Here is a 144,179-nt window from a genome sequence, read left to right as displayed (position 1 = left end):
CTTAAAAATTTTTGGTAAACACCATAGCACCTGGCAGAGGTACATCCTTTATTTTATTGTCAGCTGAATGTCTAAGAGTTTCTTCAATTACTGTGATTAAACAACCTGGCCAAAGCAATCTAGGGCAGCAAAGAATTTACTTGGATCATGTGTCTATGTCACTGTTATCATGGAAGGAAGTCACAGGCAGGGCGGGAAACTGTAGGTGAAAGCTGATGCAGAGGCCAAGGAGGGTGCTGCTTACAGGCTTGCTCCCATGACCTGCTCAGTCTGTTTACATACACAAACCAGGACCACCAGCCCAGGGATAGCACACCCATAATGGGCTAGACCCTCCCACATCAATCACTAATTAAGAGAATGCCTTACAGCAGGACCTTATGAAGGCATTTTCTCAATTGGGGTTCCCTCCTTTCAGATAACTCCAGCTTGTGTCAAGCTAACATTAAACAAATCCGGATTCTGAGCAACATCAAATGGATTTATCACAACTAGCTTCTTTGTTACCAGTTAGTAGATACTTGGATTGTTTCAGTATATTGGATAGTAATGTTGCTATGAGAATCCATCCATAACTCATAGGATGTTATCATTTCTCTTGAAAATGTACCTAAAATGGAACTGCTGGGATATATGGCCATTTTGTGCATAACTTTTAAAGAAAGTGACACACACTGCTTTACAAAGTGCATCTACCACTTTAATTTCCATAGGCTGTGTGAGTATTCCAGCTTCGTACTTTCTAATCTTTGCTACTTTTGACCTTGTTTAGGGACATCTTAAAGGCTTTGAAGTCATATATCATATTGACTTTAGTTTTACATGTACCTTCTTGAACTAGTAAATCCTTGAGAAAATTACTAATCCTCACTGGCTCTCTAGACTCCCCAGATTTCATTCTACTGTTTTCTGATGTTCTAACAGTAGATGTGGGCATCCCTTGTTCAGTCATTCATTAGTTCACTGCTGGAACCGTGGTTAACAGAATGACTGCTCCAGGCTATGCAAAGTTCTAGGAAGAAGAAGCCTAATTAAAATGATCCCTGCCCTCATGGCCTTGAGAACACATGACCCACTGATAGTAAGAGCTGTGGATTGAATACTAACACATTACAGAACGTTGTTCATGTTTGGGCCCTTTAATCCTGCCACATCAAGTCCTCCCAGTTGTCACTTTCTTACATGGTTCAGGTTGATTTCTACTGGTGAGAGAGTTAGTCTGGAATGACATAGCAGCTGCCCCCTGCAAATGCTAGCAAAGTCTTTACGCTTCACCCCACATAAGTGCATTGTCAGGGCCATTATCTACTTCAGAATTTGATATGCTGGTAACACCCGAGATTCTGCCCTTGCATTTTAAAGTAGAAAGATCGGGTGCTCTGTTCATTAGCTGGCCATCTAAAGATGCTATACAGGGCATTCCCTTGACAGACTTGGATTTCATTACAGTGCTGTTTTTCTTCAAGAGGAAGCCGCTGGGTTGAACAAGTTCTGAAGGCAATGATATTTACAAGCAATTTATGACAAGTCAAGATGAGTAGCTCCTCAGGTTTTTATAATTCATCCAGTGGCCTTGTGATTTCTGCTGTCATAGTTCCCTCTGCTACAAATGACTACCAACACAGCTACCAGACGTTTCCTCTTCCCACTTCCAAGAGCAAACAGATCTCTGTGACATTCATCCATGGTTTTAAAACACAATTACAAAGAAGGAAGTCTGTGAACAGGAGCTCATTCTCGGATCCTTGGTTAGGAATTCTGTGAACAGGAGCTATTCTCGGATCCTTGGCTAGGAGTTCCATCAGTTAGTTTGGGAAGCTATGTAATAGCTACTTTTCTAGTTACCATGACGTGATGTCTGATGTAAACAACTTGTGGGGAAATGTTCATCTTGTAGTTTCTGATGAGTTGCTCTCTTGGCAGAGAGCATGTGGCAGGGAACTGCCCGTCACATCACAACGATCTGGTCTCACAGAAAAGGCGAGTGCTCCCACTCTGTTGCCTTTCTGTTTTTCCTACTTCTCGTCCATGTGGAGTCTCCAACATAGTTGATTTGGTACGGAAATGCCCTTCCAGACATACCCATAAGTGTGTGTATCAACATGCTAGAGGAATCTAAATCCAGTCAAGTTGCCAGTGAGATTAACCGTGACAGATTTTCATACAACTTATTAAATATTCCTATGGCAAAAATTACAAACTGTTCCATAGGCCAGAAGCACCAAGCCCAGTGATTTAACATGGAAAATACACTAATAGAATGAAGAATTTATATAGCATGTGTTAAAGCATTCCTGACTAAATTGGTTAACAATATGTGTAACATGTTAAAATTTGGTGAAACATACTGCAATATAACTTGTTCTTTAATTCTGCAAGTTCACAAAAGCACTTATGTGTTTTGGGTAATTTGTCAGGCAATATGCTAGTTTTAGTGGATACACAGATAAGGAAAATATTATCCTCTTTGGAGAGGCAGACCTATGAACAAAGAATTCTAAGGATCTATCTTTCCCCCTTCCTTCCTCTTCCTCCCTTATTCCCTCCCTCTCTCCTTCCATCGCTCCCTTCCTAGAAAAGTTTTCATCATCAGAACAAGAATGAAGAAGTTCTCAGAGCTTCCAGAGGAGAAAGTTTTGAACTGTATCTTAAATGCTGCTCCAAGTGTGCTTTATAGCACAACTGCATCAGTCAGAGACCATTTAAAAAGAGGACTTAGTGTAGACGACACATGAAGGAGAAGTCTGGAGGGCAAAGAGCGAGCTCTTGTTCAGTTCTGTTGGGGATCCATGGCGAATGCAGGTGATGGTGTGTGTGCTGGGTCAAGCAGGCAGTTCCAACACAAACACAGAACACAGATAGTTGGGATCTAATTCAGACTTTAATTTATTAAAACCTCCTTTCAAGAACTGCAGGGGATCCAAGAGCTATGGGCATGCTCCCAGCGACTTAGGGAGTCACCCCAGGTTTCATTTCCGGCTGATCAAAGTCTCATCACAATAGGGTCTCTGAAGGAACCTCAAATCACTCTAGCACCGTAGGAACTGGTCTAAACATTGCCTTGACGTCTGTAGGCATTGCAACACACCAGATTAAACATTCCAAATTAAAATCTCTCTTTTCATAAGATTTCTTAGAACTTATATGAGATGAAACTTTGAGAAGTTTTATCTTAAGTACCCTTAAAAATTCTGAGGGTCCCAGGGATATAGCCCCCCTCAGACTCCCCTTTTGTATATGACACCCATATACAAAAAATAATAAAGAAAAAGTAGTTAAATTGAAATTTACTCAGTATATTAGTCCCACTCTGTCAATAGTTTTCGGTTTGACAGAGATGTGTGCATTTTGTAGTTCTTGAACACTCCAGTTGATTAATTAATTAATTTTTAAGAAACAGTAGCTGTTCTGAGAGAACATTGTACCATTTTATTTTATTTTTCTGTGCTAAAGGGAACTGTGCCCATGTCTTCAGTGAACACCTATTATTAACCATTTACTCTTGGTTACTTTCAGACATTATCACATTTTATTTATGAGAATCATCACATTTAATCTAATAAGAACCTCTTGGTTATTAGAGTACTCAGTCATACCTATGTGTTCCCCATCATTTTTTTTTAACAAAGATAGGTAGGATATGTATTGTCATCTAGAACAGTAATGCCCAATGTACAGTTCCTTCTGAAATACCCTGAGATCGTGTTATGCACAAAATAAATTTCTGTCACGTCACTTCATAGCTGTTATCAATTTTGCTGTCAGGAAAGATGTGTGTCTAAGATACCATAATATTCAGATTTTGTTTAAATCTCTAAATATCCTGAAAAACTCTTTTCTTTATTGAATATCTTTATGGAGATTTGATGCTGCTAAAACCTCTTGTTTTATTAAGCCCATTTCTCTGTCTGTTGGGATTAACTTTCCATGCGTATTCTATTCATCCTTTACTTATTCTCCCTATTGATGTCTGAGTTTTCCAAGAGCTGTAAGTTTTTAATTCATAAGAGATGCAGGTTTTTGGCTTGACTACCGTGATCAACTAGGTTTGTACTTGGTATTAAAGACATTCTTAGCTTTTGGCTTATTCTTTATTTGAACACAGAGACAATGTATTGGAGGAAATTCACAATGATAAATATGTTGATGTGGAGAACAATAAGCAGAATGCTGGAACTCAGTGCAGATGTGCATAATCCCATATTGCTACTGGAACAGAAAGTCACCTCTTCAGGTTGACTGCAGCTTGAAGTAAGCTGAGTGCCAATGAGTTGCTGGGGGTGTGTTCCTTTGTTCTTGAATTTCACATGCGGTAGCAAAACTACAGCAATCAATTATTGATTAGTGCTGAAGAGGTTTTAGTCTCTACTGGACGGCCCCACACCCCAACACACACACACACACACACACACACACACACACACACACACACACACATTATTTTTATGAGGTCCAGGTCCCCACAGATTCAGTGAGTCTGCAGCCCTAGCACAACCCTCAAACAGCCTGGCTCTGGGTTCAGAGCCAGGGAAAGAAAGACACCCTGAAAATGGGACCTCAGACAGGGGAAGAGAGACTTTGTCCCCAAAGCTAGAGCTGGAGGGAAGTCCCTGACCCTGAAACCAGGAACAAAAGAACACACTAAGCTCCTAGATTAAGAGTCTACCAAAGATATTAGCCTTGGTTCCAAAATTAGAGTCAAAAAGATAAAAAGAACCAAAGAAAGAAGCACAGTTTAGTCCCAGAATCGGAGCCACCTCTGCCCCAAACACAAAACCTGCCAATCCCTGAGAAGGAAAACGGACCAGTGACTGAGCCTCTAGAGGCTTGGGAGTCTCTTCAGGTTGTTCCTGGCAGTTGGGAATTCCCCTCAGGCTTATAAATCTCATTACATCATAGGAGGCAGCCAATCACAAACCTGGAATCCTGAAATTCCCCTCTCCCTACTCTGGGACTGCCAATCAAAAACCTTGGAATTCCTCAAACCTCTTCCCCTATATAAACCCCTTCCTTGCACCACATGGGGTCTCTCCTGTGCTGTTCCTCTTGCTGCTATCGCTTGGCTCCCTCTCTCTCAGGGATCTTGTGAGCACCATCATACTATGAGGCTAGGGAAGGAGGTTATTTGGGCTCTGAGTTCCTATTAGATCAGGATAGATTTCTCTAAACCTTGAGGAAGTCGCTTATCCATCAGTAATATTTCTCTTCCTGCAAACCTGAGGATGACAATGCTGTCATCACGAGGATCACAAGGTGTAAAGTGTTTGCCAGTCACAGTTTCAAAGTTTTTTTTTTTAATATTTACTTATTATGTATACAATATTCCATCTGTGTGTATGCCTGCAGGCCAGAAGAGGGCACCAGACCCCATTACAGATGGTTGTGAGCCACCATGTGGTTGCTGGGAATCAAACTCAGGACCTTTGGAAGAGCACACAATGCTCTTAACCACTGAGCCATCTCTCCAGCCCCCATGGTAAATAGGAGAAAATAAGCAGCTATTTATACATGGCTTTTCTTTCTGAAAACAAAGGTGATTTAAATATTGACGAAAGGATTCAGACTAAGGTCATTTTCCTTCATATGCTCTGCATTTCCTGTGACTTTTCATTTCTTTTTACTCCAATCACTCTTGCTATGGTTACTTGGTACTGACGCAATACTCTGCTGGGAGTATCACCAATCTAACCTAAACCCTTTCACTTGCAAGTGCCATTCATAGTTCTGTGGTGGTAAGATTTTATCAGAACTCTAAAGTGAAGGTCAAGCAGTCAGAGAAACTGCAGTATAAAGCATTTCCTTCCACCATTTAAAAATCGTTTATTTGGAAAACAAAAACAAAAACAAAGAAGGATATTCCTGCCCCACCCACACCCCCATTCCATTGTTAATCTGGTATAAGCTTTCCAGTTTTGGCTTTTAGCTGTGCAGTTACAGACAGCACAGACAGCTTTAGGCTTAACATAAAAAATGTTACTTCTTTTCACCTTTCGTTGAGGCAAGCCCTTTCTGACATCTGTAGGTCAGTTCTTGTTGGTGAGCCGATGACAATGGAATCAGCTTTGGAAACAGCACAACATGGTCAAAATAAGTCAAGCAGCAAAGGTCAGGTGAGAACATGAGCCCAGGCGCTCACGTGCGCCCCGGCAGGCATTCTATGGAATCCGAGAAGCCGGTCCCTGGGGAGCGGGAGAACATTGTGTTCTCGCCCAGTCACCCTCTACCACTGCCCGGGGGCACAGGAGTGACCAGAGTCAGCTGTGGCCAGGTGAAGGAAGACAGAAGAAGCAGATTAGCTGAACATGGTCAAATAAATGGAGGTAACCATGAAAAAGCGGTCTTGCCCTGTTCCTCAGCACGTAGCAATCTGCATGCAGCATCTGTAGTTCTATCTGCCATCTTGGGACCTTAAGAGGGGCTAATCTAAGCAGGCAGGGTACTTAGTTAAGGATAGCAAAATAAAAACATGGGATACAACTGGGTCCTTATAGCCTTTCCTGGCATAGAATTAACCAACATGATAAGAGTGTTTCAAGGGCATAGGACTTTTATGTGCTAAACAGTTATTTTTTTAAAATGTTAGCTACCGTAAACTGACGTGCTCCTGTGAGTTGGAGGTAAAATGGAAGTTTATTTTGTTTCTTCTTCTTTTATAGTTAAGGAGCCACTACCTAAAGAAAACATTTCTAAAGCAACTGCTTTTGTCCCTTTGATGAAACAGATTCTTTTCTCATCCCATATAGTCTGAATACAATTTCCCTCTTGTCTGCCCCCACTTTCTCCCCATTGCCTCTCATCCAGATCCAATCCCTTCCTTTCTCTCATTAGAAAAGAATGGGCAGCTACAAAATAACAAACAAACATAACAAAATAAAATATAAGATAAAATAAAACCATCATTTTGAGTTGGTCAGGACAACAAAAATTTAAAGAGCCCCAAGAGAAGACACAAGAATTAATGACCCATTCATTTACATAGTCGGGAGTTGCATAAAAGTACTGAACTGCAAGCTATAGTGTATATGCAGAGAATCCTGCACAGGCTGGAGTTGGCCCTATGGTTACTGCTGTGAGGACACATGAGATTTGCTTGGCAACTGTTGTTTTAATCTCACCTTTGGATCAACTTTTTTTCTTGATAGAATGTAAGTACTTAAGAAGCTGTAGCATGCCATAGATTAAGAAAACTATAAATTGTAGGAGAGAATGTACTCACAGACTAAAAATGAAATATTTTTTTTAATAATTTGGTACTGAAGAATAAAAAGAGACTGCCATTAGCTTCAGAGCTCTGTTTGGATCACAGGATTGGCAGATATTTTGTTAAGGGTCAATAATGTAATAGACACAGTTACTCTTTTCTTCATGTAAGAGAATTGCCATGAACCAATTATCCCTCCGAAGAGTGATTTTTACCCCGTCTTCACATACACATATCTTATAAGTAACACAAAGATACCATGATTCATGTCTGAGGTAGGAATTTGGTCTCCTGGTTTTTAAAATGATCCCTAACCATAGATGCTATGATGTCATTCTGACCAGCCACCATTTCACTGTGCAGACCCATTATAAAAGCCTGACAGTGATATTCATAAATTGCCCAGAATTCTTGTTTTTGTAAAGTAGCTTGAAGTCAATTGAGTTTCTTTGGATCTAAATATACTACAAAAACAAAATATTAGAAAGCTGTTAGAAATATATCAAATTTATCTGAAATTAATTTTAATGATGTTGGGGTAGAATTTACTGGCCAAATGATTGCCTAACATGTGCAAGGTCCTCAATTAGGTTCCCAACATTGTAGAACAATAAAATAATAACAATAGTACATTTTAATGAAATAATGTAAAGAACATTTAGCTTGGGCTGTTTTGAGGAAAGACATTTCCTTTTGGACCATTAAACTGCTCTAAGGTAGAAAGAGACTGATCCAGGTTCTTATATACTATTGTGTGACAGGAATTTCCCTGGGGAGACAAAAGATACACTCACCCCAGAGAGGGAGCCACAACAGACCAAAGTACAGGTACCACTAACATCCAACTTGGTGAACCAATGGGTTTACTGGGGTTATTTTCAGGGATATAGGAGAGAGGTTATTTACAAGAGCAGAAATGACTCAAAGGTAGATGCATCACCGAAGTCTACCCCAGAACGAGTGACAGCTCACAAAAGTTGGGAACCTGGAGCACACTCTGTAGCTTGTAGGCAGCTCATCAGGTTGGCCAGTGTCCTTCTGAGTGACCCTGCAGTATGGAATGTTTCCATCTTGGAAGAAGCTGCTAAACAACAGTGCTTAGGGATGAAACGTTATGTTTGTGAAATGGGGATCCATGGATGAGGGTTTCACTGGAAGAAAAACAGGATTGCAGCATTCAGACACATTCATAATCAGCTAGTTACATGCTAGCAAAATAAGAAGTCTCAGAAATATCACTTCTATAGGTTGAAATACAGGAGTTCAGATTGCATAGCTAAGCCTTATCTGGATATTTCTCTCTTTGCCACCCCAGTCCATACCTGCAGACTTCTCTTCTGCAAATAGGCAAATGTTCCTTAGAGTCTGATATCACTCAGCAGAGGTCATGGAAAAAGACCAGTGAGGCCTGTGGTAGAATGGAACACCCCTGCATTAGCAGTCCCCAAAAACAGTGTGCTCCCAGAGGAGAATGACCCTGCTGTGCTCGCTGACTTTGAGTGATTCTGCAGTTCTTTTCTGTTGGTTTCCTAAAATCCGTGGAGTGAGGCTGGTGGTACAATCTATTTTACTGGTCTTTTGCAAATATTGCTGAAATGGTAGTTGGTTAAAACTCTGAAGGAACGTGATATTTGAGGGCATAGAACTATTTCCTCGTGCTCAGAAGTTATTATTCCTAGACAAGGTGTCCCTGGAGCTTGGAAATAAGGAAACTGCATGACCTCACAGAAGATCCCAGGGTGACTAAATCAGTCCAAGGCAGTGTATTGATTCACGGGTGGAAAAAGTAAAACAAAACAATTTTTCATCTGGCAGAGCCTACACACAAATGAAAGTAAAAACCTAAGCTATATTCTCATCATCATACCCAAAGAATAACAAAAAATAAAGTGCCCAAAACAGAGAAAATGTATGTATATGCTGAGGTGAATGAATAACTTTCTATTCTATCCAATCCATATACTAATAAAATACTGAAAGAATGGCTTACATTATTTTTATGTAACCTTACTATAGCAGACCCATTCTCATGGCCATTAGATGGTGAATAACTCTTTCTAGAAACTGTCATTTAAATAAACTGAAGGAACGGTTAGTGGTTGCTGTTAGTTCAGTTTTCAGTTCCTTGCAAGATGTTAGGTTGGTATGGTAGTTGACATTGGACACTGAGAAAGTTTTGTGACTACTCTTTCTAGAACCTGCAACCATTAAAATAGTAACCTTCAAAGCAGATGCAGCCCAGGGATAAAGTGCTTCTCCAACACATGTAAGACCTTGCTTCAATATCTAGCATATCCATACACAACAAGTAATGTTTGCAGGATCTCACAGAACCCTTAATTTTTGCTTGTAGTGATAAAATTGCATTTTGACAAATAGACATTAGTTCAGAAAATGTTAAGGTTCAGTTAGATGACAAGGAATGGTTGGTGATAGTTGAGAATGCGCAGGACCTCAGTCTAATAATGAGTGCACTCTTGGCTTCTGATTCCTCTAATTGTCTACAATCCAGGCATCTGCATCCTATAAAATGAAAAGGTAGATTTTAGGGTCATATGCCATTGGCAGTTTTAAATAGAGTAGTATGCTTGGCTCTGTCTGTCATAATCAAGTCTAAAGACAGTGATGCTGCATCATGCAATGTTTTTGTGTGTTAAGTTAATAGATTCCCAAAGAATAGTGTGTGTCTTAGTTAACTGGTGTGCTTATTTGGATCGTAATTAACTGTAGGATGAGATAAATAGCGATTCTTGTTATTTGTGGCTCATGGAGAATCAGCTAGCTTAATTCTGCTGCTAGATTTGAATGTAGATCATCTTGCCCAAGATAATATTTTCCCCCTTTTCTTTTAGAGGAGGTATTTGCATCTGCATTTTTTCTTTTAGACATGTCCACAGATTCCATACTTGCCAATTTGGGAAATTCTATCTGAAATTTAAAAATATTCTATTTTAGTAAATTAGTAGTGATTTTTGTTATAGTCAAAGCCAGAGATAAAGAGACAGTGGTCTAGCAATTCTCACAACGCCTTCCACACCTATTTCCTCCTCAGCATTCACAATCACATTTTAATGGCATTGATGTCAGCCAATATATTGAAAAACATTCATATTTTCTAGCAAATTCTCCAAATGGATATTTCTGGCTATTATTGATTCTTTAGTGAACTTGAAAGCACAGGAAGGCAGAATACTTGAAACTGAGTGAACTCAGGGACCACAGGCAAAGAGTCTCGATCTGTGATCATAAAATCTATTTCTTTGGGAGTGTTGAAGCCTGTGTTCATTTGAGAGCTGTGAACTGTCAACTCCTAACTCAGGTTACCTGTGTTCATCCTACCAACAGGGGTGGGGGTTATTAGTACCTGCTGGGTTTTTAAAGCCATCTCAGGAAGGGGTCATTGAAGCCTTCTGGTGGCCCAGGAAGTAGTCGTTAAAGCCTCCGGTGGCTTAGGAAGTGGACATTAAAGCCTCTGGTGGCTCAGGAAGTGGACATTACAGCCTCAGGTGGCTCAGGAGCAGGAGGAAGTCCTTACTGTGGTGCTGGGAGGCTTTGCCTCTGCAGCAATGACCTTTCTCATGTTTGTCTGAATTGTTTGCTATATCTCAATGCACTTGATATTATTGAGGCCTTTTATCCCGCCCCCCCCCCCCTTTTTCCCGGAAACGTCTCCTTCTCTTGTATAAACGCAGGTTCAATCTTTCATGCTACGACATCTCATGCTTTTAGTTTTGGAGACTAAATTAGGGGACGGTTTCTCTATTCATACACTGAAAGACAGTTGTGAGGACTGGCCCCCCACATAAGACTTAATTGTACATTTCAAAACACTATTCCCTTTTCACCTTCTTCCAGCAGTCTGAATCAACACCCATTCCATTTGGTGAAATTACACTTAATACCAACTCACCCAGCTGGCAGAGCATCTCATTCAATTTACTCCAAAGATATAATTCTGCACTGGAACAGCTGAGGTAAGCACAGTCAATTGCTACCATAAGGTATGGTCGTTGCAACTTGAGGCAATCATTAAGCCAAAGATAATTTACAGTTCTTGTCACCACAAAAGGGTGTATGAAAGGTTTTAAACTCTGCAATAAAAAAGAAGTGACACCACCCATAAATCTGAATATATCATTCTGAAAACTTTGAGGCTGGGGATGGTATTATCTCCTCTCCCAGTCATATTCTAGGTGTAGTTGTTCTGTAAAAATAGATAAAAAAGGAAAACTCTGATACAAGAATCACAGGCAAAAGTGAATGAGAGGAAATCTCAACACAGGAGTTTTCTAAGATGGACCACATCACTCACAGGGCCACGGGTCCTTTTGATGATGTCATGATACCACAAGCCCAGTTGAAGCACCTATATATTGTGTTACATGTCAAGAGATTAAATTGGTATACGTCTCATTATTTAAGATTAAAAAGCTAGGGATCTGTGTGTTTTCTTTTTCACTCTCTGGGGGCCTGCTACCCAGCTCCCAAATAAATATGCAGAGACTATTCTTACTTATTGAATGCCTAGTCTTGGCTTGGCTTGTTTCTAACCAGGTTTTCTTAAATTATCCTGTCCATCTCTTGCCTGTAGGATTTTAGCTTTCTCTATTCTGTACTCCTGGTTGTGTGGCTGGGTGGCTGGCCCTGGTGTCCTCCTTTTCCTTCTCCTTTTCTCGCTCCTCCCTCTGTTCTCCTATTTATTCTCTGCCTGTCAGCCCTGCCTATTTCTCTCTCCTGCCTAGCTATTGGCCATTCAGTTCTTTATTAGACCAATCAGGTGTTTTATGTAGACACAGTAACACAGCTTACAGAGTTAAACAAATGCAGCATAAAAGAAGGCAGCACATCTTTGCATCATTAAATAAATGTCACACATCATAAACAAATGTCACACATCTTAAACTAATATTCCTTAACAGGGACCAGATAGAGAGTTCAAGGAATAGAGGGCTTGTTGGGAAAGCTTCAGGACTTTCCCCCTTTAGATCCTGAGCTCCCAACTAAAACCTGGCTCATTGTGATGTAAACTTATTACCTCAACACCAGTGGGCGGGGCCAGATGTGTCTTGGGGTGCCGCTGCTGACCAACCATTTTAGCACAATCTGTGACCTTTGGAATTAGTGAGAGACCTTGTCTCAAAAGTAAGATGAAGAAAACACACATGAACACACACACACACACCACAGATATACACACACATTCATACTACATACCACACACAAACATCACATACACACCATACACATAAACACATATACTTCACACTCATACTACATACCCACAAACCACACACCCACACACCACATATACAACACATACCATACAAATACCACATACATCACACACTATGCACACTACACACATACCACACACGCCACACATATACATGCATACATACACACCACCACACGACACCACACATATACCCACAAACCACACACCTACACACACACCACAGAAATATATACATCACACACTATATGCACCACACACACAGCACACATACTATATACATCACTCACTCTATGCACCACACACACAGCACACATACTATATACATCACACACTCTATGCACTACACACACAGCACACATACTATATACATCACACACTATATGCACTACACACACAGCACACATACTATATACATCACACACTATATGCACTACACACACAGCACACATACTATATACATCACACACTCTATGCACTACACACACAGCACACATACTATATACATCACACACTCTATGCACCACACACACAGCACACATACTATATACATCACTCACATTCACACACATATGCCTGTGCCAGTACTCTACCAAGGAACTAAATATGTAGTCAAAACAGTCTTGAAAAAAAAGAATATTGAAGTTGGAAAAAATTCACCTAATTGCTTAAAACATAATTGAAAAATTAATTTCTGGTGTTTTAAATGGAAAGATTTTAAATTGAGTCAGAACACTTGTGGCTGGAGAGATGGTTCAGCAGGTGAGAGCACTTGCTGCTTTTTCGGAGGACCCGGGGTTCAATTCCCCATGCCTACATGGCAGCTCAAACTGTCTGTAACTCCAGTTCCAGGGGATCTGACACCCTCTTCTGGCCTCTTCAGGCACCATCCATACACACACTGAACATACATGCATGCAGGCAAAACACTGATACACAATCAATGAATGAATGAATGAATAGAGTTAGAACAATCATCTCTAGATACATCTCTGACACCTGCTCTAGTCTTCAACCTGGTCCCCAGCTAGCCTGGGAGTATTCTGGACAAAAATCATCAATACTGTGCCTTTCAGTCAGGGCTTTAAAATTTTTAAAGAAGTAAAATCTTGATTATAGTGCATTGCAGAAGAAAGTGTTTTATGTTAAAATATAAAAGTCATTTTAGATATTCAAATGATACAAAAATAGCCTAGGCTGTTTAATGGAAGGAAGGTAACCATCAGGAAAAGAGGGAAAAAGCTTCTTAATAATGATTATTATAAAAGACAAAGTTAAAAGCTGTTTAGTGGAACAACCAGAGAAAATTAAGAAAATAATAATGTTCAAAGGATCAAATAGGGAATTTATTTTTAGGAGTATCTTTAGCAAAAGAAATGCAAAAGTTTCATACTAAAAACTGAAAGCTGTTACTAAAAATTAAAAAAGAAACAAAAGTGGAAAAATTTCTTGTGCCAGTAGATGGAAAGGCTTGGTACGAATAAGATGGCGATATTCTGCAAATTTTCCCACAATGCACAGCAAGCCACATCAGCTCAGGTGACTCTTTTTCAGGAACTGACAAGCAGACCTTAGGTGTCATATGGGGACGTGAGGGACCCAGAACAAGGAAACATCCCTTCCGTTCCTGCAGGATGGGCTGTGTCAGCCACTGAGCTACACCCCAGTCCGCAGTCAGAACACTCTTTAAAAAAAAAAAAAAACAATTAAGTTGGAAAATGCATATCTGCCGATTCAAAAGTCTCCTAATTGAATTCCTAGGAATGCTTTGCTACCTTCATCGCCATTTGATTCCCAAGAAAGGCAATGATGCTGGGGAAACTGCATGTCCACATAACAAGAATGCATTTCAATGCCCATCTCAAACAATGCGCTAAAAGAATTCAAAGCTGATCTCAGATGTACGTCTGCAGGTACAACAACAGTTATGATAAACATAGACAAGACCAGGTGTTACCAAGCAGTGGAGGTGCGGAAGCTCATACAGTTTGCTGGTGCAGTCGTAATGTAGTACAGCCCCTTTGAAAAGTCTGGAAATTCCACCATGTTAAAATATGCTACCATACACCTACCATGTCAATTTCCCATGGCTAATGTAAAGAAGCACAACAAACTTTATACTAAAGTGATATTAAAGTATAACCTTCCTATTCTTGTTTGCATATCACAGCTGAGATGTCGGGGTCACTCCGGTCGAGGGAGCTCACAATTTGACTGCTCTTCCTCCCTCTTCAGATTTGTGGATTGTTTTTTCTCTATTTCATAATACAACAACCCATTACCTTATTCTCGGCTGATTTGTGTTCCTCGTCGCATCCCGTGTTTTACCTGCATTAGGCCAACTAGACAAACCAATATACTCTCCCACTAGAGAGACTTTAAAATGTAGTTACCCATACCAATTTCCTTTGCAATATAAAGTAAAACGCACATGTTTTGTGCATTAAAACATGCATATACTGGAAATTTATTATTCAATTTACCACACTAAGTGTCCTGGTTAGCTTTACCTGGGCATCTCAGATGAGGGAGATTACCTAGACCTGACTGGCCTGTGTCTGTGAGGGTTTGTATTGACCGTGAGGCTGAGCAAGTCAGAGAGTGAGCCTGTAAGCAGTATTCCTCCATGGTGTGTGATTGTGTTCCTGCTTTGACTTCAACCAGTGATGGACTGTGATCTGGAATCATGAGCTGAATATAATAATATAATAAGCCCTTTCCTCTTTTAAGCTGCTTCTGGTTGTGTTCTTTTATCCCAGTGGCAGAGAGATGGCGAATACATCCAGCAATTCCTTTCTTGGTTACGGATCCAGAAGAAAGGGAGACATGTCCACACACATAAATACGCAAATATTCATGGTCAAGCTGTGCATAATGGCCCCAGAGTGGACGCAACCACAACACTCGTCAGCAACAAACACACTGAAAATGTGATGTGGCCGTGGATGGCGCATTTGTCCCTGAAGGGATAGACATGGAACACATGCTAAGTGAAAGACCTTGTGACAGCTCTCCAGACAGAGAAAGCAGATGGTTACTGAGAGGAGATCAGAGAGCGACTACTAATGGATATGGGGTTTCTTTTGTGGGAATGATCAGGATTTTACAACACAGTCTATATTTAGCCACTAAATTGTTCGCTTTAAAATTGTCTTTCAATAAGACTATCATTCAGAAGGTAAGAGTGTGTGTGGCTTTGCACACCTGCTGTCTACTCCAATCCCTAAGGTTCTACTCGGGTAATGGAATTAATGATTTTGGCCATGAGTCCAAGCAGATCACGGCAGTCAACTCGAGTAACCTGAAAATCGTGACCACATGGTAGACCTGTCAACTTCTATCTAATTCAGGTATGTTCTGAGAGCAGAGTGCTCAGTAAACCCAGGTCTTATCATTTCTACTAAACACATGGGGTATAATAAAATCAGTGTTAACTCTTCATAATGGAGATGATACACAAATATGGTAACTATTTCATAATGTGATGAGTGTAGATACATTTTTAAACTTTATCTATTTTTCTATCTATCATCTATCTATCTATCTATCTATCTATCTATCTATCATCTATCTATCACATACAAATCCAAGTTTACTTCCCTCTCCTCTCCTCCCACCACTCCATCCCCATCTGCTCCTAAGAGAGTGTAAGGCCTCCTCTGTGAAGTCAGCTCAGTCTGTCCCATCACCTTGTTGCGTCAGGACCAAGTTCCACTCCCTGTGTCCAGACTGAGCAAGGTCTCACTCCATGGAGAATGGACTCCACAAAGTCAGTTCATGCATTAGAGTTAGATCCTGGTTCCTCTGCTCGTGGCCCCATTTACTGCCTAATCCACACCATTGCCATCTGTATTCCGAGGGCCTACATTGGTCCAACGCAGGTTCCCCATTTGTCAGTCCAGAGTCAGTGATCTCCCTCTAGCTTGAATCAACTGATTTTGTCTGTTTCCCCATCATGGTCTTGACCCTGTGTTCATATTATCTCTCCCCCCTCACTTTGTTTGTACTCCGGGAGCTCAGCCCAGGTGTTAGTTGTGGATCTCTGCATCTGCTCCTGTCTATTTCTGGAAGAGGGTTGTGGACCGTAGGCTGATTATCCTTTGCCTTATGCCTGGTATCCACTTATGAGTGAGAATATACTATATTTGTACTTCTGGATCTGGGTCACCTCACTCTGGATGTTTTTTTCTAGTTCTGTCCATTTGCCTGCAAATTTAAAGGTTGTCATTGTATTTTACTGCTGAGTAGTACTCCATTATGTAAATATACCACATTTTCTTTATCCATTCTTTGGTGGAGGGGCAAATATCTAGTTGTTTTCAGGTTCTGGCTATTATGAATAATGTTGTTATGAACATAGTTGAGGAAATGCCTCTGTGACGTGAATGTGCCTCCTTTTGGTATATGCCCAAACGTGGTAATGCTGTGTCTTGAGATTCATTCCTAATTTTCTGAGAATTCATCTTACTGATTTCCACAACAGCTGCACAAGTCTGTGCTCCCACAGCAATGGAGGAGTGTTCCCTTATTCCATATCTTCTCCAGCATAAGCTGTCATTGGCGTTTTCGATCTTAGTCATTCTAATCGGTATAAGGTAGTATGTATCCCAGAGTTTTGAATTGCATTTCCCTGAGGACTATGGATGTTGAGCATTTCCTTAAGTGTCTTTTGGCCATTTGAGATTCTTCTCTTGAGAATTCTCTGTATATATCTATACCCCATTTTTAAATTGAATTATTTTTAGAATTTGATGTCTAGTTTCTTGAGTTCTTTTATATTTTGGAGATCATTCCTGTCAGATGTGGGATTGGTGAAGATCCTTTTCCATTCTGTAGGCAGCTGTTTTGTCTTATTGACTTTGTCCTTTGTTTTACAGAAGCTTCTCAGATTCAAGAGGTCCCATTTATTTATTATTGCTTTTAGTGTCTATGATGCTGGTGTTATATTTAGAAAGTGGTCTCCTGTGCCAGTGTGCTCAAGGCTATTTCCCACTTTCTCTTTTATGAGGTTCAGTGTGGCCGGATTTATGTTGACTTCTTTGATCCATTTAGATTTGAGTTTTGTGCATAGCAATAGATATGAATTTATTTGCATTATTCTACATGTTGACATCCAGTATATACCAACACCATTTGTTGAAGATGCTTTCTTTTTTCCATTTTATATTTTTATCTTCTTTGTCAAAAATAAGGTGTTCATAGGTTTGTGGGTTTACATCGATTCCATTGGTCCACCTGTCAGCTTCTATGCCAATACCAAGCTTATTTCATTACTGTAGCTCTATAATAGAGCTTGAAGTCAGCTATGGTGATGCCTCCAGATGTTCCTTTATTATACAAGAATGTTTTGGCTATCCTGAATTTTTTGTTTCTCCATATGAAATTTAGTATTGTTCTTTCAAGGTCTATGAAGAATCACACTGGGATTTTGACGGGTATTGCATTGAATCTATAGATTGTTTTTGGTAAGACTGTCATTTTTACTATATTAATCCTACTTATCCATGAGCTCGGAAGAACTTTCCATTTTCTGATATCCTCTTCAATTTTGTTCTTCAAAAACTTAAAGTTCTTGTCATACAGGTTTTTCACTTGTTTGGTTAGAGTTACACCAAGATGTTTTATGTTGTTTGTAGCTATTGTGATGGGTAATGTTTCTCTGATTTCCTACTCAGTCTGCTTCTCTGTATATAGGATGTCTACTGATTTTTTTAAGTTATTCTTGTATCCTGCTACATTACTAAAGGTGTTTACCAACTGCCAGAGTTCCCTGGTAGAGTTTTTGGGGTCACTTATGTATACTATCATATCATCAGCAAATATGATGATATTTCCAATTTGTATACACTTGATTTCCTTTTGTTGTCTTATTGCTCTAGCTAAAATGTCAGGAACTATATTGAATAAATATGGAGAGAGTAGATAACCTTGTCTTATTCTTGATTTTAGTGGAATTGCTTTCAGTTTCTGTCTATTTAGTTTAATGTTGGCTGTTGGCTTGCTGTATATTACCTTTATTATGTTTAGGAATGTTCCTTGTATCCCTTATCACCCCAACACCTTTATCAGGAGAGGGTATTGGATTTTGTCAAAGGCTTTTTCAGCATCTAATGAGGTGATCATGTAATTTTTTTCTTTCAGTTTGTTTATATGGTGAATTACATCTACAGATTTCTGTATGATTAACTATCCTTGCATCTCTGGGATGAAGCCTATTTGATCATGGTGGAGGATTATTGTGATGTGTACTTGGATTCCATTTGACAGTGTTCTATTGATTATTTTGGCATCAATGTTCCTGGTGGAGATTGGTCTTTAATTCTCTTTCTTAATTGTGTCTTTATGTGGTTTGTGTATCAGGATAGCTGCCTTTTCTTCCCTCCACAGGCACTACATTCATGTGCACATATGCCCCCTCCATACACACGAACTAAAATTTGTCAGTCTGTAAAATAAATCAATGTTAAACATTAAAGAAAAATATTGTAAAAAATAATCCTGAAGAATGAAAATGGTATTTGGTAAACTCATTGAATCAAGTCAAAACTGTGAAAGCCTGACAAATACAGAGATGGAGCAACATGGCCACAGAGGAATTAAAATTTCATTCAGCAGAGAAGAACTTTCTAAAACTTCATGGAGAACATCAATAAAGGAACATTGATCAGCACTCTGGTGAATATGCGAAGGTGCATTGAAGATTCAAGAGCAGATGCTATGGAGCCAAAACAAAGGAAACTTCAGTGAAGTGTGACAGTTGAAAACAGAAACAGATGAAGAACTGGAGGAAAACCAGATCTGTCTAACAAAGTGAAAACAAACAAGTAAATACATAACACAAAATTCTCATGCCTGTGGGGAACACATAAGGAAGTGTACAGTGGAAGATGGCGTCCGGAAGCTCAACTTCAGATAAAAGGTTTCATAAAGTGAAAATAAGGAAACAGGAAGCTGTGAAAGAAATAACACAAAACCTTAGTCTTATGAGGAGTATGTCTCGAAATTAAAAAGGCAAATACAAGTGTGGTTTTCCATTTTTACATATCACCTGGAGAAGACAGCACTTCTTCATTGTTTCCAATTGACATAGAATATGTCATATATATGTATATATAAACAGGCTATGATATGCCACTACCATTCATGTGAGTATGTCAGGCAATGATCAAATAAGTCCCCCCAGTGTGTGTGTGTATGCACGGGAGTGTGTGTGTGTGTGTGTGTGTGTGTGTGTGTACATGCGTGTGTGTGTGTGACCAGCTCTCCTTTTCTGCAGCTGGGACTGGCTTTGAACTAGAAATTTTCTTGCCTCAGATCCCTAAGAGACAGGATTATGGCATCTGCCATCTCACTTGGCCAAGATGTTGTTTGCTTTTCTTATTTCAACCACAGGTTTTGGGCATACTCACTAAAAGTCTTAAGTGATAATGAGCATAGTATGCTTTAGATTATGCCTTATTTAAATACCTTAAGAATAAGTCAATTATACGAAAAATGAGAAGAGAGAAAAGATGTACGTTTATATGTGAATATGCCAATTCATTAAGCAGTTGAACAATGGTTGAAATTTTGCCCTCTGCACAGTAGGAGTTGGAGTAATGGAATTGCCATGAAAGAACTTTATTGAGGGGAATAACGGTGTGCAAACCATGACATTAAAGTGGAACAGAAAAGGGCCTGAGAAGACACATGTGTCAGAAAACAGGTCAGGAAGAAAGATCCTCTGTCTCACCGTGAATGTTAGCTGTGATTCATCAGAAGAAGGTGAAATGACCTAAACAACAAGCAAAGGTTCTGCAGAAAAGAATGGTGATGAGGGTAATTAATAGGCTTCAAGAAGGTCCAGAATGAGTCATGGTTTTAGTCAGATATGGAGGCTTTGTAACATGTCTAGACTGGAATAGCTAAAGACAAAAAGGCCAATTCTTGTTGAGTACACTGATGAGAGAAGAGGAGAGAGAGAGAGAGAGAGGGGAGAGAGAGAAGAAGAGAGAGAGGGAGAGGGAGCAGAATAAGAAATTATTTTGTCAAAAAATGATACTATCAAAAAAAATGATACTATCAGCAGTTTGAAATACTTGTAGTTGAAGACTAATTTCAGCAATATTTGTATAAATGAAACTTTATAACTCTGTTATATATTATTTAATATAAATTTTAAACATTAGAAATCAAAGGAATAATCCTTTTATAACTTAATACCTTTATTTATCAAATTTTGCCTTTGTATTAAATAAAAATACAGAAATGACCTAAATAATTATTGTACCTTTTTTATCCTGAAGAGTCAGTTTTTAAAATACACATTCTCTGAAAATATCTATGATTTATTTATTTGTGTGTGTTTCTTATTTTGTGCATGCTGTGACATGCACAAGAAGGTCAGAGTTAGGTAGTTCTGTGGAGTTCGTTCTTAACTTGGACATCTGTGAGAATTCCCGGGAAGTATATCATCAGTCACCACTAGCCTTGAGCCGTGCTCAGACCCTTCAGAATGACTTCTCGACATGGGAAATCCACTTGCATCACAAAGTGCTCATAAAATATTTTCATTATATCTTTAATTGAGTGTCTGAATTCCAGCACTTGGGAGGCAGAGGCAGGTGAGTTTGAGGCCAGCCTGGTCTACAGAGTGAGTACTAAGTCAACCAGAGCAATATATAGTGAGACCTTGTCTCAAAAGGAAAAAGTAAGAATGCATCTAAAATCTCGTCCAGAGAAAGATTTCTGAGCAGTCCTCCAAAGGACTAAGGCCATGATTACACAGTTATGTTCTTCGTGTTGATAAGACACCACACATAATTTGTTCTGAACTCTTAGCAAAGAAGAAAGATGTCTACAAATCTGTAAGCCAAAACCCAAAATGAAGCATTTCAGTACTTGCTTAAGAAAACACATGGTTTTCAGAATATCAAATGGAATCTAATAGATTCTAGTAGAGTGTGGGTACCTAATAGAATATAAAATGGGCTCCTCCAAATACCAGAAAAAAAGACAAAATTGGCAAAAAAGTTAAACAGATCCTTCCCTTGGAAAAACAGCCTCTTCTTGGGATGGTGGTTTCGCTGTCTGGTGGAAAAGCTTACAGAAAGCCGATATTTAAGGCACTTACAGACCCTAGTTTTACTGCATCCAAGAGCCCCATGCTATTTCCTCATGAGTTTTCACCAGCCCCAGGCAGACCTCCATGTGGGAGGAATCTCCTGCTCAGTCACTGGGTTTCAGACTTTCACCCACCAACATCCATCCTGACTCTGTTTATCTGAGGCTGTGGTCAAAGTGATATCGACCATTGCAACAGGCGAACAAGCTTGTCTCTACCTGATCTGATATCACATTATTCTAGAAGTCTGTGAGTGACATTGGAGTTTGGAAAGGAATAGAGGATTTAACAAACTCTTACAAACATTGTACAAAAGACTACAAATTGACAAAAATAAAACTTGATGATCAACTTTAAAGGAGAATCTGAAATCAATGCATAAAAAGGTGCTACTTCATTAGTCAGGAGCAGGCACATTAAGTTCATTAAACAGAATGGCCAGAATAGGCTGTGGCGGAGGGACATTTGCATACACTGTTAATGGGAGTGTGAACTGGTGCAATTACTTTGGAAAAGAATTTGGCATGGTAAGTACAATATAAATGTTTCCATGTTGTGTGCCCATAATTTCCTCTCATAGTAATAACACTTTAATAAAAGAATACTACATAGCCCAAAAGACATACACTAGCATATCAATAGCATTGTTTATATTCAGATATTTATTAGCAGTAAAATAGGGGATGTATGTATCACGTGCTCATACAAGACAATAACACTCAGCTGTGAAATCCAGAGGGCCGTGTACAAGTACAGGCAACAATCAGATTAATTACACAACAAAACCTTCAGGGAAATCAGTCAGAAGAGGGCCTATTGTTTTGTTATATATTATTGTATGACACATAGGTTTCAAAACAGTCCAAGATTATCTCTGATGTTAGAAATCAGAGTAATGCTTGCTTTAGGCCTTACAAGTAGTCTAGGATGGAACAAGACAAGTTTCTGAAATGTTTTATTTCTTGAAAAGATGATATCATTTATTATCTTCTAACAAACCATTCTGGTCAAAGTGGTTTAAAAATAAGAGCATTGTGGTTTTTGATGAATCTATAATTTGGACATATTTTATCAGCATGCCCCTGACACTACTCCACATGTTTGTCAGTTAATGCTGTCAGTTGGCTGAGACCACATCTGGGGTGCTGGGTTAGGGCACCTGCAAGTGGCCGCTGTGTAGGTTTGTTGGGCTTTCCTAAAGCTTGGCTGAACTCTAAGTGTGGGCCTACTGAAAGAGGGACACCCTTGGCATTTCTGTGACCTAGAGGCTTGTTTGCCTTTCCACCACACTCCAGCACTCAAGGCAATTCCAAAAGTCTTACTGAAGTTCCACTGATGGGGTATAGGCCCTCTGTTCAGTGAAATGGGTGTCCAAGTCACGTGCAGGAAGAGCTCATGAGATGCCACACACTAATGCGTCCTCTGGAAAGTTTGCACGGTTTTCAGTGCAGTGTTGCCATGTTTTAGAAAATCACGCTAAAGACATTTCAAGTTTTTAAAAATGTAAACTAGCCGCCCCTGGTGGTTATTTTAAGGTAAAGGGGTCCATACGAAGAGTGAACATCAAACAGAAAATGAAGCAAGCTGGTGACGTCAGTTCTCAGTAATTTACTCTTTCAGAGCTGGGGCATGGTGGGTGGCATACACCTTTAATCCCAGCACTCACAAGGCTCAAAGAGGAGGATTGTCATGAGTTCTAAGCCAGTTATCAGGCTAGCCAGGCCTACACAGTAAGATCCTGTTTCAAACAAACTAACCGACTAAAGAACCAGACAAAATTTACTTGTTTAGTTATGTGTTAATAGCGACTCATTGAACCTTAAGTGTTTGAAAGGTCCCAGGGGATACAGAAATGGGTCAGACAAGATCTTGTTCTTAGGAATCTCAGAAGTATAACAAATGGTTCATTGTAATTTTACAGTTACTCTTCAACATTGTGGAGACAGAGGGGCCATAGCGTAGGGAAATCCCAGAGGAACAGGTCTCAGACTGGGTGTGCACTGGATCATTTCCTGTCGTACTGTAGTACTGGGGGTCACCCCTTCTCTGTGCAGTCTGTTTGGGAAGTGTTTGATCATTGGAACCTGGTGTGTGGAGCCTCTAGTTGCCTGTACCAGCAAGCCCAATGACTGCTTTGCACACTACTATTGACTTAAATAACCACATTTCTCGGCTTCTCAAGGATACCACTTCATAGGGTATTTAGACTTACCTAAAATTAAGTAAACTGGGGCAGAGTGCTTGGTTACAGAATATAGCAGTGTGTCTTACTAAGGGCAGCTTATCTGTCAGGGGAAAGCTATATTTAACTTACTCTTTGTTAATTGCTTTGATGTAGTTCTATGAGCATCGAAATTTAATCTCATTGGAAAGTTTTCTTTTTATAGATCCCAGGCCTTTCTTAGATAAAAAATTGCATTACCTCATTTTAGAAAAGAACAAATACTATGTCATCATACAGAGGAATAATTAACAGGAAGTTTGTTATTTTAAAATGATGTGTGTCCTCTCAAAGTCTGAAATATGAAATGAGTGCCTAAATTTCAGTAAAGTAAACGAGTTTATACGCCCACCTTCTTTTTGTGCAAACCTGGACATAGACGGGGCACAAAGCATGTCTGTGTAAACGCAAAGCACTCCCTAGTAGATGCTATAAATAATGTGGGTCATGAAGATTTCCAGAACATAGACTGTATATATTTATGTCTCTATACTCATGATATATAGGCAATACAGATGTGTTGGCTCCTTTAAGAATTTTTGTTTATAGAATGTGGATGAAATGTTTGAGGGTCTTCAGAACCCATACAGTGCATCTGTTAAGCAACAAGGACAGAAATTAGATATTTGTTGTGGGAGGCCTCTTGTTTTGTTCCCAGCTGTTCAGCCCCGAAATAATCACACCAAAACCACGTTATTTAAATCACTGCTTGATCTATTAGCTCTAGTTTCTTATCAGCTAAACTTACATCCTAAACTAGCCCATCTCCATTAATCTGTGTACTGCCATGAGGCTGTGACTTATCGGGTAAAGTTTCAGTGTCTGTATCTGGTGGGGCTACATGGTTTCTCTCTGACTCCACCTTCTTTCTCCCAGAATTCAGTTTAATTTTCCATGCTTAGTTTTATTCTGCTAAGCCACTGGCCAAGACAGTTTTTTTTTTTTATCAACCAATGATAATCATAGCATCAGAGGGGAATCCCACATCACCTCCTCTTTTCTGTTTAAATAACAAAACAGGTATCAAACAAGAATTACAGTTTTATCTACTTAACATTTATATCAACTTAATTTTTAGCATAACTAAGGAAAAGTAAAGCAATTTATTCTTCAACTCCATTGAAGACTTCCAAAGGATATAATATTACCTAAGTAAACGGGAAGTTCATTGTAAGCAACTTCCAAAACTCTAGAATTAACAAAGGCATCTCACTCTTGGACAGTCATCCAGAGTTCTTCTGTATTGGGGGGCATCCAATATTCAGTCCATTGGCCCATAGTATCCAGCAGACATTTCCATGAAGCAGGAAATTTCAAAGGCTGTTTCACCTCTATTGGCAGTTTGACAGTCACTTTCTTCTATATCCTGCAGAATGTCTGGCAAACTCTTTCATGAAGCAGGGACCCCAAAGGATCATCTCACCTTTAGGCAAGTTCAGCAGTCATTTCTCTGTGGGTCCTGCATGTCCAGTTCATATAGCATAGTATCAAGCTGTTCAGGCAAGAGCAGTTTCTTGCCCAAATAGCTAACAAACTCCCTAGAAGACTGATGCCCATTCTCCTTTAGAAGCAATTGGTGCTGCCAGGAGCAGATGCGTCTTACTGTCATGAAAAGTCCTAAGTTCTTAAACATCTTAAATGCCATATTCTCTAGTCTTTGAAAGGTTTGAAGAATTCCTATCCATCTGAAATATACTTCTGTACATCTAGAAAAACTAACTTATATGACTACAAACTTGACTATTATAGATAATTATCTATTAATCTATATTTCTTAATTATACATTACATTTTTAAATGAACTGTACAGACACAATACCTTAATCAAGAGCAGAAATATATGTCTAACAAAATTGACCCTAAATTTGTATCAAAAAACCAAGATCCATATCAATACAAAGTATCCATCTCTATAGCAAATGAGCAATGTGATATGGTGAGTATTATTGGTAACTTCCAGAAAGATATGAAAACAGCAAGAATATCTTTGAAAACTTAGAGGCTCAAATTAAAGAAAGTATATTGAAAGATGTCAGGTGAAATTAAAGAGATAAAGAAATTGCAGATGTTTAATTTAGGGTCAGGAAATGATAAATAAATACAGAATATAGACAGAATGGTCTTTATTGAAATAGGTGTGGGAAATTCTTATGAATCGATAGGGCAGCATCACTTCTCAAACAGACAGTGCCGCCATTAGGTCCTATTTAGACTGGGTAAGGGAACAGTGTAGTAATAAGGGCAGCGGGGCTGCGTCCCCAGCACCCCGGCTGCCTGGCTAGCTTATGCCCGAAATAACAACACACAAACTGTATTCATTTAATCACTGCTTGGCCCATTTCTATCTAGCCTCTTCTAGGCTAATTCTCACATATTAATTTAGCCCATTTCTAATCATCTGTGTAGCGCCCCTAGGTGCGCTTACCAGGAAGATTCTAGCCTATGTCCATCCTGGGTCGGAGCTTCATCGCGTGCATCTGCCTGGGAGCTGGGAGCATGGCGTCTCTCTGAGGCGTCTGCTCCCGAGAGGAGAGCTGTGGAGTCTGAGCTCACTTCCTCTTCCTCCCAGCGTTCTGTTCTGTTTACTCCTCCCACCTATCTTCTAACCAATGAGGGCCAAGCAGTTTCTTTTTATTTAACCAATGACCTTCCTCCATCAGAACAGCATTTGCTTTTTCTTGTTTAAAGAAAAGAGCATAGCTGGGAGCTAGGGTTGTGTTCTGACACCGTAGTGTAAACAAGCTAGAGTCTCTGCAAATACTGTGGTCTTTCATCTGCTCTTCCTTTGCTTTCACTGGAGGAAAGGTTCATTTATTTCTTCTTAGTTTAGGAGCTGCAAAGTTTTAACTAGCTTTACTTTTCTTTCTATAGCTTAAAAGGGAGATACAGCCAGATTCCTATTTACTGTTGGAAATGGACTCCTTTCTACACTGCTTTAACCAGCCTTTAATACTTTGAGATGGGTCCCTTTTGTACTCACAGTTTGTATGTTTAATCTTTTACCAGGCAAGGGGATTATTGAAAGAGTAGTTTAAGTGAATTTCTTTTTTCATAGCCACATATTTAGAGATAATTTTTTACTAGAGAAAGGAAAAAAAAGATCAATCTTTTAAGGAGTAGGGATTTTAAATGTATTTACATTTTCATCACAAGGTTTCAGGGAGTAGAGGTTGACGTTGGCTCACAGTATGAGGGGTAAAGTCCATCATGGTGGCAGCTGAGGCAGTTCAGTCTGTGGTCTATCATGTAACATGGACCTGGAATCAGAGAGCTTGGCAAGAAACCAGGCCTTGGCTACAGCAATGTTCATCCCTAGTGACCTACATCACCAACCAGGTCGTACGACCCAAATGGTCTTCAGCCCTCACATATCATGAGCCTCTGAGGACATAGTATTCAAACACACAAACTTGTGTAGACACCTTATGTTCAAATCAGAATACTTGAAATTTCAAATCACAAATACTGAAAACATTTAGGAAGAGTTTTATTTTTAAAAGCAATAGAAACGTGAAGCAAAGGAGCCCAAAGAAATGTTTAGCAGATGTTGTCCATCTTGTGTCTTTTAAGATATTTAAGTCTATTCTTTTAAAAATATAATGTTTCTCTGCTCTTTCATTCTGTTTTCTCATAGACATCTACTTAATGGGCTCCCAAACTTCCCTTCCTGTGGTTATCACCAGTACATCATCTTGAGGTCCTTAGTTCTCATCAATACACAGTCCCCTTTGAAAAGTACACTGTCCCATCTGTACACATTTGATGTCTTTAACTCTCACCATAAGGGATTAATGTCAATGTATAATACCCAGTGATATTAACTGTCTCAGAATCAGCCTTGTGTTTTAGTTCACTGCTTAATTCTATGTAAATTCCTTTCTTTACCTCAAACTTATTTTTCTCTACTTCAGATGGAATATATTTCATTTTTTTGCTACAGTTGAATTTCCCCCTAGATTCTCTGGTCATATTGAAGTATAATCATTCTCCCTTAAACACCTAAATTTAACCTTTTATATCAGTTTTGAAATATTATCCTTTTTTCTCTCATATAAAACTTTTTACCACTACATTTTGTATTTTTTTTAAAAGTTTGCATTCCTTTTGGTATTGTTCAAATCCAGTCTCATCTTACTGGACAACTAAGTCATTGAGTTTCTCTGTTAAAGGCTCCACCCCTCAGATATGGAAGAAGGTGGTGCCCTGAAGCTTGTGCCTCAAGCATCCTTCCCTTTGCTGACTAGAGCATGGCTGGACCACAGTGTAATCCTGGGACTTGAAGTAGGATTTTCAAATGCTTGGTGAGCAAAAGGCTATGGTGGAATGACTTAGTTGTGCTTTGTTTGTGTGCATACAGACAATGGGCAGGGCTGAGAACAGCAGGAAAAGCTGGCCCAGACTTGAGAGGTGTTATTGGCCAATCTCTGGGGCTCAACATACTTGCTTTGTGCCTTGAGGTATTTGTAAATTTGAACCTTATATTCTTGTACTAAGCCCTTCTTTACTTGGAGCTAACTAAATTGAGATCGTTTCTCCTGGGCAAACATTTCCTCATTCAGATACAACTTTTCAGTGATAGGAATGTTTCTATCCCTGAGTCCAGTTCATTTTACATTCATGTAAAAGGTCTTAAAGCCCTCTAGAGCCCTTCCTACTGCTAACTAAAACCAAAACTCCTCTTCCTAGCATTGACTCCTTAAAAGGTAGCAATCCTGCTTTAAATATCCTTCCTAATTCCCTCTCTTTTATCAGTAGACTCCTCTACTTGGCCATGGTGCTTTATTCCAGAAATGTTATGTCCATTCCTTACTAATTAATATACTTACTTTTCCTAGAAAAACTGTGTGTATATGAAGTCATTATGTTTTTATGCATTACTGCAGTATTTGGTTGAGTAGTACTGAATACATAAAAGTTGAATGTATGCATTAATAATTATCTTTAAGACGCAACATAAGTATAACTTATGAAGACTGTAATTGCTAGATTTTTGTCAACTTGACCCAAGCTAGTCATCTGAGAGGAGGTTGTGTAGGCAAACCTATGGGACATTTTCTTGATTTATGATTGATGTGGGAGAGCTCAGTCCATTGTGGATGGGGCTATTTCTAGACAGGTGGTTCTGGGTGGTATAAGAAAGCAGGTTGAGGAAATCAGAACTAGCAAGCGGCATTCCTCTATGGCTTCTGCTTCAGTTCCTCTCTCCAGGATAGGAACTTCCTGATAACAGGAGCTTCTGACTTCCTAGATGATGGCTATTGTGTGGAAGTGTATGTGGAATAAATCCTTCCCCCGAGGTTTTGTGTTGGCCATGGCATTTATCACAACAATAGTAACCCTAAGAGAAATGCTTTTTATATTACTTTTAGCATGAGCTATGACTTTTCCTTTATAATTTATATACTTGGCTATATAATCCAGTGATCAATTCATTATATGCATCCTTGTGTCTTAAATCTTGTTTTCTTTTTTGCCCTGTAGGGATAAGTCCTGCCCCTTAGGGGACGTGTTTGCCTCGGGCCCCAAGTTGGGCACCATTCTGTTGTAATTGGAGCAGCGGGGCTGCGTCCCCAGCACCCCGGCTGCCTGGCTAGCTTATGCCCCGAAATAACAACACACAAATTGTATTCATTTAAACACTGCTTGCCCCATTAGCTCTAGCCCTTACTGGCTAATTCTGATATCCTGATCAACCCATCTCTAATAAACTGTGTAGCACCGGTCTTACAGGGAAAGATTCAACATGTCTGACCTGGCGGCTTGCTTCATCACGTGCGTCTTCCCGGGAGAGAAGAGCATGGCCTCAGCTCCAGAGAGCAGAGCTGTCGAGTCTGAGCTCACTTCCTCTTCCTCCCAGCATTCTGTTCTGTTTACTCCACCCACCTATGTTCTAACCAATAAAATGGGCCAAGGCAGTTTCTTTATTTTTTTAACCAATGACCTTCCTCTATCATTGCCCTTGTAACCAGATGAGAAGATCTTGACTGTCAGGAAACATATCATTGTCTTATTTTGTTTTTCCTTCACTGTTTTGGGAGGAAAAATTCATTGCTCAAAAGTGTTTTATAATTATTCATGAATTATCATACTTACAGAATTTTGGAGCTGATGTCTCTTGTGGTTGTCTAGAACTGCTTCTTTATATATAGCTATATTCCTCTCAGAAAAAGGACACACTAGCCAAAAATATAGTTTCTTATTGACAAAACACAATAGCATTATACTCATGCTATATCCAGTCTTTCCTTTTTCTTTCATTGGCAGTAATGTTTTAAATATCACTAAGTTATTTAGCAAATGCCAGTCTGAGTGGGGAACACACTCATTTCCTCTATTTGCTCATAGTTAAGCTTCTGATTTGTTAGAAACACTGAAGAAATACAGCACACAGGTTTTTTTTTATATTCATTCTGATTTGAAAGTGTTCATGTGAGAATAAAATCCATCTTCTCTGTCAGATGCTTGTTTTGAAATTTGAGAAATTTGGCTAGAAGTGGGAACTGATTTGCTAATAGTGTGGAAGAGTAGGAACTAATTAGAGAACAGAAATAATATCAAAACTTTCAAATGAGAAAGAGCTCTTTCAGTTCAATTTACACTGTTTTAAAATATAATATAATATACTGATAAAGCAAAGAACGAATGCGTCAGAATAGGACAAAAGAAACAGAATAAAAAAAGGACAAAAGAAGGCACAAGAAGTACATAGGCAGAGACCCCCCCTATTTTGAATACTTAGGAATCCCATTAAAAACAAGAAGTTGTAATATATATGCAAAGAACCTGAAGGATAAAAAGGAATGCAAAAATAAAAACAATAACCTGAAAAGATAAGAATAAAAGACAAAGAATAAAGAAAAGCCCTGCATGATATGATGAGACAAGGAACCTCAGAAGATGCCATGGAGTTCAATTTCTCTTGGCCATCTTCTGCAGGACTTGCAGCCTACACTGAAGAGTAGTTTATTTCCCAATGAGATTTCCTTGGAGAAAGCTAAATTATCACTTGTAACTCGTCATCAATTGGGAATTGCTTCTGGGGTAGGGATGGGGCTTGTGTCCACTTTTCTTTTCAACCCTAGAGCCCCGTTAGATACTTGCGTGTGCTGGACCAGCCAATCAGTATTCTACTATTCTACTACAAGAGCTAGTTTTAGGACAGACTCCAGAGCTACAGAGAAACCCCATACTGAACAAAAGAAAAAGGGCAAATGTTTCTGTTAACTGGAGCTCATGAAAATAAGAAATTATTTATTTTAATAAGAAAAATGGACATGATTCCATAGTTATTTCAAGATAAAGCATATTGGATTTCTTTGAAAAAATTGTAGTTTTAAAACAAATTTATCTTAAAAGTCAAGAAAATATTTAATGTAATTGCATCTTTTTTGGTGTGTGTGTGTGGGAGAGACAGAGAGAGAGAGAGAGAGAGAGAGAGAGAGAGAGAGAGAGAGAGAGAAAACATATGCAGATGTGCAGGTATGTGTGTGAGAGGCAGAGAAAGAGAAAGAGGGGGGTGCATATACAGGTATGCAGGTGTGTGTAAGGGAAAGAGAGAGATAAAAAGAGAGAGTGCACGTGCAGGTGTGCAGGTGTGTGTCCGTGAGAGAGAGAAAGAAAGAGAGAGTAGGAGGTCATGTGCAGGTGTGTGTCCGTGAGAGAGAGAAAGAAAGAAAGAAAGAAAGAAAGAGAGAGAGAGTAGGAGGGCATGTGCAGGTGTATGTGCGTGCATGTGTGTGTAGAGGTTAGAGTTTTCGACTGGCCCAGAATTCACAAGATAGGTTAGGATGACTGGACAGTGTGCTCCAGAAATATGTCCATCTTCATTCCCCAGTGCAGGGATTCCAAGTGTGTGCAGTCACTCTGAACTTTTACACGTGGGTTCTGGGCTCAATCTCGGTCTTTATGCTTCCACAGCAACCACTCAAATCAACAAGGTGCCTTACTGGCATTTATATCTAGCTTTTTGCTAAAATTTTCTGTTAATAATTTTTTAAACAGTACACAGCAATTTATCCTAATTCTTAAGGAATGTTAGGGTTCTAGTGAGACTTGGGAAAATTTTTACCCAGCAACCTTCCCCATTTTGAAATATTTATTAGTTTTAAAGGTGATTAGACTCTTGTAAACCATCTTCCTCTGGACTAAGAGAATGGATGATGAGGCATTGAAGTTGGGATGTTGTCACACCCTACTGATGAATACTGTAACTGTAGCAACCACATGCTGCCGTCCCACCTTCTACCACAGATACTGTAACTGTACCAACCACATGCTGATGACCCACCTTCTACCACAGATACTGTAACTGTAGCAACCACATGCTGATGAACCACCTTCTACCAGGAATAGGTTTAGATAATTCCCAGGAGGCTCCAGTAGCTTGGTGCACCAAAAGGGAACATATTTCAAATTAATTGTTCCCAGTTTGTATGATAAAAAAATATCAGCCAGACTCCTCTGTGACAATCTTGCTTTATTGTGCCAGCAATGAAACCACACATTTAATTGACAAGTGACAGTTCCTTGCTGTTCTGTTTCCTCTGCTATTCATTATATTGTCAGTGGGTGTCGGCAGTGCCAAGGATGCTGACGGCAGGAGGGAGGCAGTGTGAATTCGGTCAGTTCTGCCCATGGTTAGACAGGAGCCCCTTACTTTCTTTGGCCATGTTTAGGTTGTTTTGTTTATAACATTAAGAAATTGAATTATGCTTTTTTACCTGTTAGGAAGTTTGCCTCATGTGGAAATCATACTATATTTTTTGTGAAATAAAAGATTCACCTGTGCTGCAAATAATTGGTCAAGATGAAAGGCAGGGGAATGGCATTCAGGGCGGTTACACAGACCACAGATAGGGCAATTGACTAGGACCCAGCCCCTGCTTGCTTTATTGCCCTAGAAAGGTACCTCTTGAACAGCAGTATTCTCTATACCTTGTTTCTATCTTTTTAATGTAAGCAGTCTCACTCCAGAAGGTGAAATTTCTAGTTCTCAGAGCGCTTAAAGACACATTTTGCTGCTGTCCTAGTTCAGGATGCTGAGAAGGAAACACGGTAGACTGAGGTGGCTTAAAAAGTACACATATACAAAGTGCACTGAGCGCTGCAGCTGGAGCGTATAAAGACAGGTTGCTGTCCCGCTGTCTCCTCAGATGATGGAGACCACAGACTGAGTGAGGTAGACACAGACACAGGAGGAAGCCCACATTCTTGTCTTTTCTTACAAGGGTAACCATTTTACTCCAGGACTTCCCCATTAGACTCTAATGGGTGATAATCAACCCTCGTGGCCTGTCAACTTGTAGGGCCCCGCCTTTACCAGTGATGCCGGGCCTTAGAGTCACTCCAGCTTGATGAGGGAGAGCTGGGGGGTTGGGTTAGGTCCCTCCATCTTTTACTCTACACTGGTTTTTCTTTCTTTTTTTTTTTCTGCAAAGAGTAGATTTCTAATGCCTACATTGTATTTGGCACCCATTCCTGCCAAACAAACCAACAAATGCAGAATTGTAAGCTTTTTCTAAACCTATAGCACTGACCCCCACCAATAATGTTCAACACCCAGTGGATTACAATTTTGGTGACTACAAGAGCCTGTCAGAGAGCTGAGAACCTTCTTTCAATGCTCAGTCTCACAGGGCTTCTCTACAACGAGGTTCAACAGCTTCACAGCACCCTTGCTAGCAGCCTAGCAAGGAACAGCCACCCTTATCCTGGCCACCCATACAGGAAGAGCAAAGCCGATGAGACACTTCTTTCTCCCAGTTCCATGTTGTGTAAGCTATGCACCTATGACTGGTGAGTTGAGTTCATTTAGAAACTCCTAATCCCAGCGAAGTCCTGGGGCAGTTTACCTACTAGCTGACACCACAGGCAATGGGATGCTCATAAAATGTACATGGTAAACATGAACAACTGGAAAGCCAGACTCAGCCATGGTCCTGACTATATTGATAGGCTGTGCAAACTCCTTCAGCCAATAGCCTATAAGATACCAGCCTACTCTGGGCGTGGTCTCACCAACTGTAAAGGCAGAAGATAAGCGTGCCAGGGTCTCTTGGTGGCTGGATTCAGTTCCAGTTCTCAGCACATGTAGAGAGCTGTGGATAGCTACTTTTTCTGTGAGTTTATCCCCAGATAATAAACTCCATTTCGGGCTAGTGTGGAGCTCTTTTGTACGTCAACATTGACAGGTTCTTTCTACTGACTGAAAGTGTGGTTCCCGTTATGGGATTATAATTTATCCCAGTCTTTCCTAAGGAACACTGCTGACTGATGCGACCTACACAGAATTATTCTCCAGGAGGCATACGAGAGAGGGCAGAAGAGAAGAAACTATAGACTTTTTACTTCAAAATAGGTATCAAACCATAGATTAAAGAGGCCCAAGAATTACAAATAAAGATTAAGAGATACCTGTACAATTAAGTTAGCTATATATTCAAACTGCTGGAAGTCAAGCTGGAATGTATCCAGCAGCACTACACATAAAAGATAAAGCTAAAAGTTACTGTTAACTGTTCTTCAGACACGCTTTGTACCCAAAGAAAGCTGAGGGACAACATTAAAGTTATCAGAAATTCCTTTATCAATCAAACTCTGTGCTAATGAAAATATTCCTCAGATATTAAGATGGAGTTTAAAGCAAACTAAAGTTGGGAGACACCACTGATGTAAGATCTACATTAGAAGAAATGCTAAAAAAATCTTTCAGGTGGATAACTGAAAAAAATAAATATGAAGAGAAAGAAGGTAGTCCAAATGTGTAAAATAGTGAATAGGTTGGTCTTAGTTTTATTTTTGACAATAGATAAATGATTATAAGTGTAACAATGCATTATTTTAATAATAATACAGGTAAAATTAGACCATAGGATGATGGCAGCATAATAGAGAGAGGAATTGGAATCTTATATTAAAAGGATTTAATGCTGTTATATTATTTGAAAGGATTTAATGTATTATATTATTTGAAAGTAGATTGTAAACTAAACATATTGCCTCTGGAAATCCAAATTCAAAAGAATAGTTGTGCAAGTAAGTCAACAATGTGGATAAATTGTATTATTAAAAACATACAAATAGTAGGAAGAAAAAGATAATTAAAGACGGGTTTTAAAAGAGGAAACAGCCGGGCAGTGGTGGCGCACGCCTTTAATCCCAGCACTCGGGAGGCAGAGGCAGGTGGATCTCCGTAAGTTCGAGGCCAGCCTGGTCTACAAGAGCTAGTTCCAGGACAGGAACCAAAAGCTACAGAGAAACCCTGTCTCGAAAAATTAAAAAAAAAAAGAGGAAACAATCTAAGCAATGGTAGACTTAAATATAATCATATCAGTACTTGTAAGAAAGAATCCTAAATATTCAAGGTAAAAAGGAGAGATTGACAGACTTGGAGAAGGGAGCAGGCAGGATTTACGTCAACAAATTAATTTTAAATATATAAATGCTTTAATATACATATTAAGGAAAAAAAAGAGAGATAATGCTGATAACAAACAAACTGGATTTTAGAAAAAAGCATAGTTCTACAAATGAAAGAAACAGAAAATAATGATTATCCACAAAAGCATTTCATTCTTAAATATGTCTTAGTCACAAATTAGCCTTAAAAATATTAAAAACAAAATGCTTGATCAAAAGGAATGAAGCTACAGTCATCATTAAATATGTAGATACTCTTCTTTCAGCAATCAGTGAAGTAAACACAATATCAATGGTCAAGGATGCCCTCAAGAGGCACAGACACAATATCAGTGGATGAGGATGTCCTCAAAGGCACAGACACAATATCAGTGGACAAGGATGTTCTGAAGGGGCACAGACACAATATCAGTGGACGAGGATGTCCTCAAAGGCACAGACACAATATCAGTGGACAAGGATGTTCTGAAGGGGCACAGACACAATATCAGTGGACGAGGATGTCCTCAAAGGCACAGACACAATATCAGTGGGTGAGGATGCCCCTGAAGACACAGACACAGTATTAGCAGACAAGGATGCTCTCAAGAGACATTTGGTGCTCACCAGCCTTTTCCCAGCAACAGAATACTCTGCCTTACACTATACAAGAACATTCTACAGGAGAGACCATATTCAGGAACTAAACTGAACCTTGACTAATGTAAAAGGATTAAAATTGTGTATATTATGTTCTACGAACACATTGTAATTAAATTAAAAACCAATGTAAATCCAGTTTGGCCATTACCAACTATTTGTAAGCTAAACAACATTCTTATAAATAACTGACTGATAGGAGGGGAGGTTTCAAGATAAGTTGAAAGTGTTTTGAATTAAATGTGGCTATTTACCTTAATTCAATTGAAACAAAATTTGAGAGACATCTAACGTAGTGTTTCAAAAAATGATGGCTCATATTAGAAATGAAGAAAAACCTTAAATTAACAACAATTTAAGCTTCTACATCAAGAAGTAGAAATGAAAAATCATGCAACCTCCACCCCCAAAAGAAGAAACAATAAGGACTGGAGAAGATATCTGTGACCCTGGTAAGAGCAAAAGCAACAAAACTGCTGGGCTAAAAAACCAATTCCTTGGGGGAAAGCAACAAAATAGAAAAGCCATGGTGCCAAAGGTTTTCAACTCTAACAAAGTTGAAATCTGGGCCTGGATAATGATGATGATGACAAAGAGGATGCCGGTCACACAGAGGAACCGCAGCAATATCCCTGACCTCCGTCACTTAGATGTTCATAGCTTCTGCACTCCAGTTAGAGTTACTAAGAAGGCTCCAGGCATCGCCAAATGCTTTTTGGAAGGCAATATTGCATCCACTAGAACCACCGCTCAAGCCATTGATCAGTTAAAAAAGTATGGGGAGGCTATAAATCAACATTGTAAATAACAGGGGTTCAGAACCATTGAGCATACGCTCATTAAAAGTGTTAATAAGGAAAAACATGGAATAATTTCATGTTAAATTCAGAATCTTATGTGAGATGCACAAGCTAGCTTCAGGAGTATAATCTAAAGGATTTTAGCAGGACAAAGGGAACGGAGGAGCAGGGCAAGGCCTGCGAGCCACATGGCAAGGGGACTAGTGTCCCTTCACCATAAATGCTTGCAGTGATGTGGCAGAGGTGGAAATCAGCACGCTGCCAAGGTAAGGGCAGCTTTTGCTCAGTCTCTGGAGAGGTTTGATCATGTACATGCCACACTGAACCACGATTCACAAATTTAACTGTAGATTTTTCCTAAAAGGAAGGAAAGTGTATGGCCACACAAAGACATTGTACAAATGTTTACACTGACTTTTACGCCTAGCATCTGAGAACAACAGAGATGCCCGTCAGTTGTTGAGGGAATAAATCAACCCTGGGACATTAGTTCAATGAGTATCGGTTAACAGTATCTGCGAGTCTCAGGTGTACTGAGAGAAAAAAGGCCATCTTAAATAGCTGCATGCCATGAGCCCATTGGGATGCCCTTCCACAGAAATAAAATTATTAATAGAGAACAAATCTGTCATTGCTACATCTGAAATTGGTGACCAGTGACACTAAGAAGGATTTGGAGAGATGGAGATGTTCTAGCATTTGGTTTTGATGTTGGGTTACTGTATGGATGCATTTGCCAGAACTCATACACCTGTATACCTGACAGTGTCACCATGACAACATATCTGCTACATTTCAATATTGATTTTAAAATGCTAACAGCTGGCAATATAAATCAGCGGTAGAATGCTTGCCTGGCATGCACGGACTCTGGGTTTTATCTTTAGAACATAAGTAAATAAATGTACCCATAAATACATAAATGGTTAAAGGTGGTTTATAAAATGAGATTTATGTAAGTATGTATGTATGTTAAGTATGTATGTATGTTTGTATGTATCTACTTATTTGTGTTAGTGAGTGTAAGCACATGCATGTTTGTGGTTGTCAGCTGTCATTCTCTGCTTGTTCATTTGAGACAAGGTCTCTCTCTGATCCTGAGGCTGAAATCATCTCAGTTAGGCTTGAAGTCAACAATCCCCAGAAATCCTGGAGTTACGTGTACGCCGAGTTCCTTGCTTTCATGAAGGTGCTGAGATCCCAGCTTTGGTTCTCATGGTTGTGCAGCAAATGCTGTAAGTCAGTGACCTTTTCCTTCAGCCCCTAGATATTGTCATTACATAGAAACACTAACATGTACTGAAAGTGACTTTACCTTGTACAAAACAGCAGCCATGTCCCACTTTTGGCTCTGCTACTCAGGATATTCTGAAGCTGAACATTTCTTCTTATCACATGCTCTTATTACTGTAAAGAACTAGTGAGTTGCAAAACCAAATGGTAAGGTCATGTGCCTTATTTATTTATTTATTTATTTATTTAATTTATTTAATTTTCCGTCAATTTGCCAGCTCTCTGCATGTGTTGAGCCCCTTTCCGGCTTCTTTCTTGCAGTTTGGAAGTAGGAGCATGTGGGTATTAATGCGTTCAGTGCGGTGTGAAGCAGGGTACTCAACATCTTTATTCCTCTTATATTTTTCATATTTGGAGCCAAAGCTCACTCTCCTTCCTTTCCTGCCCCCTTTGATTTCTTAGACTCTATTGCTTCTATCGTCCTCACTTAGCTTGAATCTATATGAGCACTTGATAGTCTTAGAACTGTCACAAAGATTGGTTTGATTGGTCGATATTTCCTAAACAAAGATAATAATTCCACCCAAAAGGCTGAATTTCTAGGCGAAAGTGAGCTGGATGACTATCTTAAGATATATTAAAAGGTTTTCTTATGAAGATAAAATTATTTGAGACAGGGTCTCACTAGGTAGCCTTGACTGACCTGGAACTCGTTATGAATACATAATTTCTAACTCAGCTTTTATGACTAAATAAACTTCTGAAACCTTGCCATGTTGAAAAATTCCATTGTTTCCTACTGAATTAAAGCAACATTTGCCTTTGCCGTTGAGGACAGACAGAGACCTACACAGTGATTCATTTCATGACCTTCAAAAAGAAAAAGCCAAGTGCGTCACCTTATAATAAAACAGGAGACCAAAGAGACAGGCCTTATTACCGTGAAGGTCAGTAACCATAATAAAACAAACAACTTTTTATTAACGTGTATTTTTTAAAAAGTTTCAGCAGCAAAATAGGCATAAAAATGATATTCTATATTACATTAGAAAAGAAATACACCTCTCATTAAGTCTGGAGTCTGATCACAGAAAGGAGGGCCATTCCAAGTGGCACCATAGCATTGTTTCCTTAGAAGTGGTATTTTAACCAGGATCAAAATGCAGAGAAACCAATTAAGGATCCTCTAAATTGTCAGTTAGTGTTTTAGGACTAATGAAAGGTAAAAAATTGGTGCATGTAAAAAAGTGTATATATATTTAAAACAAAATGTGGTACAGTATACCACATTTTATTTTAAAATTTAGGCCTTCCAGAAATATCATAGTTTTCACAGAAGCAGCCTCGGGGAGCGGCTTCTGCCAAGGTGTCCTGAGGTTCTGTTGGGAGACTTGCTCTGCAGATTCTCTGTTTTAGAACTCTGTGATACAATAAGCTTTCTACTGTCACTGCTAACATCAACTGGCAATCTGTCTTCCCACTTCTGACCTGGGTTCTACTTATACAAGGAAGCCCACATGGCCTAGAAACACAGCCTGACCTGGCAAAGACAAGCAATTCCTTGGATGCGGAAATTAATATTCTTCTTGAACATGAAAGGATCTAAAGTTTCTTCCATTTCGAGTATACAGAAATAGGGTAGAGATTTTTCCAGAGTTGGTCATGATGGGTAAGGGTCCAGAGGAAGCAACTTCCTGTCAGGATTAGTTACAAAGGTGTTAGAAGAGCCGTGTAGTAGAGGAATGAGAGGTGACCTAGATGTTACCATCTACAAAAAAGCCTCTGCTGCTTTCTCTGCACGGCAAGGCAAGGGGAGAAAATAGATTCACCTAAACCATGGAGGTAGGGCCAGCTGACCAGAGCCAGAATCTCCAGGGAGCAACCCAGAAGAGCTGGGCCTTCCCAAGAGACACTGAATGTCAAGACTCTGACCCACCATAGACACTCAACTTTTCCCAAAGTTGAGGCCTGAAGCCGCCATCATCATTTCTGGTCATCTTCCATACCTATCTGTTTTGAGCGTCCTTGTGCCCAAGACAATCGGAAGACAACTTTATAAGGAAGTCTGTGTAGTGGGAGATTCAGGGGTTAGGACAGTTGGAGGCAGGCGAGGTGTCCAATTTAAGAGCAAACAGAAGACCAAACCATTAAGGCCATGAATGACGCCATACACATAGCTCCTGAGATTATCAAAATTTTCTGGCAAGAATTAATTTCTGGGTCCCCAGAAGCTGTGAACTACATGATCCTGGTCGTTTTGAAGAGTTGTAGTGAATAAATAAAAATACTGCGGTAGAAGAAAAGATGAAATGCTGTTCTTTATTATTTTGCATTTATTTATTTTACATTGCTGCCTCAGTTTTTCCTCCTTTTTCTCCTTCCATTTCCTCCCCCACCTCCCCACTGGACCCCCATCCACTCCTCCTCCGTTTCTGTTCAGAAAAGCACAGGCCTCCCATGGATATCAGTAAAACATGGTATATCAAGTTGCAGTAAGAATAAGCACCCCCACGTATTAAGGCCGGACAAGGCAGCCTAGTATGAGGAATAGGGTTCCAAAAGTGAGCAAAAGAGTCAGAGACAGCCCCTGCTCCCACTGTTAGGACTACCACAGGAACACTGAATTATGTAACTGTAACATATATGCAGAGGGTTTAGGTCAGTCCCATGCAGGCTCTAGGTTGTAGGTTCACACTCTGTGAACTCCCGTGAACCCAGGTTAGTTGATTCTGTGGGTTTCCTTGTGATGGCCTTCAAACCACTGGGTCCTATGATGGTCCTTCCTCCCTCTCTTCAGCAGGATTCCTCGAGTTCAGCCGTGGATCTGTGTCTGTTCCCATCAGTTGCTAGATGAAACCTGTCTGATGACTGTTGGGCTAGTTAAGGAGCATTTGGAGGCCAGTGGCCTAGAGGAAACAGCAGGAGAGAGGTGAGAGGCACTGGCCTGGCACAGACGATGCTGAGTTAAAGATGAGGCTGCAGAGATGTTTGGAAAAGGGCCTTCAGATCAGGCGGTTTGGCTGACACCGGCAAAGCAGCCTGCACCTCTGAAAACCTGCTAGAAAGAGAACATAATATCACCTCCTGTGCTTGTTTATATAAAATGATAAGCACTAGAACCAGTCCTTTGGAAATGAAGGGCAGTTACTGAAACCTAGGGAAATAGAGGGCTCTATTATTTCCACGTAATGTGTGCAGATATTGACAATCATGGTGTTAGTTAACAACAGATAGTGCTAGCATCTGTCGGACATCTGTGTTCTGAACACGGTAGTGTAAGGAGCGTATCTCACTTAGCTTTCATAGAGTGGGTTTTCTTCTCACTCATGGTTCGAGAGAACAAAAGCAAACCAGGTCACATAGGTGGTAATTGGCAGAGGAGAGCTTGAGCTTGGGCCGCCTGACTTCAGAGGTTTCTGGTTCAATCATCAACCATACTGTTTCCCACTACATAAGTTTGTAGCGTGCTTATATAACTTTATCATTTTGAAAAATCAGCCACACCTCAGTCTTTTAAAGGGATAAATTTGGAAGATATTTCTAGGTCATGCCCATTACAGAAAGGCTACATCTTTTAAGACATGTGCATGCCCCCTATACCACCAAAGGAAAAGAGAGATGTCCATCAACCAACACCCCAGGGCCGTGTATTCGGAATCCTATTCAGTCTGGCCAGATGCTATCCATCTGGCTGTGCATCCTGCTTGCTTCTTTAGTAATCTATCTCATTGAAGCAGTGTATCACAGCCTACTACTTGGGGGCCCTCTTCAAAACAGGCATAAACACTGCAGCTGTGATCGCACCGATGGGAAGCAAGAAAGTTTCTCTTCAGAAAGCCCTGCCAAACATCTCGCCATCTGAAGAGACAATGCCAGGAAGAACTATTGCATTGCTTAAAGGATGAGCGTTTCTTCCTGATACCCCAGTGTTTGAGCAAATGACGGAAGGAGCCCGAAATACGTCCTCCTGGCTCAAACTTCATCGGCTGCTTGTCTTAATGGAGCTGCATTCGGAAGTTTGTTTCTGAAGGAAGTCAGCGGGCTGACTTCAGCTATCAGTAGACATTCCAAATCAGATTTCTTTTTCTTTTTACTGTGGGAAAAACACACAGGGCTTTGCACTCACAAAATACCTGAAAAATTAAGAATCTCTTAGTTCTTCATGGGTAGAGTGAGGCAGCTAGCTGCCATAGTCCTTGATCTTAACTGTCAGTTGCAACTGATTAGCTAAGTTACAAAAATCTAAAGTAGAAAAGAAACAAAATTACAAGCTTGACTTCATATTGCAAATGTCTTTCTTTTATCCTTGAAATGGAATTTTTGAGCTATGAAAGCAAGTTACAAACAGAAAGAAAATATTTATTAAGTGGCCATCAAATAAATAACAGGTTCCTGGGTTACGTAAAGTATTGTTATAACTCAGTAATTAAAAAATTAACAAGATGATTTTTAAGAAAATGCACAAAAGATTTAAACAGATTCTTCACCACAGAAGGTATGCAGATGATATAAAGATAAACAAACACTAAACTTTGCTTGGTATCATTGTTTGTGGGAAAAATACAGGTTGTGGGAGATTATAATATAGTAATTAGAACAGCTGATATTAAAAGTATGATTGTTCTAAGTGGTTGTAATATCATGGGACAAACGAGAGTTGCCTGTATTTTTCACAAAAGTGCAAGATTTCGTTGTCACATTGAAAACAGTTACATATACATTTACCATATGAGTGTCCGATTCAAAGTAGACTGGGCTTTTGATCTCCATGTGATTATGGTCAGCAATCGATTGGGCAGAAGGGAAAGTTAATGCTTCACTACCATAGGATACAAACGTGAGCTTTAGGAACAGAACCAGAATCTGTCTTTTTTGTTACACTAGTGACTGAATGTGGGGATGGAGCACGATATTAGCTGTGAAGTACTAGATGGGATATAGAATATATTAAGTCACGTCCTTGCCATGGCAGCTCTATATTGTGATTTTATAAGAGTCTAATTCATCTTAAAATACCTCACTGACTGTATTTGGCATGCAGAACACTCTATTGGTGACATGGAAAGGAGATTTTATTTTAATTTATTAGATTTTTAAAAAATACCAATCCAAGTTCACACTTCCTCCCCTTCTCCCATTCCCTCCACACACCCTCCACACTTATCCAATCCTCAGAGAGGGTAAGGCACATTGATTTGGGGAAGGTCCAAGGCCCTCCCTACTATATCTAGGCTGATCAAGGTATCCATCCAAGGAGAATAGGTTCTTCAAAAGCCAGTACATGCAGCAGGGATAAATCCTGGTGCCACTGATAGTGGCCTTGCAATCTGCCCCAGCCATGCAACTGTCAACCACATTCAGAGGGACTAATTTGGTCCTATGCTTGTTCCTTTCCAGTCTGGCTGGAGTTGGTGAGCTCCTATTAGTTCAGGTAAACTGTTTCAGTGGGTTAACCCATCATGATCTTGACCTCTTTGCTCATATTCTCAGTCCTTCCACTCTTCAGCTGAACTTTGGGAGCTCAGTCCAGTGCACTGATGTGGGTCTCTGTCTCTTGCTTCCATCAGTTGCTGGATGAAGGGTCTATGGTGATATATAAGATATTCATCAGTCAGAATACAGGGCAAGTCAAGATCAAGTCTCCTCTCCTCTATTGCTTAGGATCTTAGGCTGGGTCATCCTTGTGAATTCCTGGGAATTTCTCTAGAGCCAGGTTTCTGCTAAATTTATAATGGCTCCCTCAATCAAGATATATCTCTCCTTTCTCTCATCTCTGTCCTTCCTCCATCTCAACTATCCCATTCCCTCAAGTTCTCCTCAACCCTCCCCTTCCTTCCTCCTTGTCCCTTTCTACTCTCCCTTCTCTCCTTACCCCATGCTCCCAATTTAATTAGGCAACCTTGTCTGTTTCCAATTTCCAGGTGAATTATATATGTTTTTCTCTGGGTTCACCTTATTACTTAGCTTCTCCACGATTGAGAACTATAGGCTCAATGTCCTTTTGTTTATAGCCAGTATCCACTTATGAGTGAGTACATACCTTATTCATCTTTTTGGGTCTGGGTTACCTCATTCAGGATGGTGTTTTCTAATTTCATCCATTTACATACAAAATTAAAGATGTCATTGTTTTTTACCACTAAGTAGAACTTTAATGTGTAAATGTGCAACATTTTCTTTATCCATTCTTCGGTTGAGAGGCATCTAGGTTGATTCCAGTTTCTGGTTATTATAAATAATGCTGTAATGAACATAGTTGAACAAATGCTTTTGTAGTATGACTGAACATCTTTTGGGTATATGATTCTAAGAGTGGTATTGCTGGATCCTGAGGTAGGTTGATTCCCAATTTTTGAGAAACCACCATACTGATTTCCAAAGTGGTTGTACAAGTTTGCACTCCCACCAACAATGGGTGAGAGTTACCCTTACTCCACATCCTCTCCAGCATAAGCTATCATTGGTGGTTTTGATCTTAACCATTCTGACAGGGTCTATGGTGATATATAAGTGTAAGTATGGTGTAAAATGGTATCTCAGAGTTGTTTTGATTTGCATTTCCCTGGTGGCTAAGAATGTCGAACATTTTCTTGAGTATCTTTTGGCCATTTAAGATTCTTCTGTTAAGAATTCGATGTTTAAGCCGGGCCGTGGTGGCGCACGCCTTTAATCCCAGCACTCGGGAGGCAGAGGCAGGCGGATCTCTGTGAGTTCGAGACCAGCCTGGTCTACAAGAGCTAGTTCCAGGACAGGCTCCAAAACCACAGAGAAACCCTGTCTCGAAAAACCAAAAAAAAAAAAACAACAACAACAAAAAAAAACAAAAAAAAAAAGAATTCGATGTTTAGCAGAAGGAGGGAGAAGATGAGCAAGGAAGTCAGGACCACGAGGAGTGCACCCACCCACTGAGACAATGGGGCTGATCTAATGGGAGCTCACCAAGGCCAGCTGGACTGTGACTGAAAAAGCATGGGATAAAACCGGACTCTCTGAACATGGCGAACAATGAGGACTGATGAGAAGCCAGGGACAATGGCACGGAGTTTTGATCCTACTTCATGTACTGGCTTTGTGGGAGCCTAGCCAGTTTGGATGTTCACCTTCCTAGACATGGACGGAGGGGGGCGGACCTAGGACTTTCCACAGGCAGGGAACCCTGACTGCTCTTTGGACTGGAGAGGAAGGGGGAGAGGAGTTTGGGGGGGAGGGGGAGAAGGGTGGGAGGAGGGGGAAGGAAATGGGAGGTTGGGAGGAGGCAGATACTTTTTTTTTTCCTTTTCTCAATAAAAAAAAATTAAAAAAAAAGAAAAGAATTTGATGTTTAGTTCTATACCCCATTTTAAAAATTGGGTTATTTAGAATTTTAGAAAGGAGACTTTTTAAAGAATGATAAAAGCCACCTTTTATTCATGATTTTAAAAAGTTGTGGCATGCTGAGTGGGTGGAACAAAACTCCCAAGGACTGAACACTTTCTCTTGCTTCCCAACAATGCTGTTGTCTGTTTCCACCTAGCACAAAAGGAAACTGAGGTTCAGGGCAGATACAGACTTTCTCGAGGTCACAGTGACTAGGTGGCAGGAAGGAGTCTGAAAGCAAGATACACTTTAATACTAATGCCTCTGCCACTGGCCACTGTGCTGACCCAGCAGGCTGCACTTCTGACCTTACTATTGCATCCACAGCAAACCTATTAGTTTTTTTCTCTTATGACTTGCCTTACTACTAAATCCTAAAAATAGGAAGAAAGAAAAGTAATGTTGCCCTTCCACAAAGACATTTGGGCTCTAATGAATAATACTTGTAAAAGGAGGAAAATTAAAAATAATAACTGTAATTTGAAAATTGAAGGATGAGAAGTGGAAATGTTGCCATACAGCCCTGTCGGGCTCTAACAGTGAAAATATGAAAACATTATTTGTTTTTAGTTTAGATGAAAAGGACAATGATGATGACAATAATTAAAAAATGTATGACAAAAATATATAGACCAGGCTGGTAGTCACTAATAGAACCCTCTGGAAAAGAAACTTGCCAGCCTCTCTGACCAAACTGATCCAATCTGAGTGATCTGAAATTTAAAGAAACTTCAGAAAATACTATTTATTTGACTCATCACATTAATATACCAGCATATTAGCATATTATACAGATAAGGAAGCGCCTTTCAAATAATTTAAATTCAGTTGGTCTTTATTTTAAAATATAAATGGCTTAAATCAGTATGATTTTATTTACTTTTACTGTCTCACTGCTTATACTCTTTTTCTCTTTTTAAAATGCTATGTACATTTTAAAAACACACTGTGTCTCATTTAGAGGTCTTGTATGTCTGAATCTGTCCTATTGTGTATCTGAAATCCTTTTCTGACAAGGAGTATTTTAAAACAGTACACAGTGTGGTGACAGAGGCCCTGGATGCTGGCTCAATATGTCAGAGGTAGCTTACCACCAGGTCTGGGACAGCCGAGGAGGAGTTCATGCTCATCACCTCAACTCTAGGAAAGAGTGTCTAGCACCTAAACTCTTTTTATCTGAGTATAAGCTAAATCTGCTATGCAGATTGCTGCATGGCCTGGAAATATCTCTGTGTATGGCAGTGGGAATCCACCATCCTCTCCTGCCTATACATGCTTAGCAGATCCAATCTGTCAGATTTTCTACCTGACTTTGCTCTGCTCAGCCATTGGCCAAAACAGCTTTATTCATGAACCAATAAAGCAACACATATCCAGAAGGGATACATTTCCTGTATCAGTTCCTAGGACAAAGCCTGAGTCTGTAGCAGGAGCTGTACCATAGGTTCTTGATTGCCCCATAGCTAAATCTCATGTTTAGTGCAGGTCCTGCAACAGCAGTAGGTAGGCTAAGATTTGACGATTTTAGTCTCTGCTCACCGTGGGTCTCTTGTTTGACTTTATTTAGATGACTTTATTTATCCAAAGTGTAGAAGATTGGCACTTATGTTTGTCTAGACAATCCTGTTCAAATGTTCACAGAGCACTGTGAGTAAGATTTGCCACCTCTTTACCTGTTCCTATTTTCAGTTATTGAGCTCTTGCTGTTATCTCTCGCCAGGGTGCATTATGAGTTTTACACAAAAATTTTCACTGTGACAACCTTCTCATCGATAAAAAAGCTCTTCCAGGTCTGGATGACTGTGTATCAAGGGAAGGACTGAGTGGAAATGGAACTCAGCCCTGCCTCCTGCTCCCACACCTTATGCTCTGGACCCTTTCCCCATGTTTCTGGTTCTCCTTCGAGACTCTGGTCATCAGATCCCCGGTTAACAGTTCTGGTCTTCAGGCAAGCCTTTTAGTATTAACATCTTACAGGATTAATTTGAATGTTCAGCTAAGAACGAGTGTATTTAATGTAGCATGGTAGTAACGACTGTGGTTCTACAGTCAGACCTGAGGATTCAAAGGCACACTCCAGTTTGCAGACCGTATATAGACTAGTTGTGAGCCCTTGCCAACTTTGCAAAGTTTGTCAAGAATTCAACTTCACCATTTATAAGACCATTAGTAGGACTTAAGGTATTGGTTAGGAGCTTTAAGAAATAAACCACATGAAATATTTAGCATTTGCTTTCCTCATAATAAATTCTAATAATATTATTATGGAAATTCACTCTTATGAAATAATTTGTACATAAGACTTCAGAAATCCTGAAAACTTGGTCAGAGATGTACTTGAATTTTTAGTTATTGCAAGAAGCTTTAGATAGTATTTAACCCTTTTCTGCACATTGTTGTAATGTACACAATATATACTACTGTATGATGCAGCATATACATTATTGTTGTTAATTCAGTCAGCAGAGGCTCAATATTCTTACCATAACCTTATGATTCCTTTCATGAATGTGGTCAATTTATATTAAACAACATGGTATTCTCAAAATAAGTGACTTGTTTTACATCTTGCTCACTCCTGCACAACTTCACGTGCCCATCACACCTATCTCCAGGCGTGGGTCCAATGCCACAGCCTTTATATATTTCATGATCTCCTTAAGGGTTTTCTCTTGCAGGATTACTTCTCATTGCTACCCCACATCACCCAGAAGTCATGTTTCAGGCGTGATCACTGTACTCATCCTCAGAATTTATGATCCACAGGAATAGAATATGTCCCGAGAAGCTGCATTTTCAAGAAACTGCCAGGTGAAGCTGCTGATGGAACCCAGTAACTCCACTTTGATAGCATTGCCTTGCTTGCTCATACCATTTACTATTATTTAGTTTGCATTTTGATAGTTCAAGTTCATGCCAAATATCTTTTAAAGAGTCAAGTACTTGAGATCAAGACCTAAGGATGGTTTCCTTTTCAGACCTCTCCTGACATCAGCAGACATGGGTCCAGGGAAGCTTTGGCATTCCATTTTTTTTTTATGAGTGAATGCTAGTGCACTGTAGATTTCTCTAGTATTGGAGTCTAAAGAAGGTGAAACACCTTAAACCCATAGGTGTGGCTTCACTTTTGGATGGAAAAGAATCCTGATAATATTCATTAAAATAAGTAGTTATTGGATACTTGTTAATTGCAAGATTCTGATGGGTGTATTTTACACATATTATTTCCTTTTCATCATAACTCTTGGTAGATAGGTTTTATTACTCTTCATATTTTATTGATGAACCATAGTTCTTAGAGCTGACAAATAATTCTACAGTTCAGTTGGGTAGTAAGGACACTTGGGTTTTCCCGAACCCCTCTACTCCACTGACGGTAGCTCAATGAGGAAGGCTTCGCAAAACTATCGATTTCCCTTTCCATCACTACTGGGTAGCGTTGGTCTCTGTCACCATGGATAGGAGGAAGGGTAATTATTTTGTTATGTTTATAGGTTTAGCTTCCTGTGATTTATGCCCTTTATGGACTAAACTTACAAAATTATAGTGCTGAATCTGTAATAACATCAGAAAAAAATCTGACTATATTACTAGGGAATGGTTAGCCTCGGTATTTTCAGCTTATTAATCAACGCTAAGATTATCACATCCATTTCTACCAACTTAAAAGTGATAAAAATTGAAATATCATCTAAGATGCCAAAAATGGTGGTGGGGTAGAGATGTACTAAGCATTAACACACTAAGTGACAGATCAAACACTGAATGTGGAAGGAAAAAAAAGAATCCAGTATTACTAGAATTAAAAAATGCTCCAAAATCATTTAAAACTCCTGATTACTTTTTTAAAAACTACAGTTTCTAATATGTAACAGAAAAACTCGTGTTCAAAATGATGATGAAGCATTTGTTGTAATGTTATTCAAGCCAAAGCTGTCTTCATGTAAAGACAGTAGCTCAACAAGCATTCCCAAATGGCTTTAAAACACTGAGTTTGGTGACTACTTGAACTTTGGTCCGTTGTAAGAAAAATATGTCTTCCAAAAGAAAAGAATGAATGTTTTCAGCTCTGAGACCACTGGAGCAGGGGGCTGTTTCTAACCCATCCCACGTGGAGATGCACCCAAGAAGGCAGGAGTAGAGGAACAAGTTTGGAAGAGCCTGAAACTCTCAGGGTGGTCTGAATATTCCCCAGTTCACTCCCTGAGCTGCAACTCTTTACTGGGCTGTAATTAGCACAACACCCTGATGCTACACCGTTTCAAACCGAGAGTTTCTCTCTATTAAGAAGTAGATGGAAATTAGTACAGGCCTGGCAGCTATGTTTGATTATCCCTTGGAGTTTTTGCAGGCACGATTCTGGAAAATTGTGTGAGATTCCCGGGGCCATGCCATTAAACTCCAAATAAAAGACATGACTGATAAGGCTGGTTGCTTGATGGTACCCAGTAGTTTTATGGATATTATGGGAGAATTTGTTGTGGTACAAATGAGGTAATTAATATTTTCTTTCTGGTTTATGAATTTTTCTTGAGATGGTGATGAAGAATGTCTACAGGGGATGAATTCAAATAAAACATATGCTCATGAAATATCAGTCTGTGAAGGGAAACGGTCTTTGTTTAGAGCCATGAACTACAACAATAAGCAATATTGATATAGTCTCTGAGTGTTATGGGAAAATAGGTTATATCAAGATCCCCCTAGTTATCCAGTAGAAAACGTTATCAGATGAAAGAGGACCGCGCTTTAGAGAAAATATTCTCCTGTGGTAACACCCTGCTTAGTTCTCATTTTCTTACATAACAGCTTTCAACAGTCTCCATTAAAAACCATGTATCTCTGATGTGATGCAAAAATGGTCGTTCCAGTTTATAGTTAGGTGAAGCTAAACCTTTTCCCCTGAGTCTCAATAATACTAAAGGTATTTTCTCTAAAGAATGTGGGAATTCTCGGGGCTCTTTCCATCGGCAACTCTGGATGATTGACAGCCAATCACATGCTGCTGGTTGATGAGAGGAAGAGTCATAGGACAAGGAGAGGAAATTTAAGAAGAAAGAATAGGCGTGGTGCTGCTCCAGGAGGCGTCGAAGGCAGGCTCAAGACACAGCGCCCGCAGCGCTTTCTAGGTGGTCAGAGCTTTAAGAACCTTTTCTTCTTACCTTGAAAGATAAACTTTCCACATTTTATCATTTTCTGACAAGAACAGGGAGGATTGTGTGCCTGCTCCTCTGTCTTCAGCATCTTACTCCGTGACCTCGTTTCCCACGGACATCAAGGCTTGAAGAGAACATCCGTTCGCTGTTTCCACAAAAGCAAAATGTGCAGCAAATTCCTAGCACTGGGCACTTTGCGACTTCAAACCCTGAGACAGATAATGCATGACAATGCATGTCTATATATCCACAGACCGCAAATACAAATGCTTCCACATGTAAAACCTCTTGGTCCCCCTGTGGTTTTAGCACTTGATCCCTTTTATTATGAGTTTAAAAAGAAAGCCAATTAATTCTCTTTTTTTTTTTAATAATTTTTTTTATTAAGAAAAGAAGAAAAAAAACATAAACAAAAAACAAGTTTCCACCTCCTCCCAGCCTCCCATTTCCCTCCCCCTCCTCCCACCCTTCTCCCCCTCCTCCCACCCAATTAATTCTCTTAATGTGCAAAAATATTACTTTGGGCTAGCAAGCCAAGTCTAAATGAACCCATGTTCATGGAGGGAGGAAAATTAAAAATGTTATTAATTTTAAAATACCTGCCCATCAAAAAAGGTAGATGTAAGTAGCCCACTTAGCCTGTAGCTACATAGCTACAGCCTGATTTTTTTCCATCCACAGCATAGGGAAATCTTAAAGTCATTGACATTGGAACAAATGCCAGCTTGTGGATCCTGGGTTGTTTATGAGGCTTTCTAAAGAACTAATGTGATGGCCATGACTTTGAAAACAAATGATTCCTTGAATTTGAGAGTGAGACCAGTGAAATTGATAGGAAAAGACAGGGAGAACTCAGGGACATATATATGCCCTTATGGTTTCTCAGGGTCCTTTGTCTGCTTGCTCTTGGGTGCCCTCTGGTATCTGACACGGATAATGTAGTTGGTGAGTGTATGGCAGTAGGAGTGATTTTGCTCTTTGCCTTTGCTTAGATCCAAGTGAGACTTGTATCCGGTCCCTAGCTACCACAGGAACCCTTTGTTATGTGCAGGGCCATAAATATCCACAACTGTCTGAGATGCCGGATTCCCCAGCTAGGCTGTAAGGTCACATGGACATTGCTGGTGTATTCTCACCTATAGGTGAAGGAGGATTCTAGGGTACTGCACAGACATATCGTATTGTTATTTGTCCCTTGTATCCTAACAAGTTACCATAGGGTGACTTGTCAGAAGTCTCCTTCTAGATACCGAAAAGCTCTTTTGAAGTTTTTTAATAAATTAATTTTTTTTAATTATCATCCCCAACCCTGCTTGCACATCTCTCCTAAGACTGGAATGGTGGGCCTCCTTGTCTAAAATCTGCATCTTTCTTCCTTGTAATGGGCAGAGTCAAGTGGATAGAAAGGATACAGAGACAAGAGCAGAAATGAACTTCCTCCATCTTTCTTTACATTTATGGAATGCCTTATGCTTTATGCCTCTTCTTTCCTGGTATGGCTCTACCTTCCCCACTCTGACTAGAATGGCCAACATCTCAGGCAATTCAGAACATGGGAGGAAAAGACCACACTGATTTAATAACTTCAAAGCTCCAGGAAAGTTCCCCGCTTGCACAAAGTTACACGTAAGAAACAACAGCTAATTTGGAAATGGAGCTGAGTCCTGTGAGTTCAGGTATTGGGTTCAATCCCTGGCCTTGCAGAACCAAGCAGGAGAACTTGGAATTACTGCAGGAGATCCAGCGCCTGTTTGAATTAGCAGCTACTTTGGAATTTTCCACTTGGTTTAGACCTTGATTCTTCAGGAGGTCAGAAGGACTAGACTTTGTTTAGTGCCCCACAGGCAAACCCATCCAAGCACCCTGGGTGGTGATCACAGAAAGGTTACTGCAGCTCTGGACCTGGAGCTTCTTCGCTCTCTCAGACCTGTCCTGGCTGCAGTATGGAGAGCATCCAACCCTGCACTATGCCCTCTTGTCACATGATGGCCTTGGGACTTGACCTTGCTGGACTGCCAAACTTTTTCATTTTTTTTTTTTAACTTAGGGAAAGCTTTTAGGCTGCAGGGATATTTTCTTAGGAACCTTCAGGGAAATAATGTTGGCCTACTTAGGGGCAGAGAGACTCGGGAAGGAGGGCACACGATCTCTGGATTATTGGTGTGAGCACACTTTCAGAACACACTCTAGGTAATGTTTTCAAGGACTCGAAATGACTTTCACAGTCTATTAGAGTCAAGTAGCCTCTGAGATGGCTAAAAGTTTACTCTATAACCGTCTTCCAGGCACGCTGCGGAGTGCTCAACTTTTCTTGGGTTAAATGGACTGAGAAAAGCAGAGCTTTCTTTATCTTGTGATGGCTGGAGAGGAGATGGCAGCTATAACCCAGCCAGTTTTTGCCTATGACCTTAGGCTATCAGTAAACTTTTCCAGTGAGGGAAATGTATTTAAAAACAAGACCTAGAACATTTTAAAATGTGAATTAAAATAAGACAAAAAAAATGGATCCCAGCATGTTATTGTTTTTGTACGCAGTGTATTCATGATTGTAAAACATTCCTGTATAGCTCATTTATTTGATTAGCAAACACACATTTAAATATTCTTGAGTTTCCTTAACACAAACAATTAAATAAAAACTGTTATTTCCCCAAGGCAATTTTCACCCACAGAAAACAGCAGAGCTTCTTGCTTCCCACAAGATAAAGATTAACTGTGCAATGATTTCGATCTTTTCCATAGCTGTAACTCAATTTGCAAAAATGACTAGCCATTCTTTCAATTTGCGTAGAGTGCTTCCTGAGAAAGCTTCTGAGTTCAGGAGTTTGCATTGGCATGCATCCTCATAATGTTCCCTGCACACAGTTCGGTAGATTTTCTCCCTTCCTTTTTATGAATGGAAAAGTAGTTCATGATAAGATCAGGTCCAGAATTGAATGGTTGGCTGGTGTTGGCCCATTTAACCCAGCGAAATAGGGACATGATCTTTCCACAGAGACACACTGCAGGCTGCTCCATCTGTTGGTGGCTCAGGACCACTCTGTCTGGTGCTTCAATAAGGTTTTGCCTGTGGTATAACTGTCCTCTCCCTTAATCTGCTCACTGTGTAAAAATCAGAGACTCACAAAACAAACCTGCAGCAGCAATCTGGGAAGCCGAAGGGAAATAGCAGTTTCTCTGTGGCCTCACCTTACCAGACACTGGCATGTGTGCATCGTACCCAGAGAGCGGGGAGATGTCTGAAGCAGAGAGGGACCTTCTGGAACCCCTGCCTCCCCATAGTTATCTTTGCATCAACTTCAGATAGTTACAAGCTGGTCCTGCTTTGCAACAAAATACTTCCAGGTTAACTAGATAAGTTGCCAATTGACATTTCAAGACTCAGTCTTGAAGGAAGTATCACTTTCTTGTCAACTGCAGAGTCATGGAAAATCCTAGTAAGCACTTCCCTACAGAAGTCCTGGTGAGCTTGAGTTACCTTCTATAATGCAAAGTTTCTTTTTCATACACTGGAGGAGTTTGCTTTTACCCTATCTCTCTAGCTCATGGAGAAATATAAGCAAATGAATATTTTAGACATACTTTCCTGACCAACAGCCTTAGGAGATTTTTCACAATTAAAGTTTCCAATTTCCTTTATTCATTAAATGCCAGAAAGTGCCAGCATAGGTGCATTATACTCAGCAAAAGATTGTACGTTGATGGACTCGGATATTAAAAATAAATCACCTTAGTAATTCTGACTTTTGATCTACATAAATACTAGAATTTTACTCTCTGGTAACTAAATTCTCTTCCACACTATATGACAAATGTCATATTCATGTATGTTTACATATGTATCTATTAAAAATAAAGCCACAAAACAATATCAAATTTGAAAAATAAATATAGCTTGGATTATTAAAAGGTGTGATTATAAACTTCCCAGATTCCTAGAACTGATCTTTCCAAGGCTCCCATGCATCAAAAAGCTGTCCGTTTGCCTGGAGGACAAGTATTTGGAGCATGCTTCTCATTAGAATCTTCTAGATTCTTGAAGGACCAAGTTGAATCTGCTCTGCACACTCCGGGTCCCTCCTCGTCCTGTTCTAAAAGCTGGTCCTTCTCATTTTCTGTTATAGTTTTCAATCTTTTTTTATTTATTCCCCCTCAGTGTTCTCCAAGACTCACCTCAAATGTTTGCCCAGATGTTGAAGCCATCCTACCTTACCTAGAAAAACAAAGGGCCAGCTCCTAAGCTCCTCTATTCTTCCCACGGTCGTGATCTTATCCGTGTTTTCTGGAGGTTGTAAGAGCTCACTCTGAGCCGGGTGCATACTAAGTTATTTACACAGATGAATTTATTCAAGCATCACAATCATCTCTAAGATACATGTTGTCACTGTGTCACCTTATGAAATGGTTAAAAACAATCTACCCAACATGTTACAGGGAGGGATGAGGGAGCTATGACTTGAGCTTATACGTTCTCACTGGGAAATTCCTCTAAAGTGCTATCCTTTGTGGATAAAGGATACACATCAATTTCCATTACAATTGAAATTTTTGGTGAGTTCATCCTTTATCATGGCTTCAGTTACTATCTTTTCTATGCTGATTTCTCTCAAATTCATAATTTTTCTCTGAAGCTCAGATTTGTGTCATCACCGATGTTTTTTAATAAATATCTTAAAGCTATGTCATCCCAAATGAAATTCCTGACACCCATTTTCAAAGCCCAACCTTCACTATCATCTTCATCCTAGATGGTGTCCAATATATTCATTCACTTGCAGAGTTCCCTGCGATCTTGTAACTGAAATGAAGAAAATACAGAACCAACATTGGAAAAAACTCGGTTTTTTTCTATTTTGATTTTTATGAATCGGACTTGGACTTTGTCTTTAAGCAGGAGCCCTAAATAACCTGTAGGGCTATGGATGGAAGTGGGGCCCATTTGCTCCCTCCCCACCAGGTGGGAAATGCTACAGTGTGTCTGCATTTTGTGTTTCAGGAAGAGTTTTAGTGGGCATGGAAGCTGAGACATAGAAAAACAGTAGGAAAGTACAGTTAAAAATTAGACTCTTACCTTAAATGATGGTCATTGATGTTTAAAATTGACCAGCTCTTTTAAATGGAAAAAATGAGTTTTGTCATTTAAATTAAATTAAATTGATGCACTGAGAGGTTCAAAACCCTAGGCTGCTAGGACAAATAAATCTTTTAACTACTTTTACATTTGCTATAATGTATAATGAATATGGATGAAAAGAAACAAATTAAAGCTTTCCCTCCCTCATTGGAACAATTTGCTCTGAGAAGCATTGAAAAGAGTCATAGTCTGTCTACGCATTATTTCCACTAAACATATACTCTGAAGCTTGCAGTACAAAGTGTCCAGATGACTGGAATGATTAAACCAACACAGTACTGTGTTCATTAACTTTATAAAAGAAAAACTAATTGGCAAGAGGTTGCTTGAGTCTATATGCCATCTACACTAAATTCACAGTGAAATTAAATTCTCAGAAAAGCGAAGGACCGCCGGAGCACATGTCCATAAGGAGACAATGTACTAACAGCAGAGAAGGCAGGTTTCTCAGGCAAGCCAGTGAAAGTAAGAACGCCAGAGGTGATGAGAGCCGCCATCAAGTTGAAAGTCAGTCATGAGCTCCTGCTGGGAAGAAATTTCCCCTGGTGCAAGATTGGGGAGGTTGTTATTGGCTTGCCTTTATTGAGTCTTGGTAACATGCTCAGCACTAGAGAACTAAAAATGAGGAGATTTATCCAGCACGCCAAAGTTTTAAATATAATACTGCAGCATCAAAGAAAAGGAACAGAAACTATAGAACAATAGCTAAATGATTCTGGTGACTCTTGCCATTGATTGTAGTGGGGTTGTCTTCATTTACTGCCTTCTAGACAACATATGAGCTAAAGATATTGGCATAGCTTCCTACTATTGGAGTGTTAGAAGGCATTCTGCTACATTACATTTCAATACAACCCTGCAATTCTTGAAAAAGTGATTTCCAAAAGAATATGGTTTATTTCCTTCCTTCAAACTCCAGCACCTGGGGGTGGAGTGTCCCATTCCTCCCAGAGGATAAAAGTCTACATTAAAAACTTGAAGCTTGGAAGCTGCATTAAGTCAAAACTGAATTCTGCTTAGCAACTAAGTTTGGGGAAATTCTAAATTTCTATAATTCAGTTCACCATTTACAAACCTAGGTGATTGTGTTAGTAGTCATTTTCTATTGGTGTGAAGAGGCTATGACCAAAGAAATTCTTACTAAAGAAAGCATTTCATGGACAGCTTGCTTACTGTTTTGCAGAATTAATCTATTATCATTATGGTGAGGAGTGTGGAGGCAGTCAGGGAAGGCGTGGTGCTGGAGAGGTAGCAGAGACCGGCAAGCACAGAGAGAGCCTGATGGGAGCTTCTAAAACCTCAAAGCTATGACACACTTCCTCCAACAAGGCCACAACTACTCTAATAAGGCCACACCTTCTAATCCTTTTCAAACAATTCACCTACTGGGGAATAAGCACTCAAATATATGAACCTAAAGGGTCATTTAACTCAAATCACCATTGTAAACTAACTCTCTCTCTCATACTGAAATCATTCTTTAAAAATAAGTGATTGGGATACTGTGTGTATCCACCAGTTAATGTTGGTTCCTTAGAGAGATGATAAATCTGTGAAAAATCTAAGTAAGCTCAAATGGGTCTACAAGACTTTCTAGATGTTACTGGGGAATAGCTTTCTACTTGAGCACACCATGCAGAGACATGTAGGGTAACCCGAGGCGCTTCCAAAACTATTTCCATATTTAAAACAATTCCTTGCTTTTGAAATTCTCATGCATAAGATCATATTCTCAGGTTAATATACTGTAGATACAACAGGCAATGATTCAAAATTCAATTATGGAGGGAAATTCAATTATGGAGTCCATGAAACAGCTACATGACTTCAAGTGGTCTCAGGGAAAGAAAATTATGATACCTGGCCAAGGGACAGTTAACTTTCTACTTCTTCTTTCCTTGGAGATTTAAAGAGGGTGTTTGTGTTGCTCTTAAACTATTAAAGCCAGCCACTTCTGTTTCTATTGTGTGGAATAATTTGAGGGGTATTGGTATTAGTTCTTCTTTGAAAGTCTTATAGAATTCTGACCTGAAACCATCTGGTCCTGGGCTTTTTTTTGGTTGGGAGACTTTTAATGACTGTTTATATTTCTTCGGCATTTATAGGTCTGTTTAATTTGTTTATCAGAAAATTAGAAAACAACCTTCCGCAAGATCCAGTAATACCACTTTTGGGTATATATCCAAAGGATGCTCAGTTGTGCCACAAGGACATGTGCTTGACTATGTTCATAGCAGCATTGTTTGTCATAGCCAGAACCTGGAAACACCCTAAATGACCCTCAACTGAAGAATGGATAAGGAAAATGTGGTACATTTACACAATGGAGTACTACACAGCAGAAAAAAATAATGACAGCTTGAATTTTGCAGGAAAATAGATGGAGCTAGAAAACATTATTTTGAGTGAGGTAACCCAGACACAGAAAGACAATTATCACATGTACTCACTCATAGGTGGTTTTTAAACATAAACAAAGAAAACCAGCCTACAAACCACAATCCCAGAGAACTTAGACAACAATGAGTACACCAAGAGAGACTTACATAGATCAAATCTACATGGGAAGAAGAAAGTAGAAAAAGACAAGCTCTCCTGAGTAAATTGGGAGCATGGAGACCTTGGGAGAGGGCTGGAGGGGGGAGGGGAGAGTCAGGGGGGAGCAGAGAAAAATGTAGAGCTCAATAAAAATCAATAAAAAATAGAATAAATCCAGCCACTTATGTTACCATGCTGCAGCATAAAAAGGAAGACAGAATAATTTCCCTACACACACACATACACTTTTAATCTTTTAATGACCCTCTGCTTTGAGGCAACTCTTAGAAGAAACATCACCAACATTCTTCCTGCACAGCAATGCTTACAGTCAATAAAGGAAACTGACAAGTATTACCCAATCAAAGCAAGCAGGAAATTGTGATCATCCATTCATGTGATGGAGGTACTTTTAGTACAGAAGGAAGGAGCTTTGCCGCTTGCCTCTGCATTCACAGGAGCAGCAGATGGAGCTAATGAAGATTAGCTGCTAAGGATTTTCCTCCTGTATGAGTTCTGGGGGAAGCCTATGCATCGGAAGACTAGAGAAAACTCCAGCATATGAGCTGTTGCAGATCTTGTGAGGAATTCATGAATCTGAGGAGGCAAGGGCGGAGGAAGAACGTGGAAGCGAGTGGACAGAGAGAGGGAGGGAAATGAGGTTGAAACAGGATTACATCTGCAAGATCCCGACTTGGCTTCATGCTCCAATGCTACATTTATCAAGGGGATTAGAGAAAATACAATAATTGATGTTTTTATATTGCTTTGTGTATGTATACATTCATGTCTGGGTTTGTGCTTAACTGTTTTACTACTTGGAGGGTCTTCCAAGACAAAGGAACATCTTCCTCCTTTGCCAATAGCCTGACGACTCTCTTGGAGATTAAGCTAAAACTGTTGTTTTCTTCCTGAAGCCAAGGGTTGAGTCAGTGTAATGTAAGAGGTGGGGGAAACGGGTTAGATTTCCAGCTTCCTTTATTACTTTCACTGTGTTATAGTTTGTGGCCTATGGTGACCCTCAGTGATAAAAGTTCTTCAGCTTTCTGAAGATACAACGAGGATTAATTTTTTCTTCTTTTGTATTTTGTATTATTATTTTTATTTTTTCAAAAGATAATACTTTCTCATTTTCCATATTTATCCCAGTTCACATTCCCTCCCCCTTTCCCTCATCCCCCCCCTTCCCCCCGCATCCACTCCTCAGAGCGGTAAGGCTTCCCAAAGGGCGTCAACAAAGTCTGACACATCACTTTGAGGCAGGACCAAGGTCTTCCCCACTATATCGAGGCTGAGCAGAGTATCCCTTCAAAAGAATGGGCTCCAAAAGACCACTTCAAGCACTAGGGATAAATTCTGGTCCCATTGCCAGTGTTCCCACAGACTGCCACAGTTGTACAACTGTCCTCCACATTCAGAGGGCCTAGTTTGGTCTTATGAAGGTTACCCTGCTATCAGTCCAGAGTCTGTGAGCTCCTACTAGCTCAGGTCAGTTGTTTCTATGGGTATACACTCATCACAGTCTTGACCCCTTTGCTCATATTATCACTCTTCCCTCACTGGAACTGGCCTCTGGAAGATCGGCCCAGTGCTTAGTTGTGGATCTCTGCATCTGCTTCCATCCATTGCTGGATGAAGGTTCTATGATGTAAGTTATCAATCGGACTACAGGCAAGGCCTGTGTTATCCTTGAATATGGGCATTGTGGTTTTAAAAATAAACTTTGAAACTGTCCAAATGATGTCCTGATATCTAGACCTCTTGTTGTCTAGAAGCTTTTATCTTCTCTATGCTTTAAAGATTCCAAAAGGTGAGGCAAGAGGAGAAAAATCTCTGAGTTGGCAAAACCAAGAAGAAATCTGTATGCTGGTGTCTGTGTTAAGCATGTGTTTCTTTGGGTGAGCTATAAATGAAAGAAGATGGGCCGGTTACAGAATGAAGGCGTTTAGTTTAATTACACATAAAGATTAAATGAGATGAGGTATCCTGTCATCTTGCTTTAATAAGTCATTGATTATGTTAGCATAAATGAGCTTATTAGATACTGTTCAGAGGATTTTTTTTTTGACATAAAGCAGGAGGTAATTGTAAAAATGTATGACAAGGGCTTGCACTTTCGAAAAGGAGAGTGTTTGGTGTTACCTGATTTGATCAGGGCACCCAGTGTTTCTCTTTCCCAGAAGTCACTTGCAGAAATGTTCTCAGGGGGCTCTTTGTGGGCAGCTGTCCCACGGGGTGTGAAGAGAGACTTAGCTTCCTCTTTCCCCTTTATTTTTCTTCTTTTCCTCACCCTCATTATTGTGCCCAATCTATCATATTGATGCTGCCTCTCATATTTCCTGAGTACACTCATTGTCTGCAGCTACCTTCATTGTGTTCATTGTGCTAGGCTATTGATTTCCAGTCTGCGCCCTTTCCAATTTGTTCTCTACAATGTACCCAAAGAACTCCTTCAGACTCTGACTCAAACCATTCCACTATCTTTCCATCTAACTCGCTGGCACCAGAGCCAAGGCCACACTCTGCTCCATATGACTTCTTCACTGCCAATCCATCCTTTCCTGCTTCTTCCTATACAACCCCAATGCACTGTATGCAGACCACAAAATCTCTCCTTTCATGTCAATTTGGGTGTTTGCACAGACATGCCCCCTGCCTAGAATGTTCTTTCTTCTGGTTTTCGTTCACTTCTTCAAACCTAGTTTAGATACTAATGTTGTGAGACAATGGTCTGTATCTTGTCAATTATATTTTAAATAAATGCTGATTGGCCAGTGACCAGGCAGGAAGTATAGGCAGGACAACCAGTCAGGAAGTAGAGGCTGGTCAATGAGAATGGGACAATTCTGGGAAGAAGGAAGTCCTCGTTGGCAGTAGTGACCCAGCCACAGAAGAAGCAAGATGTGACTGCCTCGCCAAATAAGGTACCCAGCCACGTGGCTAACATAGACAGGTATAATGGGCTAATATAAGTTGTAAGAGTAGTAAGAAGCCCGATCTAATGGGCCAATCAGTTTATAACTAATGTAGACCTCTGTGTGATTTCTTTGGGACTTAACAATTGCAGGAACCAGCCGGGCCGGACAGAAAACCTCAGACAACATACGAACCCACTGCAACACCTGCCCTGACCTGGAAGTTAAATTAGATGTCTCAAAATGTACAATCAAAAGTCAGTGCTATTTGTCCCCGTCCCCCGATTCTAGTTGCTTTATTTGAAAGCCTTTATTCTGGAGATACAGGCCTCTAAGAATCAAAGCTTGACTCATATACTAGGTTTTATCTCAAGCATCCTAGAAACATCGTCAGCCTTCTGTCAGTATTTGTTTAATAAGAGGATTTGCTTCTCATTAGGACTTGTGCAGCTGTCAAGAAAGAAGAAGATGACGCGTAGATGATTTCTTAGCTGTAACAAGGTTCTGTAAGACACTGGCACTCTTGAACAGGAGAAGTATCACTGAATGTTATTAAAAAAGGGAAGAGAGGAAGTCTTCCAGATAGACCAGTATGTTTTTAAAAGGAAGGAAGGAAAATTATCAGGATATTAAGAAAACTCTTATACTTCACAGTTTTGCCTTTGGTCAGCGTTCCATGAGACCTGCTGTCAGGTTATTTTAAGATAGTGATGCTGCGGAAAGAACAGATTGCCAATATAAGACTCCCTTGGTATGAATCTTCAATGAGCACCTCTTCAAACGTCGATTTGGGCTGTATTTACTCGTCTCCAAACTTAAGCTAAGATCGTCTGACAGAGGAAAAAAAAGAAACCCATTTTGGAATTCACCAAGGACAGAATCTGTGATTGGATTCTTCCAAGATTATTATACTCTGAAGGTGACATAACATGACTTTTCATTAAATTGCTAAGATTTTCCACGATATTAATTTATGAGATACCTACATAGATATAGAGTTACTCTCCTAACTGCTACCTATTTGATAATTTTCTTATTTTGAATTCCACATATATCTGCAAGACGATTGCTTGTCAATTTCCCACAATGGTGGAATCTTATAAGGTGTCTTAAGTATTGGAGCACAATATTTCTTTTGATTTGGGCACATAATTTTCACATCCCATAACGCAAACAAGTACTCAGAACTTGAAAAGGCATTTGATTTTTATTGAGTCATTTGTATGTGGAGGAGAATGCCAAAAATGTGTTTCTAAATTCATCAGCTGAAGTTCTTAGACAACTTTAGCAAAGCTCAAGTTAATAATAATAATATTTAATGAGTAACAGTTAATAAGTAATAGTACTAAATGTTAATAAATGACCAATAAATAATAGTATTGACAAATAATAGTATTGACTTTCACTTTCATCTAGCCAAAAAGGTGGAACATTTTCTTCTTCTTATATTGGTTATTAAAATAATATCTATAAGGCTTAGGTGTTAGAGAGCTTATCGATAGCAAGAACTGTTTTGAAATCTCCTATGAAAGACCCAATTTCTATAAGGAAGAACCCAAAGAGGATTAGAAATTCTAAACAATTAAAATGAAATAAGGTTTTAAAGGTTTGTTTGTTTTAATTTAGATTTTCTTCATAAAATACCTATGCAACAGTTGTCAGTAGGGCAAGCAGCCCAAAGATGGTGTCTTTAATCTCTATGCTCCCCAGCTTAAGGAGAACAGAAGTGCTGAAAAATGATAGGCAGAAAGGCAGGCTCTGATGCCTAGGCTTTCAGACAGCCCTAGCTCAATTTGAGACTCAGCCCCATAACTTACAGGTGTGGTGACTCTCAGTCCATCCTTTTGCTTTTCAAGTTATGCTCTCTCTGTTGGTGTATGGTCAACTGGCTTTCAGACTTGAAAGGCATGAAGAAAGCTAAATAGGGCATGCTATGTAATTCATAGAGAGCTGCATGTGTCTGGCCTGGTTACATATGCATTAATCTAACTTGTGGGTTGAAGGATGAGATGCTCTGAACCCAGTGAATGGAGATGCAAGCCAAGGTGGCACATTGTATTTTACATTAAAAATTTCAAAGTACAAATGCTCCAAGAAGCCTCTTCATACAAGGCTATGTTAAGGTAATAGAGCCTTTTTCAGTGAGAGTTAAGTAGAGGACAGCCTGAAGCATCAGTGCCCAGTGGAAGACAGAAAATGGATCTTTCAGTAAGGTTTTAAGACTAAGCATGCAGGTGGCACCTGTAATGTTATCACTGCGCTCAGAAAACAACTTTACATGTAATTCAGCATAAAGGCAGAGTAAAAAGCGCTTGATTTTTGTGTGGTGTGAATGAGCCATGATTGGAAGTTTAATTGAAGGGAGGAAGGCAGCGTGGGCTGGACTGTCAAGTCCATTTAGGGTTCCATGGAGACTGCAAAGATGTGATTGGCATCAATGCTTAAACTTTCTCTGTAAATTGGGACACTCAGCTACTTAAGCCAGTAGTCACATATTTTTTTCTTAAGGATTAAGAAGGATGTAGATTGTCAACAGCTGATTATGGAGTGATATATGTTAATCTATGTTTAGATCCACTGGAAAGACGACCACCAATATCAAAGTGAAGTTCCTAGGTAATACTTGGAGCACTAAGATGTTTTCTAGCTGATGTGTTGATAGCAGGCTGACATATTTTACACACAGGTAGCATGTCATCACTATCCTGGGAAAATGTATTTGATTTCAGTTTCCCGAGAAGAGTCTAAACTCCCATATCTGCCCATACCCATTCATTTAGTTTGGTCTTGTTATTGTTGTTTTTCTACATCATTGAACTTCTCATCTTTTAATTTTTCTGTCACAGTTTCATCTCCCATCCTCTCCTTTATCAGTCCACTCTCCTATGTTTTTAATTGTGTAGTATCCCCTCTTAAGAGATGGGGATCTTTCTCATCTAGGCAGGGGAAATATTCCTTGACTGTTCCAACAGTGCCTTGAATGTCAATCGGGGTACATTTATTTTGTCTTATGTGAGGTTTAGGGTCTCATCATGTGTACTACAGGAAAGTGTAGTTCATACCCCATATGACAGCCATCTTCCTATTCTCCCCCTGACTTGACACATGGGCACTAGATAACTAACTACGGGTAAAGCAAATGATGTGCTACATGATCTCTACCTGTGACTTCTGAAGTACATGGCGCACAGTGTCCACATTGCACTGAGACAGATTATCTGTGTCCCTACAAGATGTGAATGGTAGTTCTCTAGAGATGTGGTTACTTAGACTATAGGTGCTCGACCATTCCATGTGTCAGATGCTAGGACCTGAAATTGCCTAAAGCTGTTTAAACAGATCTCCATAACTTTGGCCTCCACTAGAGATTTCAACACACAAACCGAAAGTCAAAAGCTAGAGTGGAAACTCTCTGCATACTCCATATTATTGGTGAATTATTGTCTTTGTTCACATCTCTTTGAACTGGTGACAGTTTTGGAGTCAGGGAGAAATTAACCAAGTTTCTTAAGGAAGGCATTTGAGGAGATTGCTGGTGTTTAAAGAACTATTTCAAAACAAACAAATAAACAAGGAAGCAAGCAAACAAACAACTGTTTGGAATGATATGTAAAAGATCAGAGGAAATAGGTTACCAAAAATGTTAGAGTCCAGGGCATAACAGAGTGAGCTGTTTGAGCATGTATCTGGCTTGTATCTGGCTTCTAGAAGGGGAAGGCATTTCAAGATCCAAAGCGTGGTAGGAACCAGGTACGAATCATTCGCCACGATCAGCTTGAATTTCAAAGATCTTCATGGGAATAAAATGGAAAGCTGCAATGTTGGGATGAAAGCACTTGTGAACATTTAGGATTGTTCATGCTCTACTTCGGAAATCATGGCACAGAAAATTTCCTTAATTATAACAACCATTTTTACAGAAATTCTAGAAACATATACCAAAACCTTTTATAGGGAAATGCAGCTGAACTAATGTGTGAATGGTGGCAACAGATAGCTCGGATGAAAATCCAGCATTTTTTTTACTCATTTAATAGGCATTTAGTCTTTAGGCACAATGACCCAGGTTTTATTCCTGATGCTCAAATTTCAGCTGTAAGGGAGATTTATACGCAGTCAATAGCAGTGCAGCTAGTATAAATTTCTGCAGTGATGAAAATGTTCAATAATCTGCACTGCCCAATGCAATAACCACCAGCCACATGTGGTCATCATATATTGTGGTGTGTCTTGTGTGAATGAAGATCTCCATTTAGACTTCCTGTTATAAAAGAACAGGCTTCTAAGAGATAACAGATAAATGCAACAAAACAAAATATAATACGATGTAGCAAAAAGGTTTTGTGGCCAAGTTTGTGTTCATGTTTCTTTTTCAAAACCTCCAGAGTATCTTCCTGCACCAAAGTGACTAGAATACATGAGCGAGAGCCCATGGAGGCACCAGCAGGACTTTCTCACGTTCAATGAGTCGTGTGGATGTTGTCCTTTGCAAATGGGGCCCCACTGTCCATTGGCAGAGAGCAACTGTTTTGTCTTAGCAGCAGCCTAGGTTGCTTGAGCATCTCCATGGGACTCCCTTGGCCAATGACTCAACCCAGTGCTGCCACTGGAAGACTTGGATGAAGATAAGAGATGGCTGGTTGAGACTCCATATCTCCCATTACTTGGAATCTTCATTAGTCCTCATTAGAATCACCTTCATACATTCCAGGAAATCTCCCATGAATTAGGTTTCCACACTACCCCCACATGCTCCCAAATTCCCACTGCCTCTCCCTGCATTATCTCTCTCTACCTGATCTCCTTCTCCCATTACCTGGTCACCCATCCTATTTCCATTTCCACCAACCCCTGTCTGCTAGTAAAATCTATTCCAATTCTTTTCCCAGGAAGATCCTTGCAACGCCACTCCAACCCTTCTCCTTACCCATACTCTCTGACTCTACACATTATAGCTTGGTTATCATTTAATTGGTGGCCAATATCCAATTATTAGTGAATGGATACCATATTTGTCTTTCTGGGCACTCAGGTTTGTTTTTTTTAGTTCCATTCATTTGCCTGCAAATTTCATGATGTCATTTTGTTTAAAATTGAGTAACACTCCATTGTGTAAGTGTACCACAATTTCTTTATCCATTCCTTCATTGAAGGACATCTAGGTTGTTTCCAGTTTCTGCATATTATGAATAAAGCTACAATGAGCGTGGTTGAGCAAATATGCTTGTGGTAGGATGGATCATTCTTAGGGTAAATGTCCAAGAATGGAATAGCTGAGTCTATTCTGTACCATAAATATATCGATTCCCAATTTTCCAAGGAACCACCATATTGATTTCCATGGTGCCAGTACAAGAGTGCACACCCACCAGCAATGGAGGAGTGTTTCCCTTGATCCACATCCTTACCAGCATCAGCTGTTACTTGTATTATTGATCTTAGCCATTCTGACAGGTGTAAGATGGAATTTCATAGTAGGTTTGACTTGCATTTCCCTGATGGCTAAGGGTGATACACATTTAAATGTTTCCCTGCTTAGATCTGTACCCCATTTCTAAAGTTGGATTATTTGGTCCTTTTTATGTATACCTAGCTTCTTAAGTTCTTTATGTCTTTTGGATATTAGTTCTCCAGATGTAGGGGTGATAAATATATTTTTTCACTCTATAGGCTGCTCCTTTATCTTACTAATAGAAATTGTTGTCTTACAGAAGCTTTTTGGTTTCTTGAGGTCACATTTATTAATTTTTGATGCTAGTTACTACACTATTGGCATTCTTTTCATGATGTTGTCTCCTATGCCAGTGTATTACAGATTATTCTCTACTTTCCTTCTATCAGGTTATGTGTATCTGGTTTTATGTTAAGGTCTTTGAAACACTGAACATGAGTTTTGTACTAGGTGATAGATGTGGGTCTATTAGCATTCTTCTACCTGATGACATCCACTTTGATGGGCACCATTTGTTGAAGATGTGGTTTCTTTATGAATGTTTATCTACATTTAAAGGGGGATATGTTATAGAAATTTGCATTGTTATGGATCTTGGTTTATTGATACAAATTTAAGGCCAATTTTGTTATTCTGTATATATATACATATATTTCTGCTCTTGATTAAGTTATTGTGATTGTATAGGTAGATAGATAATCATCCATAATAGTCAAGCTTATAGTCATGTTGGGTTTTCTAGATATATAGAGATATATTTCAGTTAGACAGGTATTCTTCAAATCCTTCAGAGACCTTCAGAAAATGGCATTTAAAATATTTAAGAACTTAAGACTTTTTATGACAGTGAGACACATCTGCTCCTGGCAGCACCAATCTACCTCAAGAGGAATGTGGGCAACAAAGAGATTCCTTATGGGAGTTTGAATGCCATTTGGGCATGAAACTGTCTTGTCTGAACTTCTTGATGAACTGGACATGAAGGACCCACAGAGAAATGACTGCTGAACTTGCCTAAAGGTGAGACAATCCTTCAGGGTTCCTGATTCATGAAAGACTATGCTAGACATTCTTCAGGACACAGAAGAAAGTGAATGACAAACTGCCAATGTAGATGGAGCTGTCTTTGAAATTTCCTGCTTTGTGAAAATGTCTGCTGGATACTATGGGCCTATAGGCTGAAGATGGATGCCCCAACAGTACAGAAGAACTTTAGGTTGGGTGACTGTCCAGGCAGCGAGATGTCTCTGTCATTTCTAGAGTTTTGGAAATTGCTTACAATGTACCTCCTGTTTAGTTAGGTAATATTATACCCTTGTGAAGTCTTTAATGGAGTTGAATAATTTATAGTTATCGTTATTTTTCCTTAGTTCTGATAAAAATAAAGTAGATATAAATATTGTAACTGTAATTCTTGCTTGATACCTGTTTTGTTATATGTAATTTTACTATGTTAAAGTTAAAACCTTCCTTTTCATTTAAACAGAAAAGAGAAGGTGATGTGGGATTCCCCCCTGTATTATGTGAATACTGTTGATGAATAAAGAAACTGCCTTGGCCTGTTAATAGGGCATAACTTAGGTAGGCAGGGAAAACTAAACAGCATGATGGGAGAAAGGAGGCAGAGCCAAAGAGAAGCCATGTAGACCCACTGAAGACAGATGCTGGGAACTTTATCCAGTAAGCCATGACCTCATGGTTACACACAGGTTAATAGAGATGGGTTAGTTTAGGATATGAGTTAGCCAGAAATACGCTTAAGTTATTGGCCAAACATTATTGAAAATAATATGGTTTCTGTGTGATTATTTCATGGCTTAGCAGTCGGGAACTAACAAGCAGCCTCCCTCCAACAGGGAGGAGTGATTTTTGGGTTAGCAGGGTATGCCTACTGGAATTGGGGTGTAGGATACAATGCTGAATGGGGGGATTAGGAGTAGGTGGTCTGTGAGATCCACAGAAGATGTAGGCAGGAAGGAAAGGAAGACTACAGGTTGTGTCCTGTCTGGGGTAACAGAGAGTGAGAAGGTCTGCAGGTGGACTACCTCATTTTATGGCAAAAATTTATATTTTAGTCGTTGTCATTGATATATTAGGCATAAACGAATGTTTTAATGAGAATATTTAAATTGTTGATTTTAAACATAAGGACCCATTACTGTCTTGGGAGAACCTTGGTTAATATAAAGAAAAAAATCACCATTGTGTGTTCTGTAAATGCTACAATGGCTATTGGTTTCAGAATATTTAATAATACATATGAAGGCTTTTGTACGTATATCATCCAAGAGTCAATTTAAGGAGGTAGTGAGCCATTCTTTACTTGCCCATTGTAGACCAAAAGGAGCTTTTAATGCTGTTAGTTTGTCAAGGTGCACACACACTCAGATGGCTCGTGTGGGATTTCCTTTAAGCATCCTTCTTCATCTGTCTTTAGGTTAGGAAAGTTTTCTTCTATTATTTTGTTGAAAATATTTTCTTTGCCTTTGACCACCTGGAGTTCTTCTCCTTCCTCTACTCTAATTATTCTTAAATTTGTTATTTTCGTAGTGTCCCTGAGTTCCTGGATTTTTTATTAAAGGTGTTTTTTTTTTTTAGATTTAACATTTTCTTTAACAGAGTTATCCATTTCTTCTAGCATCTCTTCAATGCCTCTCTTCCATATCTTATATTCTTTTGACGAAGCTTGCCCCTGAGGTTCTTGTTTGAGTTGCTAAATTTATCGTTTTCAGATTTCCCTCAGTTTGAATTTTATTATATAGCCTACTTCCACATTCAAGTCTAGAACTGTTTCACTAAATTCCTTTCATTATTTCTTTGTGCTTTAGTATATTTTCTTAATGGATTCATTCATTTCCTCCTTAAGTACCTCTATCATATCCGTAAAGGCCATTTTAAGGTCTTTTCATTGTACTTAAGCTATATCGCAATGCTCAGGTCTGCTGTGGTACATTTTCTGGGCTCTTGTGGAGACATATTTTCTTGGCCTTCTTTACTCTTTGTGATTTTATGCTGGCATTCAGGCATCTGAATTTTGGAAGATTGCAATTCTAGTTGCTGACATGTTGTCTTTGATAGATGTGTGTTTTATTCTTTGATTTTTGTTGCCCTCTCTGTTTCTTAGGAGAGTGTGGTTTCTGTGTGTTGCCTTGTAGGAAATTATCCTGTGATTCTGATAGGTGTGGCCCCTAGGGTTCCAGGTAAAATGTGATGTTTTATTAGGAGCCGACAATTAGGATAAGGATGGGCTAGAAGAAAGGGCTGAGGGAGTCCATAAAAGGGGAAAATGGTTGATGTTTCACCAGGATTCACATAGTCCCTTATGAATGGTGGTAGTGTGAGAAGAGGCCACAGCAGGTAGTCAGCTCCAGAGCTGGGGATGAGACAAAGGGGTTAGACTTGAAGGGATGGAGATGCAGTGATCTGCCATCTGCCTTCCTGCTTCGCTGTGCCAAGTCGCCTGCAGATTCCCAAGGAGTGTTTGATAGAATTGGGGGCTGGAATAAAGCAATGAGTGGGGGATCCCAACGGGAAAATCTGTGTGTCCCATGTGAGAGGGGTGAAAGGGGAGGAGGTAGGATGCAGTATGTGGTCTGTGACAGAGCTAGTGATGAGATCTGGAGGTGAGGCGGGAGAGGCAAAGATCTGCAGTTAGCCTCCCTGCTTCCCTGGCTGGATTGTAACCTTTTATCTTTTAATGAATTTCTGATATAATCTTTGTGAATGTTAAAATTTGAGAAGTACCTCCTTAGACATAATAAAGAATGGATGTCTTTGTCAGCTATGTCAGTAACTGGAAACAGAGTGGCAATTTTAGCTCTAGCAAACTTCCTCCTTTGTCTCTAATCCCCTTAATGGGGAGTGATGATCATGTCTTCTCAGTATTCTGAAATTTCGTTTCGAGCCGCTAAGATGTGCTATCGTGTTTTCATTTTAAAAGCCTCATTTTATTTTAATGGGACTTTACACCATTTAATTTTCAACCCATTCAGAAATCCATGTCTTCTATCATCTTTCATGTGCCCTTTTCACGTTTGGAGAGGTCCTGCCTTTTGAAGTGCATTGCTTTATCTGAGTTTCTTTGAACACCACTTGCATTTCTTCTCTTGTCCCTTCTGTTCATTTAATTAAGGAAAACACATTCTGCTGCTGAAAAACCTACCTCCCATCAAATAGCAATGACACAGGGCTTACGAGTTTGTGTTTTCTATTCCCTTTTCTCCTTCCTCATGTTTCTCTTTATTCTTCTTCAAAAGAAACTCATTCAAAGAGTTTTTTTCAGCATAATATTAAAAAAAAAAAACCCTTCAAATCCGAAAACCAAAAAGAAAGCAATCACAGTGTCAGGGTGTTACAAAAATAGAATTGTGTTTTCAGTGAAAAAAGAACTGCATTGATGTTCTCTGGGATCCTTGTTTTCTTGGTTCTTGCAAGTTCAGTGTTTTATTTAATCATTCTTTTTCCTTCTAACACTTTGCCTTTCTTTCTATCTTTACCAAGATATTTTGGGGAAATTGATTAATAACCAATCTACATCTGAAGGGCCCCCTCTTTCTCTTACAGAAGAATACATTTGGGATTGTAACATAATTACAACATTCCTTTCTTCCTTTTCTCTCTATAATATTTTAGCTTATACCTCTATATCTTCCCTCATCTCCTTCAAATTCATGGCCTCATTTTAAACTATATATATGTATATATTATATATATATATATATTATATACCTAAATATAACCTGTTAAATCCATACATATAATGTTACTTGAATTTATGTTGTCAGGGCTGACGTTTGGCACAAGGCAAATAATTTTTTTGGATTCCTCTCTGGATAGGATCATCTCTCCTGTTGCTAGCTTTCCTCGGTGGCTTACAGTTCTTTATGTAGGGCTGAGGTCTTGGGAGCGTTTCCTACTCACTTTTGTTTTTTTTTTTTTTTTTTTTTTTTGTTTTTTTTTTTTTTTTTTTTTCGAGACAGGGTTTCTCTGTGGCTTTGGAGCCTGTCCTGGAACTAGCTCTGTAGACCAGGCTGGTCTCGAACTCACAGAGATCCGCCTGCCTCTGCCTCCCGAGTGCTGGGATTAAAGGCGTGCGCCACCATCGCCCGGCTCCTACTCACTTTTGAATGCCTGTTGATGTTGTCCTTGTTCAACTCATGTTTTGGAAGTCATGTTGGTGACACTTTGGAGGTGTAGATTCTGACATCACTAGAATACACAGGATCACAGCAAACTCCTTGATCATCTGGCTCTTACAGTCATTTTGCCCCCTTTCCACAATGTACCATGATCCTTACTTAGGTGCTGAAGTGCTTTAAATGTCCATGTCAGGACAGGTTTCCGCGACTCTGCATTTTGATTGATTGTGGTTTTGAATAGTAGTCTCTGTCTGTTGAGAAGAGGTTTCCTAGATGGGGGTGGTGGTGAAGGCTAGATATCTATGAGTATAAAGGCGAGTGTTTGTCGGTTGTTATTAGGGAACATGCTGGTTTAGTAAATCAGTGGCTATAGGTTCTCCTCCAATAAGCATGACGTCACTAGCACTGACTGAGTAGTTAGGCAGACATCCAGTATTTGTTGAATGGGCCTAAAGTCCGACTAGAAAGCTGTTGGCTACTGCTAAGGTGTTCATGACACTACTGCACCCACAGGGTTGTTGTTCCATGGTGGTCATTGTTGTGGTTTATAGGCATCATGGCTGGGTAGGATTATTCGTTGCCTTCCTCCTTTGGAAGCTTCCGTGACTTTTTTTTTTTGGCATCATGAGAGTTAGTCCTCAGTGAGGGGCTTTTGGGTTAGCTCTAGTTCTGGAGTCTCTGGGTCCTGTTTCTGAAGTACATGATGTTTTCAGCAATAGGACTTAATTTCTACCATTAGAGGTCAACCAAGGGCAACAATAAGAGGCTGCATGCTATGAGCGTCTCTTGGGTGGCTCTGCACAATAACTCAAAAGTGGCTTCTTGTGACTGGTATAGGGTTCTTGTTAAGTAGTCTTTGGCTTTGGAGGGAGCACCATCAGCCCAGATTAATCAAGTTTATTAAAATTATATATGTATATTTATATATAGAATTACATGTATTATAGGGTTTTTTTTAGGTAAATAGTTAGTAGTATGATTCCTGGTTGTTTTTAAAGACATGTTTATTGTTATTTTACCCATGTCCCTTCCTCTGTATTTAAGCTCCCTCCACCTCTAAGGAGCCCCACTTTTTTCCGCCCCTATCAGATCACCTAGGATTCCCCTTTATGATCCCTCACTTTCTGTATTTACCTCCCCCTTCCCTAAAGAGCTCCTCTCCCACTTCACTATCAGATTCCTTGTGTCCTGCTCTTCTCCTTCCCTCCTCTTCTTGCAGATGGATTTTTAATACTGAGATGAACAAGGTGTGCCTTTCCCAAATGGAAGACACAACATACAGAGAAATTTATAAGATATTATTTTTGCAAGTTTTCCCTCAAAACATACCTTTGAATTTGCTTTGCTTACAATAAGGGCCCATGTAGTTAATATGCATATGACAACAGGCTGAACCTGTGGATTTCCAATAATTTGTTTTGCTCCATCTAGTTGATTCTTCTCTCTGTGTCTTTCTCTAACATGCCAACCCCATGATATAATTTCTTTTTCATAATTCTTAAAGTGATCACTGTGAAAATCCTGTCAAATCTCTTCCTGCTGCAAGAGAATGTTTTTTAAATGACTCATAAATTGCTGAAAACTAGAATTTATGGTGGAGAACCTGACAGAGCCTAACTGACTCTTTACTGCAAAGTGTCGATGGAGCAGAAGAATAGATATTACTAAGAGCTCTCTGGTTTTGCAAAATGTTCCCACAGAAAGGAAGATAATTAATAGCCTTCTCACAAAGACGGAGATCACTGCAACCACTGTGACCCTGTTGAGAACCCGCCGTGTGCTTGTCTGTAGTGCCCTTAGACATAAATGGATCTAAAAAGGCATTATAAAGTCTCCTTCTCAAGAGGAAGACTTCTGATTCAAGTCCCCAAAGCCTGGGGTTTTAGTTTGTTGTGTAGACAGATGTGGAGTGGTCTCTTTCAGACTTACACAATTAAAAGTTTCAGATTGTCTCAGGGGCATGAGTATGTCAGAGTATCCTAGGTTTTTTCTTACTAAATGAGAGGAGGCAATAAAATGTGAAATATCACCGACTCATATGCTAAGGAGAAGAAACATACAGACGTATGACATTAACAGATAATGGCAAAACTATGGCTGGTGGGTTTCAGCCTGCAACTAAATGGCTCAGTAGGCTCAGATAGAGACTGGTTTAGGTTGATTTTTCTTTCTCTCCCCCAGCATTACCTCCTCTTTGCTGTGGTCTGTAAGAGCATAGCATAGCTCTTAAGTCAGAGTAGTAGCAGGAAGTGATAAAGGGCCAGAGAGCTCACAAGTGGAAACCGAAAATCTCTGAATTATTTTCTTCTGGAAAAACAATATTAAATATTGTTATGTCCCCAAAAGAAAATCCTCATGCATTGCTTTTCTGTACAACATGTTAAATATGTTAAAATGTTGCAGAAAAATGGAAACATAAGATAAAGTTACAGAAGTAATTCTGAGTGACTCTGTGGGCTGCCAAAGTCTGCTGGGTGGCTTGTGGTAAGCTTGCTGGGCTTGGTGGTTCATGGTAACCATGCCATGTTCCCAGATGAAGACCACAACTTTCTTGTTAGTATTTTTTGTGTCTCCACAAAATCCCCAAAGTTACTTGACTACACTGCAGTTCTCATGGTGGAAATATTTAATAGCACCCAAATTCCCGTTTTGAATATTTGTTTCACTGCTAAAGCCCTGGCTTCAGAGGCTCTGGGAGCTTTGGGAGTTGGGACCTGGCTGAAGGAAATAGGTCAGGACAGGTCAACCTGCAAGGGTATGTTCTGTCTGGCTGCTTCTGGTCAATCACTGCTTCCTGGGATGGGAACTTCCCCTACCACCTTCCCCATGGCTGTCAGCTTTCTCCTGTTGATGTTGTCAGCATCTGAACTTATGCGTCAAAGTAAATTATTCATCACTCAAACTGCTTCTATCAGATACCGGGGTCACTGCCTCACAAAGGTAACTAATCTGGTTACCAGTGTGAGGAAAGAAAAATGTAGACATAAAGAGATTAAACATCTGGATTATAACCACGGAGAGATATAACTCATGGTAACATAATCTGTAATATATATATATATATATATATATATATATATATATATATATATGTATGTGTGTGTGTGTATGTAAAACATTACTGCCCACATAAATATTCCTTTTAAATATATATTTAGTTCAAGTATAAAAATAATTTAAAATTATTTTCACTTATTTTTAAAATAATTATTTTAATAACAATTGGTTTTAAAATTATGATTTTTAATTATTTAAAAATTAATTAACATATATAATCAAAAGGGAAATCCTTACAGAAATGAGGGATTATAAGAAAAAATTCAGATGAGCCTTGGCTCAATGACAGTAATAGATAACAAGTAAACTAAAGCATAGTGTTCGCCATAAACCCGTGTTCTATTCCAAAGCCAGTGAACAGGCTACTTTAATAGAAACTTGCAGTTATCATGAATGCTGAGGATCTTGAGATGGAAAAATCATCCTAGATTGCCTAAGCAGAGCCAAAATCATCACATGAGCACTTAAAAGCCAGAAGGTCTTCCAGGAAGAGAAGGAGAAGAGGTATCGGGGGATTGGTGAGATGGGTAAGTAGACAAAAAGATTTGTTATTGCTGATTCTGGAGATGGATGATGCATTGCTAGTCAAAGGACAGGAAGCTGGTATGGAAGAGAACAGAGTCTTTCCTATAGGAGAACGGAATACAGAGAGGATCGTGGTCTAGATTGACTTGTGTGAGACTTCTAAGTAAGTTCAGCTTATCAAAGCCACTGAACTTGCGGTAGTCCTCTACAGCGGCAATAGACAACTATCACAACTAGCTCACGTAGTCAGTGGGTCACAGAACTCTCAAAACCATGAAATAGTCCACTCCCAAAGCTGCCCTGAGGGTTGGACTGGACAACTAAGAAACCCAAAGCACAGAGGACTGGGTGACTCACCCAAGGATTCCTTGACTGTATCTCAGAGACAGTCTTGAAATCGAGGACTTGCCCAGTGCCCTCTAGACTAAAATATCACAAGTAGCAATACCTAAATGTATAAAGGGCTGACATGTCATGAAAAGTCTTTATTAAATCTTTATATCTGTAAAGGTGATTCAGTGAAATACCATATAGGTGGTGAAAAGATAAAAGAATAAATTTGGCACGTCATAAGTCTTCAGTTTCTCTCAGTGGTATAAACTGAAAACTATCCATCCTCATGTGCCAGCATAGAGCAAGCTGTATCACACGTAAAGTATTTATACTTTGAAATGGAAGACTGTTTCGAAGATTCATTCTGTCAAAATCTATAGTAGTTTTGATTCGGCACAACCAGTTGGCTAAATGCCCCGGTAATTTCAACTAGACAAATGATCAGAGTAACGTGTTTGGTGTACAATCTTAGCATTGTGAATCTTCTTGTGAATTCATCATATGTTTATAATTACAAAACCATTAATGCAAAAAGAATGCGTATTCAATTTAAACTCAATTACAGAGGCTACCGTACTCATGTTACATAATAACCAAGTCAAAATGTGAATAATTTATTTGTAATATATAAATAACCAGATCAAAACTGGAACTTGAAATCGAAAAATATTACTTGCCTAAAGAAATGGAGTCTTGGGAGAAAGGATGACTTATATGTTCAATAAAACTTTTGCAGTTTTCAAGGCATCTAATAAAAATGGATGAGGACGGCAGATTAATGTGAACTAATTTCATTGAATCTACGTGTGCTCTTTATAAAAATAAGCTTATACAAGATCATTTTAATTCATGTATCCAGTGTTAACTAGGTAACTTCCTAGGCTACATTTGTTTTAGGTGGAATTAAGAGACAGTGAGAGGATCTAATCTACATGTTGGTATGGATTGTTAAAAGTATTCTCATGTTGTCCAGATAAGTAGTTTCAGATTTTATTTTATTTAACCACAGGAAGCAATCTCTATCACTAGCCATATTTATGATTGATGGGCTCCCTTATGGAACTTTAACCCTGTTACATATTGCCTGGCCTTGGTGGGTCTCTGAAAGTGTGGATTAAGGCTCTGTGACTCCCTTGATCTTACAGTTTTTATGCCTGAAAAAGCCAGTACAAAGTGGACAATGCTGTCAAGCTCTGTTGCCATCCTGACGGAATCACACACCTTTGGGCAATAGCCACAGCATCTTTTACATGCCTTGATGGCTGAATCTAAAAATTACTTTAATAGAAAGTTGTTTAATGGAAGGCATAACTTTTGAAACATTCTTAGACCATGGTTTCTCATTTACTAGGAATATGCTTTTTATCAATTAAAGCTTTTGATGGGTGGGGCCTTGTCTTTGGGTTATTTTTTTACTGTTCTAGTGGATAAACTGAATCTTCTCTTTAGCAATTACACATGTTTTGCCATCTGCACCCTCTTTGTCTGCAATTTTAAACTCGAGCACACGACTTTCCTCACAAAATTGTACATTTAAAAAAAAACTGTCTGTCCACGTTCTGTTCTTCTCCACTGTAGACCTGGAAAGTCAATCCACCAGCTGCTATTAAACATGTCAAATACTTTTCTGTCTTGAAATTCCCTCTGTCATACGGTTTTGTCCATTATCTTCAATTCAACTTCACCAAGGTTCTCAGAACACGGGTAGAAAAGGGCCAACTTTTGTTGTTGTTGTTGTTGTTTTGCTAAAATATCACATGAATGTCACCCGGCACATTCCCCTAGCCAGCTCTTGTTCCCCTCTGAAGTCTGGAGAGTCAGGTCTACGTGCACCCAGCTTTTATGAGCGCTCTCATCTTCTGTGCTCCTAGGAGAATAACCCATTAACCTCTGCTTGTCGTGCTTACAGCACTCAAGGTATTTATGGCCTCACGATCCACACTCTTCCATATCCCCCTGTTCTAAAATCTGAGGCACACACTGCCTGCTTTGCCAGAGCAGTAACTCCACTGCGTCTACTTCCTGTCTTACTTTCCTGTTCCTGTGATGTGATACTCTGACTAGAGCAGTTTAAGGGAGAAAGCAGTTTTTTGTCTTGTTTGTTTGTCTTGTTTGTTTGTTTGCTGCCTCACAGTTTTAGGCTCCAATCTTTCTTGCTGAGGGAGTCACAGCATCAGGGTCATATTGCATTCCTAGCCAAGAAGCATAGACTTGTGAATGTTTTTGCTTTGGCCACTACTTGTTTTTTGATACAGTGTAGGATCCCACCCGAGGGACTGTTGCTAGCTATAGTACGGAAATTTTCCCACCGTAATTACCCTAATCAAGACAATTCCTGATAGGCATAATCATGGGCCCATCTCCCAGGTGACTCTGTCCTCCTTAAGTGGGCAATTGGGTTCAACCATTACAAAAATGTTTATCAATTTAACCATTAGTATTTTGCCCAGTCTGTTTAATTTAGACTTATATACCTGTGTACCAATATTTTGTTTGCTTGTTTGTTTTTTTATTTACAAATAAAATATTTTAAAAAGAAAAAAATTAACATATGATGATTCAGCACTTGTCTTTCATTTGATGACAATAGAGCTTTGTAACATCTTACTAGAAATTCTTTATCAAGCCTGTACTGCTCTAAAAATGGGGTTTTTAATTATTTTATTGATTTATTTTGTGGTAATGTATCACTGTGTAGCCTGAGCTGCCCTTACAGCACAGATTCTCCTCCATCAGCCCCCTGAGTACTACACGCGTACACCCACAGGCCTTGTTATCTTTCCTTAATGCGTTTAAGATTTTAAAATATATTACTATTATATATATATGTGTGTGTGTATACTATATATACGTATATATAAGAATACACACACACACACACATATATATATATGAATTCCAAAATATGTAATATGTATTCTTTGCTCCGAAACTAAAATCAGGACGTAATAGCTCATTTGAATGGACTAATTAATGCCTAGGGAATTAGGGAGGTAAACCTTTGGGTTTGTCTGTGAGGGCATTTCCAGAGAGAGTTAACTGGAGTACTAAGACCCATCTTGAATATCAGCAGCACAGTACTATTCTGTGCACTGGGATCTAAGATTGAATGAACAGAAGAAAGAAAATCAAAAGAAAACATGAATCAAGTGGCTTCATTCCTCTTTCCTTGCTAACTCAGTCGCTAACATGTGAGCAAGTAGCTCCACATTCCTGAAGTGGCGATGACTCCTGTCAGCACATCCCTCCCACAGGACGGACTCCAGCCAACAGAAATCCTCCCCTACAGTTGCCTCTGCCGGGCATTTGTCACAACAAGAAGACATGAAACTCATATGATGATGAACAGAGAAGTCCTATAAATATTAACAGTAGAATGGCTAAGCCATATAGGCACGAATCAGAGCATTAGGTACTGAGGTAATAATTCAAGAATCCACAGGGACCCAGTCATTGAGTAAGCCAGACTGCTTCTGCACACATAAGCTGGTAAGTAAAGAGGGGTTTTAAGTGGAGTGAGCATCTTGAGCAAATGCAACTCGAAGTTTAATGAAAACTGAACACCAATGAATGCTAGGCATTCAAGTAAAGGAAAATTACAGATCAAACCATTCATCTTGAGTGATGAAGTAATTATCAGCCATTTAAGAGCTGCCAGAAGGACAGATTAAACATATGGTCTTGCCCATGTTAATAGAAACAAGCCCTAGGTTTTGTAAAATAATTTATAAAATATTTGGTCCTAAGCAGCGTAACTGCTTCCCCTCTGCTCACAAGCTGGTAGATATCCAGGGACCTCGAACCTCTTCACAAGTGTTAAGCTGTTGCAGTTTGCTTCCAAAGGCTAGTGTTTTTAAATGTTTCATTGTTTCCCTTCTGGAAGGCAGCTGTCAATGATGATTACAAAATGTTCTTTGAAATATGACTAGCAGCACATTGAAAGAGGCTGTTTCTGTGGCCGGAATTCATGCTGCCTCCTACGTTTGGCATCTTCGTTCCAATAGAACAGGAAGTCAGGAGCATGTTGGTTTGTCAGGAAACTTGCATTCATGGTTTGTGCTGGCTGCATAGGGGGGTGAGTGGGTCTTTATATTACTGTTCGGGAAGCAGAAAACTTTCAAATTATGAATGATGTTTGGAGGGTTGTGAAAGGAATATAAAACACTAGATTATCTTTATGGACTTCTTTCAAAGTTCTATAATTTCTACAAATATTGTATCCACCCCCTACTGAGACAACCAGAACCCAATAGAAATAGAATTGAACATGAACAAATGAGATGGGAGGCTTAAGTGAGCTAGCATTTCAATCAACGTAGAATCTTTAAATACGTATTTATCAGGATCCTAGCTGCATTCAAGTAATAATTGGCATTTAGTTTAAAATTTTAAAGGGTATAGAAACAAGTTTCTCTTTCTATTGACTTTTGTAAAGGAATTTTTATTTTTATTTTTTTGTTTATTTTTTTTTAGTTGTTGAAAAAAATTTCCGCCTCCTCCCCGTTTCCCATTTCCCTCCCCCTCCTCCCACAATCGCCCCCTTCCCTCACTCCCCTTCCTCTCTCCTCACTCCTCTCCCCCTCCCCCCACTCCATTCCCCCTCCAGATTCCCTGCCCTGCAGGAAGTCCAAGGTCCTCCCACTTCCATCCAGGTCCAGGAAGGTGAGCATCGAAACAGGCTAGGCTCGCACAAAGCCAGTTCATGCATTAGGATCGAAACCTAGTGCCATTGTCCTTGGCTTCTCATCAGCCTTCATTGTCCGCCACATTCAGAGAGTCCGGTTTTATCCCATGCTTATTCAGTCCCAGTCCAGCTGGCCTTGGTGAGCTCCCAATAGATCAGTTCCACTGTCACAGTGGGTGGGTGCACCCCTCGTGGTCCTGACTTCCTTGCTCATGTTCTCCCTCCTTCTGCTCCTCATTTGGACCTTAGGAGCTCTTGATTTTTTTTCTCCTACTTGGAAGATACACAGAAGTATTTAAATTTCCCGGGCTTCTTTCCTGGACTAAAGGGTTCCCAGAGACGAGAGCTATGTCTTCACCTCTTCATGAGTCATTTTCTGAGTAATGAACTCTTAGAGCAAACCTGGCAGGGATGAAATGTCAAATGCTGCCCTACAGTGGAAAGCTGAAATATTAATTAGATGAACAACTATCATAAAATGGCAAGTACCAATGGTTTATGGGGAGTTTGGAAACTCTTTTCTGAATAATAGAACCAATATATGTGTATTTTCATGGTAGATAGCATTCTGGTTTTTTTTTTTGTTTGTTTGTTTGTTTGTTTTTTGATTTTTCGAGACAGGCTTTCTCTGTGGTTTTGGAGCCTGTCCTGGAACTAGCTCTTGTAGACCAGGCTGGTCTCGAACTCACAGAGATCTGCCTGCCTCTGCCTCTCAAGTGCTGGGATTAAAGGCGTGCACCACCACCACCCAGCGATAGCATTCTGTATATCCAGTATTATTAGACAACCTGGTGCTGAAAACTGTTGTTTATTTGTTTGCTTTTTTTTGTTTTGTTTTGTCTCAAACTCCAATTCTCCTCCAGATAGAGGGGTGAAGAGGAAAAATAAACATGCTAGAAAGTTGTTATATAGATATTACACCAACTGTGGAAAACCAAAAAGCATAGGTATCTCAAAACATTGTTTTGCTATAAAAGCATAGACAGGTATTGTTAAATGTCTGATTGTTGTAAGAGAAGATCGTGGTGAGACCTGATATAAAATTTCTTAGAGAAAGACCCCTTTTGCACGACAAAGAATAGCTAAAGACGGCTTCTAGACTTCCAGGTTATTGTTAATATCTTTTCTAAACTTGCAATCAGTCACATGTGGCAAGTATTTGGCTTCCTGAAAATGAAAATGAATGATACATGACCCAAACTTACCTTGGCATTTTAACACCTAAATATCAGTTGCGAATGATTCATAGAATTTTATGCCATTCATGAGTACTTAAGTATGTTATATTCTTATCTCTATCCATTCAGTCATATATCCAACAATCTATCTATATACACATGTCTACAAGGCTAAGTAGTATGATTATTAAAGGATCTAAGCTCTGGGATCAAACTGCTGATCGTCAAACCTTACTTCACTTCATTAATAATGAAGTATCCTTGGGAATACACATCATCTTTCACTGCCTCAGCTTCACCATCCTCTAAATGTATCTAACATCCACTATTAAACCATAGGTTTATTCTGATGGCTGACATTAGTTTAGTTTTGGATCTCCATCAATGTTCCTAACTTTGGGCATTTTCATGCCTGCTGCTAGGGGACATAGAGTGGTCTCATTGATTCCCTATCCACCCACCAGTGTGAGATGCACAAATTAAAGCAGAAATGAGAACAAGAACCCTCTGGACATTTATGTGCTGTAAAGACTGCTTTACTGTGTAGAAAAGAAGTTTGATCACAAAGTCCTTGGCCATTAGAATTTCTGTTGACCCCAGTGGTAGGCTGCTTTAAAAATAGGTCTAACATCTAGATACAGTTTCTTTAGATGACTGATTATATGACATATCTTTAAATAAACCTCTCTCTTCCATTTCACAAAGTAAATTCTTTATGGTACAAGAGGACTTAGTGTAGGGTTTCTGTAAATAGCAAGCTTTCAGTGCATTCAAAATGTGAATCAATTTATAAAAATTGATTTATATACAACTTTACAGGAACAAATCTATTGCAGAAAAGCTGTTACAGGAGGTCCATCCAAAATGATTTAACTAATGCAGAACCAATTGTTTGTCTAAAAGCAAAATAACTTTTTAAACCCTCCTCCCTACCAGGCTACCCCCAAATCTTTCAACAACTACAGGTTTATTTAGTCTTTTGCATTGATGTTCAAACTGAGTAAATATTACAAGAAATCCCATAATAATAAAAATACAGACCAGAAGTAGGAGTAAGAAATTTTGAAAAAAAAAAACATTGTTCTATTTATTGATTGCCAGGTAAAGCTAATTGACAATTTTTCAAAGCAAAACTTAAAAATATCTACATTTCTTTACTCTGCATGAACCATGTCGCTCTTTTTGTTGTTCTGAATGTTGTTTGTTGATCCTAAAAATAAATAAATTGATGTGGGATTTCCCTCTGTATGCTGTAATTACCATTAATGAATAAAGAACTGCTTTGAGCCTACAGCAGAGCAGGGCAGGGTGGAGCAGAGCTAGGTGGGAAGGACTGGACTGAATGCTGGGAGAAAGAAGGGTGGAGAGAGAGAAGCCATGGAGCCGTGGAGACAGATTCTGGGAACTTTACCCAGTAAGCCAAAGCCACATGACAATATACAGATTAATAGAAATGGGTTAAATTAATATAAAAGTTAGCCAGTAAGAAGCTAGAGCTAATGGGCCAAGCAGTGATTTAATTAATACAGTTATTATGTGATTATTTCGGGTCTAATCTAGCTGGGTGGCTGGGAACCAACAAGTGACCTCCCTCCAACAATAAATAAATAAATAAATAAATAAATAAATAAATAAATAATAAAAAACCTCAAAACTAAGAGCACTTATTACTACAAAATTCTGACAAATTTTCTTAACAGAACTTTAAAGTAACATTTAGCACACAAGCAAAAAAAAAAAGCAAATAATATGGTCAGGTACATATAAACAAACAAACAAAACCCAAAAAACCCTCAAACCCAGACCAGACATAACTTTCTTTTCTGAGGTGGACTCTCCATTTCCGTCTGCCCGTTCATGCCAAGCTTACAGTGCATTATCACACCTTGTGCCTCTGGTAGCAATGTGAGTGCTATTGTGTAACTTGCCTTGACGTATATACCTGAGTATTCAAGGATCCTTTCTTCTTCTCTTAGAATTTAGCTAGAATCTCCAAAGTTGAGGACATCAGATACATTCACATCTAGACTTGTCAAAAGATCAATTACTTCTATGGTCTTTCCTTCACCTCATTAAAGAGAGAAAATTGATAATAATTGACAGGACAAATTAAAGAAAATTGATGGCATATGGGAATTTCCAGAGCCTACCTAGCTCCATATCTGCTGGAGGATATGGAGGTCATTTTCTATATTTCTACCTGAAAGACCTCAGGTGAGGGGCTGGATGGAGATGACTGTTAGGCATGGAAAGGGTAGGAGGTGGACATCAGATAGGTATGCAGATCAGAGCGTTGGGAGGACAAAGATACGCTCATTTACCTATGACCAGATTGTAGCATTACCCAGAAACACGCACCGTAAGGGGACTGCTTGCCAGAGCCAAGTGTAGTACGCCTTTGGAGCAGTTACTGAAGGGTGACCGAAAGGCCAGGGGAAGTGGTAGTGTCCTGGGATAAACTCTATGTAGTCTCAGAAGAACTCCCAGAAAACCCCATCCATTACCAACATAAGACTGTCGTGTGTGATACTGACCATCTTGAGCCATCCTCTCTCTCTTCCTCCTCCTGGGTTAGGGCATGAGCTAAAGGACAAAAAGCATTAAGTTCCCTTTACTGTAGGAGGGTTGAAGTTCTGATTAAATGTGACTTGGTGTGTTAATAGCTAAAAATAAGATTGTTCTGTTCTTTACAGTTGGGTTCCACCAGAGATATTGCTTTTAAGTAGGAAAGAAATTAGAGGAAACTAGCTAGAGTAGGCTGATTTCAAGAGATTCTATAGTGAAAAAAAAATTTCTAATTGGCAGAACTGAGATGGCCAACTCAGTAAACCTTTATTTATATAATTAAATGAGCTAAAAATAACTTGATTAATTAGGAGATGAAAATGTGGCAGGATAAAATTCTGGGTTTTATTTAATATTTTATTGTGAAGGAAGTCTGTGCTAAAGTTAAAGATAAAAGACTTATCATCACTGAAGTTGCTATCCAGCCTTCACCTGATGCCATGAATCCCCCTCTTCCTCATTTTCCATCTAGGTGGTAGCAATCTCATCCCATGAATAAAGCTTCCAAGTACTTTTTATTCTTCCTTTTTGCTCCATTCCTAAGGTTTCTACCCGAGCCCTTACCATCCATAACCTGGACTGTTACAGTAGATTTTTCTGTGATTTCCTTGTCCTTTCAACCTTGACATTGGTTAAAGTAACCAATGGAAAATGTAAATCATATCATTTAACATTGTCTTCAATGCTTCTACTAGGATGGACCATTAAGCAGTGATCAAAGCATTCCATGGCTTCACTAACCCAAATTCCACAAGCCCAAATTCCTCCAAACAAAAGCATGGTCAGGCCTTTCTCAGTAATATCCCACTCCTGGCACCAACTTCTGTCTTAGAGTTTCTGTTGCTGTGAAGAGACACTGTGACTACGGTAACCCTTATAAAGGAAAACATTCAATTGTGGTGACTCACTTTCATCTCAGAGGTTTAGTCCATTATTGTCATGGTGGGAAGCAAGTACGTAGGCAGACATGGTACTAGAACTGAGAGTCTTTACATCTTGATCCAAAGGCAACAGGAAGTGAATTGAGACTCTGGGCATAGTTTGAGCTTAACTGAGATGCTCACCTTACTAGACCTGGAAGGAGGTGGGAGGACCTTGGACTTCCCACAGGGCAGGGAACTCTGACTGCTCTTTGGGCTGATGAGGGAGGGGGAGTTGATTGGGGGAGGGGGAGGGAAATGGGAGGCAGTGATGAGGAGGAGGCAGAAATCTTTAATAAATAAATAAATAAAAATTAAAAAAAGTAAAGGATGAAGATGAAAAAAAGAATTAATTGTCTTTTCTTGTCTTTTAGATGTAAGGGGCAATAAAAATACTTCTCAAAAATGAATTTTTCCCAAAGCCACTCAAAAAAGCAAAACATACAATCTTTGCTAAATTAATGCTTTCCTAGTTTTGAGAAAAGTGACTTTTTCATCATAATGTCTTATGAATTAAAATCATCATTAAACTATAGGCTACAGAATACTTGATTAGCTCTATACCTAACTCTTAATCCCACCAAATGAGAATAAAACTATCATCCAAATTTTTTTCAAATTAAGCAAGCACTGTTTTCTCTCAGACAGTGCTATCTCCCTAAAGTGGGGTTTGAGACAACAGCCACCAACATAGGAGAGAGTAGGTTTTATGTATCTTTTTAAAAAAAAAATCACAAGAATAAGGGATTTCCAAAGGTTGAGGATTTTAATTACCTAGGAACTTGTTTGAACCTTTCAAAATTATTTGGCAGGACATCTTATCATCAGGGTGGAGGTCAGAGGATAGGGTGTGGAACATGTCAAATTCCAGAAAACAGGTCAAGACATGGTCAAACCCAAATCTTTACAGAAAACAGGAATGATAATACGATGACTTCTAATCTTGAGACGGAGTCAGGCTTGTCCATCACCAATGTCACGAACCTGGAACAAATGATGACCTCTGAATTCAATGTTATTAGCAATATGAGCCCATTGATACAGCTCATAAATTTTGGTCCTCTATATAAACATGATCAAAATGGTTAGAAAAGAGGAACTTGGGTAAACAGCTGCTGCTGGTTGGCAGAAATGCTCTCTGCTCCTGAGCCCTGCTGCGCTGACACAATGGCTTCTGTGAGAATGTTATGACTCAGTCCTGTCTTGACATTTACCAGACTCACATAATTCCACTCATTCTTCGGTGCGCTTTTCCTCCTCCGTGATCAGGGATCATCATTATCCCTGCTCGGAACTGACTCAGATGGGCGACAGCCGTCAACGTCTTGAAGGTTATCTGTGCCGTTATTCAGTTTGCCTTGCTTCTTCCCCTTCTCTAGGACTCTGGGACAGGTTGAATATCTTGTAGCATTTGAATAAAATTTGAGAAATGTGTTCTATCGGTATGAGAATTTAATGTTGTCTGTTCCTATAAATACTCCCGAATTTCAGTCACTAGTCAGATAGACCACAAATATCAGCAAGAGAAAATACAAAGAGGATACAAAGCAAACATGAAAGGTGAGTTATGTGACAGGTGCAGGCAGAGGGTTAGAACTGCCAGTTCACACTGCTGAAAAACGAAGGAAATAAACTGCTAATAGAACACAGCATTTTCTCACTCTGCACTGATATCCTGGGCAGCCATGCTCAGGAAAGAATGAGGGTTAAAGCTGACTGGGCTCTATTCTCACTCTCCTGTGCCCAGCCTGACTCAATCATCCCCAACTATCCATGCTCTTGCCTCACATATATGGAAGGGGAGAAAATATATAATCCCTTTATTTTGTCTGATTTATCTGTTAGGCAATGCTGAAATTCAATCAGAAAACTAGCTGTGCACCAACACAGAGTTGCTTGGGTGCATCAATGAAACCTCTGTTCCCATGTGGACGGAGACTCTTACTTCTCATTGTGTAGGAGTAGGAAATCCATACAAAATAAATATTTTACAATGTATGTTTTGGACATCAGTGATGATGAACAATGAGACTATTTCATGATAACACAGAAACAGGTTTCTGTGACACTAGTGTTTTTTTTCAGAGATGAAGCCATGCAAATTGTCTAATTGGGCACCTGGAAAGGTCCCTCTGCTCCTAATTACTAAGAGATAAATATGTAGAGACTTTTGTATTAGATTATTTTTCCTTGGTTTTATTTTTATTTACTTCTTTTTCTCCACTGGCTTAATTCAGGGATAGCAATATGATAAATGATGCTATAATAAAACTCTTGGGACAGTTTTTACATAGGAAAACATTTTAGAAAGACATAGGATTCATCTATTCAGGTGAGTCTCCCTGGGCACACCTTAGACCAAAACAGTGCGTCCGCTCCATACTGATGGGAACTAACCCTTACTGGCTGGTGCACACGTAGTCTCCTGTTTTCTACAAACAAACACATCCTCCTGGCTCTATTATTCCCATTTCATGAACGTGGAAATTGAAGCAAGTTGGAGTTTTATAATTAGTGCAAGGCAACTTGTCTACTAGGTAGTAGAATGGATACAGAAGCTCAGGCTACAGGTCCCACTTGGCTTCAGTACTACTGAAACAGCAGCCAAAGCCTGAAAGAAAATAGTACTCCGCATTTGCTTAGAAATTCGCAAGGAAGGCCAACAAGGTGTGCTAGCTAGTCAGCTAGTTTCTCTTGATGGGTATAAGGTGTGATTCTTCCATCATTATGACGACCTTCACAGCCCTCATTTTCCCCATCATGCCCGATTACTGCTGCGTACCCTACTTTATTCATGGCTTTTATTTTTACTTTCTTTTATTTTTTTTTAAATTCTCATGGTTTGGATTATCACTTCTGAGACTAATAATGAAAAGGTAATAATCTTCCAAATGCACCCTCTTGCCACCCAGTGCCTTGAGCTCCAACCCCACGTTCAGTGAAGCTTTGACTGTCATATCTGGGTTGTCTCACAGACCCCTAAGGACCATCTCATCTAAATTAACTCCATGTCTATCAGACAGGCTGTGTTTACGAGTGTGCTTCTCTGTACAAGTTCTCTGTCTGGACAATGATGTTGTTTCCTAGCTTCCAACCCAGGAGCAACAATGTCAAAACCTGCCCCCACCCTTAACTGAGCTGTCCTTCATGTTCCGTGGTCTTTGCTTTGTGAATATACTGGGCCATGTTGTGCCTCTTCCACCATCACTTTCTTCTCCAGTTGCTTTTGTCTCTGTATTTCAAAGTTAGTGTATTAATTTCCTATTTAGAAACATCTGCCCCCTTTCTATCACTTCCGAGACAAGATTCAAACAATCAATTGGCAAGCTTTTTACACATATAGCTCTTGTATAGAACAACATAAGATAGCAAGATAACATATTTGTGTGTAGAGTGGTATGGGTATATGCACACGTGTGTGTGTGTACTGTGTGTGCATACAGTGCATTTGTGGAGGTTAGATGTTGGTGTTGGAAGTCTTCCACAACTGTTGGTTACCTTTTGGCTTTGAGTCTCTCTTTGAAGCCTGAGGTCACTGATTTGACTAGACTGCTTGGCCAGCAAACCCCAGGGATCCTTCTCACTGCTGTGATTACAGGCATATGTTACCATGCCTGGATTTTAATATAGGTTCTGGAGATCTGTATTTAGGTCCTCAGGCTTTCACGACATGCATATTACTGGTGATCCATCTCCCTAGACTGTAATTTTTGATGAAAATAAAATTACTATGGCTTTATCTATCTTCTGCTCACACACCTGAGTAATCCAATAACCCCATTTACAGATTCAAAATGAGCAAGCCATCTTTGAAAGTGCCAACTGCAGCTGAAGAAGAAAACATTTTTTTTCTTTCATTTGAAAGTTCATTCTTTGTACCCTCTTCATCATCCCTGGGCTGATCCGATTCTCACACACACACCCCCTCCCCCCACTGACTGCACCATCTACTCCCTCTTCTTGGATTCAGCCTTGAAGGAGTGTAGCTATGGTGCTGGAGGAGAGCCTGCCAGGAGTAACAAGTCATCAGGTTCTGATTTTAGATGGATTGCTTAAAAAAAAATCTAACCAAAATAAAGCAAAAATATCAGCCTTTCATACTGGCAAGCAGCATACCACGCCAGAGTCTCCAGAGTGCTTTTGATCATTTGAAATCACGTTCGCCAAAATTCCCATGTAGAAATTGTATTCTCTCAGATCTCTGAATGTGACTGTGTTTGGAGCTGGGATCTCCGATGAGGGGATAGAGGGAGGAGAGATCAATAGGATGCATCCTTATAAGAAGAGAAAATTAGACAGAAGGATGATTACATGAGGACAGAGGGAGAAGGAGGCTGTCTTCCAACCCGAACAAGAGAGGAGCGTCCCAGAGGTATCTCAGATGCCAGTACATTAATCTCTGACTCTGGCAGTGCGCACACAGGTTTCTATGGTGATAACCACTCAGGGCACAGCACTTCATCATAGCAGTTCTGGCAAACTCATACAATCTATAAACACTGCCCGGTACGATGTTTTGATTTATTGTCATGTACCACACTTTTCTCTATGTGGTTTGTATATATTTAACTTATTTAACTTTTAGAATAATTGTAAAAAGGTACTATTTATCCCTCTGTTGTGTGGGTGAACAGGCTCTAGTATGGACAAGCTAGTTAATGCTATTGAGTAGAATAGCTAGACACCGGAGGGACTGTGATTGGTTGTGACAGGTTTGAACACAGTCTGTGCTGCCAGTGGAGCTCCTTTCTACCTTGCAGAGTCGGGATGTTCTCGCCTTTCTGCATTCCTGGTTCAAACAAGAAGTTCATAAGCGTCCCTGTACCTGCACTGTGGCTCAGCTTAACAACCCCTTCTTTGTGGGCCAGTGTCACCGTGTGACAGTCCCCATTGCCTGTAATTGGTTGTAATCGAGGTGTCACTCTCTGAATTCATGGGGATCGGGGAAAGCGATATTAAATGTTACATTCTAAAGTAAGGAGCGGTGGTGAATGGCGATCCTGCCGTGAAAGCGAGACTTGTCAGTTGGTGCTACAAGTCATCAAACCCGCTCTGCTGGAGGCTGGAGTCTCTTTCTCTGTCATTTTGTGCGTCTACAATGCCTCAAGAAAAAGTACAAGGACATAAAAACCAATCGTCCTGAATCCGATATCATGATCTCCACCAGGAAGAGAAAGGTGAACCCAGCTCTGCTTCTAAGACAGTGATGGACGCTGTTGTTGAGCTGGTGGGCTCACTTACTACACTCTATAGTGATCAGACAGAGGTAGCGAATGCTGGGAAAAAGAGGAAGTGAGCTCAGACTCGACAGCTCTGCTCTTTGGAGCAGAGACGCCATGCTCCCCTCTCCTGGGCAAACGCGGAAGCTCCGACCCAGGATGGACATAGGCTAGAATCTCCCTGGTAAGCCACCTCGTGGGCTACACAGATAATTAGAAATGGGCTAGTCCAGGTGCGAGAATTATCCAAGAAGAGGCTAGATAGAAATGGGCCAAGCAGTGTTTAAAAGAATGCAGTTTGTGTGTTGTTATATCGGAGCATAAGCTAGCCAGGCGGCCAGGGTGCTGGGGACGCAGCCCTGCCGCTCCTATTACAACATGTATTCACTCATAAGACATATTAAACTTAAAGCAAAGGATAATCAACCTATAGTCCTTGACCCCAGAGAAGCTACATAACAAGGAGAACCCTAAGAGAGGCATACATGGATTCCCCTGGGAAGGGGAAAAGACAAGATCTCCCGAAAAAAAAATGGAGTATGGGGAGGGGAAGGGGACAAGGAGAGGGAGACGGAAAACATGAGGGAATGGGATGCTCAAGAAGGGGGAAGGACAGAGAGAAAGAGAAAGGAAGGAGATATCTTAATTGAGGGAGCCATTAAAAAGTTAGTGAGAAACCTGGCACAAGGGAAATTCCCTGGGATCCACAAGGATGACCCCAGAGAAGACTCTAAGCAACAATGGAGAGGACACCTAAACTTGAAGCATTGTACAATCCTCTCTGGTTCTGGGATTATAGGCACGCACCTCTGCCACCTGGTTTCTATGGCAAACTAGTGTGGCTACTGGGATTAAAGGTGTGTGTCACTGCGACTGGTCTGTAAGGCAGGCCAGTGTGACTGTTTTACCTTTCTGATCTTCAGGCAAGCTTTATTTATTAAAATATAAATGAAATATCACTTCATAACGTGGTGTTCCCCTGTAATCAGATTGATGACTACCTTAATTGTCATCATAGAACCTTCATCCAGAAACTGATGGAAGCAGATGCAGAGATCTAAAGAGAAGCACTGGGTCAAGCTACCGGAGACCAGTTCAGGAGAGGGAAGATTGATAATACAAGAAAGTGGGTGAAGACCATGATGGTGATACCCACAAAAACAGCTGACCTGAGCTACTGAGAGCTTAAAAACTCTGGTCTGATAGTGGGGGAACCTGTATAGGACCAAATTAGGCCCACTAACTGTGGGGGACAGTTGTGAGGTTTGGGCAGTCTGTGGGTCCCCGGCAGTGGAAACAAGCTTTTACCCTACTGCTTGAACTGGCATCATAGGATATGTTTTGATCATATTCACCCAGTTCTCCCACCTACTGCCCACCTAATTGCCTGTATTCTTTACAAGGAAAGCCCATCAGCTGCAGTTCGTGCTCCCCATACATTCTTGAATACGTCATCTTCCACTGGAGCATGATGACCTATCAGAGGCCACATCTCTAAGAAGGCCGGCTCTCCTCCAGAAGCTGTCAGTTACCGATAACTCCTTAGATAGGGCTGGGGCTTGGTGCCCACCTTCCCTCTCCATGCTAGAGTCTTGTCCCGCTTGAGCCTGCACAGGCCTTGTGCATGCTCTCTCAACTGCTGTCAGTTTGCATGTGCAACCGCCCTGCCGTGTTCACTAAGTCCCGTTTCCTTGCTGTCGTCTGCTGCTTCTGGCTCTTAGAATGGTTCCAACTCCTCCTCTGCCATAGGAATGAGTTAGGAGGAGAGGGTGTGGTATCAACTGAGTCACAAGAGTCTTAAACTGTAGAAAAATAAAAAAGAGGCTCATGGAGGGACAAATATAGCTTTTTCTAATCCTTAGAGATTATGATTCATAAATCATATAAGCACATTTCTGAGGCATAATTAAAATAATTCTTCCCAACACACCTGCATTTTTCTTTGTTTTACATGAATTCTCTTTATTTTTGAGATTATAATTGCATCATTTATTCCTTTCCTTTTCTCTTTCCAAACCCTTCCATAAAACTCTCCCTCCTACCTTTTAAATTCATGGCCTCTTTTCATTCATATATATATTGCACACACTTATATAAAGTTAGTTCAGTTTGTATGCGTTATTGTATATATGATTCAGGACTCATCATTTGGTATCAGACAATGAACTGGTGTGCTCTAGGGAAGACTGTTTCTCCCACTGTGAGTGTTCCTTAGTTTCCTGTAGTTCTTAGTGTAGGGCTGAGGCTTCTTGGGTCTTTCCCTTGCCCCCTTTAGCTTGTCTATTGCTGTTCTTGTTCTGAGACACCTGTATTATTAATTTTCTATAAAACTGTCTCTTAAAATGATTTCTAGCTTCCAAAAGCAGAACTTCACATCTTTGTCTACAAAATTCTCTTCTGAGAAGTCATTTTTTTTTTTTCTGATTGCTTTGGGCTTGAGACTGAGTTCGAGGTTCTAAATGTTTCAGCTCTACCACGACTTTGATTTCTTCCTTCTGTCCATGAGAAAAAGTAAGACAGAAATTATTGTTTCTCATGCTGCCAATGAGTCCGTAACTAGGGTTTTTAGATAGAAAAAGGCAATTATTAGTTACCTATTTGAGCCACAGAATAAGCTTCCTTTGTGGTCTCCAGTTTGGCTGCTTCCCCGAATGCAGGTGCAAGGAGGGATGTGGATGGCACTTGTCATGACTTGAGATCATTGAAATTTCACTGACTATAGATGAACGGAAATTTCTGTGTAGAGAATTCCTCGGTGTTTCTACCTTATTAAGAGTCTTTCTGCTTGATCAAAGATCATTGGCCCACATTATTAAAGGTTTCAGAATAAAATTAGAATAATAACAGTTCACGGTGTTTATTGACAAATGGGAACCAAGAGTTATCCTTTTCGTTAATTCTGTCCTATAATCAATAGAGAGACCTTCATGCTTTTGTCCAAAATTCCTGACCTTCATTTTAAAATGCTGGATGGTGAGCAGCTCCAAAGATCTCTCCATGAGTCAGATACATGAAATTGTGGAACTGTCTACTGTTTCTGAATGGCAAGGAATATTTCCCCAAGCAAAAAGACCTTGGGGTAGGCTCAAAAGCTGTGGATGTCTTACACAGAGAGAAATATACAGTCCAAGACAGAAAGACATATGCAAAACCAGATTTAGTAATTCAACTTGTTGAGAATAAGTGTTCACGGGACATGCTTGAATTATATTCTAACTAAACAAAAAAAAATTATAAAAGAAAGCAGTGGATGGTAGCTCTACACAGTCTAGCGCTGAAGCTCACTAAAATAGCAGCAGTTAGGGTATGATGTGGTGTCAATTTGTGTTTTAATGAGCTCTATATTTAAGCCATCACTCTTCTTGTATATGCTGTAGTCACATTTACTTCATCACAGCTGACAGTAAGTTGCTTTAACTAGATCCTATTCCTTTTCTCAACCTGTGACATTTTTTCTAACTATAGTATCATATTTGATGAATCTCCTTTTCTTACGTTTTCACTTTTAATAGCTTCGTTTAGGTATAAAAGTTGTCACAAACCTGTTTCCTTTCTCTGGTCCTATTCTCCATAAATATCTTCAACTTATCTCAAGGTATTTAATACTTTATCCAAATTTCACTTTAATATTATAACAGCTGTTTGAAAGATATTTGTTAGATCTAGTCAAACTCTTACTAGCCCTATACTTGCCTCTCCTTCTGTTGTATGAACTCTAGGAACAGGCTACCAGCTTTGAAGCAGTAATGATCACAGAGCATTAGACTTCCATACTTATTCAATATGAGGCTACATTTTTAAACTTGTTTTATAGATGCTGTTTTTGTGACTCTATTAACTTTGATCTCTTTTGCCTTATTTAACTGATTATGTCTTCCTTTTATTATATTAATAATGGAAACAAGCTTTTGGGGAGTATTGTTTACTTCTAGTAACTTTATAAAATTATTTTTATCACCTGCAATAATGAAAATGGGTCATCTTTATGTGGAAATAAGTGCCAGAAGCAAATCCAGAATTCTGTTTAGTAAGTTTCTAAGATTCTGTCCTTACCTCTATAGAAGCCAATAATAAAGTATTTATTTATATACTTCAAGCGCTTAACACCTGGTTTCTGGAAAGAAAAGAAGTAAAAGGTAATTTTTAGACAAGGTCTCATTATGTAGTCCTTGCTGGGCTTGGATTTACAGAGAGACAATTGCTTCTACCTCCCAAGTGCTAGGATTAAAGGCATGAGCCATCACACATGATTCAACAAAAATAAACTTGAAAAATTATCTTTTCACTGTGAATTCCTAGCCTACTCAGCAAGTCAGGAATTAAGTATATGGAGAACATCTAAGCTAGTCCTAACCATTATGATACTAATCACATTCTGGATTTGGGAATGATTACATGTGAGATGTAGGTTCCTTTTCGTTGCTATGATAATATATTTAGATCAAAAGCTACTTAGCAGAAGAAAGGAGGCTGCATTTCCTGAAGTTGACTGTGGGAATGGAAACTGCTCATTTTGGTCCTGTGTGGAACAACCTTGTTTGCCTAGTCCCCCAATCACTTTCCCGGAGATGACCTAATGAAGTCACTAACTGAGCCGTTCAGTATGGCCAATGGTCATTTATTCGCCACCCTAGAGACTGAAGTCTGAAATCAAAGACCAGGTGGGTAGATCCTTCTTTGCAGTCTCCAGGAAGAATTACTCTTTGACTCTTGTCTTTTGCTTCCTGTGAACTTGAACCTGTGACAATATGACTCTAATTTCAGTCCTCATCTTTGGCAGGCATCTTCGTGTTATTTCATAGCCGTATGTTTCCCAGAACTCCTTTTATATTGGATTGGAAGTCCATTCTGCTCCAGTATGACCTAGCTTAATGAAGTGTACTTAGAAGGACTCTATTTCTGAATAAGGTCATTGTAGGGTATGTGGGATTAGGACTTCAAACTTTATTTTTTTGGGAAATAAAATTTATCCTGTAATATTTAACCAGGAAAAATCTGTGTAATGCTGCGTCTTATATTTTGGAGTTATTTTTACATTTTTAAGCTTTTAATTTTCTTCCGGTTCTAAATCATGTTAGATTGGTGCCCTTCACAATGTTTTCATGGCTAAAAACAACATTCATGCCTCTTATAAAAATGATTTTACCTCCACTCTCCTTTAGAGACCATCACATATTTTTAATAAACTTTTATACATTCAGAGTTCAAGCTGTCTTTTTTACTTATCTGTTTTTTGAATTATCTTATGTGTATGGATGCTTTGCTTGCATGTATAATACTTAGGTACTAGTGAGTCCTGAGGCCAGAAATTGTTGGAGGCCCTAGACCTGGAGTCAAAGCTGGTTGTGTGCTGCTATGCAGGTGCTTCCAACAAAACCTGGGTCCTTGGAAAGTGTAGCTGGTGCTCTCATCTGCTGAGACATATCTTCATTCCCCTCTTATAATTCTTTTAAAGACAGTGTTTCACTATGTGGTCCAGGTTTATTAGACAGAGTTCTCTAGAGGAACAAAATAGCATGAGAGAGACAGACAGAGAGAGAGAGACTTATTGAAGAGGAATTAATTGATTTGTTTTATATGACAAATGTAGGTCATTCAACAATGGCCAGCTATACAATGGTTAAGCATAGAATGATGTTTCCAATCCAGAAAGTGAAATGACATGGAAGTTCCAGTCCAACATTGGAAGACAGAAGTTTCTGGAGAGTCACTATTAGTGAGAGTACACTGAAAGGCTGATAGAACTGGAATGTATGCCTATGGACGGCAGCAGAGATAGATATAATCACCCAGAGAAGAAAGCAACTTACTTAGCTGCCGTTGTCTCCTCTTCTCTTCTTCATCCATGCAGTCTGCTTCTTCACGGGTCCCATGTGGATTCACAGCGTGACTTTTCCCTCCAGTCAAGGTCCCAGATGCCGATCCCCTCTGAACATGCACCTGCAACATACATCCACACTTCCCCAATCCTAGGCATCTTTAGACTTGTCAGGTTGGCAATTCAGAAGGCTAGCTTAAACTTATGGAGGCCAGGCTAACCTTTAACTTGAGGCTCTCCGGACCTCTCCTAAGTGCTAGGAATACAGGTATGAACCACCACAAAATCAGCTTTCAGTCCCATTTTCTGGCACCAGGAACTTCAAACCCAGGAAACTGATCTATTGTTCTCAAAAGCATTGGCTGGCAAGCTGTTAAGACTTGATGGGGAAGAGCATCACGCTCATTTAGTGATGTCTGCCATAGGCTTCATGGTAGCAGCGAGAGTGTTTTCTGCTGACCAGGAACTTCCTGATACTGAATATCCAGTGTCTACTTGGCTTTGAACTGTAGGCAATGTATACACACTTCAGAGTATGGTCTTCAAAATCACGCACCAAAGCCCGCAGGAAAAACATAATGATATATAGCTTTTACCTATTTGACATTTACTTGTGCTAGAAATGATAAACTGTTAGCATATGTTACCTAACTAATTTAATTTCTTCTCAAATTTAACATGCACCATTTTATTGGTAGGTAATATAATTTCAGCTTTGTATAGAAAAACAATTAAGGACAAAACTGTTTCCTATAACTATGCCACAAATTGGGGCGGGCACAGGATTTATAGCAGATTTTTCTGATTCCATAGCTATTTACAGATTATCCCCAAGCAACTCTAAAAATATCTTAGTTCTTGGGAGGCATCCTTTGCACCTATTAGGATATATACAATTGCCATGTGCACTAATGTTTTGATTAGGAAAGACTGTAATTTTTCATTGATAAACAACTCCATATGCTTTTGAGTCTCTAAGACGGCTGCAGCCAACAACTCAAAAGAAGGCTTCTTGTGTCTAGTATAGTTGTTTTGTTAGGTGGCCTTTGGATTTTGGAGGGAGCACCATCCACCCTGGTGAGAAAAGTTCATTAAGTATTTGTTTACACATACACACATGCACCACAATTATGTGCATTTTATATTTAGATAAGTAGTATGATTGATTTCTCATGGCCTTTTCAGATATCCCTGTTATTTTACTCACTTCCCTTCTTCTTCATTTACTTCTCTCCACCCTCCCTAAAGAGGCTCCCTATCCCATTTTCCCTACAGAAGGTGGGAGGAGGGTAAAGGAAAATAATAAGAAGCCACTCCATTTGTATTTATTATGATTCTAAGTAATAAGACCAATATCAATAATGTTATAAACTGAACTTTTGTCTAAAATAATACTTATTTTTATTGCGCATGGGTATTTTGTTGGCATGTAAATCTGTGCACCATGTGAATGCCTGATGGCCACAGAGGCCAAAAGAAGGTATTGGATCTCCTAGGACTTGAATGACACTCGAGTGTAATCTGCCATGTGGGTGCTTGGAATGAAACTGAGGACCTTGGGTGGCGTAGCCGGTGGTAACTGCTGAGCCATCTCTACAGCCCCAGTAACTTCCCCTCTCCTATTGAAAATATTTTATTTATTACATAATACATCCTCATTAACAAAACCAGAAATAAAAGGGGGCATAACAACAGACATGGATGAAATCCAGAGAATCATCAGGTCATATTTTGAAAACCTTTACTCCACAAACTTGAAAAACATAGAGTAAATGGACAACTTTCTGGATAAATATCACTTACCAAAGTTAAATCAAGACCAGAGAAGCAAATTAAACAGACCTATAACTACTAAAGAAATAGAAACAGTCTTCAAAAGTCAGCCAACCAAAAAAGTCTAGGACCAGATGGTTTCGGCTCAAAATTCTATAGGATTTTCAAAGAAGAACTAATATCAATACTCCTCAAATTGGTTCACACAATAGAAACAGAAGTAACATTGCCAAACTCTCTTTATGAGGCTACAATTACCCTGATACCCAAACCACATAAAGATATGATTAAGAAAGAGAATTGTAGACCAATCTCATTCATAAATATTGATGCAAAATTACTAAATAAAATACTGACAAACTCAATTTAAGAACACATCAGAAAAAGCATCTACCATAATGCAGTCGGCTTCATGCCAGAGATGTAGGGATGGTTCAACATACAAAAATCTGTCAATGTAATCCACCACATAAACAAACTGAAAAATAAAAACCACATGATCATTTCCTTAGATGCTGAATAAGCCTTTGAAAAAATACAAAATCCCTTCATGATAAAGGTCTTAGAGAAAGCAGGGATACAAGGAACATACCTACACATAATAAAGGCAATATACAACAAGCCAACAGTCAACATCAAACTAAATGGAGAGAAACTCACAGCAGTCTCACTGAAATCAGGAACAAGACAAGGTTGTCCACTCTCCCCATATCTAGTCAATATAGTTCTTGAGGTCCTAGCTAGAGCAATAAGACAACAAAAGGAGATTATGGGTTATAAATCTGAAAAGAAGAAGTCAAACTCTCACTATTTGTTGATGGTATGATAGTTTACATGAGAAACCCCAAAAGTTCTACCAAGGAACTTCTACAATTTATAAACACTTTCAGTAATATAGCAAGATACAGGATTAACTAAAAGAAATCAGTAGCCCTCCTGTAGACAGGTGATAAATAGGTTGAGAAAGAAATCAGTGAAACATCACCCTCTACAATAGCCACAAATAACATAAAATATCTCAGAATAGCTCTAACCAAACAAATGGAAAACTTGTATGACAAGAACTTTTAATCTTCGAAAAAAGAAATTGAAGAAGAGACCAAAAAAAAAAATCTCCCATGCTCTTGGGTAGATAGAATTAACAGCAATCTTACGAAAATTTTACCAAAAATTTTATCCAAAATAGCAATTTTAGCAAAAAGCAATCAATAGGTTCAATACAATGCCCATCAAAATTCCAGTAAAATTCTTCACAGTCCTTGAAAGAACAGTACTCAACTTCATATGGAAAAGCAAATAACCCAGGATAGCCAAAACAATCCTGTTCAATAAAGGAACTTCTGGAGGAATCACAATACCTGACTTCAAACTCTACTACAGAGCTACAGTACTGAAAAAATCCTGGTATTGCATAAAAACAGACAGAAGGACCAATGGAACCGAACTGAAGACCTTGGTACTAATCCACACACCTAAAAACACCCGATTTTTGACAAAGAAGCAAGAAAATAAAAAATGGAAAAAAAAGCATATTCAACTAATGATGCTGGCATAACTGGATATCAACACATAGAAGAATAAAAATACATCCATATCTATCACCATGGACAAAACTCAAGTCCAAATGGATCAAAGACCTCAATCTAAAGCCAACCACACTGAACCTCATAGAAGAGAAAGTGGGAAGTACACTTGAATGCATTGGCTCAGCAAACTACTTCCTAAATATAACCCCAGTAACACAGACACCAAGAGAAACAATAAATGGGACCTCCTGAAACTGAGACACTTCTGTAAAGCAAAGGACACAGTCAACAAGACAAAACAGCAACCTACAGAATGGGAAAAGATCTTTACCAACCCCACATCAGACAAAGAGCTTATCGCCAAGATATACAAAGAACTCAAAAAATTGGTCATCAAAAGAACAAATAATCCAGTAAAAAAAAAAAATGGGGCACAGACCTAAACAGAGGACTCTCAACAGAGGAATCTAAAATGGCTGAAAGACACTTAAGGAAATGCTCAACATCCTTAGTCATCAGAAAAATGCAAATCAAAACAACTCTGAAATTTCATCTTACACCTGTATGATGGCCAAAATCAAAAACACTGATGACAACATATGCTGGAGAGGATATGGGGTAAAGAGAATACTCCTGCATTGCTGGTGGGGGTGCAAACTGGTACAGCCACTTTGGATATCAATACGGCGATTAGGAAACAACCTTCCTCAAGATCTAGCAATACCACTTTTGGGTATATACCCAAAGGATGCTCAATTGTACCACAAGGACATATGCTCAACTATGTTCATAGCAGCATTGTTTGTCATAGCCAGAACCTGGAAACAACCTAAGTGTCCTTCAGCTGAAGAATGGATAAGGAAAATTGGCATATTTACACAATGGAGTACTGCACAGCAGAAAAAAATGACATTTTGATATTTGCAGGCAAATGGATGGCTCTAGAAAACATCATATTGAGTGAGGTAACCCAGACCCAGAAAGCAAATGTCATATATACTCATGCACAGTGGTTTTAGACATAAAAGAAAGGAAACAAGCCTACAAATCACAATCCCAGAGAACATAGGCAACAAAGCAGACCCTAAAAGAGATTTACATAGATCTAATCTACATGAGAAGTAGAAAAAGACAAGATCTCCTGAGTAAGTTGGAAGTATGGGGACCATTGAAGAGCGTTGAAGGGGAGGGAAGAGGAAAGGAGGAGAGCAGAGAAAAATGTATAGCTCAATAAAATCAATTTAATTTATGGCTAGAAACCAATTATGAGTGAGTACATCCCATGTTCCTCTTTTGGGGTCTGGCTTACCTCACTGAGGATAGTGTTTTCTATTTCGGTCCATATGCATACAAAATTCAAGAAGTCATTGTTTTTTACTGCTGAGTAGTACTCTAATATGTATATATTCCATACTTTTTGATCCTACTGCACGTACTGGCTTTGTGGGAGCCTAGGCTGTTTAGATGCTCACCTTACTAGACCTGGAAGGAGGTGGGAGGTCCTTGGACTTCCCACAGGGCAGGGAACCCTGACTGCTCTTCTGGCTGATGAGGAAGGGGGAGTTGCTTGGGGGAGTGGGAGGGAAATGGGAGGCAGTGGCAGGGAGGGGACAGAAATCTTTAATAAATAAATAAATAATTTAAAAAACTAAAATCAATTTAAAAAGGGAAGAAAACAGAATTCTATGGGATGATGATAATACAATAAAATATACAATAATAAGATAAAACTAAAGCTAACATGCAGAATTGGACAAAAGAAACAGAAGGAGAAGGGCCCAAAACAAAGCATAGGTTTTTTTCTTTGCTTAGTGGCTCAGAAATCCTGCCGGTTTTCTGCTAGGAGTTTTTTAGAGTCAACATTTTCTTTGACTAAGGTATCCATTTCTTCTATCATGTCTTTAACATCTCTGATAACCTGTTGTTGAAGCTTACCTATGAGGTCCTTCTTCCAGTTCCTAAATTTTTCATTTCCAGATTTCTCTGAGTTTTAGTTTTATTGATTCTATTTTCACTTTTGTGTCTTGAACTGTTTTATTCATTTCCTTCCACTATTTGTGCTTTTATAGATTTATTTTAGGGATTGATTCATCCCTTCGTTAAGGCCCTCTGTCATAGTCATGAAGGCTATTTACAGGTCTTTTTCTTATGTTTCAGCTACGTTGCCATACTTAGGGCCTGCTGTGGTGGGGTTCCTGGGCTCAGTGGAGACATACTGTCTTGTTTGTCATTGTTTGTGTTTTTATGCTGGCATCTAGGCATCTGTGTTTGGGAGGATTATAATTCCAGGTGCTGATATTTGGTCCTTTCTTTGTTGTGTGCATATTCAGGTCCTTGATTTCTGATGCCCTCCTTGTTAGGAAAGTGTAATGGCTGTGTGTTGTCGGGTAAAACAAAATCTCTTGAGATCCTGATAAGTGTGGTCACTGGAGGTTCTGGGTAAAATGGGCATCTAGGTGGTATTGAGATCTGACATTTAGGTAGAAGGATGAGCTGGGAGGGGTGGCTGAGAGGGTCCACAAGGGGTAGGAAAGCAGAGTGTTCCAGCAGTATCAGCTTAGTCCTCTGAGAATGGGGAGAGATAGAGAGGAGAATCCCCAATTGGTATCTACCCCCTGAACTCTTCGATAAGAGTTACATTTAAGCTCACAGGCCTGGCCTGTTACAGAGAAGAGTTTCATATTCTAGTATTTGTAGTACTTATCTAATTTTTATAAACTTTTAAAAATTTTTAATAGATTTAAAATCTATTTCCTTTTTTGCCAAGGTTGGTGATTGAACTAGGGCCTCATGCATTGTAATCAAATAGACTCAATTACTGACCTATTCCCTGTTTAAGGAATTCTTTTGCCAAGACTACATATGACATCATTTGTTTACAGTTCTGTGCCTTCTTTCACAATGGGGATGCCTGAAAAACCTAAGGAATCTCCATAATTGACCCAATATTTTTTGGCACATGGATTATAACATGATATTTCATTTCATTTTGTGTTAACCTAGTTGCTCTTTCCTAGGATTTTCTCAAAAAGAGTAAAATATTGGTTTATCATAGAAATTGCACTGCATCAAGTATATACTTACTTATAGGGCCCAAAGTGTGTGTGTGTGTGTGTGTGTGTGTGTGTGTGTGTGAGAGAGAGAGAGAGAGAGAGAGAGAGAGAGAGAGAGAGAGAGAAAGGGCCCAAAGAATGTGTGTGTGGGGGGGGGGCAAAGAATGTGTGTGTGTGTGAGTGAGAGAGAGAGAGAGAGAGGTGGGGGGTGCGGCTCAATGAATGTGCTCTCTCTCTCCTTCTAGCAATTTTGGCTGAGTTAGCATTGAATCAAATAAAAGTCCACTTCTAGTCTCAGAAATGAAATGCTATGCTTGAGGTAGCAGGTGCTCCACTATGAAAAGTTCTGAAGGCTGACGTGGGATCCCTGTCCATATCTTCAGAGGTTACAGTGGAAGCCTCAGAAGAGAGATTTAGGCACCAGGCAGAAGCGCCAGCATATATTGGAAACATTCATAAAGCCAGGTTTGCTCCAAGTGTACTATCAACCGCAAGACAACAATGTTCTCATTTACAATCTAGAAATAAGTGGGTCGTTTAAACTAGGTTAGAGCAGATCAAGATGGGCTGGGGGTGATGTGGAAAGACTGAGATGGAAGGAGACCTGCCCCTCTGTGACCTGTGTGACTGCAGATGTCTGCAGGGGAGTAGGGTCAGTTCCTGCTCACCTGAGTGAGCAAGATGTGGGTGTGCATCTCCCCAGAGATGGGCTGTGTATGGGGGCAGGGAACGTGCAATTAGTGAAGATGACAAGATTGCAAACAGCTTCGAAAAAATAAAAGAAATAAAATTCACATTCTGAGAAAGAGCTATCCAGGGAAAATCTGGGGCATGGTCTTTGATTGCATGGCAAGAAGTGAGAAAGAGGGGTAAAGAATGGAGGAAGTGGTACACAGGGGAGCTTGCATACTTTTAACAGAAACAGTAAGAAAATTTGTGTTCCAGGATAGAATCTGTGGCTGCATAGACTCAGGATCCTATGAAAAATTTTTAAGAATCGGGATCAGGTAATCCATGGGTGAAGAAGGAAAGGCATTCATGTTATTAAAACCTCAGACTGTTGTTTACAATGTTTTTATTAATAGTAAAGCAAAAAAATCCATGAGATGACTTAAAATATTACGCTACAATGTTAAAATAGAAATAACCTAGACATATTGTTTGTGATCTACAGAAAAGTCAGAACTATTGCTTATTTGGGCATTGGGGATTGAACCCAGGGCCACGTGCATGCTAAACATGCACTTGGCATAATCTGCACACACCCCTTACTTACATGTTTTTTCAGATGATTATTCATTGTTCTATCTAATTAAAAAGAAACAGAATATCCCTTGTGGCCATAAAGTTTTTGCTTTTTATAAAATAAAGAAAACATTTTTTTTATTTGACAAAATATCCTTGAAAGGATTTTATCAACAAAATACTAAATTGAAAGCCACAGGAAACCGAAAACATGTAGCCTTGAGGATGTAAGCAGAGGAGAATCTTTTGGGATTAGTAAGCTATTACTCAAACCCTGAGCTCTACCAACCAGAACTGAAATGAATAGGATGTACTTGGAGAACAATATTCATAGTCCTGAGACAGAAAGGCATGGACTGTCAAGAAACATCATGTTCTTGCATGGAACAAGCGTTTTACAGAACCAAAGAAGTCCATTTTCCATCCTGTTCTGATCCTTTCACCCTTAGCAAATGGATCCAAATACAGAACATGTATTAACTCTGGTATCCAAAAATAAGCTCTGCGTCATCCTGCTTCTTCAGGTTCAATCAGCTCGGCTCCTTAGATTCCTCTTGAGCCAGGAAGCCTTACAGGCACCCACCATTTCTGATTCATTCATTCTTTTGTCTGAGATCTTAAAAGCTCAGCAGGTTCAGAATTGATGACAGTGTTGCAATTGTTTTCAGAAGCCATCAAGTCTTTTCAGAGCATCTCTGGGGCGCTCAGAGGTACAAAGCAATGTGCTGCGAGTGTACTGACCACAGGCAACCTTACATAGCTGAGTGCAGCGCCCTGGTAGGAAGGCTGGGAGAGACACATGCGCGGCTCTGCTGCTGAGGCTCTGTACCCTAGATAGTCCCTAGGGAGAAGGCGCTACTGCTTGAGTTCAGGGCTGAGTAGCCGTGCAGCTACCTGCTCCAAATGGGAGCTCAAATGCTAACGAGATTTCTCCCGGACGGCTTGGGATTTACTGGCATACCCTGCAAGTACAAAGTGCCGTTCTTTTTTGTCAAATTTGCTGATTACAAAACACTCATGCTTCGCCCAATATTTTTGATCAATCTCTTTATCAATGTGTTCCCTTTAATTGAAAAAAAAACAAGAGATGCTTTTTTAAAAATGAATTACTAAATAGGGGTTTATAGTGAGAAGTATATTCTCAGCCCACACTGGGTTTCCAGAAGTTTTCTCTGCACTTTGGTAACTGACATATGAATATACATGTACGGCCATTCTTCTCCCTTGTAATAAAAATAAATACATCTTAATTGCAGTACCAGAGATTCATGTGGTCATCTTTATGTCATCCTCTTGTACAGTTAACATCTTTCCCTAGCATGGTATATTGTTAAAATTAAAGGATTATTGTTGATAAATTTTAAAGCGGCAACCCATGGTTTATACGATTGCTGACCTCTTGTGTTTTATACTTCTCAGGATTTTGACAAGTACGTAATGACATATCCTTTGCTGCTTTTACACAGAACGCTGTCATTCAGCTTTCCTAAGATTCGCCTGTCCTCCATTTCTTTCATCTCTATTCGCTTTATCCTTAATCCCAAGGGGACCACTAGTATGTGTGCATGCGTGATTGTGTGTGTGTGTGTGTGTGTGTGTGTGGTTATGGTGCACCACGTATCTTTATTTGGATGTGTGTACATGCGTATGTGTGTATGTGTAGGTCTGAGGTCAATTCTGGATATCTTACTCAGTTGCTTTTCATGTTGTTTTGAGATAATTTTTTTTCACTGAACCTGGAGCTCACCAACTTGGGGATCTACCTCTCCAACATTGTGGTTACAGATGCCAGCTGTTGTGCCTGGCATTTTTACATTTTTATTTAAGCCTCTAAGTCTTTATTTTCTTTATTTGTGAAGCAAGATGTTTTAAAGATTAATTCTAATAAGGTATGTAAGGCACTCAGCACAATAGTTGTCAGATACTAATAACAGCCAGACTACTTCCATTCTGCTTTTGTTTCTTAAAAATAACTTCTATTATATTTATTATCTGATAATTTCACACATGGTTGTAACACATTCTACTAATCAACTGCTTCTCAACTCCCTTTCTCCCTTGCCAGCATCCCCTTTCCCTTCAAGTCCTTTGACACATTCACATCTCTTTGTTTTGTTTTGTGATGCACTGAGATTAACCCAGGATGTCTATATGATCATGGTTTTGGATTGATTGGATCCTGGGGCGCTCATCAGTTGCTACACAATTGAAGACACCATGACCATCCTTCCCTCCAGTTCATCGGTTTCCAATAATTCAGTAGGGAGTGGTAAGGCACTAAGAGCACTTCCTTGATTCTATGATTGGCTGAAAACAATCCTGGTCTTGTTTAAGCTCAGTACAGGCAACCATGGCTGCAGTAAGTTTTCAACTGCGAAGTCTGTGTCATGCGCAGAAGATAGCTTTTCATAGTCTATGTCGGTATCATCTTGCTGTCTTCTAACTTTTGCAGTATCTCTGCCCCCTCCTTTCTGAGATTCCCAGATCCTTAGAGGGGAATAAAAATGTCCTATTTAGAGTTAGGTACTCAAGTGTCATTTACTCTCCATATCTGGGCCACCTACGATATCTGTACTCACCATTTGCTGCAAGGGAAACTTCCCTGTTTAAGGCTGAGGATAGCATTTGTCTACTCTATTTTTTTAATGAATGCCTAAATACAATATTTAGAAGGCACTGTGTCAATTTAGCTAAACAACATTAAAAAATTCCTCCTTACGACCCAAGACTTCCTTAGCCAAGTTGTTTGTTTGTTTGTTTGACTGAGCTTATAGTACCAGTCATGAATTCTCTCCAGTAGAGCAGACCAAAAATACAATTAGAGAATTGTTGGTTAGTTCCACAACACTCTTGGTAATATTGCACCAGTGACCATATCACGCTTGGAAGGCTATACTGCATTTCATAGGTATCTTAGTTAGGGTTCCTCATGCTGTGCTAAAACATGATGACCAAAAACAACTCGGGGAGGAAAGGGTTTATTTCCTCTTACAATTGGTAGTCCATCATGCAGGGAAACCAGGCCAAGAACTCAAGGGAGGGACCTGGAATCAGGGACTGAAGAAGAAGCCACCAAGGACTGCTGCATTTTGGTTTGCTGGTCTTTATTGCTTTCTCAGGTTGCTTTGCTAAGCACCAAGGATCACTTGCCCAGGGATGGTACCGTCCACAATGGGCTGGGCCTTCCCACATAAATCATCAATCAAGAAAATGCGGTCACAGGATTGTCCACAGGTCAATCTAGTAGGGAATTCTTTTCAAATGACTCTAGCTCATGTCATATTAATAAATGTCCTAGCCAGGATAATAAGGTTTAAAGCTAAATAAGATCACCAATACCTGCTTTTTGTTTTATTTTAAAACATGTGTCCTAAATATCTGAAGTCAGGTCCTGATGGTTACTCAGTAACTACTTTACCAACAGAATTTCTCCACAACTCCCAGGCCATTGTGTATTGTTCCTATAGTTCTGCTGTTCGGAAAATGTGATCAAGATGTACTAAATCACGTTTAGTACAGACTTTCCAGACAGGGGTTTTCCATAGCAATATGCATTTAAAACTACAATTTTGTTATGGCTTGGTTATTGGCATGAATTCTAATTGGTATTAATAATAAAAACCTCGAGTCAGAAACAGATGCTGAAGATCAGAGAAGTTGTACAGCCAGCCATTAGAGGGACCTTTTGCCTCTACCAATGCTCAGCCCGAAGGGGCGATCCTGTCCTCAGACTGTCTCCTCAGGCTTCATCCTCAGACTCAGGGGTGATCCTCAGACGGCAATTGTCTCCACCAAACCTCAGATTGCACTGAGTTCCTGTCTCTTGCCTCTTATAGTCCTATCTCCACCCAGCCATATTACTCCTTTCTTTACCTCCCTAATGTTGGGATTAAAGGCATGTGATTCCAAGGGCTATGATCATCTTTGTATGAGCTCTGTTTCTCTTTTTGACAGATTCAATATTTCATAGCCCATGGTAGCCTTGAACTAACAGAGAACCATCTGCCTCTGTCTCCTGAGTCCTGGAATTAAAGGTGTGCACGACCATTGCCTGGACTCTAGTGACATAGTTATGCACTCCGATCTCCAGGCAAGCTTTATTTGTTAAAAAGTAAACAAGATATCACCACACTTGGTGGTTTGTTTCTCCTTATATTGAAAAATAATCCATTCTATGCTTCAGAGTTTGTTTAGCCATTCATCTATTGAAAATATCTTGATTGCCTCATATTCTGGCAAATACTAACAAATCTTCTATATGTGTTTCTGTGTGGAGTTTTATAAGGATATGTTTTCAAATAATTTGGATTAAATATTTGGGTAAGTTGTTATTGGGTAATCCATGCATTCTTTGGAGAGAGAGCGAGAGAAAGAGAGAGAGAGAGGGAGAGAGAGAGAGAGAGAGAGAGAGAGAGCACATGTGCTTGCTTCTGTGTTTGTAGGGAGCTCACAAGTAGAGGTCGGAAAATGGCATTCTAATGTCAGCCTCTAACCTTCCTTCCTTGTCTGGCGTGGGTTATCTTCACTTCATTTTACCTACTGAGCCATCTGCCAGCCCAACAGTGCCTATGTATTTTTTGTTTGTTTGTTTTTTGGAGACAGGGTTTCCTCTCATATCAGTAATGGATGTGTTTTATAAAGATCTATTTGTTTTATTCAATGTATGAGTATTTGCCTGTTTCTATGTATGGGCATCACATTCATGCGTAGTGCCTCCAGAGGCAGAAAAGCAGACTGGATTTTATGGAACTGGAGTACAAATGGTTGTGAGCTGTCAGGTAGCTGCTAAGAACTGAACCTGGATCTTCTCCAAGAGGAGCAAGTGCTCTTAACATTGAGCCATCTCTCCAGGTCTATGAATAGCTTCTGGTTCCATACTATAATAACATTTGGTGTCATCAGCTCTTTCTATATTAGCCATTCTAAAATGTATTTCATGGTTTTAATTTTAAGTACTCTAATCATCTATGATGATAAGCATCTTTTTGTATTCTTATTTGCATATGATACTTCCTTTGATAAGGAGTCTGCTCAGTTCTTTTGCTTCTTTAATTGGGTTCCTTGTTTTGTACTGCTGAGTTCTAAGTATTTTCTGTACATAGAAGACCCGAGTCTATTTTCAGATGCAACCTTGCAAATATTTTCTCCCAGTTTGTCTTGTCTTTTCCATCTCTACCAGCATCCTTCACAGAACAGAAGTTTTGATTTTCACAGTGTGCTTTGTCATTTCCTATTTTGTCTAATGTACTTTGGAGATTGTGTGTGTGTAAGGTCATGTAGACCTTTTCCTGGACATTCATTGGGCTTTGCTATTTTGTTTCTCGTTTTCAACAAGTTCTTATTATTCAGCCCCAGCTGGCCTGGTACTCACTCACTGTGCACCCCTAGCTGGCCTGGTACTTACTCGCTGTGCACCCCTAGTTGGCCTGGTACTCATTGTGTAGCCCCAGCTGGCCTGGTACTCACAGTGATCTTTCTGCTTTAACATCCCATGTGCTACAGTAACAGGCACTAACTACTATGCCCAGATAGTTTTGCTTTTTTTTAATATACTCACTCATAAGTGGATATTAGACATAAAGCAAATGATAACCAGTTTATAGTCCATGATCCCAGAGAAGCTAGGTAACAAGGATAACCCTAAGAGAGACATACATAGATCCCCCTGGAAAGAGGAAACAGACAAGATCTCCTGAAAAAGTTGGGAATGTGGGGTGGGGAGAAGAGAAGCCAAAGTGAAAGGGAAGGGGAGGAGGGAAAAGAGAAGGAGAACATGAGGGAATAGGATGCTGAAGAAGGGGGAAGGACAGAGAGAAGGAAAGAGATATCTCGATTGAGGGAGCCATCGAAGGCCCAGCAAGAAACCTGGCACTAGGGAAATTCCCAGGAATCCACAAGGATGAACCCAGCTAAGAATCTAAGCAACAGTCTTCCCTGTAATAGATTGAAGACTACCTTAATTGTCATCATAGAACCTCCATCCAGCAACTGATGGAAGCAGATGTAGAGATTTACAGGGAAGCACTAGGCCGAGATACCGGAAACCAGTCTAAGAGAGAGAGGAGCGATAATATGAGCAAAGGAGTCAAAATCACGATGGTGATGCCCACAGAAACATCTGACCTGAACTAGTGGGAGCTCACTGACTCTGGAATGATAGCGGGGGAACCTGCATAGGACCAAACTGGGCCCACTGAATGTGGGGATGGTTGTGAGGGCCACTGGCGGTGGGACCAGGATTTATCCTTAGTCTTGGAGCACATTCTCTCTGAAGAGATACCTTCCTCAATCTAGAAATAGGGGGAAGGGACTTGGTCTTGCCTCAAGTGAGGTGCTAGACTTTGTTGACTCCCTTGGGAAGTGGATGGGGTGGGGGGGAAGGGTGAGAGGGAGAAGGGAAGGGAGTGGGGATGGGGATAGCTATGTAAAATGAGAAAAGATTGTATTAAAAAATTTTAATAAAAAAGCAAAAAAATAGTGTTCTATTGATCAATTTATTGATTCTTTCACCAGTACCACATTGTCATAATTCATGTAGCATTTTACAGTGTATTATAATCTGCTAGAGTGGGTCCTTTAACTTTATCCTATCTTTGATATTGTGCCAGCCATGCTAGAGCCGTTGTGTTGGATTTTAAAAATTTAGACTTAGCTAGTTGTTAGGAAAAAAAAAACACTTTTCTTCCATTTTCGTCCATTAAATCTATAGACCAGCCGCTCTGCACCCTTTGATTATAGTACGTTATGTCTTTTTGATACATTTTAAGTGTATTTCCTCCAGGTAACACTGAGGGGATGAAGTTGTTATATATGCTTCATCTAGTATATGAAGTTTTAAAGTTATTTTCTGGTTACATTATTTGCTTTTTTGCTTGCCCAGTTGCTGTGTCCTTCTTTTCTTTTTCTTACTTTGCATTTCTTACGAATGCCTTGTGCTTCTTTTTGTCTCAATGGAGTCACTGCCTTTGAAGCCCTGTGTGGCCACACAGCGGAGCTCACATAATGTGCAGCCTGCATGTGCTGGGACAAGGGTGGCTTGCTCTGAAGAGACCATAAGTAGAAAGTGAAACAGAGAGACCACGTGGCCTGAAAAGCTGAAAGGATTTACTTTATCAGCCTTTCAAGAGGGAAACAAAACAAACAGAAAACTCCAGCTAGAGTAGAATATAGGTGTCCCGTTTTTAAAATACCTTCAGTTTTACTCTGACACAGTTACTTTCCCACAGTCACATGGTTTTCTTCTTTTCATAAAACAGGCTTATAAAAGCATTGAGTTTCTGCTGGGCAATGGCGGCGCACGCCTTTAATCCCAGCACTTGGGAGGCAGAGACAGGTGGATCTCTGTGAGTTTGAGGCCAGCCTGGTCTACAGAGCTAGTTCCAGGACAGGCTCCAAAGCCACAGAGAAAGCCTGTCTCAAAAAACTAAAAATAAATAAATAAATAATGTAAAAATAATAAATAATAATAAATAAAACATTGAGTCTCATCATTGGGTTTTAAGCAAAGAAGCTGCTGTCTTTTCCATTTACTGCGGCCTTTTTGTTAGCCTATTATCCGTAATTCTTAGTTTCTTATCTCGTGGTTGAACTAAGGTTTATTATGCGCAGGTTTAACTCCTCAGATTCTCCTTCGCAGTGACTTAGATCCTTCACACACCCCACAGGTTCTCTGCAGGATAGCTCCATTTATGATCATCCTCTCTTGGTGTTTTGTTTGGACAATGTCCACTGTTGTGATTCAAGTCACTGTTTCTTTCTTCTGTATTATTTAATCTGGGGCTAATACCATCTAGAAGTTTCTTCATTTTACATTTCAGGCAGCAGTGTAGTTTTGAAATATAGAAGTTTTACTTCTGTGTTTGTGTCGCCTATAAAGTTTTAATAAGCTGCACGGGGGTGCTGCCAAGTTTAGGGCCAGTGATCCCACACATCTGAGACAGAATGCTTCTGTGTTTTCGGACAAGGGTCCTGCAAACCTTGAAGTCCTGGCCCTTGAGAACAGCCACTGTTCAAGTCCTGTGTGAGCACAGGTGTTGTTTCTCATCCTTCATGGGATTCCTGCTGTGGTGTTGGGCGCAGGGCACTGTTTCCTTGTTTGCATGCAGTGGCCATCGCTAAGCTTGAGGAAAAACCTGCAGAAAGCAAGGTTCTGTCTCCACTGTAGAAATGTGTCCTGTGATGTCCCACTGACCCTCAGTTGTGAGATTCATCTAGGAGATTATCCTACCAGGCCTTTCCTTTGTCCTACAATCCCTGTCAGGGCAGTAAGCTGCAGCAATAGTAGGGCTTATAGCACATACTGGGACGAAACCCAAGAGGGATTCTTGGGGAAGTCATGAACTGAGAGCTAAATAGAGCAGGACTTCTTAAATTATCCTCTTTATGACCCCCTTTTTGCTTTAAAAAAATTTTCATGACTCCAGAGACACAGCTACATAAAATTGGTATAAAAGTAATTTTCTGATAGAAAACCATGCATCTATTTTACGATAATTACTTGTTATACATATTTTACTGCTTATTAAACGTCAAAGCAAATAAGATGGATTTGCTTATTTATTTTGCCATAAAGAATTAAATTTTGGCCAAATATTTCATAGTGCAGACTGTGAAGAGGGTGTCTTCAAAGATGTTCTGAGTTGGTCAGTATTTTATTTTATAATTATCATGGCTGAAAATGCAACTTATCTTCAATTCATAGTGCAACATGACAAATGAGGACCATTTATTTCAGAAATACTTGGGTATTTTTTCTTAATCCCAAACCAAAATTTGAAAATATTTTCGATGAAACACAAATGAGCAAATCAAGCATTTTGTTTTTTAACATCGAACATTCTAACAGGATATAGCCTAGAGATATGCTAGTTTGATACTTGAATTCTGAGGAATGATGGTAGAGAAACATTAAAGGTCCTTGTTTTCTACAGTGAAATAAACACATGCCTTTAAGAGAAGACCATATGCCAGTTAGTGCACTGCACTCTGTACCACAGTCTCGAGTCTGTGCTGAGGTGTTTGGGGCAGTTTTCATTGGCTTGCACGATATGAGGCCATCCATAGTGCAAGATAGCTTGTCACTTGTTTAGAGTCAAAGCAGCAGTGAAGTCACGTGATGCGACGTGGACAAATGCTGCCAGAAACACGACACATGTGTTGATTTTGAATTAAGTTGCAGTCATTTCATGTTCAGAAACATGATATTGTTATAAAATCCCACCCCCTTTAGTTACAAGACCCATGTGGAGCAATGATTCACAGTTTAAGACACATTGAAGTGAGGTAGGAACTAATTAAGCATTGAAATAGCAGAAGCTTTTTACACAGTAATAATCAGAAAAGTGCACTGGTGTGGGGTATCAGTGGAACAGCTTTTCTTCGGCCACCTGAGTGAAAATGCGTGCTAGGAGAGAAGATGGGGTGGTTTGGATGAGAAACGTCTTCCAGAGTCTCAGGCGTTTGAACACTTGGTCTCAAGTTGGTGGTGCTCTCCGGAAAGACTTTGGAGGTATAGCTTTGCTGCAGGAAGAATGTCACTGGGGATGGGCTTCATGCCACTTCCCTCTGCATAGTCTTGCAGCTCAAGATGAGGGCTCTCAGTTTTGTTCCGACTGCCATGCCTGCTGCTTCCGGTCCTCACCACTATGAACTCTAGACGGACACAATGAACTCTTCTGTAGGTTTCCTTGGACATGACATTTTGTCACAACACCGTAACAGTAACTAACACAGAACCGTTCCATGCGAATAAAACCGGGAAGTGTTTTTTATCCTAGATAAGGAGTCTTCTCTTTCCTTTTCTTCTTTTTTTATTTCTTCTCTTCCTTATTTCCCTTTTGCTATGACCTGTTATAATGTACTCGATAATGGTTTGTAGATCTTTGACAAAGTAACATCAACCCCAAAAAGGACCAGAGAAATAAAAGTATATTTAATGAAACCTTTTGTTTTTCTTTTTGAACCTAAAAATAATCCACACTTTACATTTATACTCTCTAGAAAACTTCCCCTCTGAAATCTATATAGCTTCATTTCCTCCATGATAACAGCTTAAATTCTTTAAAGCTGGAGACATAATACAATTTTGTAACAATTCTACTTCCTCATTTTTTCTTTAGCATGCATTATGTGGTATATATAAAATCTAATTTAATTAGCAAAAATTCTCTTTTCCCATAAATTGCAATAACTCATCAAAGTGTAATATGTAATAACTTACTGACCCTCAGGAAAGCCATCTATTTTCTCAATTGTTAATTTCTGTGAACTTATCCTTGACATAGCAATTGCTTTCCCACTGTTGTGTTCTAGATGAGAAGTTGTTGACCTCATTAGATCAGCTTTCCCAAAACCCTCATCCTCTAAGGACTGAGGACCCCCGGGTCCTTACTTTGCTAAAGCTGAGAGTCTGTCACAAGGTCCTTTTAGTCATCCAGGAAACATTTTCTGACAAACCTCATCTTAGAGTTTAAATAGTTAGGCAATCAGCCACACACTGCCTAAGATTCTCAGTGGCTGACTTAGGAGGGAACATGACTGTATACACTGAGTGTTCTCTTATTCAAAGACTGGACACAGCCGGGCGGTGGTGGCGCACGCCTTTAATCCCAGCACTCGGGAGGCAGAGGCAGGCGGATCTCTGGGAGTTCGAGGCCAGCCTGGTCTACAAGAGCTAGTTCCAGGACAGGCACCAAAGCTACAGAGAAACCCTGTCTTGAAAAAAACAAAGACTGGACACTCCGTAGCCTTGACCACAAAGGCCACACACTGCAGTCAATTCCTTATAAAAGTGTCTGATCATTTCAGGTTTTATAGGGATCGACTGGAGTCTATCCAATGAGCTAAACTTTATGTATCTGACTGAGGATGTGACTAAATGATGGATCACTTACCAGATAGATGAGAGAGACTAATTTTGATATCCACCATCACTGAAAACATGTGGATAGCGTTAATAAATTAGTAGATAAGATAGTTTAGTGTAAAGATTAAATATCATGACTGTGTGGTAAAATAGATTAAAATTATGGGTTACCTATTAATTTTCATAATAATATTAAATAAATGATATTCAAAATCTCCTTTTTCAAACTTTTATTGGTTCTTCATGGATTTCACTCATGTATTCTGCTCCCACTTACTTCCCGTGTCCATCCTCTGTCCTTGCAACCTCTCCCCAAATAAAAAACAAATTTAAAAGAAACACAATCAAAACCCAAACAAAACAAAGAAACAAAACAGAAGAAAAAGAAAAAGAAGAAAGAAAGAAAGAAAGAAAGAAAAAAAAGAAAGAAAGAGAGAGAGAGAGAGAGAGAGAGAGAGAAAGAGAAGAATCTTGTCATGGAAGCTGCACTGTGGCCCACTGAATCACAGTTAACTCTTTAGTCCATTCATGTTTACTTGCAAGTGTTAATTGCTTAAGTCATTGGTCCAGCTCAAAACCTCTGGCTTCTGCTACACCTCTGATAATGGGCTCTCACTGGAGTTTCTTTTGGAAACCCTGTTGTTGTCCTGTGCCATAGAGATCCTGCTATTTTGGATCTGTAGGTTCATCCCCTTCACATACTCCAATAGTTCACAGATTTCGTGAATGTTGGGTTCAGCCAGTTCACAGCCCTGGTTCTGGGCCTGGGTGGTAGCTGAATTGGTCAGCTGGCTAGCCTTCCCTCATAGTCACTACTCAGATGAGCTCCTCAGCACTGCCTTGGCTAGCTCACCCAACGCAGCCTAAAGCAAGGAGTGAGGCCAGTTTTCTTGCTCTCAGGTCCTCAGATCTAGGTCCCCACACTCACACCATGGGGACCAGCTCTACTGGTTTGTGCAGGCAAACTGCAGGGTATCTCTCCTGATTGCTGGGGAGTCGGCTCTCCTGCTCTCATACCCTCAGAGCTGGCTCACCTGCATCCCCGAGAAGCGGGTCAACTCTAGTGTGCTGCCCAAACAGGGAGCAGAGCTTGTTCTCTCATGAACTGCAGTCTCTCTCATTCCTGTGATCCCAGAGCCAGGTCTCTCCCCTGCTGCTGGAGATAATGGGTGAGGGAAGACATCTTCCTCTTACCCACGCCACCACATGGCAAAGGAGGGGGGTTAAAGCATCCTTCTAAATATATACTTTCTTAGTGACTCATATAGCTCACATAAGACTTAGTGTCTGGTTCTTAGCAGGGTCTGTTCAACTCTGTAAGGGTCACTGACTTGGGTACTAAAGGCTTCTCTAACCGCTAATACAACCAATTAGTTCATTGTGTTGACCATTGCATGACTATCTGCTCAATGCTCCATGGGGGCCAATTGTTCTGCTCCAGGCCCTGAGCTTCACTCAGAATAACATAAGCATGCCAGAACAAATCTATACCCATTACTGTAGAAAGAATAGAACTCTTTGTCCCAAGGCTATTCAATCAGTAGGGTCACCTTCTGTTGTGGTTGGAATTTCAAATGTCTCTCACAGGCTCATGTGTGTGAACACGTTGTCCCCAGCTGGTGGTGACAAGTTAGATGGGAAAAGGGGTTCAGAGTAGGGACATTTTAAGATACAAGTCAGAGAGGCTACTGCACAACATTCGCTGTAAGAAGAGCCGCACATGCCTGGAATTAGTAGGATCTATAATGACAGGCCATTTGTTCATATGCAATGCCCTATATTACTGGATACAGTGTTGGATAAATTAGAAAAAAAAACTAAGCCAAACACAAACGTTCTCTACTTGTGTCTAATCCACTTCCACTAACTGTTCTATGAATACCACAAGATATTAGTTTCAAGGTGACAGTTTTCCAAGAGCATGGCACATCATAAAAGCATTCCCTGGTGATGTGGTTTTCTCAATGTTGTATGAGCATCACAGAGATGGTACCATACAGGAAATCTACAAATAGAAGGCCTCAAATGTGCTCCATTTCCTGCTGCCAAGACATCATTGATGGGAAGGGAAGATGTCTCACTATTTTAAGAGCATACTATAATATCAGAACTTGCTCATTGTTTGAGGTTTTCCTGAATTTTAGAGTTGTATATGAATTTAAGACTTAGAAAAGTTGACTTAAAATGAAAATCAAATCATCACCTCAGTTGCCTGGAGCAGGAAAACACATGCATTCTTATTAATTTGAAGTTCCTTTTTATACCAAAGATTACTAGTAAAGCAGCATTTTTCATTTAAGTATTTTGCAATCTTATAGAGACTTTCACCTTTTTCTAGACAGCAGTAAAAAGGTAACCAAGAAAACTATCTCTGTAAACATGAAGGTTTAAAGAGACCAGAAAAATTAAAAGGAGAAACAGTATAGGGTCACTTTGCAAGGGTGTAGGTTGCAAAGAGCTCACAGAGATGAGAAACATGTGTATATTTTCTGCCTGAAAAAAATTTATTTGGCTTACAAGTATAATTTGAATTAGGATGTCGTCTCGCTCACAAAGGAAGGCCTTCTATCTCCTGATCTTTACTGCATTCTATTTTTGTAAACAGATCTGAGACTACAGAGCTCACTAGCTGGTTCCTGTCTTAGGAACACCTGAATCACCTCTACCTGCGTAAACATCAAACTGCCAAGCATGAAAGGAACAAAGGATGGTGTAATTTTTTTCTCAGATGCATTACTTTACTTGATACATTATCTTTGTGCCAATTTCTGCAGCAGGTCCCTCAAACTTTTTCTTCCACAACTCCTTCAAAACTTTGCCTAGATCTTAGACTCTCAGTAAACTTCCTCAACTACCTTTTCAAAACTTACCCACATCTCTTATTTTTTTTATTACCGCCAGCCTAAGCTCCCTACTTTTGTTGTTGCTGGGGTTCCATTTCTCCATATGAGAATGCAAGCTTCCTGACAGCAAGGGTCATTGTTTAGTTCACTGACGAATGTAAAAAAAAAAAAAGAAAAAAAAAGTATGTTGAATGGAAGAATAAATAAGATGAACGTTTTCTTTTGGCTCCCTATAAATAACTCACTCAATACTTGACAACGTTTAGAACTTTGGAAGGTAGTCTTCAAAAATGGTCAGTAAAAACTGTTACCACACGCGTGCTGACTCCGTGTTACCAAGGGGAACAGAAGAGCGTTTCACAGCAAAAGCCTACCCCAGCACTGACTGATGGAGCGTACCAAATTATGGGGTTTTAGAAATTCAATTTAGCCCTCAGTAAGTGCTGTTTCACCACCTGTGTACACAGGAGTCACGCCCACACTAGCTCCCTCTGCCAGCTCCACCTTTTCCCTCCTCCTCATTAGCCAACACCTAATTACATACTAATTGGCTCAGAGAACACAAGCTCGTTATTGCACTAAAAACACTCAGAGCTCCCCCACAGACAGATTCTCATGAAAACCAAATATAAAAGGAGTTGGCCTTATGCCTGGTTCTCATCAGGACTAAGCTAGATTCTTCTAGGTCCTTCCTGGCCATACAGATAGGTCTTGATTTCATGCCTCTGTGAATTAATTTTCCTCAGGGACACATGTACTCATTTAGTAGCAGTCAAAAGAACCCAACCAGATTTGTGTCTCTCATATACAAAACAATTTAAAAACTAAAGGACTCTACAAATGACCTCGATCATTACATGACTGCCTCATTAGTCAGAAACAGCCAGTTAACCAGGAACATTTTCTCACTAAACTTACCATTGTTCCCCACTTTTTGATCTCCGGACATCAAGATCTTCTCACTATCGCTACCTCGGATTAGACAAACTGACTTTATAAATGCATTAGGAGCATGGACACGCTCTCTTTGCTGGACTTTTTATTTCTCCCAGTGAAGGCACAGTGATCAGTTCCTGTCATCGCAGTGCAGGGACGTGAGCTGTGATTAATGACACCGATGCCCTAGGAGTAGGTTTTGAGATGCAGGCTTCAAGCCTAGTAGATTTTTCTCAGCTAAGCTCTGGTATCGTAATTACCCATGATGGGTACAGCCGCACGGAGGAAGCAATGCAAATAAAAAAAGAAGAGTGTCCAAATGAGGACCACTCATGCATCAAATTGTCTCCCACACTCCCCTGGTGTGGGAGGGGTGGAGGCAACACCAGAGAGAAGGTGTCTGTCACGCTAGCAGACAGAATGCACTGTCAGGGCAGGAATAATTAGGAACCAGGGGAATAGAGGCCCCAGGCTGCATCTTTCTATCCGAATGAGCCACTGACTAAGGCCAACTGCACACATGAAGAAACCTTGGGATTTGGGGGTGAATTCATCTACAGATTGTTGTTCCTTTGCTTTAGAGGTATGGGTCTGGGGCTGAAATATGGATTCCCTACTTTGAGACACAGGAATTCTTACAGTATTACCTAATAGAACTTCTGAAGAACTCCAGCATCTCAGATAAAATGCCGACTTATCTGCGAGCAACTGTAGGGATGGGAAACTGACTTGGTAATTCCATCTTTCTTAGGAAAGTTTTAACTTTGATATACTCATTTGAATATTATGACTATGGCAGCTGACAATTATATATGTGTAATAGTATTTGGTCTTTAAGAGCTCATCTTTTTTCATTTAAAGCTTATACTAGAACCCTATATTGTTATTAATTAAGTTCCAAGTGAACAGAAGGTGATCTATAGCACTCTACACATGGGGAGGCCTCAATGGCTATTAACTGAAGAAACAAATATTTTTGTTGTTATTTAACAACAGTGGTAATGTTATGCTGGGAACCTCTTGGTAGGAGTATTGACCTTGATTTTTGTTTGTAGAAACAGCTTCTACTTTAGAGTATGTAAGCTAAGATGGGTTTATTCTTGGGCATTAGCAGTGCAGAACTATTGGATGGTCTGAACAAACAGGCTCTTGTTGTAGGGAGGCCGTTAGTTTCTTCACTGCCTGGCAGCTCAGACACAAAATAATCACACAGAAACCATATTATTTAAATCACTGCTTAGCCCATTAGCTCTAGCTTCCTATTGGCTAATTCTTACATCTTAATTTAACCCATCTCCATTAATCTGTGCATCACCACATTGTTGTGGCCTACCAGCAAAGTTTCAGCACATCTGTCTCCAGCAGCAGCTCCACGGCTTCTCCTTGACTCCACCCTTTTCCTCCCAGAATTCATTTTAGTTTTCCCTGCCTAGCTAAGTTCTGTCCTGCTATAGGTCCAAAATAGTTTCTTTATTCGTTAATGGTAATCCCAGCATACAGAGAGGACTCCCACATCAGGCCCTGATTTAATTTTCCACAGGACATGATAGGACTCTTACGGGAGTTGTAGCCTCTACCTCCCCCCAACAGTTAGGAGTCAGGAGGCTCCTGCTGCCTGCTCTGGGAGAGTGGGTTGTATCCACCTGTCTCTTCACAGAAATCCTAATTTGGGACTAGAAAGATGGCTGAGAAGTTAAGAATACTTGCTCTTACAGAGATCTTGGACTTGGTTCCTAGCACCCACTGGGTGGGTCATAGCCATTGTAGCTCCAATTGCAGAAGATCCAGTGTCTTCTTTTAACCTCTAGGATACCAAATATGCACGTGATTCACATATATGTGTGCAGGTAAAACATTAAATAAACAAATATAAAAAATCCTAATCCTAATTTATATTAATAAACCCTTTTAAGGGATCTTAGAAATAAATTTTTATGCTTTTCATCCCCTTACATTTATGAGAGGAACAGACAAGTCACACCAATAAGGAAAGATAAGATTGGAGAGTTTGTTGTAAGAACAGGACATAGGCGACTGACTTCTTTGCTGATTCGTTCACCAGCAGAGGAATCCCAGAGTGCTGGGATATGGCAGTTGTTCACCCCATCCTCATTGTGAAAGTTACTCTTATCCAGAACTGGAAAAAGGCTAATGAATAAATACCGAGGAAAATGACAGCAACTGGGAACTAGTAAGTAGAGAAACTGGGGAGATGCTGGTCAGTGGGGCAGGAAGGGTCAATGAGAGTCCCACCCTGCACCAGAGAGCCCACATTCACAACACTAGAGCATCCTTGAAAACTGGGGAGTGGATTTTAATCTCTTCTCACTGTTAAAATAAAGGCAAGTATGTGGGATAATGCATGTGTTAATTGTGGTGTGAATATAGGTTGTTGGCATTGGTTCAGTAAAGAAGCTGACTGGCTAGTAGCTAAACTGGATAAGGTTAGGTGGGAGAACCAACCCGAGGATGTTGGGAGGATGAAGGGTGAAGTTGGGAGTCACCAGCAGACACAGAGAGAAGCAAGATGGGCATGCTGTGCTGAGAAAGGGTATCAAGCCATGAGGCAAAGCATGGATAAATGCATGCGTTATTTAAAAATGTAACAGTTATCTACTAATAAGCCTGAGCTATTGGCCAAGCAATTAATATTAAGCCTCAGTGTGTTTACTTAGGAGCTTCTGGTGGGACAGAAACCTCTGCCAACAGTTAATGACATTAACTTAGCCATTCAACAAATACGCAATGTAAAAACGCCCCTGACGTCCTTCTCCCCTGTTCTCTCATTGCTCCTTCTTTCCCTCTTCCAGATTTCTCCTTCTATCCATACTCTCTGCCTACCATCCCCACCTATTTCTCTTTCCTGTCTCACTACTGACCATTCATCTCTTTATTAAACCATCAGGTGTTTTAGACAGGCAAAGAATCACAGCTTCACAGAGTTAAAAAAGTAGCATAAACGAAAGTCACACACCTTAAAGTAATATTCCCCAACAATAATTAACAACAATGAAAATGTCTTTTAAAACATTCATTGCTCTTGAATCAAAAAATAGTTTTTCATAAAGGTTTAACAATCTAAGGGCACAAGGAAATTTCCTCACCAAAAGCTTTTGTATCCATCAGTTTTCCTGTTGAAGTGATCAAAAGCTTCACCAGAAGCAGCCTACAGGAGCAGGGTTTAGTTCTCTTCTGACTTTGAGGGTGTAGTCCATAATGGCTGGGAAGGACTGACAGCTGAGAAGCAAGGCAGCTGGCCCTACTGTGTTGGCAATGGAGAAGCAGAGAGACAAATTCTGGGTAGGCTGTTCTTACCCTTTTAATTCATGTCAGGACCCCAGCACAAAGCATGGTGCTACCCACTTGCAGGGTGTACTGTCCCTCTTGATTTAAACCTTTCTGGATACACCTTACTGGATACACTACATTCTATAGTGATGCTAGATCTAGTCACCTTGACAATGAAGATTAACCTGATCAACTGAAAACATCAATAACTAGTTTCATAACTGTGAGTAATAGTCTCTACATAGACAGAACAGAGACAAAAATCCTGGTTTTTCTCACTTAACATTCTGCATTCTATGTAGAGTTTTTAGTTATTGCAATGAAGCAAGAGGAAGGAAAAATACCAAGTTTAGCAACAATGTAGTAGAAACTATGTCTTCGGGATTCTACCAAAAGATTTTGGAACTAATAAGTTCAAAAATATTGCAGGAAATAAAAATCAATCTACAAAATTCAATTGCAATTCCAATTGTTATCAGTTAAAAATCCAAAACTGAAAATTAAAAAAATATATTTGTAGTATATAGCATTGAAATGAATGAAATACTTCACAAAAAGTTAATGAAAGAAGAGCAAAATTTATGTATTAATAAAATAGAGCATCATGGGAAATGTAAGCATCTAAATGGATGAAAATTCACAGGCATGGCCATGATTTGGAGCACAAAACAGGAGTGTGGAGGCGGTGTGTTCTTCACATTGTTCCATAGACTCAGTACAAATCTTGTAGAGATACAAGCTAGTACTTTCATAGACTTACAAGCTGATCCTAAAGTTCATTTTAAAAAGTGAAAACTATCTTTAAAAAGAGGTTAACCATCTTCAAAGAGTGAAAGTCACAGTTAGGGGACTCACAATTGTTAAATTAATATTTGAATGCAATTCCATTATTTTAATATATTTCAAAGCATTCAAGCCATTAGATATTAAGATTGTTTTCCATTTGTGTTTATGTAATATATTCAAAATATTTGCTTGTATCTTATTATTTTGAAACAAATTTCAAAGATTTGAATTACTGAGATAAAGGAATATGGATTTTAGTAGCTTTTGAGACATACTATCAGACTAACTCTCAGTAAAATCTGAAAATATATTGAGCATGCCTGCCTGCTTTACTGGATCTGAGAATGTACCTATCTTCATTATCTTGTAATGTTTCCTAAAAAGTCTCATTGCCTCGTGCTTTGACTTGGTTTTCTGAGTTGAAGAATGACCATGTTCATTGTTTATCAGCCATTAAGATTTTGAAACTCTTAGTCATTTTATTTATCCACTTCTCAACCCGAAAATCCATCATGGCTTACAAAGTGTTACTATCATCACTGTGTTATTTTCTACGTTAGAAAATTTATCTGCTGGAAATTTTCAGGTAACTCACTTTGGAAAGTGATCCTATTTCATAGAGTTGAAATAAGAAAGTAGGTTGTGTTAGTTACTTCTCTAGGAGTGCGGACAAAATACTTGACAAAAGCTACTCAAAGGAAGAGAAGTTCATTTCGGTTCGTAGTGTTGAGCAAACAGTCCAGTCCACCATGGCCAGAAATCATGGCAGCAAAGTCACGGAGCAGCTGGTCACAGGGAGTCAGAGGCAGAAGAAGGATGGTGTTCACTCAGTCTCCTTCCCCCTCTTTCATTTATTCTGGGACCCCAGCCCATTAGCCAGTGCTGACCTCATTCTGGGTTGGCCTGCTCACCTAGCTCTCTGGAAATTCTCTCTTTTGGCTACACTGTCAGAAATTCACCAAGAGCTTTTGTCTCCTAGGTAATTCAGGGTCACATCAGGTCAACAATGAAGAGTTCATAGACAAAATATTTAAAATAGTTAGTCCAGCTTCTGCCACATACTATGCCATTAATGTAAACTTATTGTTTTATTGTTGATAATATTAATATCATTAAAATAAGATTAAATCTCTCCAAAGCATAATTCTTTCCATTAAGTTCTTGTCATGTGAGACTTGCCCATGACTCACCCTTTACCTCTCTGCCTATTAAACTATGGGGAGATGGCTCAGTAGTTAAGAGCACTGGCTTTTCTCGCAGAGGACCCAGGTTTGGTTTTCAGCACCCACACAACAGCTCACAACTGTCTATAACTTCAGTTCCAGGGGACCTGATTCCATCTTCTGGACTCTGCGGGCACTGCACAGTGTGGTGCATATACATATATGCAGCCAAACAACCCATGCATATAAAATAAATAAACAAAAATCTTAGGAATCTCTACTGGAAGGTTCACTTACAATAGCACAAAGGGTGCAGTAAGGCAGAATCCATGAATTGCAGGTCCTTTCTGTAGCAAGCTCTGTAAAACTGAAGTGGGCTGTATGTATGAAAGTGGTAGAATATACCTACAAATCAAAACACATTAAGGAAAAATAATGACACCCCTTGGCTTCATGCAGCAAGCCCTAGGAAGTACATGGCCACTCAGTTTCCCTGTGCCTTTAGTCATGGCGTCTGCAGCGCTGGGGGTCTGCCTTCACTCCTCTTCACTCTCAACTTTATCTAAGCCCCTCATTCTTGTGAAACCCTGCCTCTTCATCCACTCTGTGTTTATAACTGTGGATAAAGACAGTGATCTTCAGGGCGAATAGCTCTCTAAATCTCTAAGCCAAACAAACAAGACGAGAAGAAACATTTCGATTGTTCTCCAGCTTTCTCTGAGGTCTTGGGTCCTCTCTTCACTGTGCTCTGGTTGCTCAGAGGAAGGAGAGAAGGGTGATGTCACTTCTGACAGACTGCATCACAGCCTGCTGACAGGATGGTGAGTTCAAGACAAGTGTCAGTGATTGATTTTTGTAATCCTCAAAATGCTAAGGTTTGACCCGTGCCTACCTGAAGGAGGGTCCAGTAAATGTTAGCGCAATGGGAGAACAAAGGGCTGAAGCACTTCCCTTCCTCTCTAGGTCTCTCATCCAGAGTAACTGTCACACCTGTGCATTTGTTCCTTTCTTAGGAAACCGTCTCCCTCTGGAAATACGTTTTCCAGTGTGTCTCGGGATCTTTGACCTCTAAGAAGGCATGGGGCATATTAAGACAATTTAACTTCTTCATACACCACTCTGAAAGGTACCAGATTGGTTTTGTAACATACAAAATTGATGACTCCCTAGGACATGATGACAAATACAGTTCATATTCTGCAGGTCACTGCTGCTTATTGCCCAGTTTCCATGCCTTATAAATTAGATTATATTCTTGCCTCTTTCATGACCCAACCTTCTCAGGCAGAATTGATTCTTGCTCCCCGCAGTAACACTTTGCATTTATAAACCATAAGCATGGATCATATCTTCTATTATGTTTATCTTTGACCCCCTCACCTGTACTTAAGGACGGGAATCATATTTTATTTAATTCTGTTTCCTGAATCCACCATTTTTCAGTAAACATTTTTCCATAAATAGACGAAATAATGAATAAACTACCATAGCAAACTAAACTATGTTTTCCATGCATATTTGTTGCTGGGTACTTGGCCCAGACCTTCGGTAACAGGGCTTTGATCCTTGCATCTCCTCTGGGACTGAGATAATAGTCCCACCTATATATTAATGAGGGTTAGTGGTAATGAATTTGCAAGCTTAACTGAAGCTTTCTATGATTAGGAAGAAAATCAGGCCTTGACGCCTGTTTGAGATCACTCGGGATATATACTACCAATTTTAAAAGGGTTAAAGATCCCATAGGAATAAGCAAAGTACTGGAAGCTCAGAAAAAATGTTGTACAATATGACTGGTGCCTACTTACGTGCACAAGAAAATCATAAGGCAGATGCCAAGGACCAAGTCAGTCCCAGCTTTGAGCCCAACTAAGCCCTCCAGTACTCAGCAAAGCCCAAGCGGATTATCCTGCCTTCCAAGACTGCACTTGCTATGTATGGTTCTAGCCACACCGTCCACTCCCCGCCGTTCACAGATACTTCAGCACATATACAGTAATTCAAATACTTTACATATCACACATTTTCAAAAGGTGTTTAGAGGATTGTTCATAGAGGTCTGATGTGCTCATCATCCTGTGTAACTGTCAGGAATTATTAAAAACAAGAAACTGGGCATGGAATTAGCTACCTCAGTAACCTTTCCCACACCGTTGCCTTTGCTAGTGATGATGCCTGCACTAGCTTAGCCCCCGTTTCACCTCCTCTAGTGATCCATTTTCGCCTTTGAGTTCTTTTCATGGCACCTCCGGCAGCTCTCTTACAGGTATCACTTCTCTTTTAAATGTATTTACAATAGTAGTGTTTATTCATACATTTTAATTTATATCACTTCACTGGCTTAGAATTTTTATTTATCATTAGTTTTTATCTTTCATTCTTTCTTAAATTCTACTTGACAGAAGAGGTTCCTGTTATTCTTTGTCCTCAATTAATTTTGATAACACAATCTATTTTTATTTATTTTCAATATTTTTCCTTAAACACTTAATGAGATATATATCATGAAAGTCAATACAACTGACAAAAACATAGTTTACTCAAATATAACCCCTATTTTTTGTTAATTGGAAATAGATATTTTTCAAAATAATATATTCTGATTATGGTTTCCCCTCCTTTATACCTTCTAGTTCCTCTTTACCTTTCATCCCATGTGAATCTACTCCTCGTCTATCCATCTTCAAAAAGCAAGCAAACATCCAAGGGATAATAATAAGATAAGATATAAACTAGAATAAAAAAAAAGTCAGAATAGGACAAAACAAAGAAACAGAAGGAAAAGAGCCTCAGAAAAGATATAAGAAACACGTATAGACTTAGAATATACACTTATTCCCATAATCAGGACTCCCATTAAAACACAAAATTGGAAGTTGTACTATATGCATAAAACCTGTAGGGTAAAAATAAACAAACAAAAAGCAAAATAAATGAAAAATAAAAAATACTGGCATGAATTATGAGATAAAGAATCTCCAAAATGTCTGTTGAGTTCCTTTTCAGTTGGCCATCTACTGCTGACCATGCAGCCTATCTTGAGATTAAATTACCCTTGAAGAAAACTAATTTTTAATTTGCAAATGTTTATCAATTAGAAATAGCTTCTGGGGTAGGAATGGGGACATGTATCATGTTTATCAGCTCTAGGGCCCCAACTTGGGCAGACATACCGACTTTTGCATGATGCTTTGGTCTTTTTCAGCACCATTTGATGAAGATGCTGTGTTTTTATCCAGTGTGTATTTCTGGCTTCCTCATAAAAAAAAAATCAGCTGTCAATTGGTGTGTAGATTTATGTTTGGGTCTTCAGTTTGATTCCATTGATTAACATGTCTGCTTTTGTGACAGTACAATGCTATTTCTATTATTACAGCTTTCTGCTACCACTTGAAGCTGGGGATTTCTACAGCAGTTCTTTTATTTTTCAGGATTATTTTATTTTAGCTGTTTTGGGTTTTGTGTGTGTGTGTGTGTGTCCTTTCACTACCTGTAAAGAATTGTGCTGGAATTTTGAAGGGGAATGCAAATCTGTAGATTGATTTTGGTAGGATGGCACTTTTTCTTATCTTTTAAATTGCCTTCATCAATGTCAACGCAGAGCTCGGTGTACCCTGTTTCACGTCTCTGACAGTACTTCATGTTGTTGTGACTTGACCTTATCACCCTGATGAGATTCACATAGTACTCCAAGGATGTTTCAGTTTATCAGTCCTCTGGTCTACATTGAGGGTAACTTTTTTCTGAGACACCATCCAGTTTTTCTGTAGCTATCACCAACAGGCTGTTTAAAACATCGCTGGATCTTTTACATTAGCTTAAAGATTCCATTTCAGCCTTGGTTTAATTCTGTTATGTTTTATTCTTTTCTTCGTAACTCATCAATCATTTAAAATGCATTTTTTAAGTCTCTGTTATGGGTATTCTACTGCTCTAAGAGGCTGTGTGCTTAATCTCATATTTGTTTCACCTTCTGTCCTCATGATTGATTGTTGTTCATGTAGTCTCTAAATTTTGACAGTGATCTTATGTTCATTGTATCTCGTTTTTCTCTTTGGGAAATCTATGTTTTAAATTATGACGGTATCACTCCTGAGTGGTATTTTTCCCCTGTGCCAGTTGCTCTGTGATCTTTTGTTAGATTTTTTTTTTTTGCTTGGGAATTGTAGAATTAAATAAATATTTAAAAAATGATATTCAAAACTCATGACTTACAGACCTGAGCATCAATTTTTCATGAGTTTCCCTTCCATTCTTAGGTAGAAATAAAATGAATAAACATCTTCGCTAGTCAGTGTTTATAGTGGCCCCGGCTTTCTGCAAGTCCTCAGCTAAACTTTCAGTGGTTCCCAAACTGAAGTATCTAGATGTTATCAGCTGCTTCCAGAGCTAAAGCAACGTCTGACTGCTCATTAAGTCATTGTCTTTACTTTCTCTTCTGTCTCTGTTTCTACCAATTATAAGCCTTCATTAACTATATGACAAAGTTATACTTTCAGCTTTATTACTGTTCCACATTTCACTTATTATTTAATGAATGTGTTGGGAGTATTTTCATTATATCTTGAGGATGATATGACAAGTTTTCAGTTGTTCTTTAGCCCAGATTTCAAACAGCAGCCAGCTCAAGAGGCCAGCCTTGATTTAAGGAAGAGCCTGATACCATCCCCACTCTGGACCCTACCAGCTTGGATTCAACAGTTTATAAGAGATCCTTTCTCCAAAATTTACATCCACCTTAGTGTTTCTCGAATCTCATGGCTCTAGCAGAATTTGTTTAAAATGTAAACTTATAATTTGACGTCCAGATTTGCCCAGCTGAAAACTTAACAGCCTGGGCCCTTTAAGCATTTTCCAGGAAGCTTCCTTTTGTTTTATTTCTGCTTTGTTTTTGGAGGCCCTGTTCCCTGCATTTCAGACAGACCTTGAGCTCATTCTGTGACTGAGAACAGCCTTGAACTCCTCACCCTTCTCTCTCTGGTGCTAGAATTATTCACGTGCCACCAAGCCCAGCTTCAGACAAATTCTACAAAATAAAAGATTAAAGGTACTGCCAGGTTTGTATGGATGTGTATAAGTATATATATTCATGTCACTTAATTTAATGCTTCATGTATGCTATGTTTCTTAAAATGTTTCTTGTTTGTTTGGAGGACTTATCTTTGGGCGTGTGTTTGTCTCAGGTGCATAAATCTGTGCACAAATCACCTTAGAACCAGAAGCTCTTGAAACCTGCTATATTTAACCCATGCCTTCGACGAGCTCTCCTCCTCTAACTGTGGACTGAAGCTTATTTCAAGCTTTGTTTTGTATTGTTGTCTTATTTGGTTTTTTGAGACAGGGTTTCTCTGTGTAGCTTTGGAGTCTGTCAGGGACCTCATTTTGTTGACCAGGCCTACCTTGAACTCACAGACATCCACCTGTCTTTGCCTTCTAAGTGCTGGGATTAGAAGTGTGTGTGTCAACCACCACCTGACTCAAATTTTAAATTATGAAGTGTAAGTACTTGATTATGTATCAAGCTAGAATTCCCCCAAAATACATAGTTTACTATATATTATATCCCATGAATTCATTCCTCATTGTGAGTTATTTACAGGTAAAAATCATACCTGTGACAAGATCCAGTCTCTCTCTCAAGGGTCTTCACCTTTAAAATATGTTGATGAGAATATCAAGCAAATGCAATCGTTGTAGCCTATTACATTTCATCAGATATGTTTTCAGATTTCTCCCTTTACTTATGGAGAAAATAAAAAGACAGACATTTTTATTTGGTTCAGTTGTGATGGCTCAAACCAGAAAAGGTTCACCACAGCAAGTGAATAAACCCCAAGCACCAGGCTCTTTCTTAGCTATATGTTTACCAGACCAATGAGTTCCACAGCACATGATCTCATTAATCAGTACTTCCTGTAAGAGCAGATGCATCCAAGTTCAAGTTTCTAGATATGTTTTCCCCACTTGTCCCAGGATTTAACATTTCAGAGGGTTATTTATAGATTAGGACTCATTAGTTTTTGTTATTGTTAATATCAAAGTTTAAATGTCATGCCTACTGGTGAAAGATCTTCTATCTTAGAACACAGCAGAAAAAACATTATAAGATTGGCTTCTCTTTGGCATTAGTAGCATCATGTAGTTTGGTAGTGTCACACCTGAAAGCCTGTAGAACTTTGCAGGGTCCTGAGAATGGTCCTCCTCTAGTAGATTCAGGAGGTACCAAGGAGGGTGGATCCCCTCCATATAAAAAGTGATCCAAAGAAATGCTGATGTCCAGCTCTGTCTAAAAATCTGGTTTGGCTAGGCTGTGTGCGTAGTGGTCATGCTTCATATGTTTAGGTTAATAATAAAATAAATTAAAATTTAAAAGCAAAGAATCTAATTTTATAATCCTGGCTCTCTCTAGCTCTCTTGATAATTCACTTAAGCAATATAGCCTGCTGCAGTCTCATGGCCTAAGAAAGAGCTTTCCTTGGCTCAGCTTTATTTACTGACAGTTTATTTTATATAGTTACTGAAGAATCACAAGTGGATGAAAATTAAAAGGGACTTTGAACTCATGAGGTCTAAGGACATGATTCAGTAGAACATTCTGTTTGATCCTCTTTCCAGCTTGAAAGCTCTCCATCAGTCCCCCTCAGTCCTAGGTTTCCTAAAAACTGCTCTGAAAGTGAATGAGATTGGTTGGATTTAAGGTCCAATCAATGAGATGGAACTCAGACATTGCACTACTAATGTGGCCAAGAACCAGAGACTACATAGCTCGTGTGTCTTAGAGGAAAACCTACTATTCTGCTAAAGAAACAGGAAAGAGGATTCTTCATGATGTACTGCTAAACCCAGAGAGCAGAGCATTGCTCAACTCTCTCATCATAGAGGTTTCCTCTTGCAGGAGATGGGAATTAACACAGAGACCCACAACTGGGCAACATGCCCAGGTGAGAGACTTTGGAGACTCAGCCCTAAATGAGATGTCTTTACCACACCCCTCCCCTCAGGAGTTAGGAGTCTATGTGGAGAAGGAGATAGAAAGATGGTAAAGCCCAGAAGGAGCGAGTCCAAGGAAACAGCATTTTTAAGACACAATAGAGCTGATGTATAGATGAACTCACAGAGACTGTACAATATGTGCAAGACCTGCATGAGTTCAAGCCACACAAAATCCCAGTGTGGAGAAGGGGAAGCACACGCAGAGTCCCACCCATAAACCAGAAGCTATTTTCTTTTTTTTTTATTTTTTAAATTTATTTATTTATTAAGGATTTCTGCCTCGTTCCCGCAACCGCTTCCCATTTCCCTCCCCCTCCCCCGATGAAGTCCCCCTCCCTCATCTGCTCGAAGAGCAATCAGGGTTCCCTGACCTGTGGGAAGCCCAAGGACTGCCCACCTCTATCCAGGTCTCCTAAGGTGAGCATCCAAACTGCCTAGGCTCCCACAAAGCCAGTACGTGCAGTAGGATCAAAAACTCACTGCAATTGTTCTTGAATTCTCAGTATTCCTCATTGTCCGCTATGTTCAGCTAGTCCGGATTTATCCCATGCTTTTTCAGACCTAGGCCAGCTGGCCTTGGTGAGTTCCCAATAGAACATCCCCATTGTCTCAGTGTGTGGGTGCACCCCTCGTGGTCCTGAGTTCCTTGCTCGTGCTCCGTCTCCTTCTGCTCCTGATTTGGACCTTGAGATTTCTGTCCGGTGCTCCCATGTGGGTCTCTGTCTCTGTCTCCTTTCATCGCCTGATGAAGGTTAATATTCATGAGGATGCCTATGTGTTTGTCTTTGGATTCACCTTCTTATTTAGCTTCTCTAGGAACATGAATTATAAGCTCAATGTCCTTTATTTATGGCTAGAAACCAAATATGAGTGAGGCTAGAAACCAAATATGAGTGAGTACATTCCATGTTCCTCCTTTTGGGTCTGGCTTAGCTCACTCAGGATAGTGTTTTCTATTTCCATCCATTTTCAATAAATAGCTTCGATGTGTGGGAAACTCCATTTTCTTCAGCTGAGTGATATTGACTCATTAACCACATTCCAGGGTAGGCCTCATGCTCAGGAATAGTTAACCAACACACATATAATTCTATGTATTTTTTATTTGTTATCTGTTTTTGGTTACGTTTTCTAAGAGAGAGAAATAACATGAAGTTGTCTAGGTGTGGTGGAGGGAAAGATCTAGGAGGATCTGGGACAGAAAAATAATATGATCAAATTATATGGTATGAAAAATTGTTTAAAAGTTTAAATTTTTAAAAGAACTACAATGATGACAGAATTCTCAAGTTGAGTTTGGAGAGCTATGTCCCAGAAGTATTTTATTATATATTTTGTCAAGTACTGCATTCAAATATTCTGTCCTATACAACTGGGCTTTTTGGATGGCAGGACTACAAGATTGTACCTGAGGGTAATTCTTAATTTAAAAAGTCACTGACCAGAGTAATACATGAATCACTTAAGAAAGAAAATAACAGATAAAGTAAATATCCAAGTTATAAGAAGGAATGAAGACACCCCCTACCAAAGAGCAGTATTAGAAACCCATACTTCCTGTGGCAAAGATCACATACTTCCCTCTGGAACTGTACTGTACCGGGTCAGACTAGCCACGGGTACAGCTCTTATAATCCCTGAGGTCATGATGGTGCAGGGTAATCAGCATCACAGGGGCCAGAGGTTGGGCCAAGTGCACAATAATAATGATGTTGAGAAAGTTGACCAGAATTATGCAAAACCAAACACATATAAAGACTGAAAGAAATTATGGATGAGGTTGGGGTGGGGGGATAAATGGCTTAGATATATTTGCCCTTATACAAGTAAGAAACAAATTATTGAGCCGAATATAGGACCAAACACTGTGTGACATATTGCAGCTTATAGAATTCATTTGCTTTTGATTCATGCTTCTTCATTCTGTTTCTGCAGCAACCTAGGATCGAGCCTTGGGCTGTTTTCATACCTTGGACTTTTCTGACCTTATTATGAATGTAATTTTCTAACCTTGCCTTCTGACACAGTACATCCTTTGCTTCTATTGTTCTGGTTTTTCATAACCGCTTTACACTAAAAATTCTTAACAAAATGCCTTATGAAGAAGGCAGAATTGCAGAAAAATCCCTCTACTTTTAGACAACAAGAGGAAACTGTCATAAATGTTTCATGGTAGTATCTCTCAATGATCAACATGAAGAGAAGGGTATTGTGGGGGTTTGAGTGAAAATGCCCCATAGGCTCATAGGGAGTGGCACTATTAGGAGATGTGGCCTTGTTGGAGAAAGTGTATAACTGGGGATGAGTTTTGAGATTTAGCACCAGAATAAGATTCAGGACAAGATGAAAACTACCTTTACACTTGATAAATCCATTTGATGTGTCTTGGAAATTTTTAATTTAATCTCTGTTACAGGTGACTCTTTCATTAACTGCTCCTCTGAAGCTCTCTGCCAGAACTGAAATCTCTTACACCATCAGCAACTTTGGTACCACTCAGTCTATTTTCACAGGCTCTTTTGCTTCGTCTTTAACAGTTACGTTATCACTTGCTGTCTAATTAAATAAAGACCTTTTATGTCCAGCATGTGTCCAGTCATGCTCAAGACACTGGGCTTATCAAAGGGAAAATGGTAGGGCTGGCATTTCTATGGACTTAAAAAGTCTATGATAATAGTGAAATCAAGGTGAGCCAGGAACTGATGAGGACCTCACCCAAACTCAAACCAGAGCCTATGGCAATCACCCTTAGGCTATTTGATGGGCTTTCCTAAACAAATACAGATTAAATTACTACGATGAAGTAATGATGAGCACATGTGTGAATCAGGCCACTTACCTTCCTAGAGTTTCAGATGGCTTTGTTTGTCTTTGTCCCGGGGCTCTTTCTCCTTAAATATCTTTCAGCACTTAAAACTGAAGCTGTCAAAATGGCTTGTTTTTCCTGAATTATATATGGTACCCTGTAACCAAGCCAAACACTTGGTCCTGTTCTTCAGGATTCATTTTATTTCTCTTCTTTAACTCAGTCTTGGTGCTTTCAGCATCCTCGGGGGAGAGCTAACCTAGCCATAGAGTTTATGTGTCTGATAGTACATCGCAAACTTTCCAATTCTCACCCTTGACTATCCCACCTTTGCCCCACTGGGCCATGTCAGTAGGCAAGAGATCAATGTGAACATCCATTTTTTCTCAAAATTTCAACTATTCTATGAGCTTCTAATATGTAGGAGTTTTCAGACACTGCTACCCCTATAAGGGACTTGACATTGTTGCTATTTCCCCACCCCCATTTTCATTTAGAAAATCAGACAACATTCCAGAATTGACTTGGATTTTATTTCTTTCCACAGTATAGTTTTCATACATACAACATATAAGTCACACCCCTTTAAGACCTGTAATCACAAAGTGCCATAACATTTACAATTCTTCTTCTCCAATAGTAGTTCTTTGAAAGCTAAGATTCTCTGCTATTCATTACTGTCTGGCATGTATTATACACAAATATTTCATGCTTTGGAGGAATGTCTTGTTCAGCCTAGATATAGTGGGAAGAGCTTTGGTTCCACCTCAAAGTGATGTGTCAGACTTTGTTGACTCCCCATGGGAAGCCTTACCCTCTCTGAGGAGTGGATGAAGAGGAAAGTGGAGGAAGTGGGAGGAGGGAAGGGAGTAGAAGCTGGTATGTAAAATGAGAAAAGATTGTTTTAAAAAATAATTAATTAATTAATCAAAAAATGGTTCTCAGGGGAAATTAAATATGATGAGTTTTCTACAAATTTCACTAAAATGTAAATCTCTTTGCTTCCACCCAAACAATTGGCTATTTCATTTATTGCATAGCAAATCTCTTGTTCTCAATAGTGAATGACTAATTAGCAAAGGCTAGAGCATACTGTCATTTGTCCTGAGGAAATCTCAAGAAAGAACAGAGAATATGCTCATGCCCAGTTTTAATTAGCATGTTTAATATGTTAAACTTTCTTCTCTTTGTTGCTTGACTCCCTTGATAGGAAGGAATGCTTTATATGGTGGAGCAAGCAAAATTATGTTTCTGCAGTGAAGCTAACCCTTGATGGGGAAACTATGGATTCCATTTATTACCATAATTAATTCTCACAAGCCCCCTGCAGGATAAATGTGATCAAGCCTATTTTATAAATCAGAATTCAGTTGCAAAGAAGTTATGTGCCCAAGGTAGTTAGTCAGTGGCTGTGTCTTTCCACATCTCTCTTACTCTGTCCTGTAAGACAAAGGTTGTTTAGCTTCAAGCACAGAGACTTTGGTTCAGTTCCACTTTATGGAGTCCAGACTTAGATAGAAGTGGGGCAGAGCTGCCCAGTATGAGTTGGTGACTGGTTCTGAACACGATGGAGCATAAAGTATGCATTCTGTTGACCACTCACTCCTAATTCTGCCTATGAAATCAGTATCTAGTAGAATTATTGTGAGCATATTGGTTGCTTTAGGAAAGAATGGGAACTGGGGAGAAAAGGGATTTTACTTTGCATGTCTCAGATATTCACTGGCAAAAATAATTCATCATATAAGCACACTCAATACCATGTAAAATAGGTAAAAATCTACTCATGCCCTTGTCTAGGAAGCATTGCTATCCATGTTTAAATTCTTAGCTGTTTTTTGGCTACTCACAAGAACCAGGTTGTTTCAGGTGATTATTCTTCCCCCAATTCACTTGCCCTCTACACACAGAAAACAATCCAATATTTTCAAATCCTTTTTGTACTTTGGTGTTTCTCTGTGCCTTTGCCCAGTACACCTTATTCCTTGACCATGTCTCCCACAGCTGTGTCTCTGGTAGGGGACTTACCCTGCAGTGCAGGTCATGTGGATCCAAAGCCTCTCTTGACCCTTTTAGGCAAAATTAGCATTTGAAATCTCTGACCTTTAATAGTTTGAATGCTTATTAGCATAATGATAATAAAATAGCAAGTCACGTGTCCATGTGATTGAATTACAACTATCTTTATTTTTGCATCTAAGTTTAATTAATGAGTAGATAAAGTAATCACTTTATTTATTAGGTCAGACAATTATTTCTGCTTAATTTGAGATCTCGTAGTGTATTTGCCTTCTTTTTGATAATATAAACTCAGTCTTTGTTTCCAGAGAAATGTATAGCTCTATTCTGGAAACCTAAGGAAAAGAAGTAGGAACAGAAGTAGAAGGGATGGCTAGAGACCCAGGTGAGGCAGAGCTGGGCACAACCATGTCAAGCCTCTGCAGAAGGAATCATCTGCTTTGGAGGATGATCTTGCATCTTGGTCAGAAGGCAATTAGACACACCATATTTAAACTCTCTCCAGGGGAGAATGAATGCCATGCCTGACAAAGAAATATTTTTGCAAATCATTCAGTGTTCTCTACAGATACTGTAGGTCAACCAAGATCAAGGAGAAACAGAGACGGGAGGGCTGGGGGCAGCATGAGACAAGAGGTTTGCAACTAGAAGTCCTGACATTGTTCACCAGCTTTGCCATTGAATCATGTTTTGTGAACTTTTTGTAACTTCCCTGTATCTTGCACTGTAATCTCAGAATAACAAGAACCCCAAATAACAGGAAACACTTCCATATCTGCCTCAGAGTGAGAGCTGCTTATTATCATTTTCCCTCCTTTGAAAAAATGTGACTATGGTTGTTTGAAAGAAAATGGCCCCCAAAGGGAGTGGCACTATTAGGAGTTGTGCCTTGTTGAACTAGGTGTGGTCTTGTTGGAGGAAGTGTGTAACTCTGGAGGCGGACTTTGAGGTCTCATATGTGGTCTAGCCACACCCAGTAAGATAGATCACTTCCTGTTGCCTGGAAGTCAAGATGTAGGACTCTCAGCTACTTCTCCAGCACCGTCTGCCTTTATTCCACCATGCCCCATCATGATGATAATGAACTGAACCTCTGAATTGTAAATGCTTGCCTTTATAGGAGTTGCTGTGGTCACAGTGTCTCATCACAACACTAGAAATCTGGATAATATGTTTTTACATTAATGATCAAATATATCCAGAATTTTCCTCAAAATTGTAATGGATGTAATCAAGCATTTTCTTAATCTCTTTGTTTCTTAGTTTTTGAGATACCATAAAATGTTTCTATTTTGTTGAAATACCTCTGAGATACAATGTGTTCCATCCAACAAGTTGTTTAAAATAAAGCAAAACAAAATTCAAAACAGCAAAAAACCTACTGAGTAAGAATTTTGCTTAATTATCTCCCCAGCTAAAATAAGAAATAAAATCTGTTGTTTGGAACTTAGGCAGAAATATTTTGAAGAGACAATTGTGTGCATAGCTCATGTTGGAGGCATGGCTATGCTTAGCCTAGGCACCAAAACATTAGTTACCTACGTGCTATAATATGTATTTTTATATTTGCATAATTGGAGTTTTTCAATACACAATTTGAGGTGGTTTTTTCCTTTCAAAATAAATAAACACATGCACAGATAAAACCAAGACACCATGATGTAAAAACATTAGCTTATTAGTGATACGATTATTTTGAACTTTTCAGTTTCTACATAGTAAATATTAATATAGAGTGGAAAAAAATGTTAGAACTTACCCCAGAAAATGTTAGTGGTGATATAATTTGAGTATCACTTCTATGTATATACTTCTCTCATTTAGGTAACCTCAGCACAATATGGTATTACCTGATTTGCTTTGCAATTTGGAAAGGTTAATTAAATTGTTGAGCAATATTTTAATTTATTCTAATTTTCCTCATTGGGATTCATTTTTCTAATAGTCTTGAATATCTTTGCATTCATTGAGGCCTATTAAAATACAGCTTTTTTTTTTTAACCAAATACTCATTCATGGCCACACTTAAAACATGAACTCCATTGTTAGCCAAATGTCAGACACTTTAGAAACCTGTGCATTTAAAGGTCATTTTCCTGCAGCTGAAGTCCTTTCAGTCCCACTACATCTTGGAGGAGAAAGGACTTGGTTATTCGCAGGTCTTTCCTTTCTCTGCAGCAGGTATGGGAAAGGATAGAGCCTTTGTGTGCTTGTCTCTGCAGCCAGGTAGTCCCCAGGATTGCATTTTCACAAGGGCAAACCAGAGCACATTTCCCATCCGAAGAAAAACATTTCTGGCCTGCACACAGGATCAGATGAGTGTGTGCTGAAGTAAAGTGTCTACTCAAGGAAATGACTTGCTGCCAGCAGCATAGGACATTTTCACATTCCTTACCCACTGTGCACAATGTGGTTTCCCAAGCAGTGATGATAATGTCAAGCAAAGAGTAGCCCATTTTGAATGATATGTTTCAAGAACATTTTATGTCTGACTGGAGAGTTAGGAGTTAGTGCAGCAGTTAGGAGCACTTGCTGGTCTTGCAGAAGCCTGGATTTAGACCTCAGCATCCCCGCAGTGACTCCCAACCATTCTTCCTGCCAGTTATGCAGGACCCAATGCCCTCTTCTGGCCTCCACCAGTACCAGGCACACACGTGGTCTATATACATACTATACATACGTGCCTACAGGCAAAATATCCATACCGATAAAATAAGTATATCTTAAAAAAGATTCTGCCAGGCAGTGGTGGCACATGTCTTTAATCCCAAAACTTGGGAGGCAAAGACTGGTGAATCTCTGTGTTTGAGGCTAACCACATCTACAGAGCGAGTTGCAGGACAGACAGAGCTACACAGAGAAGCCCTGATTTGCAAAACAAAAACAGCCAAAAAAAATTCCATGTGGTAACAACAGAATTTAGTGGACAGACTGAACACCACAGTGAGGAATGGAGAGGAAAGAGACTTTCACCCACGAGTGTTAAAGCCAGCCTGATATCACCAGTCAGCAGCTGGACTTTTGATGTGTTTTAAAGTCACAGATAGGAAAACATTCCAACCCAAGTATTGCTTCCAGACTGGCAGAAGCATTATGCACAGAAAATGTAATTATCTGAAGAAAAGAGTTACGGTTCTGTGTTTTACTTATTAATTAATAATGGAATTAATATGCTGTTGTGATTGATTCAGAGAACACTTAATTTTTGAGATATTTATAGAACTTTTAATAAAGAAATGTGAGATGTTTACTGATTTTTATTTTATTAATGAGGCTCCAGATAGTCCAAAATGTCACAGCTATTTAGAGTTAATTATGTCACCAAATCATTTTCATCTTTATTGGGTAAAAATATGTCAAATAAGTAATTTCATGAGTTCTGGGGTCTCCAATCAGTTACAATCAATGAGATAAACTAAGTGCTTTATTCTTTGCCACATATGATATTGAAAAACATACTCAAACTCTCTGATTTTTGTCATGCTTTGATATTTTTTTTCTGATGAGAGTAATGAACTATGCAGCACCTGCTTTCATAATGTAACCAGAAAATGGATAAGTATTTCGACTAAGACACGTACAGGATCAGTGATAAATCTTTGCTTGGGTTTCTTCCGTATATTACAGTTGGCTTGTGAATGAGTAATTTGCAGAGAATTATACTTTATAGTCACCTTGTGGTACGTAAGCACCCTGAAGCCACTACATGACATATGAACTATTCACCTGTGAAGTGTGCAGAAGCCACTCAAGTGCAGAGGGAAGTTCTACATCACATCAGTCACTCAAATCGACTTGCTCTGATCTGTGCAGACCCACAAGGATGATATTTTCTTGAAGTTGGAAAAATATTTTTATGATACACATGTCTACCTGCCTATGCCTGATGCTGTCTTCCCAGATTTTCCTGAATGTACTTCTCTGCAATGCTCTAGCACACAACATGGTTTGGACATATAACAGGATATGCCATGGGCTGCCCCATGATGACATACACTCTGAAGCTAGATGTGTCGCTTTGAGTTCTTATTAAGAGAGTGTAGACAACCCTAAATTTCTCTTTATTTCTAAAATAACTCAATGTAAGTACCTCCCACAGAAGGCTCTTGAGAGAACTAAATAACTTTAATCATGTACTTAAGGCATTAAATGTAACAAAGTAAATACACAGCAATTAAATAATAAGTATATTATCAATATAATTTTAATAATAGTAATAATGAAGTTTCAGCTCCTTTTGGTTAGTTTTACTGCTTTATCCACTCTTCAGTGCTTCCTTCACCTTCCTTAATTTGGTCTCATTTCACAATCAGAAAATTAATCACAGCCATTCTCTGGCACTCTGTCCCAATCTCTCTACCTCTAAATCTCTCTTGTTCTAAACAGCCATTGGAGTAAATTGTTAATTTTGGCACTGTTCTACTGCTGTAAAGGGACACCATAACCAAAGTTATAAAATAAATCAAGCCGGGCGGTGGTGGCGCATGCCTTTAATCCCAGCACTCGGGAGGCAGAGGCAGGCAGATCTCTGTGAGTTCGAGGCCAGCCTGGTCTACAAGAGCTAGTTCCAGGACAGGAACCAAAAGCTACGGAGAAACCCTGTCTCGAAAAACCAAATAAATAAATAAATAAATAAAATAAATCATTTAATTGGGGGCTTGTTTAGTTTTAGAAGATTAGTCTATTGTCATCATGGTGGGCAACAGGAAGGCAGGCATAATGGTGGAGAAGCAGCTGAGAATTTTACATCCTGATCCATGGTCAGCAAGCAGAGAGATAGATAGAAGAGAGAGAGGGAAAGACAGACAGACAGACAGACAGACAGACAGACAGACAGACAGACAGACTGGGCCTGGTATGGGCTTTTGAAACCCCAAAGCCTTCTTCTAGTGATGCACTTCTTCCAACAAGGCCGCACCTCCTAATCCCTCTCAAACAGTTTCACTCCCTAGTGACTACTAAACATTCCAATATGAGAGCCTATGGCCATTCTTATTTAAGCCTTCACAGTTATATTCTATCTCATATTTGCTGCTACTTCGTGTTTTTAATTGATTCTTTTGTAGTACACGTTCATCTTGACATCTTGAGAACAGATGCGAAGATATTACGTTTTTGCTTTAACCATGAGACCCATGAAGAAGGAGAAATGAGGTACAATGTCATCAGGTCAAAAGCCCTCCTAACAACCCTACTCTCTAACTCCGCTAAGTATATCATCGTATTTTTAGGCATACTTGTCTTCCCATGTAACACAAGGTCTCTCTAGGACTCCATGCTTATTGTACTATTCTTGGCATTTTACTTCACATTTGACCTAGTGCCTTGGAGTGCAATGAAGAAAATTGCCAATTTATAAGAAAATAGAAAATATTAATAAAACAAATACTTTACTTCCATATCTCTCTCTATATCTATCTATCTATCTATCTATCTATCTATCTATCTACTATTATATAACTCAGGAAATCCCATTATCCAGGAAAACTGGGACAGGTGATCATTGGGGTGTTTATACATCAACTTTGTCTTGGGTGCTGTATTAGAGATCCTTAGTTTACCAATTTTTTTTTTAAATTTTCGAGACAGGGTTTCTCCGTAGCTTTTTTTTTTTCGTTCCTGTCCAAGCACTAGCTCTTGTAGACCAGGCTGGCCTTGAACTCACAGAGATCCACCTGCCTCTGCCTCCCGAGTGCTGGGATTAAAGGCATGTGCCACCACCGCCCGGCTAGTTTACCAATTCTTATGTCAGACACTAGGTCTACTTTTAGATTCTTCCTTCACTGCATGTTAAGTAGCAATTGCTCAATTGTCTGCTAGAAGACTGCATTGCTTGCCACCCATTTCATGGAGGAATGAGCATATGACAATGGTTCTTCAAACCTTACTCGTGACAACACTGGGTTCTGTTATTCCTTCCTACCTCTTGCTTCCCTCAGCAGCTTTAGTGTCCCCCTTCCTCGCCCACTCTTCTCTTCTCCCATAGGTTCTGAATTTTTAGCTAGATATTTGTCTTCTAAAATACTTAAATTCAGCTAATTAGTATCTTCTTATCACTCTGAGCCAAGATTCTTACCTTAATATCTTTTTCTAACTATAGAAAAATATATCTGCCAAGGATGCCTTATTTAAATATCCAGTCTGAAATCAAGGCCAGTATTCCCTTGGCCAGACACTGTGTGCCTTTTCCTTTTGTTTTACCAAGTGCTAAAGCCAAATATTAAAAACAATGCCATCTTTAGAATTTAGAGTAAAACGATGAAAGAAATGAAAGAGTACAACAGCTAATAATTTTCTTCTTGGTTTAAGGAAGAAAATGAATAGTCTTAAAATACCCAAATCTTTTTTCCAGAAGAGCAGCCATATATACATTTGATTCCCCTACAACTCATTTATACAAGTTGTGGTTTACTGCACATATGAGCTGGTGATTACACATACATCTCAGCAATAGTGACAGAACAACATGCTTAAAACCAATGTGTGGGACTCTGAGCATAAGTGGTTATTATATGATTTATCAATAGATGACAAGAATCATACATGGGAATTGTATCTTGGCTTAATTAAAGGCAACTGGTAAGAAGGTAAAATTATTACTTTGCAGAAGAACAAGTGTCCCCCTTTTCAATTTTCTTAGTTACTTTCTTGTTGGTCTGGAAAAACAATCATCACAAGTTTGTTACCTCAAGGACACTTGTTCAACCATGTTCACTGTTCTACTCATAATAGGCAGAGATTAGAAACAACTTAGATGCCCCTCAACAGAAAAATGGATAAATAAAATATGCTGCATTCATACAATGAAGTATTATTCAGATCTAAAAGAAATAACATCATGAAATTTGCAGGCAAATGGATGAAACTAGAATAAAAATCATTCTGTGAGGTATCCCAGACCCAGAAAGATAAATATGGTATGTATTTACTTATATGTGGATAGTAGCAATTAAATAAATGATAAACAATGTACAATCTTTATACCCAGAGAGGCTGGATATAGAAAGGACTAGGGGGACACAAAGATCTCTGTGGGAGGATGAGATAACAGATGTTATGGGTAGACTTGAGGGAGCAAGAACAGGAGGATTGGGTGGGGAGGAAGGGAGATGGGGATACATGAGGGAACGTGGGGGCAGGCTTTGGGGGATTAGTATGGAAGCCTAGTACAGTGGAAGCTTCCAGACATATCTGAATGTGATCCTAAAGGAGTCCAAGGGAGATGGAATCCCATCTGGTCTTCACTTATCATGAAATGAAGCTTCCAGTACCAGGACTGGGTTCCATCCAATTGCGTTGTTGGCCAAGGGGTCCCATGGAAATCCCCAAACAACTCAGGTTATTGACAAGGCGATAAGTTGTTCTCCACAAACTGACAACAAGGCCCCATTGCTGAAGCCATAGCCACATAACTCATTGAACATGATCAACTCAAGCTGGTTCAACAAAGAACCTTCATCCCACATTCTAGTGTCTATGACATGGAAAGGTCCTCTCCCTTCTCTACCAAACCAGCCACAAAACCTTTCACCAGTGCTGTCCTGCCTGTAAAATATGCTAGGGTAATGATGGTGCAAAGCTTTCTTAAGGCCCACCCCACAAGATGGAACCTATACCCAAGGCTGCTTGAGAGAGCAAGAACCACAGTCTAGATAGATAGCCATGAGGCCTAGGCTAAAACCCCAAATACTACTGCTCTAAAGAAAAAGTAGAAGTAAAATGATTCCTGATGACATTCTTCACTTCTCAAAGATCAATGGCTTCCTCATCACCATCAGAGAGGTTCCCCCCTGCAGCAGATGGGAACAAATACAGAGACTCACAGCCAGACGTTACAGAGAGAGAGAACGTTGGGACATTCAGCTCTAAATGTGATGATTCCATTCAATCCCTCCCCTCAGAGCTCAGAGAAGCCTGTGGCAGAAAAAGTGTAAGAGCCTGAGAGATGGAGGACACCAGGAGAACAAGGTGCCCTAAATCTACTGAGCACAGCTCATATGACCTCAGAGACTGAGGCACCAAGCACACGGCTGATATGTTTCCTATCTTACCCACATTTGAGACTTTGGCAAGATGATTCTACTGGCAACAGGCACTTCCCCTAGATCTCTCTACACTGGCCTAGTTGATATTGTTTTCTTGATTCCTTAACAGCAGAATCACTTTCTCTGAGCAATTCACCCTATTAATCAGACAGAAATTTCATCTCTGGTCTTCCCCGGCTGTTGACTCTGTATGCTATGATTCTAGCCTGCCAGGCCAGAAGTGCTCCCTGGTGCAATTGTGAGAATGTTTGAGGGATGAAAAACTGCTTCCTGATTAGATTTGAAGCCCTTTCTGTTGGGGAGAACACATGTCAGATATTATAAACCAGATTTAAAAACAACAAATCCCTATAGCTGGTACCATTACAGCCCCTAGTGGAGAATGGGCTGCTTATAATTTGCTAAGTAGACATGTAGCCAGATTGACTTCTAAATATTAGTAATTATACTTACGGAATAGCGCTCTTATTTGTCTGGGTCAGAGAAGTTCTTGTCAGAGGATATCAGTTAATACAGTCTCACAACTAGTCCAAGTGCTGAGAATACATGATTGCTGATGGTCGGCCGTAGAAAAAGCATTCATATCACATGTCCAGGGCCCAGGGAACATGGAAGAGTCTGTAAGACATTAAGAGCAAGGGAAAGGAGTGTTGCACTGTGGAAGGCTGTCTTCTGTGTAAGGTGTGGCTGCCTTTTAAAAAAGGACGGGTTTGGGAAGAAGGGAGCCAGCAGGAATAGGAGAGGGTAAGAAAGGTTAATGGTATGACCACAAATGTTAAGCTATGCAAACAAACAATAATAGCAAGTACAAACAGCTGGTGTTTATGGAGTGCTTCGTGTATGGTGTTCCTTGCCTAGAGTTTATAAATGTATTTCTGTTTTGAAATATTTGCATGAAATTTTCCTCACTCCTTTCACCCTGTCAACAAACGAGAAAGCAGGGTCGGTGAAAGCCAGTCATCCCACAGGAAGGAGACATTCACGTATGTCACATGTCACATAT

The sequence above is a fragment of the Microtus oregoni genome, unplaced genomic scaffold (genome assembly GCF_018167655.1).
Source record: "Microtus oregoni isolate MIOR12 unplaced genomic scaffold, Mior012 000008F_ref0000371, whole genome shotgun sequence".
Classification (NCBI taxonomy): Eukaryota; Metazoa; Chordata; class Mammalia; order Rodentia; family Cricetidae; genus Microtus; species Microtus oregoni.
This window is presented reverse-complemented; position numbering follows the sequence as displayed.